The 130,000-nt window shown below is 41.1% G+C and overlaps 10 protein-coding genes across 17 annotated transcripts; 5 read left to right on the plus strand and 5 right to left on the minus strand.

The window, feature by feature from the left end:
* The first annotated feature begins 5,016 nt into the window (after positions 1 to 5,016).
* On the plus strand, positions 5,017 to 7,030 carry trhrb (thyrotropin-releasing hormone receptor b). Of its 2 annotated transcripts, none has more exons than XM_027019568.2 (2): positions 5,017 to 6,042; positions 6,439 to 7,030. In XM_027019568.2, exons 1-2 carry the CDS (start codon positions 5,278 to 5,280, stop codon positions 6,808 to 6,810), a joined length of 1,137 nt encoding a protein of 378 aa, XP_026875369.2. In that variant the 5' UTR covers positions 5,017 to 5,277; the 3' UTR covers positions 6,811 to 7,030. The 2 variants fall into 2 exon arrangements, with proteins under 2 accessions (XP_026875369.2, XP_026875370.1); XM_027019569.2 differs by having other exon boundaries at positions 5,017 to 5,340.
* Positions 7,031 to 13,972: 6,942 nt separating this feature from the next.
* nudcd1 (NudC domain containing 1) lies at positions 13,973 to 31,924 on the minus strand. 2 transcript variants are annotated; one of them, XM_027019572.2, is made up of 10 exons: positions 31,658 to 31,924; positions 31,096 to 31,250; positions 28,212 to 28,400; positions 27,697 to 27,874; positions 27,247 to 27,435; positions 23,922 to 24,129; positions 22,642 to 22,786; positions 21,585 to 21,710; positions 18,228 to 18,387; positions 13,973 to 15,416 (listed from the first exon to the last, which is right to left on the minus strand). In XM_027019572.2, the coding sequence occupies exons 1-10, from the start codon at positions 31,770 to 31,772 to the stop codon at positions 15,199 to 15,201; spliced, it is 1,683 nt and encodes a 560-aa protein (XP_026875373.2). In that variant the 5' UTR covers positions 31,773 to 31,924; the 3' UTR covers positions 13,973 to 15,198. The 2 variants fall into 2 exon arrangements, with proteins under 2 accessions (XP_026875373.2, XP_026875371.2); XM_027019570.2 differs by having other exon boundaries at positions 13,973 to 15,427.
* Positions 31,925 to 35,254: 3,330 nt separating this feature from the next.
* Positions 35,255 to 69,646, plus strand: pkhd1l1.1 (PKHD1 like 1, tandem duplicate 1). The gene is given in 77 exon segments (XM_035525096.1): positions 35,255 to 35,321; positions 35,444 to 35,521; positions 35,658 to 35,796; positions 36,327 to 36,435; positions 36,541 to 36,598; positions 36,712 to 36,790; positions 37,011 to 37,064; positions 37,144 to 37,217; positions 37,316 to 37,358; positions 37,458 to 37,528; positions 37,636 to 37,746; positions 38,200 to 38,289; positions 38,672 to 38,937; positions 39,356 to 39,447; positions 39,542 to 39,701; positions 39,850 to 39,985; positions 40,122 to 40,265; positions 40,359 to 40,513; positions 40,668 to 40,778; positions 41,318 to 41,476; positions 41,659 to 41,783; positions 41,960 to 42,117; positions 42,408 to 42,580; positions 42,755 to 42,890; positions 43,036 to 43,190; positions 43,299 to 43,421; positions 43,886 to 43,991; positions 44,084 to 44,188; positions 44,334 to 44,498; positions 44,668 to 44,789; positions 45,388 to 45,520; positions 46,442 to 46,634; positions 46,827 to 46,969; positions 47,223 to 47,327; positions 47,523 to 47,711; positions 48,279 to 48,449; positions 48,723 to 48,928; positions 49,138 to 50,113; positions 50,329 to 50,577; positions 50,680 to 50,829; positions 50,993 to 51,167; positions 53,735 to 53,885; positions 54,581 to 54,737; positions 54,888 to 55,097; positions 55,407 to 55,536; positions 55,941 to 56,182; positions 56,423 to 56,559; positions 56,717 to 57,746; positions 58,116 to 58,307; positions 58,491 to 58,642; positions 58,983 to 59,142; positions 59,319 to 59,532; positions 59,663 to 59,751; positions 59,857 to 60,014; positions 60,297 to 60,426; positions 60,577 to 60,695; positions 61,053 to 61,182; positions 61,368 to 61,541; positions 61,678 to 61,781; positions 62,483 to 62,609; positions 62,908 to 63,035; positions 63,143 to 63,233; positions 63,433 to 63,581; positions 63,811 to 63,933; positions 64,019 to 64,130; positions 64,387 to 64,503; positions 64,646 to 64,811; positions 65,212 to 65,444; positions 65,643 to 65,807; positions 66,039 to 66,196; positions 66,295 to 66,430; positions 66,685 to 67,032; positions 67,609 to 67,760; positions 68,354 to 68,500; positions 68,931 to 69,084; positions 69,326 to 69,383; positions 69,438 to 69,646. Coding segments are annotated over 77 exon segments (12,639 nt in total). The 3' UTR covers positions 69,580 to 69,646.
* A 1,095-nt stretch (positions 69,647 to 70,741) lies between these two features.
* gdf6b (growth differentiation factor 6b) lies at positions 70,742 to 73,039 on the plus strand. The gene is made up of 2 exons (XM_027019575.2): positions 70,742 to 71,194; positions 71,539 to 73,039. The coding sequence occupies exons 1-2, from the start codon at positions 70,846 to 70,848 to the stop codon at positions 72,426 to 72,428; spliced, it is 1,239 nt and encodes a 412-aa protein (XP_026875376.2). The 5' UTR covers positions 70,742 to 70,845; the 3' UTR covers positions 72,429 to 73,039.
* Positions 73,040 to 83,661: 10,622 nt separating this feature from the next.
* Positions 83,662 to 92,534, minus strand: LOC113586482 (T-cell differentiation antigen CD6-like). Of its 2 annotated transcripts, none has more exons than XM_027024627.2 (14): positions 92,351 to 92,534; positions 90,087 to 90,365; positions 88,894 to 89,166; positions 88,384 to 88,698; positions 87,873 to 88,184; positions 87,677 to 87,736; positions 87,391 to 87,528; positions 86,954 to 87,070; positions 86,737 to 86,856; positions 86,475 to 86,549; positions 86,027 to 86,134; positions 85,557 to 85,682; positions 85,135 to 85,233; positions 83,662 to 84,739 (listed from the first exon to the last, which is right to left on the minus strand). In XM_027024627.2, exons 1-14 carry the CDS (start codon positions 92,400 to 92,402, stop codon positions 84,633 to 84,635), a joined length of 2,181 nt encoding a protein of 726 aa, XP_026880428.2. In that variant the 5' UTR covers positions 92,403 to 92,534; the 3' UTR covers positions 83,662 to 84,632. The 2 variants fall into 2 exon arrangements, with proteins under 2 accessions (XP_026880428.2, XP_026880427.2); XM_027024626.2 differs by having other exon boundaries at positions 83,663 to 84,739; positions 85,557 to 85,685.
* Positions 92,535 to 95,934: 3,400 nt separating this feature from the next.
* On the plus strand, positions 95,935 to 101,804 carry LOC113586489 (G1/S-specific cyclin-E2-like). 2 transcript variants are annotated; one of them, XM_027024640.2, is made up of 12 exons: positions 95,935 to 95,962; positions 96,852 to 96,914; positions 96,998 to 97,067; positions 97,160 to 97,210; positions 97,377 to 97,507; positions 97,745 to 97,880; positions 98,091 to 98,237; positions 98,419 to 98,514; positions 98,733 to 98,867; positions 98,952 to 99,063; positions 100,340 to 100,497; positions 100,714 to 101,804. In XM_027024640.2, the coding sequence occupies exons 2-12, from the start codon at positions 96,901 to 96,903 to the stop codon at positions 100,801 to 100,803; spliced, it is 1,140 nt and encodes a 379-aa protein (XP_026880441.2). In that variant the 5' UTR covers positions 95,935 to 95,962; positions 96,852 to 96,900; the 3' UTR covers positions 100,804 to 101,804. The 2 variants fall into 2 exon arrangements, with proteins under 2 accessions (XP_026880441.2, XP_026880440.2); XM_027024639.2 differs by lacking the exon at positions 95,935 to 95,962 and having other exon boundaries at positions 96,676 to 96,914; positions 100,714 to 101,803.
* Positions 101,805 to 101,812: 8 nt separating this feature from the next.
* On the minus strand, positions 101,813 to 110,657 carry ints8 (integrator complex subunit 8). Of its 2 annotated transcripts, none has more exons than XM_027024636.2 (28): positions 110,541 to 110,657; positions 110,021 to 110,156; positions 109,713 to 109,887; positions 109,461 to 109,601; positions 109,250 to 109,321; positions 108,987 to 109,038; positions 108,344 to 108,526; positions 107,998 to 108,105; positions 107,729 to 107,884; positions 107,328 to 107,428; positions 106,853 to 106,994; positions 106,682 to 106,752; positions 106,308 to 106,483; positions 106,048 to 106,178; positions 105,699 to 105,809; positions 105,265 to 105,469; positions 105,051 to 105,172; positions 104,536 to 104,720; positions 104,009 to 104,042; positions 103,859 to 103,918; positions 103,683 to 103,744; positions 103,267 to 103,385; positions 102,917 to 103,020; positions 102,652 to 102,702; positions 102,501 to 102,574; positions 102,352 to 102,416; positions 102,222 to 102,265; positions 101,813 to 102,014 (listed from the first exon to the last, which is right to left on the minus strand). In XM_027024636.2, the coding sequence occupies exons 2-28, from the start codon at positions 110,148 to 110,150 to the stop codon at positions 101,898 to 101,900; spliced, it is 2,991 nt and encodes a 996-aa protein (XP_026880437.2). In that variant the 5' UTR covers positions 110,151 to 110,156; positions 110,541 to 110,657; the 3' UTR covers positions 101,813 to 101,897. The 2 variants fall into 2 exon arrangements, with proteins under 2 accessions (XP_026880437.2, XP_026880438.2); XM_027024637.2 differs by having other exon boundaries at positions 101,899 to 102,014; positions 102,232 to 102,265.
* A 698-nt stretch (positions 110,658 to 111,355) lies between these two features.
* On the plus strand, positions 111,356 to 114,465 carry LOC113586487 (zona pellucida sperm-binding protein 4). The gene is made up of 11 exons (XM_027024635.2): positions 111,356 to 111,425; positions 111,494 to 111,628; positions 111,816 to 111,934; positions 112,014 to 112,176; positions 112,339 to 112,455; positions 112,558 to 112,724; positions 112,799 to 112,896; positions 113,099 to 113,232; positions 113,377 to 113,554; positions 114,129 to 114,267; positions 114,370 to 114,465. The coding sequence occupies exons 1-11, from the start codon at positions 111,356 to 111,358 to the stop codon at positions 114,463 to 114,465; spliced, it is 1,416 nt and encodes a 471-aa protein (XP_026880436.2).
* A 2,619-nt stretch (positions 114,466 to 117,084) lies between these two features.
* On the minus strand, positions 117,085 to 120,051 carry txnl4a (thioredoxin-like 4A). The gene is made up of 4 exons (XM_027024633.2): positions 119,934 to 120,051; positions 119,283 to 119,462; positions 118,410 to 118,513; positions 117,085 to 117,890 (listed from the first exon to the last, which is right to left on the minus strand). The coding sequence occupies exons 2-4, from the start codon at positions 119,433 to 119,435 to the stop codon at positions 117,719 to 117,721; spliced, it is 429 nt and encodes a 142-aa protein (XP_026880434.1). The 5' UTR covers positions 119,436 to 119,462; positions 119,934 to 120,051; the 3' UTR covers positions 117,085 to 117,718.
* Positions 120,052 to 122,554: 2,503 nt separating this feature from the next.
* On the minus strand, positions 122,555 to 128,306 carry adnp2b (ADNP homeobox 2b). Of its 3 annotated transcripts, none has more exons than XM_027024620.2 (4): positions 128,116 to 128,306; positions 126,580 to 126,694; positions 126,047 to 126,139; positions 122,555 to 125,500 (listed from the first exon to the last, which is right to left on the minus strand). In XM_027024620.2, exons 2-4 carry the CDS (start codon positions 126,685 to 126,687, stop codon positions 122,885 to 122,887), a joined length of 2,817 nt encoding a protein of 938 aa, XP_026880421.2. In that variant the 5' UTR covers positions 126,688 to 126,694; positions 128,116 to 128,306; the 3' UTR covers positions 122,555 to 122,884. The 3 variants fall into 3 exon arrangements, with proteins under 3 accessions (XP_026880421.2, XP_026880423.2, XP_026880424.2); XM_027024622.2 differs by lacking the exon at positions 128,116 to 128,306 and adding an exon at positions 127,921 to 127,991; XM_027024623.2 differs by lacking the exons at positions 126,580 to 126,694; positions 128,116 to 128,306 and adding an exon at positions 125,836 to 125,931 and having other exon boundaries at positions 126,047 to 126,104.
* Between the last annotated feature and the right edge of the window lie 1,694 nt (positions 128,307 to 130,000).

Genomic DNA, 130,000 nt, shown 5'->3' on the forward strand with positions numbered 1-130,000 from the left:
GATATTTGCAATAATTATTTTCCAGGGGTTACATTTAAAGTTCCGTGTGTTTGGCTCACACATATACCGAACATGCATTCTCTGTCCCTGGTTGTGAAGAATGTAGTATGTAAAAACCCTCTGTTGCATCACTTACTACAGAGTTTAAAACTGCTTCTGGAAACTTGCAAAAGAACTGTGCATCTGGAGCTTAATGAAATGGGTTTCTGACCAACCAGCTGCACACAAGCTTGAGACCATTATGCGCAATGCCCACATTTGGAAATGTATTTGTGGAGTGATGAATTACACTTTTTTATCTGATGGATGAATATGGGTTTGGCAGATGCCAGGAAAATGCTATTTATCAGCATGCATAGTTCCAAAAGTAAGGTTTGGTGGAAGAGGGATAGTGGTGTGGGGCTGTTTCCCAGGATTTGGGCTTGACCTCTTAGTTCCCGTGAAGGTTAATGTTAATGCCACAGCATACACAGATATTTTATATGTTTCCAACATAGTGCAAACAGTTTGTAGAAGACTCTTTCCTGTTCCAATATGACTGTGGCCCTGTGCACAAAGTGAGTACCTCACTGACCTCAACCCCACTGAAGACCTTTGAGATGAATTGCATTGTCCATATAACACCAGTCCCTGACTTCAAAAATGCTCTTTTGACTATGTAGTGTAAATAACATATTCCCTTAATGTATGTCCTTGAATAAAATGTTACAAGAACATACAATTTGGGAAATTGTGGTGCTGTGTAAAAAAGCAAAAAAACAAACAAACAAACAAAAAAAAAACAAAACAACAATGAAAAAAAAGGAACAGCAACATCACATAGGCTACTTGCTACAGTTGGTCACAGATTTTCAGGACAGCAGAGAGGAGAAGGGTCAAGCCAGTGCCTGCTGCTTATGACAGCAGACACAGGCGAGCCAGACGGACACACTGCCACAGGGCTTCTGCCTTTCTTTCCCTCATTACCTCTGAACACGTGCCTCCTCCAAGCCCATAAATCTGCATGGTCAAGGACCACTTCAGACTGTAAATATGGCATACAGCTCAGCTGCCAGGTACTACATTAAGAGAACGAAACTGTAATGTATTCAGAGATTAGGGTGGAGCAGTTACATTTATATGGATAGCGGAAAAATGCACTCACGTGTATTCTGCATCAGCTGGTTCAATGATTATGTTGGCTTTGTATGGTAGATGTCCATATGTGGTTTGAAGGATGATTGTCTGTGGGTTTAAAAAGGCTTTGTTGACAATTGAGGCAAAAGTGGAGCGTTCTAAATTGCTCAATTCCTGTAAAAGGATCCCAGAAGCATTTTGTTGAAGGACCAATCAAGAGTCAGACCATTTACTGAAACAATAGACTGCAAAGAAAAAAAACTTGGTTTTTTTGTTTCCTATTAGCAATCAGACTCCATTTACACATTATATTAATATGTGTGAGCAGATCACAAGTGATGAGTGTTAAGCACAAGTATAAATGGGACCATATATGTCTAAGAGACATATTGTGATCCAGTGACTCAAATCAGGTGGTCAGGGTACCAAATGCCCATGAGGCATCTGTAGTGTAAAAACTACTCCAACTCAAATCATCCCAGACAACAGCCAAGAACCATTCTAAATATGACATCATCATGGAAAATGGTAGTAGAACCATTTAAATATGCTAACTAACTAGCTTGCAACATGGATAAGAAAGACTTTCTCTCTAGATGGAGACAGTAAACGATGCCTTAGGGCAAATCTTGGGCTGTTCAAGCAGCTCCTCATTGTTGACTGGAGTTGTATTGTTGACTTTAATATCTTCAGGAGTAATTTTTGGCTGCAACACAAGGTGGCAGTAAAGCATATTTTTTAAAAGAAAAAAAGAAAAAAAAAAACTTTGCTCTTAAAGATTCTGAATTCCAAGTGGTATCCTACCTGTGTAACACAGTGCGGTATATCAGAATGCCATAGTCTAGAACACCAAAAATTATTGCAAAGGATGATGTGTTAATCCTGTGCAATACTTTTGCAGATCGAGTCACAGAGGTATAGTCAAGATCAGATAGCAGATAATGGTATGGTGGCTACATCTGCTCAGGTTCTCCGCATTGCATCCTGTCAGTATCTGATGCTCTTAAAACAAATCATCTAATAGGCTACTGGAAATGACAGAATCTTGACAGTCAGCAGTAGTAACAGACCACCAGCTGCTAAGGTGGTGACCTCTCCCCTCTGTCACCCTGACAACAGCCCTCATGACACATGTGTAAAGCTCTAGCAGGAAGACAGGGCCTCTCTCAGATTTGTCTCGGTGCCATAGTCACAGTTGGTGAGGAGGAGAGTATTTCTCACCTCCATCATTTTGGACGAATAGAACAACAGCGCCATCCCCGATGAGTCAATAATAGTCATAAAGGGGCCATATAGTGAAGATTTCTGCCAAATGTTACTGATCCATTTGGAAAATAGGAGGGGAAATCATATACAATTTTGAGAATGTCACGATCCATTACATAAGGAAGCGGTATGTGTGTGTGGGGGGCCAATTACCTACACACCACATTGTAAATCACCCAGAATCCTGTTTTGTATTGCAAAGCTTAAACTGCCAAAAACCAGGCAGACACCCAAGTAAAAAGAAACAACTTTAATTCAGAGCTGAAACACCATGATACTTCAGTCTCATCAGAGATGTAAAATCTGTAAACATATTTGGAAGGTACTCTTTCTTTTTTGTTGTAAGATATAATAAGGTCCTGAATTAAGTTAAACAAGATTAATGCATGAAATTCTCTGGAACTGGAGATGCAGGCACAAATTGAGCAGAACAAAGGCAGAGGCCTCAAAACTTCACTGATTACTCAAAAACACCATTAAGACAAACTTTTTCAAAACACCTGTTAACACCCCTCCACACACACACACACACACACACACACACACACACACACACACACACACACACACACACACACACACACCCTTCCTAGTGGCTCTGGTGTTGGTGTTTGCTAATATAGCAAATAGAATAATTCTGGGCATTAGTTAAAATTGCATTATGAGTTCCTCATTCACAATGAGTGTACAGACATCAGTTTATGAAAATCCTGGCATCAGGAGCTGCAGTTTTAAAAAATTTAACTGCAGAGTACAAACACCTTGGACACTGATTCAAAAACAGTTCTTGTAATCCATGTACTCCTTAGCACCTGGGGAAGAGGGAAAGCCCCTATACAGTCTTTCACTCCTGGGGACTTCACATCATCTTACAACTGTACTCTGCATGTAGCCTGGGCCATATTAACAGGAAAGCTGATGCAAGCACCTCTAAATTCACAGACTTGGTCTTCAATAATCCATGACTCTCCTTTGATAAATGAGATTAAATTGAAGGTTAGACCCGTCACCTCTGACCTGTACACAGCTAGATCCTGCCCCGACCTGCCCTGCACACGCACACAATTTTTCTCTTTCGCTCAGTTGAGCTGAAACGAGCATACAAATCAGCCTCACATGTACTGAACAAACGACCTCTCACTAATGATCATATTTACAGAATATACAAGTTATTTACAAAGTTATTTACCTATGACGACAAATTAAGTATGGTAGGCAAGAAGGCAGTGTGGATGACAACACAAATCATGAGAGAACATAATTCTTGGGGTTATCAAATTAATTGGGAATTATATTGAGTTTACCATACTTTCCAAAACAATCCCTGAAAACAGGTTTATATCTATGAAAGATGACTCCTACTTTAGCAGAGAAAACCCTTACACCTACCATGGTATTAGTTTAGTTTACTTTGGCTTAGCGATGGCCAGCCCACTTACATACATATGTACACAGTGCACAGGAAATCAAGTGAAACGAAATCCAACGAAATGAGCCCTAATGACAACCTTAGAGGGCTGGCAGTGACAACAGATCACAAGTTAATACAAGATGTAAATAAAGCCTTTGGTAGTCACTTTGTTACACCTAAAAGACCACAAAACCATATATAATATAATATAATATAATATAATATAATATAATATAATATAATAATAACTAGAAATAAATAACTAGAGTTATGTTTGTCACCTAACAGCCATTCAAAAGCCCTGCATTTTCTTTCATTTTTTTTAATTTAACTGAAAGCCAAACAACCCTTTAATCTCAAAACATTGCAATATTGACCTACAAAACGTGGTAAATATACTTTATTAGAAACATTTCTTTATAAGAAACACCTTTTATGTGTAGATACAAAGTAATAGCCCACAAGTTGCTATGCACAGTACAGGCTATACCATTCATCAGCATTTAGCTTCTGACCATGGGACTGCTTCTGCGTGAGTGTGACACTGACCCGTTTGAAAAAAAAAAAATCCCTGTGTCACTGGTGTGTTAAGAATGGTTCACCACTGAAGTAATATCAGCAGTGACCCTGTGGTCAGAAAATGACCCGAGATGAAAGGCATATGGCAACTGCTGCGCTGTAACTGCATACCTATAAGTAAGTGCAAACTATGTGTTTTTATAAAGTGGGTGTTGAGTGCTTAGTCTTAGTCGCCACACATTTAGCTGCATCTTAGATGATCCGAAGAAAAACAATGACCATTTCATGGCATAAATGAGCAGAGCTAGTTTAGCCTAATGGAGCAAGAAGGACGTTCAATACAGCCCGAGTGGCTAGTGTATCAATCATATGTACATCCAATTGATTGGTTTGATCGATCCTGCATAATTCTTTCAGGCAGTACAAAGACTGAAGTCAAAAGTTAAAGGTTTATGATGCGAAAGAAAGAAAAGAATGCTCCTTAAAATGCCGGAAGTAGACAATCATAAAATGAACGCCCCAGAAAAGCAGTCCTCGGAACGACTAAAATAAGAGCATTCCCGATAATCTGAATTGCCCTGCAGACTTCCCAAGAACGCCCCTGTTGCGCAATGAATTATGCAGCCTGTAGCGAAACGAAATCAAGCGCTACAGGCGCTGCCCTTCACAGACCCATTTTATATGACAGTGGCACGTACCGCAGACAACACTAGCAGTGCAGAGAACGCACCTGAACACTTTTTTATTGAATAGAAAGGATGAATGGCCTCTAAATCTTTTTTTCTTTAGCAAGCATTGCTTCTTTTGGATTATATATGTATACCTACATCAAAATCACTCCGATTAAATTACTTTTATGTTAATTCAAGTTGCCGTACCTGATATTAAAACACCAGCGGCAAATACTTAATCGGTCAGCCGAGTATGTATTAAGATATTTTCTCCTTTTTTACAAGATCGCGAGAATGGAGAACTTAACTTCTGCCAACAACACGTTGGGGTGGACCGACCGCAGTATAGAATACAAGGTAATCAGCGCTTTTATAGTGTTCGTGATTTGCGCTTTGGGCATTGTGGGGAATGTGATGGTCATATTGGTGGTCCTCACGACAAAACACATGCGGACCCCTACCAACTGTTACTTGGTCAGTTTGGCTGTTGCAGATCTTATGGTGTTGATAGCCGCCGGCTTGCCGAGTGTAGCGGATAGCGTTTACGGATCCTGGGTTTTCGGTCATTCCGGTTGCCTGTGCATAACTTACTTTCAGTATTTAGGAATCAACGCATCCTCGTGCTCTATAACAGCCTTTACTGTTGAGAGGTACATCGCAATATGCCACCCAATCAAAGCACAGTTTTTGTGTACCTACTCTCGGGCAAAGAAGATCATATTTGGAGTTTGGCTTTTCACGTCGATGTATTGTGTGATGTGGTTTTACCTGACTGACATTGAAGAGCTTATGTACGAGGACGTAACCATTATAACATGTGCATACAAAGTCTCCAGAAAGCTGTATTTGCCGATCTACTTTTTTGATTTCGGTGTGTTCTTCGTTCTACCTCTCACGCTTGCGACTATTTTATATGGACTCATTGGAAGAATTCTTTTCCTGAATCCGATACCCAAAGAAAAGGTTAAGAACGGACACAAAGACTTTTCAACGAGTAATAAAACATATATAAACAATTCAAGTCAGAGCTCAAGTGCGACTGCAACCTCCCGAAGACAGGTGAGCCTCTAATACATACTTAGTAAATCCAGTGACGGCAGTAGTCGCAGCAGTTCTTATGTTGCAATAATTTTTAACAAAGACTTTAGGAACACAATTTACGTTATTTGTCATAGGAAACACCAGGAACAACTAACCCAGTAACAACAGCGATCACAATATGGATAATCATTTTCAATATAGGCCTGCGGCTCACGCAAGCAGACTTGCTGCGTATTTTCACTTCATAATGCTCTTTAACACTTAGATTTCATTCTTTTGGTATAAAAATGCTATTAACATCTTTTCTCATTTCCGTAACACTTAACAAATGCATGACAGGGGACTCGGGACGGAAGAATGCTCAATCACCTTTACTTTTTTAAGTGTAGCTAAATATTGCTTCCCCCATGACAGGTAACTAAGATGCTGGCCGTGGTGGTTATTCTTTTTGCTGTACTCTGGATGCCCTATCGCACTCTTGTGGTGGTCAACTCTTTCCTTCAGGAGGCCTACCTGGACGCATGGTTCCTGCTTTTCTGTCGCACCTGTGTCTACCTCAACAGCGCCGTCAACCCCGTTATCTACAACGCCATGTCGCAAAAGTTCCGTGCTGCCTTCAGGAAACTCTGCAGCTGTGGAACCCGCGCTCAGGCGAAACAGGCGGCGTACAGTGTGGCCCTAACCTACAGTGTTGCTAAGGAAACGTCTATGATCGAGAGCACAGAACACTTTTCGACGGAGATAGATGAACTGACAGAAGACCACAATGATCTGGCAGCCAACTAGCAGGCTCTCGCCCAGGAGAGCTGTCCTGAAATGGCCATCAACCAGGTCATATAATAAATGGCTTATCTACGATAGTCATATACTTAAAGAATGTATTTAAGAGATCCCAATTACAGTTAGCATATAGCTGTATAACTTAAATATTGACATTTACTTGTCAGTTCTATACATCGATTCGATCTCTCTGGCACTCATACATACATACATACATATATATACACATACATATACATACACACACACACACATATACATACATATATATATATATATATATATATATATATATATATATATATATATATATGTATATATGTGTGTGTGTGTGTATGTGTGTGTGTGTGTGTGTGTGTGTTTAGCTACACTCAGAAGTAAAGTCCATTGAGAAGTGTTACATACAAATTCCCTTGGTCCCTTTGGTAAGTGTTAGGGAAGTAAGAAAAGGCTTACACCTAACACTCGAGATTCTTTACACAGTCCATCTTACACAACCTCTTATTCTGGACCTTTCCTAAGTGGTACAAGGCCCTGTCTATATAGGTTTGAAATTAAAAGGTTGGTTTCCTAGAGGAAAAGTAAGATGAGTATTGATGCCTAAAGAATGTCTTTGGAAACTCAGATGTTGATTAATGAACCTGCCTTCTCCCTACAGAGGAACAGAAGAGAACTGCTGGTGCTGTGCTTACTAGCAGTTAATAGCTAGTTTACCCAGCTACATCTAAATATAAACTGTCTGGTTAGCAACAGACACTTTAGCTTAGAATGTAAGGCATCCAAATCATATGAGTCTGTGAAAAGTTGCTGTTCAGGCAATATAAAACAGAGTGCTCTCTGATGTCAAATATTCATAAATGTCTACCTGAGAACAATCAGATGTAAATAAGCAGAACCGAGTTTCTAAAAAACAATATGTCACTGAGAGGACTAAGAAGAATCAGAAACATTGGCCAAAACCATGGAATATATTCATAATCAAACCATGTTCATCTTAAACAGAGTTAATGAGAATGTAACTCCCATTAAGAAAAAGCACTGTACACTGTGAATTTAAATTGATGGACAGAAATACTGAAATAATGAAAACATGGAAAAAGATTAGTGAAAGCACAATGAGGGATTTTAGCTGTGGCTTTGTTATTCAGCAATGAATGAATGAATGAATGAATGAAAAATTGAAATTGAAAAAAGGGAGATGAAATATTTTAGCTGTGGTTTGCTCATCAACAATAAATGAATGAATCAGAAAGAGTACATTATTTTTTTACATTGTAATTAGTCTTATTTAATTTGTCAGATTTTTTTGGTCAATCAAACAGAACATCATGAAATCTTTAACAACACATTCACACTGGGATATACAATGCTTCTCTTAGACTAATATTATAGAACATTAGACCTAATATAGAATAGCAGTGGGCTAAAAGTTTTTTTTATCTAACGTTGACACAATTATTACTTATACAGATTGTCTTCTGTTTTCTCATTAATCAAAAGCTCCTTTTATTAATGAGCACTTTTTGCTGTGTATTCCTTTGTGCATTTAATGCCATTGTGTTTTATTCTTAAGGGAATTAACTGTTAAAAGTGAACAGCTATTCATATTTGTGCGGTCTTGTGGTGTTACACAGTTTGGGTGCTTATGGTCCTGTGGTGTAAGGCAGTTTCAATGTTTGAAAGCTTGAAGTCCAGTTCCATAAATGCGCCATTGGTATACCCAGTAAACTAGTCACGAATTTGGTCTTATAGCTGATAAACATTTAATGGATCATGTCATCCATCGGTTATGGACAGTGTTCAAGGCTAATTGCTCACCGTTCACACAATGGCTTCACAAAATCAACAGGCACCCACATAATAGCCACAATGAGAAAAATAACCTCCAAAGTAGGATCAATGTCTGTTAAAAAAATAAATAAAAAAATAAAAAAAAAAATTTATATATATATATATATATATATATATATATATATAATTTTTTATAGTTGTCTTTTCCTTTGAACACATACAAGTGCATTTAAACATTTTTGTGCTTGTGATTTGGCCTATTGTTGAAACTGACAGAAAATGCATGTTCGCAGTGCTTTTATGATTAATAAATTTGTTTGTGAATGTAAGATTATTCAGTCCTTGGATGTAATTAGTATTATTATCATCAACTGAAATCGTGACTGTGGCTATTGTGTCTGCATTTCTGTAATTTGTTGCCAGGCAGTTGTACTATACTGAATTTCCAAATACAAACCTTACATTTTACAGGGTTATTTGGAAATAAAGCTAAATAGACTCTGCAATTGACTCTGAGAATGTGTGCTGTGCTTTCATTCAAAGAAAACAAACTTAAATCCTTATCATTAATGAATGCATATAAATGCTACAGAATTATTTCATTTTAAAGGTTACAAAAGTAATATCTTTACTATGAATTTGTGCACAATGTTACTGTTTCCATGTTAGTCCCTTTACTGGCTGTAGTATGGCTGGTTATAGCATAGAACAAAGAGGTTAATAGTTAATGGGAATACCTTCTGATTATACCTATAGCAAAACTTGGATAAGCTCTGACGTCCAGTATTAGAACTGTATTTCAAACTTGAAGAACTCCAGCCTGTCACAAACATCACATAACAATGACAGGCCCTGACAGCTTGTTCTACACACACATGAAAGCATGTTCATCACTGTGTTTCTAACTGTTGGTCAGAAAAAAACCTGAATAACAGAGGAGACAAAAGTGTCAGGCATCAGGATGAAATGCAAATAATTCACTATACTGCAGATCAGTCAAACCAAACTTACTTGGGACTAAAGAAAGCTACCAAATGCATACCCCACTTTGCAGCAAGGTTTTACAGTCCCAGAGCCCATACAATCAGACTGTAGGGATACAGAGCATTTAGACAAGGGCAGAGCTAGAAATAATCTTGGTATGGCCTCAGACTAGTACACGCAATTAAAATCAACACAAAATCAACCTATTTGAAACCTAGAAATGGCTTTAACCACTACACAGTGTGAAGGTCTCCAGGAGCTGGTGAGGTTGGCTTCTACTCTGCCGTAATAACTTGGTTTATGCTCCTCATACACGTCTAGTTTCTCCCCTATGTCTTCTCATTTAGTCTTCCCTTAGTGCAATCTTCCAGTCATATTAAATTCTCTCCTGACTGGGAGGTTGAACACTGCATTCTACATCGGGATGAAAGACTTACTACCATTTTAAACATCATGGATTTGGCAGATTTAACAGTCAGCAATAGCCAAAATCACAACAGATTTATCTCCAGATTACACAACTTCATAGCATAATTTCTGAAGAAATTATGCAGTATTATGAACGTTTTTTGCAATCATAATATTATTACCATAAATGTGTCTGAAATAAATACCATACAAAGATTTAGCAAATTTAATATTTAGATTATACTTGTTTAAATGCAAACCCAGTAGCATTTCATATGTAAATGCATCTAGTGTCCTTATTAGAACATGCAACGTGTTGCTGAACATAAATTTATGCTCACTTGCATTTAAATATAAAACATCATAAAAACAGCATAAACAAGTTTCTTTTAAAGTGAAAAATCTTTCTTCATGCTTAACTTTAGCCACTGTGGTGAGAGAAGGGGGAGGTTCCTGGTACCCAGGCTGAGGAACAGCTGTGGTCAATTAGGCGTTTGAGATTAGGATGAGCCTTGAAAGAACCAGTAAGGTGTGTCTCAACACACGGTCTCAATTCTAAAGCCTCCGCTCAGTCCACGCCCACCCTGTGGAGGGGGGGTGGGGTGGTACATAACAGGAACACAGGAAGGGAGGTTCATTTGGAACAGGTGCTCTTGGAATGAATGGAATGCTTGTATAATTTGGAAGAACAAAATAAAACAATTTTGTATGAAAGAGGAATTTTCCTGTGAGATAGTTAGCCGGAAGCTACAGTTGAGATAGTTGGACTGATCAAAATGAGACTGCGGGTCCAATCAATTTTATTCCCTAAATAATGAACTGGAAGCCTTTCTAAATACAAGTAGAATGAATTCCTACAAATAAGAAGGTAAGTGAGAGCTGTAGGCATTGAATGAACATATTTCGCAGTAGATTTACATTGAGAAATAGTAATAGGAGAACAGGAAATAGAGAGAAATTTAATAAATTACTAATATACTAATTATAATATTTTAATAGCATTTAAATTTTCCTAAATTAACCACTATTGTACATTACTACTCTAAGATTTACCAGTGGTTTATAACAGTAAAATACTGTCTCACACAATAACTCTTTTGCCAGTGTTCCTGAGTTGACTATGCCAAAAAATAAGATGGAGCTCCACAAATAGCCAGAATGGCCAGATTTCATTGAAATATTCCATGAAATCACAGTAAAGGGTCATAATCATGAGCAGCTACTTTGGGATGAGACAGATGCCACGGTTATGGGAAGACATTCATATAAATGATGCAAATCTGTCTCCCTGTTCAAAACCTACCCTCTCTCAGCCAAGTTAAATGCTAAAAGTGAAATCAGAGGAATTTTGGTTTTACGCTGAACCTCTTCACATAGCCCTGCCCTAGTTGCTCACCTGGCCAGTTTCTTTGGAAAAACTAACAGTATCGCGTCATCAACTGCTCTTTGGCCATGATCAGACCCATCAGATAGTGGTGCCATTTGAAGTGGTTATAAGACACTTCCCATTTAAATGTAGAAACATGTGATGAAGGGAAATGATGGAGAGACAAGTGAGGAAGTTCTCAGCAATGAAGCATTTAGTGACATTTATAACCCCTCTCATAGAGCATGAAAATAAGGGACATTTATTAATGTCCATCAGTCAGTGTGACAGCAGGGAAGCAGAGCTTCCTCTATAGATAATTCTCATAGATAATTAGATATGGCATGTTCTCATAGATAATTACTTCCCTTCTATATTAGAGGTAGTAAGAGACTTTTAGAAACAGGTTCTTCAGCTAACAAGAGATCTAAAGATAGGAATCCATCAACAGAGCATTTTGTGTATGGACGTGCGAGTCAAACTAAAAGGTATACTTTTTCACTTATTGCTTTATGTTTAGCTTGTTACGTCTTCATCTACAATTCAACTGAACACGTGCTCCAGAGCCCCTGCTTGGCATCATGGTCCCATTTACTGAACTACAGTCCCTTTAAAGGGGCAATTCTGTTATGGTGGCATTCTTGAGAACTTTACAAAGATGCTAAATGGAAAAGCCAGTGTCTCAGGAACAGACAACGAAATGACCATCACTGCTCAGGACCATAAACAAGCTCGGTGGTACACTGAACGAGAACACTTTGCTTTCAGGGCTCTGCTAGAGTAAGATTTCTTTGCTACAAAGGAAGAGCCTAAATATGAGATGACAAGATATCAATAAGAAAGAGTGAGGATAGAGAAAGTAAGAATAACTAGAAACTAGAAGGGATGAAATCATCAATGTAGTAGGAAAAGATAACTTATTTTCCAGTCAATTAAGATTCAATGAAATGCATAGCGACCTAATGAAAGAGTCACATTCTACAATAGCAGAAATGTAACATTTATTACAGAGGGTTAGAGATGACATCAAAGGCAGATTTACTATAATTATAGGCTGTCTTTTGACAACAGATCATTCACAGGGTTTGGGACTAATTATATCTACAACGAATCTGTGTAATGTCAATGATGCCAGTGAAAATGTGCAACCATTTTTCACCACTGGCATTAATATTAAGAAAATGTCATATTTTTATGTAGGCTCCACAGAAAAACAAGCAATAAAAAGATCTGGATTTTGTCCTCTTTGCGAGACTGCCATTGCTGCCAGCACTAGTTCAGTACAACCAATGAAATGTGCAGTTCAAAGAATTCCCTTTGCACATTAGTTCATGAAAGACAGGAGATATACTATGCAACATCTGAATCGACGTTTGCATAAAAGGTTTGTGCCTTCGGATAGGTGGATTTAAGGATACCGAGCCTCTTCACCGCAGTGTAAGGTACAAGTAAAGCGAAATTCACTTGTAAACATGTAACAAATTCCCAAATCGCAACGCAAACAAAACAACTCCCTTGGTTCGCATTGATATCTTTGTCGCATGATCAGTTAATACATACAAAAGCGAACAACTGCAAACTGACAAGCGACGTTAGGGTTTTCAAAAGGTTGCGCTTTTCCTGTCTGCATGACGGTTTTCAAAACGAATCTTTGCTCATTTCTGTGACCTTAAACACCGTTTCCGTGTGGATGGTATGCCAAAACACAGGGGAAAAAAACCCCAACTTTTTCAAAAATATCCGGATTCGTGTGGTCAGGGTCTAAGTGACTTTATTCATCTGAAACAGACAGAAAATTACGCGGTTTTCTGTTGATTTCCATGCACCTCTACTGAGTCCCCAAACGCAAAGAATCTCTGTGGCAATCTGAACATTTTTTTTTAAACAAAGGATAAAGTCATTATGTAGAAGCATTTAAACCAGGTCATGACTTTATGACTGCAATCTTTTCTTAATGAAATCAGATTAAATATTACATATTATTAATCTGTCACGTTGACAGAGGCCACGTAGATGGTCTCTTGAACATAATTATCTCCACGAGTCAAATATTCTGAATAATCTTTTATGCATACAAACCAGCCCAAATGTCATCGTCTCCAATGATTCTGACCACAGCACCCTCGCACATTAAAACAGATCGTCCCAATAAGAAAACTGTGATGAAAGCAGGAAGCTGGCAGCCTTCCTTCAGAGGAGGCCGCTCTCGTGTGTACAAGCACCTGCACCAAGTACGCCGGGCGTGTGACAATACTGTTATAAGAAACAAACTGACCCTCGAACAGTACTCGGTCATATTTCCATGTCACCGTTAGCGCATATAAAGATCTCCGGCTACATTAATGCACTTATTTAGTCATTTACTGACAATGGTGATGTAGTCACGACGAAATGTGAGTAGCTGATCAATTCGGGCACCTACAGAATTAAAACCAAGCACCGTAGTCCAACACAATTATTCAGTTGGAGGCAGTGACTAAATCTGGTTCAAATGAAATGGCTTTCATAGCAAAACAGTACTCAAGACAACAGAGTAATTATCCATTTTCGCAGAAAATAAATTAGGTTTGACATGTCCATGTGACAAGGATGCACAAGTAAAATGTCACAAACAACCTCAACAATAGGTACAATTTACTTGGAGAAATTGCACAAAAAACAAAAACACAACATGAATGTATTTTCAGTTGTATTACTCACCTTAATACATCCATTACACCACATTCATTAATGACATATGGAATTTTGTATTTAAAATAATTCAGGACAAAAACTGTATTACAAAACCACGTTTAAGTGTCAGGCAAGAATCGTAAAAAAAACTAAATCCTCTTGCTAAACTAATAAGATGCTAGACGTTTTTTGTTGTTTGTGTGTTTAACAAACTGCATCAAAAGCAGCACATTTAGCCAAATCTGAATTAATTTCATCTGAGTGTAATCGAGCATCTTCCTGTTTGCATAATGGAACCGATCCAATCTCTTAGAAAACACTTATGTTCAGGTAACACTGGTCTGTAAGGTAGATATTCGGCATCTGTGGGGATTCTTCCACTTCACAGGGCTTGTGTGCAGGACGCAACTGTACCTTACATGTTCGATACTGTACTGATACCAGTGTACTGTACATACCGCTGCAATTCAATCCATAGAACATGCTTCCATTTGCATGCCTCAAAGAGGCCCCGATTGGGTGTGTTACTCGGCAGTCAGGTGCTGGGTGGTCAGATTTTAAAACCTCATCAGATGTGCCACTGTACCTGCAGGTTGAATCACTATTTGAAATGGCAAAAGTGTTTCATGCGTGGACCACCATCAAGGACTGTACATAGACGTTTAACCAAAAACATCGTCACAGAAATAGAGAAATGAAAATGGGTGCAGCTGGAATGAGAGTAAATGTGATGAGGTGCTTTTTATTATTATTATTATTATTATTAATTGTTGTTGTTGCTGTTATTATTTATACATATGTAACAGTTGTACAATATTTTGCATCTGAGGAAAAGCACATCTTTTTACATCTTTAATGACTAACTTCTACAGGTTCACACTTACATATTATAAAAACTGACATCTTTTCCAGTTTTAAATGATGCTTTTACAAGGGTTACTGACCAACATTCAACCGGCCTAACTAAAACAGAAGCACACCTCCAGATTATATAAGCAGTACTCAAAACTGCTGGGCACATTTCAGAACTTTTGATTTTCTTGTTCCACTTGCTGAATGATCGTCACATGAGGGACAACTAAAGCGCACCCAGAGGAAGTTCTAAACAGAAGATTTAATTATTCACCTTGAGTACGAAGAGGTTGCTGGAGGTTAAAACGAATAGTCTCTCATTAGTGGCCCTGAAGCCCAGCACGGGTTCGTTGGACTCCAAGCTGGCAACCTGTTGCTTGGCAACCTGACCAACTTGCCGGCCCTGTTTGCGGTTGAACAGTACCGTGTCCACGGGCAATGGCTGCCGGTAGATGAACACCCTCCTCATGCACTCGGCTAGCGCGGCGTAGGAGAAATTGGGCGCGCATGTCGCAAACTTCTTGTCCCGCTTTGAGGCCTGCACATACCCTGGCCACACCAAATGATGTGTGGGGAAAAGAATGAGGAAATGAGTCGCACTGCGAGACAGAGCCATGAATTAATTACCATTTACCCACAAGTTGTCTTGACAGGAACAGCCAATTAAACATATGATGTGAAAGTGCAAGCAAATAAACATATAAATAAGCAAGCATTGGTGTAGCTGCAATAAACAAACAATGGACAATCGTTTACTCAAAACAGCAAAGCATAAAAAGAACTTGACATGAACACTATGGCTTTATGGGTCAAAATCAGTTAGTTAGTGATGACTGGAAAAATCTGGATAAACAAACATACTGTAAATCTGGAAACACACTTTTTAATCAAAGAACCAGAACTTGAGTGGGAGAGAAACAGCAGTCAGTCACACTATTTAGGGGTCAGCTAGAGCTAATCTGGGTTGCCTCTGTGCTAATATGTTTTGTTTTTGCTTTTTTTCCATTTAGGTGAAAAATCAGATTGCCTTGTAGTCTCTGAATTAACCTGTCTATGGAGCAGGTCCCCCTTATAGAGCAGGCTATGTTTAAAATGGATTTAGCACAGAGTCTCAGATACATCAAGGGCCCTCTGTGTAGCTATGATGGCTGCTTCATAGTGTGAGGAAGAATCACTGGGACAAAAATGACTTCTTGCATTTCCTTTAACATTTCCTCTGAAAGATTTGCATGCTATTACACCAAAATCTGTGTTTTAGAGAGAGACAGATAAAGACAGAGGAAGGGTAGCAGACAGAAAGACAAAATTTGTGGTACTTAAATAAAAAGGCAAAAGACAAGCGTGTTGTGTCCTGTGGCATTTCCCAGGTTGGTGTTACTTCTCTGACTAAAACCATAGATGGAGGGCGGACTGCTCTCACTGGGATCATGAGTTGGTATGCTGTGAGGGGCACCCCTGACCCCTGTCCTCCATAGCCAGGCCATAAGTAAACATGGCACACAGTGCCATAAAACAGCATTTGCTTATCTAATATTTACTCTACTTTAGCATACATCACAGATTCTTATACAAAATCCACTATATGACAAGAACACGAAACACAAACGTTTTTAAATGATTATTTAGCTAATTGAAGGAAAACATTTTGGAACACTTATCACCCATATGAAAATGTAATTTAATAGTTAATAACTGGTGGTGCCACCTTTAGCAGCAATAACTGCAGCCATATTCTTCCTATAACTGGAGATTATAACTGAACTCCACCTTTTGGTTATCTCCACGGGTTCAAGTCAGGTCTTTAAATAGACCATTCCAAAACCTTACTTTCGTCTTGTTGTAAAAGCCAATTGCATTTGTGTTCCCGAAAACAGACAGATGACTGGTCATTCTTGTGTAGGATTTTCTGGTAGAGAGCTGAATCCATGGTTGCGAATTGTGGCAATCACCCAGGCCCTGAAGCAACTAAGCATCCCAATACCATCATACTACCACCACCATGTGTGATGGTTAGTATGACATTCTTATGATGGATGGCTATGACTAGCTTTAGCTTTAGGCCAGAGGTATTTAAAATCACAGTCCTCAAGTCCAGGAGCTACAGATTTTCCTCCCTCCCTTTGCCTAAGAGTCAGGTATAACGACAAAATGGCCAATGAGTTACATTAAACATTTCATCAAAATGTAAGGGATTACAAAATCCAGGGCCAGGGCAAAATCCAGATTTGAATGCTACTGCTTTGGGCTATATGTAAAAGTACCCCTGTCTTCCAAAAGCTTTTCTACTCCTCAGTCCACAGAACATTAATCTAAAAGGCTTGGGCTTCATCAGTGGTTTCTTGGTAAACGAGATTGTTGCTCTTGGTTAGCAGCGGTTTTCACCTGGCAACTGTCTCCTGGATACCACTATTGCTCAAACTCTTGTTAAAGATGGAATAATGACTGCTGACCTCATCTGAGGTGTGCAAGACCTGCAGTTTCTCAGATGTTTGTATGGGTTCTTCCGTCACTTTCCAAATGAGAACTTCTGGATGGGCAAGCCACTTTTGGGTAGATTCACCACTGTTCCATGTTTAATCCATTTGGAGTTAGTGAATCTCACTGTGGTTTGCCAGAGATCTCAGAAATGGCTTTGTAGCTTTTTCCAGACATATTTCAGTACCTTTTTGATATTTTCCAAAATTTATTTTGCCTGCAACATAATGTACTGTTTGTTGAGACCTTTATTCTACTTCATATTGCTGGAGATGATCTACTTATGTGATATTGGGCAGAGTTAGGCTGGCAGTAATCAGGCCTGGGTGTGTGTGCACTAAACTAAATTGGTTAATTGGTTGTGCATAACTAATAGGGCAATTACATTTGTACCCAGGAACATTTACTGTTAGATAACCGTATTGTGTGTTGACCTCGGTTGGTTTTGTTTTATATAACTTTTTGATGAAGATGTACAATAGAGATCATACAAAAATTGAAGAAAGCCAGGATGGGGGATCACAATGAAAGAAGAAAGGGCTCTCTAGCCTGAGGTAGAGACAAAGTAGTGAGGAACAGTACTGAGGTAGTAGTTTTGGTTCTACATGCATTTTTCTCATGACTCTGATCAGCTTAATGAACCAACCTGTACCCCCACAGATAAAAAGGGGATGTCTACTAAAGAAGCGTGAGCATCATGATGGCAAGACATGCCTCACAGATGGTTTCCAGATTGAGCATTAGTAACCACCAGTGCTGCAATCCCACCAGTACTAACATTAACATGTTCAAATACAAAACCCATAGATCCAGCAGCAGTAGGAGGGAATTGGCCCTGGGTTAACGCCACGGAGAACGTGGTGGCGAGACTCACCCAGCGCGTTGAAGGTGGCGACATGCTCCCACATGTCATTAGGGCACTCAGGGCGTGGCTGCCATAGTAAGGCATCCACGTCGTGCCGCAAGCAGAGGGCGGGCATTTCAGATGGGCTTGTGTCTGCGGTGAACAGGTACTGGTGGCTGGCAAGGTTCACCTGGCAATATGGGTACACAAAGGCTTTAGGATAAATCACACAAAACATTCTGCCCTCCTGAGTACATCTCGGTATGCTAACCATTCTACCTCAACCCTACCACATTATACTGAGCATCACATGGAGTATTACTATTATTGAGTATTACATTTTGTTGGTGATGGCACAAAAATTCTAAAGCCCATTTATAATTGCTTGGAGAAGCAATATAAAGAACATCAATTTACATAAACATGTTTTAACCAGATGCATCCAAATGACTTGAAGATGGGACCCAAACAGATTGGTGCAATAGCTATCATTTTTGGCAGAAACCCAAATTCGCATCACTCCCGAATATGAAAAGCATGAAAAATAAGAGATAAAGTGCAACCATGTTCCCACACATGTCCAAATGATGGTGTGAACTGAGGAGTCAGCATCAAATTCCCACTTTGCCATGAACTTCCCTGGAAGGGTTTTGAGTGTGCTTTACATGCCAGCCGGAAGTGGTGGATAACAAGCAACAGCTGGACAATCACAGGCTAAGTCAACATGCCTGGCAGCTTTGAGAACTGCTTTGAGAGTCTTGCATTCTGTTGCTGCCACGTGAAAACCATTAGTACTATCAAACCTGTAACATTATGACATACAATAGCTCTCTCACCAATATAACATCTGTTATCATAATCATGTACATTGATATTAGAAAGCAACATTGGATATTTGCTGCAGCATCCCAAATTGACTGCAATTTCAACTTTTCCTTCTAATTACATTATTATACCTAAAAGGCATATTGGTGGTCTGGTACATCTGAATAGCCTGTCAGTCAACTAGGCATTAACTTAAACTGTATCATGATTCAGATTACCCTTTTCAAACGAGCCATTGTAAAATTCACTTTTGACAGCTTGATCTTGGTCTTCGTGGGACTGATCTTGGTCTGGGACAGTTCCAACCCTCCTATCCCCAAATTTCCAAAAGGCACCTTACTTAATCCGAAACGCACATTCCAGAAGCACAGAATGTAAAGGCAAATTGTAAACGGTCACCAATGTGTCAATGGTTTTGGAAGAAACAAATCGGAGAAAAAAAAAAAATGGAGCAAAAAAAAAAAAAAAAAAAAAAAAAAAAAGGTGGAAATTTATATAATCGCAGCTTCAGTGCACAGCTACCATGCGAAAACAAGTGGCAGACCAGACCATAAGGGCAGTATAATTATGCAGGAACTGCAGAGAGGCGTGGACAGGAATGACTTCTCCCGGGCACCCCATACACGGTGTCAACTCTGACCGAAAGAACGGAAAGAACATGAAGGCCGATAATGAAACACATCTCTAAATAAATAAAAAGGCGCTGGACCAGCTTCATTATTTTCAAAAGGCTCTTTCCAACACCTTGTCATGAGAATAAACTTAATTGTGTGGTGCCTATAATCTGGGGGGGGAAAAAAAAAAAAAAAGACACGCAATACTCCTAATCCAGGTGTTGTTTCAAAAGGAAGCTGGTTTTTGTCCCCCATTGTGACAATGGATATTTTTCTTCTGGACAATAAGCAAGACACTCAAGAGAAAAGAAATGCAGAGTTCTTCCTTCTGATAATATGCAATCAGAACATAATGAAACGTCCTTCACTCTCGTCTGAAGTGCTGGCTGGAAGCTTTTAGAACTTGATTCAAGAGGATTTACAGTAAATGTCAAACCTTTTCCCCAAACCAGTAGCTGCCATAGCTCGATTCAAAACGGCATGTGTGAGTCATGGAGCAGAGATGCCGCTCTTGAGAGGAGAGCCCAAGAAACCGAAGACCTTTCATCTCCATTCCTAGGTCCAGCTGAGAGACACAAATGAGCAATCGTCACATGCTGAGGAGGCCTCGGGGGCAGCTTTTCCGGCCGAGCGGAGAGCGCAGAGTTCAGGCCAGGAGCAAGCGCACACGGAGAAAGGTCAGCATGCTTCTCCTTGCGCATCAAAGCAAGTGATTTGGCAAGATGGACCGATGATATCGGAGATGGCGTGAAAGGCCAGAGGAAGGGAGGGGTCTTCTTTCCCCTCTCTGTGGGGCTCCTCCAGGATGTGCAGTGCACAAAAGGTGCATTAAGCATGGAAAACAGTGACATCTAAAAATGATGGATGGAAAATGTCATTCTAAAACTCAAAAAGCAGAAAGGAAGGAGGACGGCCAAGCAGAAACAGTCAGATGTTAGGTCAGTTTTACATAATGGTGAGGTTTTGCCCATCATGAATCAGAAATGTGCCAGATAGTAATTTCTTTCACAACTAAGGACTCAGATTCACTGAGGAGATGAGACAAAGCAAACCGCTCAGTTCGGGTTGTCTTCTGACAACACAGGAAAAAAACAGCAAAGCACTCACGACTCCCGTTTGCACACAATCCTTGAAAATTTTATTGCCGTCTTGTTTACTGTCACAATAGACTAATATGTCCTTCTTACAGAGCCAACAGTAAAAGCTTGTGATGAACTTGTGTTTTTTATATATACATACTTTATATTTTTCTCGTAAGCCAACATGCCATCTGGTTTCATGCAACCATTAGTTGTAACTGCTCCTGCCCTCAAAAAACATTCCATAACATGCCATGGTTAACTTACCACCTGTTTCTTAGAAGATAACTCTGCCCAAAGTTCAGTGTTCCATTAAAGAGAAGGTCCTCCACCGAGTTTTATTTTATATGCAATAGATATGTTAGCCTTTTAAGTCTAGATGAGTCACAGCATTTAAAATTCAGAACATGTCTCTCTGTAAAAGTCACAGCAATCTTTTGATTTCCACAGCTGCAGCCACACAGAAAGGGCACAGAAGCACAAGATTGCTTAGCCGATAGATGATGCCAAAGCTACTACCCTGAAGTGGGTTTGGCTGTTCTCAATGAACATCTAATAAACCTCCGAAATTAACACTGAGCAAACATCAGAAATCAAGGGAAAAATTAAACAAACACTTACTCAGGTTTCCTGATGGCCCAGAAACATTAATGTGTTTATAGGTGCGATGACAACAGCAGAGAATATCATTCAGGTTACATGTGAAGGACCACAATTTGTCAGAGGCCTCACAGAAGATTTACCACTGAGGAGCCTGGTTACCATGTAAAGAAAGGGAATCTCTGATTTATTAGAAGAAGAGGAACCTCTGATTGGTTGAAGAAAGTTTTTTTAGCAAATGGTGTGGGAGACAAAATGTGCTGCCTTACCACATGAGTGGGCTTCAGGGTGTCACCATCAAATCGCATCAGCGTCGAGCTGTCCTCTGGGAACCTATCGCAGTCCTCCAGCTCCTGAGCATTACAAGGGGGCTTGTCTTTCTCCGGGTTAGCATTCTGAAAAGACAACGCAGCACGCAGGATGAAGACAACTGACAGGACCAGAAAGAGAAACATGACATCTGAAGGCAGGAAGTGAAGGAACTTGAATCAGAGTATCAGGAGTCATATTTAGATTGAGAATGTTCTGAGGCCTAGACTGTCATAGCCTACCAGTGTATGGATTTATATAGACACAGTGACCAGAAAAATGACCAGAAAAGAAAGCCCTGTTTAGTACAGCATACCTTTGACCCGTGCAACCATTAGCATTTTGGGCAGCCCAAAGCATTGGCTGGGTGGACGTTTCATTCTACAGATGCTGTTTGAGCTCATCCCAAAAGGTTTGACATGGGCTTGATATCAGGGGAAGGTGGCGGTCAGGTCATTAAAGCCATTTATTATTTAGTCCTGTGGAATACTCAGTTCTGATTCATCAATTAAGCCCCTTACAGGTTTGTACCAGCACTGGCTACTGAACCTCAACATTGCACGGTGACATTAACAGACTTACTGTGGACCGGTGATTTGGCACTACCACCCAATCCAACCAATGTCTCCCATGTCCACCCACAAAACACCACCTTCCCTACAGCAAACGTTTTTGACAAGGTGTCTTGCGTTCTACTGTATTAACTGCACATCTTTGAGATCTCCCCCCACCCCCACTTTAAACTCCACAAGCCATTTTTCAAAGGCCATTAGACCATGCTTCAAGCCAATTCTGTATGGAAGTTACATTTACCATTACACTTCTTCTGTGTGGGAATGGTTTCCATTTGCCCTGCCACTGTGTATAGATAAGAGTTGGGGTTTAACTCAGAGAGCATAATGATGTGAAGGGGGAGGGAAGGAGGGAGAGAGAGAGAGAGAGAGAGAGAGAGAGAGAGAGAGAGAGAGAGAGAGAGAGAGGGAGAGAGGGAGAAAACGAGAGACCAAGGAGACTAACCGGATCTTCGGCAGTGAGGTGAGAGAGTCCCTGGTGAATGTGCGTGGCCTGTTCCGTGTTAATGAGGCACTGTCCCCTCTTATCCCCCAGCACCACCTCAGACCAGAGCGGCCCATCGATGCGCTTCTGCAGGGTCACCTCCAGACTGGACGCAAGAACACCCCCGCACACACACAGATTCACTGAAATCTCTGTGAAACACTCAGAGCAAAAACTTTGTAGAAACACACAGAGGCACAAAACCTTGCAATTCCTGTGATATGCTCAGAGTTCAACTTGGTGCGCGCACACACGCACACCTTCCCCAACCCTGTACACATTTATTAAATACACACTGACGTATGAAGACACGCAATCAGCATGAATGACCTCAGACTGATTATGATGTTATTCGATCATTTTATCTGGGACACAAACATATGTGCATTTAGATGCATACAAACCTCTTCAGTTAATTGACCTCTACAGTCTGCTGTTTTCTTTTTTCGTTTGGTCGATTTACAGTATTCTTTCAAAGAATACAATTGCTAGTATTTCCAACAATGGCAAAAACGCTAGTGGAGGCCAATTACGAAACTGCCTCTCTTGCTTGGACCTTAAATGGACCGTATAGCCTTGTTTCAGGGGTTCTTTACTGAACCCCAAGTCACTTCAGCAGTCCCACCCATTCTGCACATCCTGTGCGTTTGGACATTTCTAACGAACGAGAGCCTAGCTATTCTTGCCTAGCATTTCCCTCGGCGAGCCATCCAAATGTAAACCGCAGCGCCTCCGACCAACACGCTCAAGCAGAGGAGTGGAGGAACACACCTGCACACACACCCCAGCTTGGCCGAGGGGTGCGAGGGGACCTCAGGTGGATACCAGAGGGCTCAGAAGCATAAACATGAAAGAAGAGAACTGAGGTAGCTCACTGTGGAAGATGGATGACAGGAAGAGAAGCATGTTGGTTTGGATTAAGGGGGGGAGGAAAGGATTGTCGTAAATATGAATAACGCTTAAATCATAAAGCACTCATACCCTAATCCATATAACCTCGTCACTCGTTTACATAGCAAAAGTTCCCACGTCACCATACGAGTACATATCTGGTTTTGTCTGAAGCTGTCCCTAATAAACCTCAAACATTAAGAGCTAGAGCTCAGTTCTTTGGCTTTGACAAGAAACAAGAGACAAGCTTGAGATGTCAAAGCTCTGCTTAGCTATGATGATTTGGAGCAGCTGCAGGGCAGAGGGGTTACGAAACTGACACGCTCGCCATTGCACCGTGACTCTCCCACCTCTCGTCATCACCGATAGTCCAGGTGCTGGCCTCAGCGTCAACAGGGGCACATAGAGGACCTTCGAGAAGGGGCTCGCCACCTCGCAAGCCGATGCAGACCCTGTCCGCCGACAGCTCGAAGCGTACGTCGCCTTTGCCAGTGCCCTCGGGGAGACGGACGCGCACCGTGACGTCCTCGGCTGTCTGCTGCCAAACGTAGATGGGTTCTAGCGAAAGAACAAGACAAGGAGAGCATGAGGGCCAGCTTAGTAAGGGGCACGCTCTGGTCCAGCTTCTCCACTAACACCGGCGAGGCGGAACTGCCCTCGCTGTGGAGTAGCCGGGGCTGCCCGCCCGAGCTGGCCAACAACAGGGTCACAGTCCAGGATGGGGCACCAGCGCTTCGGCAGAGGATATAAGGGTTCCACTCTGAACCCTCATTGTGAACCTTCATCTTGCACATTCATATTAACCCTCTCAGTGGCCTTTGATAAATAATGAACACATCTCTGCATAATCCTTACTCGCTCGAGCGCTCACACTTTGTCTAGCGCTTCCTCTCTTGCTCGCTCGTTGCCTCACACACACACACACACACACACACACACACACACACACACACACACACACACACACACACACACACACACACACACACACACACACACACACACACACACACACACACACACACACACACACACACACCCTTTTCATTTTAATTGTTCCTAAGTGGCCTTGGCAGGTTCATCTGTTTCATTCAGCTCAGAGCCTCTTACAAATACACAACCACGGCCAGGTGAGACATTGTTTAGTGGCTCGGACCACAGAAATATCTCTCATTATAGCAGCAGCTCAAAGCGCTCAGCTTCCTAGTTTGGACCTCAAACGACTCTCCCGCAGAAAGCTTCTGGAGCGCGTCTAGCAGTGTGCTGTCTTTCATGCAGGACTTCGTGGGGTGGACTCGGTACTGTGTTGCTTCATTACAGAAAAGTGGATTACACAGGCAACAACAGATGTTTGTCGCTGTATAGACACAATAGAGCTGTGGGAGGCTAAAAGGGAAAAAAGAAAAAAGACAAAAACACATTAAGAGAGAGGGTGAGGGAGAGAAAGAAAGAAGCAGATCTATTGAGGGTTGACTCACATACACCTACATCCTTATCATTTCTGGCAAAAAGCTTATTACTGAAATTGGAGCAATTTTCCCAGAGGCAAGCACAGAGATAAGCGGAGAGAGAAAGTGGGCCACAGAAGCTGGAGCATCATAGCTCTCATTTGTTGTTGATCTAGTCAACTAAAGCCTAATCTCGGTCTGAGTCTAAGAGCTGAAGGAAAGATGTGATGCTGTGCGTTTGTGTTTGTGTGTGTGTGGTGTGTCCATACGCACACCTCTTGCAGTCTTTTATGTCTACTAGCTCATGCACACATCAACTTCACTCCCTCTTATCCCCACCCCCCACCCCTCCTGACAGGGTGCCTAATGCACTTTGCAGTGTTCTTGGAGAACCCTATGCCTTTTTAAAAAAAGGACACAACCAAATACATGTGAACACAAATAAACAGGATGATCAATTAGTTTCCATATATCAAAGGAAACATTCACCAGGTCCACAGGAGAATCTACCTTAAGCTGTACAGGCTCAATTATACTATGCTAGAAATTACCAGTATGGTTGACTATTTAAAAAACCAAATTATAATTTTCCCTAACTTATATTTTGTACCTATTCCTTATAAAGATTAGGTGCAGTTTCAAATTTCTGATCTGCACTACAACATGATGGGATAGATTCACTCCAATTCAAAACTTTATCTGACCCCACAAATCAAAAACTTTTAGAAGAAAAGAAGTATTCAGGTTTCACCTGAGGCCACCAGATGTAGAACATCAGAGTAGCCCAGTAGCATGCCATTTGCTCCCAGGTCCTTGTGATTCATATAGCAGAGGTGGGTTGGGATTCTGCTTCAGTACGGAGAGCACTGTACTGCCTCTTAGACATTTTAAAAATTACACAACATCTCAAGCACTTACAAGTACAACTTAAGCCACAAAGGCCCTGAACCAGACCTGGTCTAGGAGTTCCTTTCTCTGTTGCAATGTATAATACATACTCTGGGCAAAGAGGAGTGTTCTGGTGATGCTCTTGGTAAGTGTAAATTTTAACGGTATATTTTTGAGCATTTTCTGCTTTGACGCAAGCATGTCTTTGTTGAGAGAGTGCAGAAAAATTAAGTAAAAGAAAAATAACCCTAAACCAAAGAAAATCCACATGGACCTCTCGTCTCAAATTTAAGTGCTTTGTTTGATGCATTCCATCTGTACACTTCCTTCTGTAGTTTCTATGGATACCAACTCAGGGACAATGTGTAAAAATATGGTACCTCATGCGCCACAGAAATCAATCCAGTTCTTGATTTCTTATAAAATGAGGAAATTAGCATGACCATTTCACACACTGCTTAAAAGGGCATAATGTAAAACAGAAATGCATGCAGGCCATGGCCGTTCATCTGCCCGCGACATACGACGCTTTTGAATTCACCGCCGTCAGGAGGAATGGCGGCTTACGAAGGGAGTGGGTTGTTATTCATCAACAACAACGAGCCAAATGCTCACTGGTCCCAGAACTACATGTGAATTAACGTGAAATGTGAAGATGGTGCTAACATTTTATTTCAAGCCAAAGTAAGCCATTTATGTAAATAAAGGCATGGAGAGAGTTTTTTATTTATTTATTTATTTTTTTTAATTATAAGCCTATCACAGACTTGTCTTAGTTTGGACATAAATGCACTCAAGTAACCTGTTATGTTAGCTCATTAAAGGGACTCATCTGACAGCACCAAAGAGATCTGCTACCCAGCACTGGGTGTTCAAGAGACAATCTTTCCCTCATTCGATCCACGCCTTCATCCTACTGAATAAACGGTCCACACTGACATTTTGAATCTGAGGCGGCTTTAGTAAGGAATATCGTGAAGGAGGCATCTGTGTGACAAAAAAGCATGACCAGAAGAATATAAAATTCCCTGAAGTCATGCTGACAATAGTAACGCATTATGTAGCTTGCACATCTGGGCTAACAGCACACAATCACATAAAAAATAAATTAAAAAACCTGACAGAATTGTAAGTCCCAACATAGTCTTCATCTCAGAAAGAACACCTACAAGATGAAGGTTTAATATCTGACTAGTAGATGGTCTTACAAGCCTGTATATCTTTTGTAGATCTGATGTGGCATGCTGCCCGACAGAAGTGGTCAAAATAATAGCAGAATATATACTAGCAGAACATACAGTAGAATGAAACACGTAAACAGTTACGGTTTTGGACTCACCTGAGCTGTCCACTTGCATGGGCTCAGCACGCGCTTCTACCAGCGGAACTCCGTCGACCTGCTGGAAGCTGAAGGGCTTTTCAGAGGCCACCATCAGCCCCTTCCCCTGCGGCCCCAAAGCGGCATAGTGGGGTACCGAGTTGCCCTTCATCAGCCTCCTCTTCCTCACTTCGTACTTCTTTTCCAGACCTGCACACATTATAGGGCGCGCACACAAACACACGGGCACACAGACGTTGAAGAACCCGGACCCGTTCACATCCACGAGGCGACGATGCCAGGAGAGAGAGAAAAAGAAGAAAACCACGTATGGGGAAGCCATACTGGATTTTTTTAAACCAGTAAATACAACTAAGCATCAGCTTTGCTAACAGAGGTAAAACATCAAAACTCCCGGATCTAATTAAGCTAAGAGGGTTAAACGCAGGAGGCCCCATATCGTACACTCACTGGCGGAGTTGGAGACCGTTAGCCACTCCAGCGAGGTGGAGAAGCCGCTGCCCCGGGTGTCGTCTGGGTCCTTCTGCAGCCTCAGCAGCAGAAGCTCGATGGCGTGGATGCCGTGCTGGACGTGGCAGACGCTGTGCAGGATGGTGAAAGGCTCGCCGAGACATTCACTGAACACGGGCTGTGAAAGCCAGATCATCAGAATCAGGACACGCCGCTGGAAAGCTACGGAAGCGCACGGGAATTTGCCATTTTGCATTTCACTGCATTTACAGCATTTGTCAGATGCTCTTATCCAGAGCGACTTACAAAAGTGCTTTGTCATTTACTCATAGAATACATCCTAACCAGTACAGTAGGATAGAGTCCAAGATACCATTGAACTAGAATGCTGTTAAAATACAGGGATCAATGCTGATGCCTAGAAGAGTAATCACTACTGATCCTGGACCTGCCCAGCTGTGTTCAGGTGTGCAGTAATTGGAGGGTCAGGAACATGTGTATGGCTTTGTCCTTACCTCCCATTTGAGGTGGGAGCTCTCTCCTCTCTTGCTGGTGCGCAGAAGGGTCAGAGTCCCCGCGCCATCCGACAGGGCAGCCCACGTGGCTGAGGTCAGGCTGAGGGAGGCACACAGGCGCTCACCCTCAGGCGAGCCAGCCTCTGGGTCCATCCTGAACACCTCCCGCGGTTTCCCCAGGGCCGTGTCCTGTGAGCAGCAGAGGAAACATGGTCACTGCTGGCACCCCATCCATACCCAGTTTTCTGAAGCTCCGCTCCGTCCCGCAGGACATCCATGGCTTTCAAGAAGTGGCCTCTGAACTGGCCTCTGATTGGTCACTCAGGATTAAAACCCAACTGTGCCAAGAGCTGATAACGACACTACATAATTTCACAAGAGGGAAGGATTACATGAGTCATTTTATTATCATACTGGTTAGTCATGTGTGTACAAGGATGCACAACTCAGGGTATTAGTGATTAGGCTGGTTGTTGAGAGGTGTCCGGTGGGCGGGGAATATAATCACACACACGCGCCAATCAAAGGACCCAAAACCAAAGCGACACTCTGGGAAGCTGCTGAGCTTTAGTTGCCATGGAGTTTACTAGGAAATCTTAGGCATCTTTCTGCTCAGTCCCCCTTTATGTCCTCTCAATAACTGATTTTCATGGTGTGCAGGTTTGCAGTGGTCAGCACCCTGGTGACAGTCAGGAGCATAAACAAACTTCTCTAGCAGAACGATGATTAGCACACAATCACAGCAATCATTAGACGCTCAGAGCCATTTCAGAATAACATGGAATTGCCAACCATGAAAATGGACAATCAAGCTGAACATGATTAGTACATTCCCATAAAGACGAACTTCATTTCCAACACTTCAACTGACCACGTGAACTTTATTGATTTTTTACATTTAAGGGAATGCACTGCTAAAACGTACATCTGTGAAATGTGGATAATCATTCAAAAACAAACTAACAAAAACAAGCAGTCAGTTGGAATAGCCATGAGAAATTGAAGCACCTAATATTTGCAACAGACTAGCAGGACATATCCATGGGCTTTCACTTAGCTTAATAAAGAAGTAATCATTTGCACCAAAAACACCCACGCAAAAGTAATTTGAGAGTTTTAGCTAAATCCTCCCCCCCCACAAAAAACACACACAACTTACCAAAACAAACCCACCCCACATTCAGTTAACAGGTTGACAGCAACAGAAGAGGATAATTGTGTGATGCTGAAACACTGCAATAGCTTCACGATACTGCGATTTCTACTGACACCCAGCACACAAAGACGAAGCTTGTATTCCCTCTGGTGGTGAGATCCAATTAACACATTACACATTAGAAAAGGGGGGGGGGGGGTGTAAAAAAAACCCTGTGACTGTGAGCATTTTATAAGAAAATGCTTTTTAGGTGCTTTTTGGGGGTCTTACAACACTGGAGAGGAAGAGGTAAGATTTAAATATTAATATTCAATGAACCGTATGAAAACCCAGCCAAGCTTACTGTAACACAACCTTCACAAAAGCCACCACAGTAAAGTAGAAATAGGCTGAAAGGAGAAAAGAAAAGGTAAAATGCCTTATGAAATTATAGCCAGATATAGCATGATGACCGCAATCACATACAGGATATGAGAATCCTACTGTATGTCAGTGCAAGTGGCTTAATGATGCAAGATGAACTGCCTTGTGTAGAAAATGGGTTGTATAATAAATCTGCCTTGACTCAATTATCATGGAGGAGAAGGCGCAACATGCATCCCAGTTCTGTAAATTCAGTATTCATTTGTAGGTAGCATGATGCAAGTCCACATCTACATTTCAAACGGTGTTAAAGAATGTAGTGGCAACTAGAAAAGCATTGTTCAGTATTAAACTGTACCCTAGCAAAGTATTAGTTCCTTTGCTAACAAGCAGGAAGACAGGGAAGAGGCACTTAGATTTTTATATATTATCAGAAACATTCAACAATTAGAATTTGCACCAAAGAAGAGTTTTTGAGAATCAAATCTAATAATCTCTCTAATTTTATTGGACTCTTTTTTTTTTTTTAAGTTAATGATATGAGGCTTTAAGGTTTCTTGAGTAGCAGTTCCTTATTTTGTATTTCACCAATTCATAAATACGTTCACCAATCACTTTATAAGAAACACCTGCCTTGTACTTATACTCAATGGTCACTTTATTTACCACACCTAGCCCATAGGTGCATTCTGTTGGCATGCACCTCAGACACCTTCTACCTCATCCATCATGAACAAGCTCTGGACCACAGGACCAATATTACTTCAATTGCATACTGTTCTCAACACGAATAACTGCCAGTTTACACTGCTCTAGTCATTAGGAGCTGGCTTGTTGCTGGGCTGTCAATATTGATTTTACTACAGGTTTGACAGTGGTCACGCAACAGTGGGAACACCAACAGCTGTGCTGTGATCAGTTTGACCACTGATGAAGGGTTAGAAGGGGCATGGCGACAGATGGGCCATACTCTCCAACTGTAATCTGCAAGGTAATTGGCTGTCGATTGGGTGACATAACATTGTGAGGAATCCAATGTCATCCACCAGCCACTTTCTGAGCCACCTTTATTTCCCAATTCAACATTGCAAATATCAGCAGAAGAAACAGAAATGAAGACAAAAGGTCTGTTGACCTTGATAAACCTGGAAAAGACAATTGGTTTAAATGGAGTGCCATGATTCATAACTGCTGAGAGGTGCAGTTCGAGGATTTCACAATAAAAGTAATGGAAAAAAAAAGTTGCCTGTTTGAATCATTTGCAACTCAGTAAAATCTTTAGGTGGTCTTGATTATTTTGCAAGCAACTGAAATAAAATGGGTGGTCATTCACTGGGTTATTTTTAAAAGACTGAGAAAACTTACCAATGTGACTGTCAAATTGAGAACCCTTCCCTTGCAGTCGACAAAATAAACACTCTCTTCATACCAAGGATCAATGTGTAGGTAATTGTACATGCCAAATGCCTTCATATGATCCAGAGTATACTGACTGTCTTTCAGTTTAACCTCAGCCACAGCTAAAGAGAAAACAGAGACAGAGAGAGAAAATTTAACATATAGATTTGTACTACCCATCAGCGTCATTCAAGATGCAGCTCAAATCATGCTTTAAACTATAGCTGAATGTGACCACTAAACGATGACACAGAGCAGAGATGTTCAGCGCTGTTTCGGGGTACCTGATGTCAGATTATGAACTACGTTATTGCCAGCAAACACGTGACCCAACCATAACCGCTGCATTCAAAAGAAGTACTTTTGTGAATAGCTAAAAGTTGAATGAATGAAACAACACAATAAATGTATCACAGAATTTTCGTAGTAAAATCGGAACTGCTGGTTCCACTGTCACTGCATCAAAAGACATCAAAAACATCCGTAAACTTTAACAGCTTGCATTAAATTTCTATAAGTCTCTTCTCACCCGCATCCAGCTGTACAGTGTAGCATGGAACTGAGTCTAACGAAAGCCTGTAACTTTCAAAGCTGGGGTCCAGCATTTGTCTGTTCACATTCAATGAACAATTCGGATAAGCCATCCTCCTTAAAAAGTAAGAAATGTAACCAACCACGAATTATATACGAAGCCAGAAAACACACTACACCAAAAAGGAATAGTGTAGTGAAAGGTACAGCTAACTAGCTAACTAACTAGCTCAACTTGATGTCCACCTGAAACTCATGTTTCCTGTGTAAGGTTTTTAGACGGACCGCTAGCTCGGTAGGAATCCTGGGAAATGTAGTGTTATTTTGGGGCGTGTCTACTAATATTTGCGTACCTGGTGGATTTTTTTATTATCACAGTACATCTGGTTCAAATTAGATGGGTATTATAGAATCTAATTCGTTTTTTCCCATCATTATAACGATTATTATTATATTAAATTATTCTAGCACGGTAGCTCTATGTAACTCAATTCACCACAATGCGTCACAGCTACATGGGAACTTTTAAATCAATGTTTCCCGCCGGATAACTTATAACTACGCACGCTTAAACTTTGTTACATTTTTAGTTAGACATAATTAATTGAGTCTTTCTTTAATTTTGGCTTTTGTGTTTTGAACAAAACACCAGAACATTGTGTTCTGCACCTCGAATCGTTTATTTGATCGCTTGGTGCACTTTCCATTTCGTCATTTCATGCCTTCAAGGGGCTTCTACCGTCTGGCTATAGTGCAATTTCTCCAGTTAATAAAAATAGCTAGCCATCTTAAAGCTAGTAGGGCCAAATATAAATGTAAGGCGTTTTCACAATAGAGGTTTTTCTGGACTGCTTTCTCTGTTGCTGCACCGTTTCACAACACCAGAGGTCCCCATGAGCTACATAGACCTAATCCAAGAAGATAGAAGACTGCACTGTGGGTGGTGCACACACACACACACACACACACACACACACACACACACACACACACACACACACACACATATATATATGTGTGTGTGTGTGTGTGTGTGTGTGTGTGTGCACCACCCACAGTGCAGTCGGCTCTCATCAAATTTCTGTCCGTTTCATTCCATTGCTGAGTTTCCATCAGACTATAGATGTCTTGTGGCAAATAAGGATATGCAGACCTACAGAAATATATTTATTTATAGAGAGAAACGTACATTTCCATTGTTCTGTGCCTGTTCTTTGTTAGCTATAATGTAGCCTATATATAACTAACAGATGGCCCAGAATACAGGAGCCTGCTTGGACTTTATCCAGCCCAAGCACTCACACATTTCCTCTCTTTTCATCTCTCTCCACTGGCTCGCTCTAGATGCTCACATCAAATTCTTGATGCTTTCCAGAACATCAGCTCCTGCCTTTATAAAGCCACTTGTCAAGATCCTCATTGCTGCCTGATTTGACTTGACTTAAAGCATCTTAGGGTATGCAAGCACTTAAACCTTTGACATTTTTTTTTGACACAACTGTACCTTCAGCTGTCTTTAAGTTGCACTTGGATCTGATCAACTACCGGAATCTTAGTTTAATGGTACAGATATGAAATCTGCTTCTGCATCAGCATTATGAATGTATGATGTTTGCCTCAATAGTGAGTTGCTCTGGATAAATGAATTTTTGAAAATGTAAATATTGATTATAAAACTAATTTTATTTACATTTGTCCTGTTTTGCATATAACTATATTTTCAGACCATTTTTAATCTTTCCCAGATACTAAGCCTGTTTTTAAAAATGAAATAATGTTACATAATATAAATATATCATTAAATACTAAGACAATATCTACACCAATTTGCCCATAGTAGCAAAGAATAACAGAGTTGCCATCGTTTTGGAGGACGAAGGCGTAACCTGTGCCATAGACAAGCTTTTCAAAATATACTGGGTTTGTTCTTCTTTAATTAGTACGTGCATGACATGCCTTGCTCTGATCGGAAAAATGTTATTACCAAGACCCAGGTGATGGTTTAAACTACTGTAACATATGTGGGTGTAAAATGAAAAGGGTGTGTCTTAGAGAACTCAGACAGCTAATCAGACATCGGAGAGAAAGTGTGTGTCATTATTTTACGAAATGATAAAACGTTAAAAGCTTGTCAGCTACAGAGTAAACAAAAACATTTTACATTTTTACAGTTTTACATTTATTTTATAATGTATAATATGTACAATGTAAACATGTAAAGTTTATATACTAGGAATTATTTTTAAAGGAAAAAAACTTGCAAAAATATTTCCTAAAATACTGGAAAGTGTTTTAAAATCCTCTTAAAATTCAAAATTTCATGACTGTAATTGTTAAAACAGCATAGACTGCATTAATGTGAACACATTTGCTGCATCAAAAAATTGAACACAAGTTGCGTGTTACATGTCCCAACACATTTGACACATGGCTGCGTTAAAAAATAACACAACATGAGTTATTTATAACACATCTATTCTCAGGGAGCACATTGTTATTTGTAATGACAGTTCAGTGAGGTGTTTCTTGACATGTTCTATGCGTATGAGAGCCATTAGAACAAAGAGCAGGCCATTGCACTCTCATTAAGCTGCGTGGTGGTGCCCAGCTGCCTTTTATCTTGCCTGCTTGACAGGTTTTCCTCAAATGCCCCAGACAGGACATCTGACAGTTTCAGATAAGAAGCGATTGAAGTGCACAAGGTGAATGAATCAGCTCAAACACACGCTAAAAATATCTCAGCTTGCATTTCCTTACTGCTATAAAAGGTATGAGCTCACCTGGGTAGTTGAACCCTTAATGCACAGTGGAACTGAGAGTGCAGTTTTTACAGGTAAGTTATTTAAAAAAATAATCAATCAATTAAAATAGAATATTACAGAAGGCTTTCTTTCTAGTAATCACCAATGAAAATGTGGCAATTGCATAATTGAAAAATTTGTGGATAAAATAATTTTTTTTTCTATGAATAAATACTTTTTTATGAATATGCAAAAGTGTCACCATAATGCAAGTGCTATAATAAAATAAAATGCTATAACAATACTAAAGTATTATAAAATTATGACAATGCCAATAATGCCAATTTTAAGTTACTTTGGCACAAAAGAAATCAAATATGATTTTTAAATTAAAGTAAATGTTTTTATTTGAATTAAAATGCATGTTATTAAAAGATGTTTTCAGATTGTATGTAAATGAAGTGTATGTTTAAAAAATCTAAATGTATATGCTATAGAGTGTAATCTATTGCTGGCCTCCTAATTGACAAATAAAAATAATTTAATGGTACAAGAATATATTATTCTAAAGGACAATAACCAAGCAATGGAGGTTTTGTGTGTGTGTGTGTGTGTGTGTGTGTGTGTGTGTGTGTGTGTATATATATATATATATATATATATATATATATACACACACAGAAGTAAAAAATCTTGCAAAACTAGCTCCTTTAAAAAAATTACTTTTCCCCCAGTTCATTCCAAAGGCTTACAAAATCCTCTGTTGAATGTTCCAGCCACAAGTGGACTATTAGCTCAGTAAGAAAAGCCTGCGTTGTACACTACTCCATGTCCACACACCAGAACCTTAGACGATGAAGAGCATGCAATGGAATGCGTGTGCGCTGCTTGCAGTCTGTATTCTACCCATCAGCTTCTCAGGCAAGACACGCTCCATCTGCAGATTTTCTTCTTCTTTTATTTTTTACACATAACCATATCAGTCACACTTGGTTGTGTTTAAAGTAGCCTTCCATTTAAGTATCAATGTCTACTTTCCTTAGGAGCGCAACGCGTCGACCAAATAACCCCGAGGTATGGTAGCACCAATGGAGCCACACGACTGACACTTATAGGGGACGGTGAGAGTAGTAGCTGACGCTATTAAGGAACAATAAAAAATTAGCGTGCAAAAAGCTGGATACTTAGTAGTGGCTAAACTGCAGGCTTCCTCTCACCAAATAAATGCATTTTTTCTCTGTTTAAAACAAATACCAGGCTTTGCCGACCAGTTCACTCTTAACACTAATGACCCCAACTTTGGCAACATTGTGACTCTGGTGTCCAGAACAAGAGTCTTTCCCTGTGATGTAGAGAGAGATTCCACACATTCCAGCAGGATAACGTGCTACACCAGGTAACCCAGCTAAAACCAATAGAGGTTGGTACATCATAGAACACGGCATGAAAAAAGCAAAGGTGTGCATGAGGGAATCATGGGAATTCTTATTTCTGTGTTAGATGTAGCTGTCATTGCATATGATTTGGAACAGTGGTACATGAATGTACAGTGAATTGCAGTGTCCAGTGAGATCCAAACCCAGGCAGATTTTTGTGTCATGAGTTAACCTTAGTTTTGGATATAGCTATACTTACTACATTGTACAAATATAAGCTACTTCATTGAAAATCAGTTTTTTTCTAGCACTACCTGGCACTAGATGGTAGCACATCAAGACCTGAAACCAAAAATATCAAAGCCACATTTTATGAACATGTTGACACAGGATTGTGTTGACCTCGGACCTATGGAAACTTCAAAAGCTTTTGGTCACATATTGGTCACTTATTGATGAGGCCATTATGGAAAATTGCTCCCTCTCAGTGGTTTTATGAGTGCTTGAGCACATGTACTGAATTCTTGACAGAGCTGGTTGGCTTTTTTAGAGCAATGCCTGAGGATGACTATGAGGTCCAGCTCACAGTGAATGGTGTTCCTGTGCCTTCCAGTAGTATATGTAATGGAATGCAGTGGAATTACTGGTGCATGTTCCATGTAAGTATCACCGTTGTCTGTTTTTTTAACGGAGCCGAACATAAATGAATTCAGAGTACACCTATATGCTCGTAGTTGATATTCATATATTCATGTTGTTCACAGACCCTTTGGTACCGCACCCCCTCTATCCAGTCTATCACCCCTCTCACCGGCCTGCCAGGTGCACATTTATCCCAAGCTATATATTACGTGATCACGTAACATCAAACTGAGCAGATCTGCATGTTCTTGATAAATGCATTTACAATCTATTTCTCCTGTATCAATATCTAGGCACTGTGGTTCGTCTCCAGGGAAGAATTTTCACTGATGTCTATGGCAGCAACACTGCGCTAAGTTCCAATGGTCTGAGGTACTTTTTTGAGGTACTAAAATATTAAAAGTCAAATTCATTTATATAGCTTGTTTTACAACATGTGATGTCACAAAACAGCTTCACAAATATTTGAGCCCAGATGCCTAATATTCATCACCACTGGCTCTACAGTACAACTACTAAAAAGTCATGTCATGTATAATTAAATTGCTCTTGATGCATAATTCAGTTGTTCTTATTGTTTTCTACTTTGCAGAGCATACATGGGAGGGATGCCCTGCAATCTTTTACAGCCGAACTCAGATGATCTGTGAGTGTATGGCAGATGGGTTTTAAATCTAGTTGCATGACCGTGCTCCAGTATTTATCAAGTAGCCTTTGCCCCTCAGGTACGGCCTGACTTTGGACTCTGAATACAGTGACTGGGGTTACATGAGCTGTAAAATGACTGGAACATATGTGGGTAAGGGAACCTGTTCGTGCTTTGTGGAAGTGCCTCCTGTGAAATTCTACAGTCTGGTATACGTTGGGTTTAGTGGGTGATCTCTTTGTCTTGGCTAGGACATCACAACCTCAGCTACATTCTTGACAGTGAATTTGGAAGGTCGGTGAAGTACTTGTATCTCATCTCATACCATCTCATTAGTTCCCATCAGGTTCCTGTAACTGGGGGAAAAAATCACATGCATATTTCCTGTTTCAGGAGCTTGCCAGACTTTGACGTCTACCATGTGTCAGCTTTGAACAAGCTGGCAATGTTCCAAACCTATGCAGGTACTGAAACATTTATATTGAAACAAATCCACACAGACCAGTGCATGAGGATAAAGGATGTTAACTATCGCTTTGTAATCACAGCTGTTTACTCAACTTTTTTTCAGAGGTCACTGGAGTGTCCCCTTCTGAGGGCAGCATTCTTGGTGGTACATTGCTTACGATTCAAGGACATTACTTTGATGAGACAGACCGTCCAGCAAAGGTTTTAGTGGGAGGTAATTTGGGGAGCAAAATTGCCACCATTGATGCTATTGTGTCACACTGGCAGGTTTGAACCAACCATTCATGCAGTAGCACAAAAATGCATTCTAACGTGGATCATTAAATACTAAGAACATTCTGATCATTTTTATGTTCACTGCTGTTAAATTGTCAAACCCCCCTGCAAAAATGTAATGAATGTTCATCCAGTGAAACCTATTTATGGAAAATGATTGATGATTTGTTTAATCTGTCCTGTCTTTGTCTCTTGTACTCCTTCCTACAAGCTTTGTAAAGCTTTGTACAATTAACTTCTCAATTCAGAGTTGACCTCAAATGACTTCTAAACACAAAATTACAATGCTTTGTATGCAATTACAATGCTTTGTATCCACAATGCTTTGTGGTGATGGGCAGTTTCATTCATCATTGTCATTTGTACATAATAGCTCTTTTGTTTTCTCAAGGTCATGAGTGTGAGGTGCAAAGCGTGGCAGACACAGTGATCACCTGCAGGACCCCAGCATATGAGTGGAGCAACAGAACAATGTTTCCAGGTGAAGTGATGCCAGCATGCAGCACTGTGTCAGCAGATTGCTTCAACACAATGACATATTGTAATGACCAGACTGCCTTGACAAAATGACAAATAGTAATGATCAGAGTGCCTTGACACAATGACCTTGCTGTGACTTAGCTCCTTTGGTGTTTCATAGCAACCTGATGACATCAATGGATACCAATGCTAATCATAAAATACTGTACATAGTACAGTAATAAGCATCAAACACACTTAAATATAGAGGTATAAAGTACCTCCAAAATAAGGGCTTATGCAATTAATAAATAGCTAAGGAAAAAACATACATTTTTCTTTATGACTTAAAGGCTTACTTAAGGGTAATTTCTGACAGTTGAGGATTTGTGTCATATTTTCAGGTGGCAGGGGATTCAAAATGGAGATGTGGAATAATACCAATGTACTCAATCTGGAGGATGTTTTGAACTATAAATCTAGTCGGCCTGGGTACTCTGTCCAGTGGGTGGACTCACTGTCCTACCTGTGGCCCACAGAAATCGATTACTTTGTGGCTCGATTCAGTGGCTTCTTTGTTCCCATGGAGACGGACAACTACTATTTCTTAATCAAAGGAGATGACCGAATTCAGCTGTATTTTAGTAAAACTGGTCATCCTGATGATAAGGTACTGAATGGACCGTTCAAAAACGGTCTAAAACATTTTAGAATATTAAAACACTGGGCCATGACACTTCCTTTATTGTATCTTTCATGGTATTGAGCGTGCCTTGACTTGAATGTACTTATTCTGTCACATTTCTCTGTTGCTAATGCTGGCTAATGACATGACTCACCACATCAACTCAAAGGAAGTGACCTATAGCACTATTAACACATCATACTAAATATCAAAAATATATTATTAACTTTATCATTCTAAAACTCCAAATTAGCATTCAGGTTTTCACATTAATATATTAACTATACTTTTTAAAACTAGATATTTGTGTTAGGGTATCTGAACTTTGAATATGTCTTTGTAAAGTAACAAATTTTATTTTTATAAATAATGAACACTCAATTGTTTAATTTCCTTTCCCAAGGTCAAGATTGCATATCTGAATTCTTACACCACGAGTTTCTTTACAAGTTCAACCCAGAGGTCAGAGGTCATGCTCCTGGAAGAAGGAAAACCGTAAGTTGAGTTTGCGCTACCCAATAAAACATGTTTTTTTTTCACCTTGTTTTCCCCATTTTCTTATATTCGCTCCTCGAATATGTTTATTTAGGTATTATATTGAGGTCTTGTTCCAGCAGTACACAGCTGTCTCCTCAGTTGATGTGGCATTTTTCAAAGAGAGAAGCTTCTTTACTGCTCAGCAGACTGTCGATGCTGTTAACGAAAAGCAGATAATATATTCCCGTTATGACATATTGGATGAGAAGCAGGTTTGTTAGAGACACAGTTTCAACCACCATGACTTTTTTTTTTATAGTATGCAATTGTTTGCTTTTTGAATACTTAATAGTGTTTTGAAGTAAGTATTATTTGATTCCATCCCAACTGCTCATAGTTGTTTGTTTACTTGTGGTTTAGGTGGTTCATTTTGAGGGCTGGAACCCAGCTCCCTCTGTCCAGGAGGTGCAGAGAGTGACAGTCACCAGTGGCTGCTTCTCTCTGGGCAGCTGTGACTATACCTACTATACCCTTAGCTATGGAGTCCAAAGAACAGGTTTTGTTTCTCCAATGGTCTGGATAGCTGTTAATCCCATGCACTGTTTAGCATCTGATTTCCCTCAACAGTGTCAACAGTGTTGTATTTCTGTATTGTGGTTGTGGGGCTGACACTGTCCTGTTTCCTGCTCCAGGTCCGATTCCCGTAAGTGCACCTGCACAGGTGGTAGAGGCTGAGCTGAACGCTCTATGGACCATTAAACCAGACACTGTCACAGTCACGAAACAGGGCCCAGCTGCACAGTCACAGTACACGATTACATTCAGCTCTAGCAGAGGTAACACAATATCTGTGAACATGAAATTTCTACTTTCTTTATTTAAAAAAAAACCAATCTGTTTCCAAAGCATTGTCGTTATCTCTGTGTCAGGTGACTTTGAGGAGCTTAGCTATTGGACAGATGGGAGCGATGTGAACATCACCGTCACTGAGGACGTCAAAGGAAAAGCCGACTTGCAGACATTTACGCTTCTGTGGGGGGGCATCCCTTCAAGCCCTGTGCCTTACAACGCCTCAGCAGACGTGGTGCGTTTGTCTGTCCAAAGACACTGCCTTTTGGTTTCAAGGAGAACCCCTTGTTCCAAGCACTAAACATAACCAGTATCTATTGCCATGAGAATGTCTTTTTAAAAATCTTATTTGTTCTTGTTATATAAAGGAATGTTGCTTTTGTCTTAAGGTGCTGTCTGCACTGGAGGATATGGTGTCTGCTGCATGTCCCAAGAAGCTTCTGAATGTCGAGAATTCTTTTGTAAAATATTTCAGAGACTATGAGACTGATAGCACAGGGGTAAGCTTAGCAAAAAGTATTTTAATTTTAATTATTTCCTTAATTATTTAATTATTTAATTATTTTTTTACATTATTTTTACATGTAGATGAGTTTTCAGCTGGCCCATCCAAGCATTTAATTCTTAAAAGAAAAGGTCCAAGAAGAACAATATACTTTAGAGATATCTAATTCTTTTGAAATCTGCATTCACATTGTAATTAAAATATTTTGCATTTTAATATTTATATATGTTTATACAAGGTTTATATTGTCACATTCAAAAGAACATTGTAGCATTAGCTGGTTTTATATAAGCAAATAAAAATTTGCACAGATCATAAATGCTAAATCATCATAAACTTCAATGTTTCTGAATATTTCTAATTGATGACCCACACCTGTATGACAGCAAGATTTGAAGGGATGAAGGAAATCAAACAGAATTTAGTACTACTGTTTAGTAGCATTGTGTCAAAGGCCCTGTGCAATTAGGAGAAGCAGGATTCTAAAATGTGATCTTTCAGGCACAAAGGGCTTCAAACCTCGAGTGTGCTTAGTTCTCAGGTGACCTGAGCACCAGAGGCACCAGGGTCTCCGACGCCGAGCCCTTCTGCGGTCGCTGGTCCCTCATGAACCCGACCGTTCTGTTCAGGTCTGATGACGTGACTTTGACTGGAGAAGCCTATGGACCAGTGTCACTTCAGCAGCATGGCACAGTAAGCACCCATCTCAGGGGTTTGTGATACTAGCGTGCAGTTGTTTGACGTAATCAGTAACATCCCCCTCCCCAACACCCATTTTCATAAATAGGTTTGTTTGACATAATGGACCTTTATTCACAGGATATGTAAGTGCCTAATTACACCTGTGAGTCTTACGTGTTCTCATTTTCTCTCAGCTCTGCTTTGCGTATCGGGGATACCCAAGGAACAGCCTGGAAGTGGTGTTTAACTACCAGGATAGCTCCGGAGCTAGCTTCTCCAGGACCACTGTAATCCCTGAATTGTTTGAAGCAGGGGATGTGTAAGTTGGAACTTCATGGAGACCCAAATAAATTGTTAAGAAAAAGAACCTAAATAAATAGTCAAAAAGAAAGAAAAAAAGTAAATTCCATTAAAAAAAAATTTTTTTTGCAAGTACAGGTTGATTTTGTCTTGATTGTCTATAATTTATAATAATGCAGTTTGGTGTATTTGCAGATGGAAATACACATGTGTGAATATTTTTGGGGATCTGCAGACAAGCTTCCCTGGCACTAACTACAATCTGCTTGAGATACATCTGTACAGAGACACTGGGGACTACTACATAGACACAGTTCAGCTTGGTAGAACAGTCACCGTGGCTGACCCAAATGGTGATCAACAATAATTTTATACAAACTATTGCTTCAAATAATGTACACAAAAATGGTCCATATTGTAACATAAAAACAAGAATAAGGAATAAATATTTTCCTTGAACAAATAAAATCACCACTTGCCATGAACATATGAGAACCGTGAAACTATATTGTTCTCAGTGTGTTAATTTAACGTTGGTTTCATGGTGTTAACATTGGTGATGTTGCTGTTACATGAAATACATTGTCATTGTAAATACATTCACTCATGTCCTTAATGCCCTTGTCTGCATGCCTGGTGGTAGTGGTTACCATGGAGAGACGACCTCCTGCTCTGGCCGATTCTGGTCATTTCTTCCAGTGGCTCTCCGTGCAGAAGCTGGGAGGAGCGCCACGTGTCGAGTATGAGATCACCGTCTCTGGGTTCCACTGTGCTTCTGATTTCCCTCTAATGGAGATAGGCTTTCTTCAGGTGAGTGTGACGGAAGGAAGATATCAGTACAGAGCAAGAAATATCTAGTACAAAGCAAGAAAAGGACACTTCTCTTGTAACTTTTTCCTGCACCCATTAGTAAAAACGAAGTCATCTAGAAATCTATAGTGTTCAGGAAAAATTTAAAGTGTTTTATCTCTTTTGTTTTAAATCCCAAAGAGAACGGGCACCTGGATGGAGGATACGCTGGCGTTTGCCCAGGACAACGCCACAGTCAGCGTGGAACGCGTGCAGAAAGCCAGCCCCCCTCTCAACGGTAGCTTCAGCGTGGAGATCTTCAGCCAGCGCGTGGAAGGTCAGCCTGTGCCTCCTCCCTCTTCTTGCCTCGAGGCTTGCCTGCTCCCAGCATACCTCACACACGCTTGCTAAATTAAAAAAATAAAGCAGTGGGACAATGCTCCTTGGACTATTGTGATGCACCATATCTGCGGGTGCCGCAGGCCTGGCCACGGATATCAGCACACAGGATCTGCGGTACGCCCTGCAAGGCATTCCAGCCCTGGGCCAGCTGAAAGTGGATAGGACAGGGGGCTGCAGAGGCTACTTCTGGACCATTGAGTGGCTTTCTATGCCAGGCAGCCAGCCTCTACTCCAGGTGAAACACCGCCATGTAATGGGGTGGGGCACAGCTTCCTTTTTGAAGACCTTAAACACGTTAATCCCCCCCCCCCCTTTTTTTTGTGCTTTGTGATATCTTTGCTAGATCAATGACTCTGCTGTTGTGGGTGTAAACCCCTCTGTGGTAGCAATAGTCGAACAGCGAGGAGGCCTTTTCAAGCAAAGTATTATGGGAGATTTCCTGCGAGTTCCTACAGATAAGACACAGGTGCATATGGTTACTCTTTAATACTCCTATAGCACCTGTATGGCAGTGACAGACCAATCTGCCATTTGGTTGGATTTTATGCAGTGCTGGGTTTTGCTACTGCATGGAGTGTTTTAATTTTAGTTCAGTTTAATTTTTTTAGTTAATTTGTTCAGTTTACACACTGTTGATGTTGATGATTTGTTTAATGTATATTGGTTATTGGCTTAGTTAACTACTGAAATCATATATATATATATATATATATATATATATATATATATATATATATATATATATATATATTCATTCATATGGTATAGTGCATGCAATAATTGTTAATATGTGGCCAGAAATTAGTAATAAAAATGTATTATAGTAAATCAGTAAAAAGCAGTGACTGAATATGCATTGTGCTCTCTGAGAATGAGCCAGACACCAGCAAAACTGTAATATCTTTTTGTGCGACTGTTATATCTTTTCAGGTTGAAGTTTTTATCAATGGTATCCCATCCATATGTTCCTATGACTGCAGCTTCACCTGGAGTGAAGCTAGGACACCAGTTGTGACAGGAATCTCCCCAACACAAGGTAGAACACAATTTAATTTCGTGATGCAAACTGTGACTGTTGATCTGCTGTTGATCAGTGTTAATGCTAACTTGATTGGTCACTGTTTATAGGAGCCAGCGCTCTAGGAACAGTCCTCAGTGTCTCAGGATCTGGATTTGATGTAAATTCCACAGTGCTGATTGGGAACATCCAGTGCACAGTTCTCTATGTTAACAGTAAGTTAACATGTATAGCAGCTACAAAGACAAGCCACAACAGACATGTTGGTAAAAAGAATGTAAAAAAACACAAGCGTAATACACTCTTATGTAAAATGTCATCCAAGATAATGATTCATCCAGTTAATTATGTGTGTTTCAGACACATGGTTGAACTGTAGCATTGGCGCTGCCAGTGCTGGACTGTACCCAGTCTCTCTGAGTTTCCCAGGCTTGGGCTATGCTCAGTACCAAGGAGGCAAGGTTTTCAACTTCACCTACCAGATGGGAGTGACCTCCATAGTCCCCACGGCAGGCAGCATTACTGGTAAATTGGAGACCTGGAAATGTAACCAGTTGTTACCAAAAATGGATTAACTTTTACAATTTGCTTCTGCTTTTTGCACAGTTGTTAATAGAATTATATAACTGAATGACACTCTTACTTATGGAATTGTGCAGTCATAGGCTTATTCTCCAAACACGGTGTTCTTTAGGAGGAACGATCATAACCATTTCTGGCTATGGCTTCAGCCAGGACACCACAGTCACCATTGGGAACGCTTTATGTTTCATCATCGACATGAACCTGCAGCAGCTCAGATGTAGAGCGCCTGCTGTATGTGGATGAGTTGATTCTGTATTTGTTATGCTGTGTGGGTAGTAACTATTTGAATGGTGGCACTTAGAGACTATAAATTACTAAACAGGTGGATGATCAGTCATGCAACAACAAGAGGAACATGGTGCATAAGAATTAAATATTATATATATATATATATATATATATATATATATATATTTTATCAGGGAACTTGGATTCTATGCTAATTTACCAATGTTAATATTACTGTGAATAATATTTATAATATGTTTATATAATTACACTTGCCACTAATAATGATACTGGGTATTTTGTAGTTAACAAAGAAGATAGCATACATGTAAGAATCTGTTTGCTGAGATTTATAAAAACTGTGCTGACTAATGTTCTTGATTGCATAGCATGTTTAAATAGCTAAGTGCTAGTTACCATCTACCAAAGCTTGATAAAATGTGTACATAAATTAAAGCAATTCAACTAAGTGAAAGCAATTTTCATCAAACAATTATTACATCCAACATATCTTCACACACAAAGCTTTATGTGTGAAGTGAATTAGATTTGTTGTTCTGGCACTGTCTGAAATATTGAGCTTTTCTGTGGTCTGGTTTAGGGGCCAGCCGGAGCGAAGGCACTGACCCTGCTGAAGGGGGAGACGCAGGTTGTGGCAAGTGACTCTTTCACATATGACACCAACCTGACAGCAATCATTACTGGTGTGAGCCCACAGAGAACAACTGTGTTAGGTAAGGTCCCAGAGTAATGGAAGTTTAGAGCCACACTCAACTGTGTTAGGTAAAGTCCTGGAGTAATGGAAGTTTAGAGCCACACTCAACTGTGTTAGGTAAGGTCCCAGAGTAATGGAGGTTTAGAGCCACACTCAGCTGTGTTAGGTAAGGTCCCAGAGTAATGGAAGATTAGAGCCACACTCAGCAGCTCAACATGATAAAAAGGATCAGTCATATTTTCTCATAATATCCACAAAATGAATTGATCCAGCCTGTTTTTATCACCATTGAGATTTCAGTAGAAGATTGTTACCTTTTTTAAAAAATAGGATCTTTTCATAATTGTTCAGTAAACAAAACCCTGTAGCTGTAACACAAGGAAGAGTATCCAATTGCAAGAGGATTGGGGATATGTGCGAGTAGGCCTGGCAGCGTGGAGCTGAATGTGGTTCCTGGGGTTAGTTACAGTAGGCTGTGAAGAAAAAATGTTTTTCATTTATATAACCCATTACCAGATTGTTTTTACTATACATTTTACCCCTTCTACCGTACTATACTGGCTGCAAATGGCACGTACTATTTGGAGCCAGATCTGGTATGACGGTTTTTTTTTGTTTGTTTTTTTATGGTAACTATTCAAGTTAAAGATATTATATGAGGACATCTCAGGAGTTGGTCCGCAATTTTCTGCAACTTTCCTTTTTTTTTTCATAACTGCTGGCATTTTTGCTGATCTCATTTACTGCGGATTTCCCTGCTATGATTTATTTCACAATTTCCTATCTAGGCGAGGGTTTAAATGCGCTTTGCATATAGCTTGTTGTGTACCATGTTTTACCAAGATTGTTTATATTCAAAAATGTAAAAGAGAATTTTAGACAAATATGTGTCTCTGTATCATTTCTTTTATCTTTTATGTATTCCTGCTGTGTCGTATAGGGCATGACATTCTCAACATCACGGGTAAAAACTTCGAGGCCTGGGCCAGTGGCAGCGCCGTGCTCATTGGTGAAACTGAGTGTGCCGTGCAGCTTTGGGCCAGTGACGTCATTACTTGTCAGTTACCCGCACTCCCCCCTGCGGTCTACAGTGTCAGCGTTCGTGTGGGAAACCGTGGCTATCCCCAGATCAGGTTTCCATTGGCATTACTGCCATTATCACATTAATTTAAACCAGTGCTACAGTTTGAATGCCACAAAATGCCCCATGCAAACGTGTGATAAAATTTAAAAATACTCTTCTGTTGTGACTGCAGACTTACACAGTGATTATTTAATGTAACAAATTATTGTTTTTTATATCTCCCTATTTACCCCAAATCCAGCGCTGATGTGCACACCACCATCGAGTATGTTTTGCAAGTGACTGGCCTCTATCCACAGCAAGGCTCTCTATATGGTGGCACCACAGTGACAATCGCTGGTTCTGGATTCAGCCCTGTTCTTGCAGACAACAGTGTCACACTGGGTGCACTATCTTGATATGACATCACGTGTATTTCAATTCTGTCCTGTAGAAGTCTCCGAAGATCTTTTTTTCTCTCCATCTGTTGTACATTGCTGGAGATAATATGTCTTAATGTTAATCTCAGCTGAACCTATTAGAAAATCATGCAGGATCTTGTTTACTGAAATCACAGTCTTGGCAATGAAATTGCAGTTTTAATCATTAGAACAGTGGTATGAGTTTAGCTAAACTGAGTCTCATCTTGTCTGCATAGGTGACACGCGCTGTGAAGTCACTAATGCCTGGGACCATCAGCTGGAGTGCGTCACCCAGACTAATGAGCAAACATATACAGTTACAAACCAAGGCTTCGACTTCAGTAAGTATATAACCATCAGTCGTCCTGCCCCAAAGGCAGAGAAATCTTACAGGGGGTTTGGGTTCATTAATTTAGAACCATGCAAAATTTTCTTCCACTGCTTTTAGGAGCAAATTTCCCCCCTAATATTTAGGTATAAATCTGTGCTACTTCAGAATCTTTCAGTTGTGTGTGTCTATGCCTGTATTCATTCAGACTACGGTCAGGGGTACGCGTGGAGTCCCGCTGTGGTGATGGCGTCTCTAGGAGACACAGTGGTCTGGAGCTGGGAGGCCCTGCCTTTTGTGTTCGGCCTGGGCTACCGAGTCTTCAGCGTGGCCACCCCCAGCAGCACGGAGTTTGATGGAGTGACCTTCAACAGCGGCAACACTAGAACAGCTACAGGTACCAAGACCATAAAAGCTTACGCCTGACATATTCATTCAAATTGGTCCCAGCTAAATTGCAAAGATCACATTAGTTACTCAGAAAGATTTCAATATAGATGTGCTACTCGGAGGGAATTAGTCAACCAGAAGTAGAAAGTGCTCTAACAATCTAAGAAACATGAAGTGACTCTCCTTGCTGAAGGATCATGCCATTTACTGTTTTTCTGCATTCTACAAAATAACAATATAAAGCATTATTCCAAGGTTTACTTTTAAATGCCCACATGAATGAAGTAACTCTAAATAAAGTGTATTTAGCATTTTAATGTAAAAGTTATCCAAAATCAAAAACTAAAATAATTGATGGGAAATGGGTGATATTTGGTTTTTCGTTGCTAGGGCTCAAATAATTAATGTTTCTTTTCTCTCAAGTTGTCAGGCACTGATTATCTTGAGCTCTTAATTTAGACAATGGAAACCTGCCTAAGCGACATAATTTCTTGAAAGAGGATCTTACCCTACGGGTGTACCTGCCTGGGCATGTCCGTGTAGGAGTTGCTGGCACGTGTTTCTCTGTCCATAGGGTTCTTCAGCTACCGTTTCACGACCCCTGGGGTGTACTACTACAGCAGCGGCTACATCGATTCAGCAAACCAGAGAAGCATGCAGGGCGTGGTGAATGTCAGGCCACTAGAGGAGACGAACGGTTTGCTCCACGTTACTATAGGGGGATTTCAAGCTCTCCAGCACCTAGGTACAAACACATACACCCTACCTGGCCTAGTGCCTAATTCGGCTACGTCTTCTAAACGTTCTGTCTATGCAGCCTTTCAGTTTCAGGTGTAATGTAAAATGGACCTCAAAGGATGCAGAACTTCCATTAACTACCTGAATTATGAACGTGCAAATTCTTTGGCTGTTGCTGTTTTTTTTTTCCCTTTCAGTGAAGCATCACTGAAGTAACACATTACATGAGAGTAATGCCCTTAATCAAAGGTTAGGCCTAATCTTCATGTTGAAAATACAGTTCCAGAAAACGTGAATGGGTCGGTGTCTGATTGTGTGGCCTTCTCCGAGTGCCCTGGATCTAACAGGACGTCCAGCGGCCTCTACTTCAGTTTCTCCACCTGTCCCAGCCCCATTGTCACCTCCATCTCACCCAGACAAGGCACAGTGTATGACCCCATTGTCATCCAGGGATCTGGCTTCAGCAACACCCCTTGTGCCAATGAGGTGGGCAGAGATCCAAAGCTGGAGTTAAAATCACGTGTCCACTCAAGGCAGTTTAACATCCTAATTGACCTTGACACACCTTTAAGAATGTTTCCATCAGTGGTCCAACATATAGTGTTTTTGCTTTGTTTCAGTTTCAGGTGTTAATTATCATTCCTTTGTCTAGTGTTCCTTATCCATCCACCTGATATGGCTCTTTGTTTTCATAGGTCATGATTGGAAACGTTTCCTGTAACGTGATCAGCAGCACCTCCACTGAGATGATCTGCCTCCTGCAGCCCAACAGTGGTGCGCCTGTTGGTATGCCCCTGCCCGTCAGTGTGCATATCAGCAACCTGGGCAACGCCATGCTCACCATGCCCAGCGAGTCTGCCCGCCGCTTCGTGCTTTTACCTGTGGTGGATACCATCTCGCCTGTGGCAGGCAGCACGACAGGCCATACCCGTGTACTCATCACCGGATCCGGCCTCACCGACGGCGCGGTCACAGTGGCCGGTGCCCCGTGCATCACCGTGTCCAGCAACTACACTCACATCACGTGTGACACGTCTCCGTCACCAGCACACACCGGAGACGTCTCTGTCCTTGCTGCCGGCGTCTCTTCGTCCTGCAATGGCGACTGCTCCTACGAATACTCCGAGTCCATGGCCCCCATGGTTTTTTCCATTTACCCCAGCTCCGTCAGCGGGAATCTCACGGCCGTCTTCGTAAATGGCAGCGGGTTTGGTGACCACCTTGAAGATCTCATTGTGTACGCGGATAACATCGTGCTCGATGTCATGGAGGTCACGGACACCAACATGATGCTGTTGGTTGGACCCTTGCCCGCCGGTCCACATGCCCTTCTGGTGGTGGTTCTAAGCAAAGGGCTGGCCCACGGAGACACAGTGCTCACCAGCCTGCCCCTGGCCAGCTTACAGCCCAGCTCAGGAAGCCTTGCAGGAGGAACCCTGCTGACAATCACAGGGAACGGCTTTGTAGTGGGGAACACCAGTGTGATGCTGGGGTCCTGCCCTTGCTCCATAGTGCAGGGAACTCCCTTCATGGTGACATGTTTGACATGTGCCAATGTCGAAAGGCAGGTGCAGGTAAATATTCAGGTGTTTGGGGTGATTTACCCACCTCTGAGCTTCAACTACACTCGTCAGCAAACTCCGGAGATCACCAGTGTGAGTCCTGCAACAGGTGGGTGATGCATCTCCAGCCATGTTAATTCAATGTAGAGAGAGCTGCTATTTAATTGCTTCAGTTACTCATTCAACATTTCCCAAAAGTAACTAAATAAAAACTTGCCCTCAAAGTTCAAAGTTCAAAGTTCAAAATTAGTTAATTAGAGAACATACACTTCCATTCAGATAGCCGAGGGCTCACGATGGTGTGCTTATTCTTTTCACATTCAGGTCCCAGTGGGATAGCGATCACCGTGTCTGGTTCTGGGTTTGGCTTGGATGCTGGCCTTGTTTCAGTGGCAATAGCTGGTGTGGCATGTGATGTGTCCTCCATCACGGACATGGTGTTGCAGTGCACTGTGGGGTCCCATCCAGGAGGAACATACCCAGTCACGCTGCATCACCAGGTCAAAGGTGATGCCCTGAACCAGGCCGACTTCACCTATGAGCTTCGACTGACCCTGGTCACGCCTAATGAAGGTAGTCAAAAATGTGACCCTCTCTTGATACATCTGATAAAGGCTCATATTGCTGTTGTGGTAACTGCAAGGTAACAGGAACCTTTGCTCTACGTTGTTTTAGGAAGTTACGGTGGAGGTGCGTTGGTGACAGTCCAAGGCTCTGGGTTTGACCCACAGTCTTCTAGAGTACTGATCTGCAGAGGGGAATGCAGTGTCAACAGAAACACATCTACGTCCTCTGCAATCTACTGCGAGGTTCCACCCAACAACGGTGTGTGCCTTCAGGATCAGAACAGAACCTACCACATGTACTTGTAGATCCAAAATCTTCTCCTCTGTAGTCCAACGTAGGGCTTTGCAGGCGAGCAGGCTTGAGATAAAGGCCGTTTAACTGCATGAATGCACCTTAAGGCCCCAAGTGTCTTCTGTGACAGGAGCTCAAGGGGAGGAGCCATGCTCAGTGACAGTGCTGAACGCCTATGGGTCAGCCAACATGACGAACGGCTATACCTACAAAGCCAGCCTGACTCCCGTCATTACGGATGTGTCACCACGCAGGGGAGGAACAGCTGGGGGCACTCTGCTTACCATCACCGGCTTTGCTTTCAGGTCAGGAGTTGCACCTAGTGCAAGGAAGAAGTGGGCCTCTTGCATGCTCACCAAAAACAGCACATCATCATGATATACTGCTAATGAATCAAAGAAGATTTTGGCATTGTTAATTACTAAGAGCTCACTAAGGCAAACCATCACTCATACATAGTATCCCTAGTCATTATAACCTAACCAAGGCATATGTGTGGGATAAATATTTCATAAATACAGGTGGCGTATGAGTTTGAAACCTGATCAGGGGACAGGCCTAGTTTGTGTTCTTGCACACAGTACAGCAACGCTAAACTGATCTTGATCTTGAACAGGAGCTCTCGAACCTTCCCTCTTCTACCTCTGGCACCCCTGACACTAGAGCAGCTTCTCTTCATAGTGACCCCTCCTGTTCCAATTATTGCTTAAATTAATCTGCTCACAAGATAGTGCCAACCAAGCATATAAAATTATGCATTTTAGTTTGCTGACGGCTTCGGCGTGATGGCACTTGAGGTAAGGACAAACATCAACACATGATCATCTCAGTTCAGGGCAGAGCGATGATCTAACTCTGTTTTGGCAGACCACACATTTACAGCCTATTGCATTGAGTATGTTTCAATCAAATGAAATTTATTAGAACAGTTCTTCACAGATGTGCATGTGCCAGTCACATGCACAAGGAAGCAGCAACAAAGCGACCTGCCAGTTAGATAAAAGCTTGCGTGCAAGACTTTAAAAATGGGCTGGACTACACACAACAAACTCTACCAACACATCATGGTCTTTAGTTCTGTAACCTGGAGACTCACTCCAAGTTGTATTCAAACGCAGGTCTCCATGTAAAAGAGACCAAGATAAACTGAGCAAGCTCACAGCAAACACAAGAGCTAAAAAACACTAAAAGAAAACCTAAAATTGCTCAAAAATCAGCTTTCACAACCAAGGACGTCAAAGGCTAAAGAAAGACAGAAAGAGATGTGGAAAAGCCAGAGGAAAAACTCTCAAGTGGGGACTCAAGAGAGAAAAGTACAATTCAAGGTAATAGCTAAGTTCAAGAGGCAAGAGAGAGAAAGGAGACCCCAGAGAAAGCTCTTCAGGTCTGAAATACCAGCTTTGTCTTTCATAAGAACAAAGACTGAGCATGCTCGAGCTTGTGTGCTTCTCTGAAGTATCCCAATGAACAGATGTTGCAAATTACTCTTGATTACTGTGACGCGGCCCTTTGCCTTCCTCTGGTGGCCGAATATGGACTACCCGGCCAAGTTAACTTTGATTAAATGCCTAAAATGAATCCATGAATGTATAAGCTGTGTCCCTAGCAAGTCAGAAAATGAAGTGACCAAACTGGTTTGCAAAAATACTTAAAAAATACTGCAAAAAATATTAAATAATTTTAAATTGTAAATAATTATTATAAATAATTTTTATTCAAGCGACAATGGTGTGTCCGAGTAGACCCTGGTGGTTTAGTGTTTTCAGGAGAGGAGAGCTGTTTGAGGAGCAGTGTAACCTGTGCTTACTATTATAATTGAAGTATGAAGCATTTTTTCATAAGGTCACTGCCACTGTGCTCCATAAAATGCAATAAATAAGTATTTCAACAAAATTGTATAACAGTAATACAAAGAAACTTCTTATCTTGTATTGGTTTAGCCTAATAAAGAAAAAGGAAACAAATGTAATCAAATACATGGATTAGGTCTTTCAATAAATGCTAAAATATAATAAAAATCTAACTGCTTAGTCAAGCAAATTCTTTGCCAGGATAGGCTATAGGCTAGTCCCTACTATTGTTGAATGTGAAATTAATAATGCAATTAATAATCCAATTAATTACCCAATTTATTATTTTAGGTAGGCACAGTGCATGAACAGTTTAGTCCAACTGACTTTATGATTTTCAATTACAAAATTTATAACTGTCCTTAAGCAATTGTATTGTCACTTTGTGGATAATGCCCAAAACTGGTGTGCAACCTGTAAAACTTTACATCAACATTATTTCTATTCAATTTTATTAAATGATTTCCATAAGACTTACTTAAGCATACAAACCGTGATGAAGTAATGAATTTTAAAATGATGAAAAGAAATTAACGCATAATTTTTAAAATCTATATATCATTCAGAGATGATTTAGGCCTATGTGTTCATGTCAGTGGGTAACATTGGGTTATTAATACATACAATTACTACATTACTAAATACAATAGTGCCACATTTTGGTCAGATATGTAGGATTGATTGCAAAGTTGTCACAGTAACATCTGTTTAATGTCACTCAATATATTGTATTAATTAATTTCATGATTACCAAAACTTCATTTTGTATCTTTTTACCATAAGAAATGCATTTAAGTTAATTTTTGTGAAATTGTGAAATTTATCTGTCACATAGCCTACAAAATGGATGTGTCCATGTGTGTGTGTGTGTGTGTGTGTGTGTGTGTGTGTGTGTGTGTTCTGCCATTTTAGTTCCTAAGTCTGTTATGGTTTTGCTAATTTCTAAAGCACTTTTCATCTGAAGACCTACAAATCAAAAACTTGTGTTACTACTTTTGTTCCCTGCCATGTGGCACAAACAGTGGTGGGGATGTTACCGTGACGATCACAGGCTCAGTCTGTGATGTCCAGTCAGCCAATGACACATCAGTCATCTGTGTGACTGGATCCCAACCCAAATCCCAGATGAGTAGTATCCGACTGCAGGTTGGCGACAGAGGGATCGCCCAGACGGTGAATTACTTTCACATATGTTAAACATCTTGCAAATAAAATATCTTAAGGTCCTTTTCAAAGTAACAATCACTTCAGAAATTAACTGAATTAAGCACATTATTTTATTTGCATCTTTTATTAAAGACTCTGTAAAAGTGCCAGATGGCATGTCTAGGCAATCAAAAAGTGGCCTCCCTGAACAGATCAAATAGAGTGCCAATCTAGTGTCCTGACTGAGCAAGAAAAATGAAAATGTGAATAATCATATTCATACTACATATTCATACTACAGTATAAACAGTGTAACGAAGGCACACACACACAAAGGAGAGGATCCAATTGCAAGAGGTTTTATTTAGTTTACGGAGTCTGAAGGGAGTCCAGGGGTCAGGCAGGAGATGGGGTCTCTACAGGTAGAGTTCAGAAACCAGTAAGACAAACACATACAAGGAAGACTTGCTATGTGCCATGAGAGTGGCAATACTTCACAAAAAGAGAGCGAGGGAGGGGAGCTTAAATAGGAGGGTAGTTAAGGGAGAGAATAGTCAGTAGGTATGTCTAATTAATATTCCGGCAATCCAGATCAGAGTGCTGGGATGAGCGTGGGTGACGGGTTCCATGTCACACAGTTTACAGGATCTTCAGAAATGTTCCAGAGAAGCAGTATGTGGGTAAAGCTTGACGCTGCTAATGTGTGACACCTCTCATCCCAGAACCACTCTGATTTCTTCTACATTGATGTGTGGTCGTCTCGCTACACCTGGGGTGGTGAGTCCGCCCCTGAGGCAGGCATGTTTGTGGTCATCACCAAAGGCCAGACCATCCTCCTCGATGTCAGCACACCAGTGTTAAAGATGCTTCTCATCCAAGGTACTGTGACGGAACCAAAAAAAAAGAGTTCAAATGTTAACACAGAACTGGTTGAGAGGACTGAGGGGGGAAACCTCATTATATGAGGATGACCCGCCAAACCACATGTGCTCCTGATGTAGTTTTCCGATCACACCGTTTCATACCCAGGTGGAAAGTTGATCTTTGACGAGGCGGACATCGAGCTGCAGGCAGAGAACATCCTCATCACAGACGGCGGAGCCCTTCAGATTGGAACAGAGGACCAGCCGTTCCAGCACAAGGCCATCATCACTCTGCACGGCCACCTGCGCTCCCCGGAACTGCCCATCTATGGGGCCAAAACGCTGGGCATTAGAGAAGGAGTGCTGGACCTGCACGGTACGACAGACCGTGCTGTCTTTACACAGCGGACTTTCATCACATTCTCCCAACTAATAGACAACATTTTCAGGAGCATGGCTGACATTATGTGAAGTTTCTCGCAAAGTTATATGTTCATAACATAACACAACAACATAATGTCCTTCTAACATTAAGTGTCATTTATGTTATTAACTGAATGGGTGAGCCCCACACCATATATAGCTAACATAACACAGGCAGGAACCGATGTTCCAAGAACGTCCCTCAGAATGGCTTCTGAGGAAAGCCTGGTTTAAGGGACCTGTTTGAAACCTGTTCCTCCAGGCATCCCAATCCCAATCCCTTGGACCCGCCTTGCCCAAACCGCCAGCAATGGGTCCAGCACGCTGATCCTGATGGACACTGTCACCTGGAGAGTCGGAGATGAGATTGTCATCGCCTCAACAGGACCCAGGTATGGAACTGTGATCGAGTGTAAATTAATACGCCGTTTGCTGAAGCCACTTTCACGCTGAAGCCACTTTCACGCTGAAGAATTTATATTTATTTAGTTCATTTGCAGTATCTCTAGGAGTAAAGAAAATAAAAATTTAGGTTTTTCCTTTTCCTTAATTCTTTCAAACTTGCCTCTGTTTTCATGGTTTTTTTTTCCTTTTGAGGGTGTTCTTAACCAACTTAATTTCCAGCAACGTGAAAGTTAAAAAATATATTCCTTGCTCATGTTTATAATAATACATAGGTTGAACAGCTAGATGCAGGTTGAACAGCTAGATATTACTGTATTTAGATTGTATTGGCATTTTACTTGGATTATAAGGCTATTGTTGTATTTCACATGTGTGTCTGTGGGTTTTACAGGCACAGTCAGAACGAGAATGAGGTGAGGACCATTGCAACCGTGTCGGCTGATGGGCGGCTCCTGACCCTAACTCAGCCATTGAACTACAAACACCTGGGGGTGTCCATCACACTGCCTGATGGGACTGTGTTTGAGGCAAGGGCGGAAGTCGGCGTGCTCACCAGGAACATCGTCATCCGTGGATCCATCAACCAAGAGTGGAGTGATCAGATTAGTGCCTGCCCTGATGGCTTTAATACCGGTAACTCTGTCAAGTAGTTCCAGTATATAAATAATGAGTAATGAGGAATGAACTTTCTCCAATATATGAATGAGTTGTTTATATGATATATGAACCGAGCAACTGCAAACATGTTTGCTTACTACTCCTTACCACTATGTCTGACACTTGCACTAAGAAAAATTCCTTGTACATCTGGTATTTTGTGAATAAAGTCTGATTCTGATTCAGATGCCCAATTTGTATGATTTCTATCCACAGGGGAGTTTGCCACCCAGACATGTTTCCAAGGAAGATTTGGGGAAGAAACTGGAAGTGACCAGTTTGGTGGCTGCATTATGTTCCATGCACCTAGGCCCAATGAAAATCTGGCCATCGGCAGAATCGAATATGTCGAGGTATCAAGCAGCATCTGTTAGTACTTAGAAACACAAATCAAAAGGACTAGTGAAATTTCATGATCATGGGGCTACGTAAAATAGCCAAAAAGAACACTGATATGTAAAGTATGTATAGTGTCGTATGCAAAGAGTTTTATTTTGTCTCTTTGGTCAGGTCTTTAACGCTGGTCAGGCGTTCCGCCTCGGCCGCTACCCCATCCACTGGCACCTAGTCGGCGATGTCAAGTTCAAGTCATATGTTCGCGGTTGTGCCATCCACCAGACATACAACCGTGCCGTCACCATCCACAACACCCACCACCTGCTGGTGGAGCACAATGTTATCTACAACATCATGGGAGGGGCGTTCTTCATTGAGGATGGCATCGAGACAGGCAACGTGTTGCAGTACAATCTGGCTGTGTTCGTCAGGCAGAGCACCAGCCTGCTGAATGACGACGTGACCCCAGCCGGCTACTGGGTCACCAACCCCAACAACACCATCCGGCACAATGCCGCTGCCGGAGGCACCCATTTCGGCTATTGGTATCGGATGCACGGCCACCCAGATGGGATGTCTTATGATTACAGCATCTGCCAGAAGATGGTGCCACTCGGGGAGTTCTTCAACAACTCCGTGCACTCGCAGGGCTGGTTCGGCCTGTGGATCTTCCAGGAGTATTACCCCCAGCAGGGTGGAGCCTGCGGCTGGGCCACGCCCGTGCCAGCCGTCTTCTGTCGCCTCACGTCGTGGAACAACCAGAAGGGAGCCGAGTGGGTGAACGTGGGTGCTGTGCAATTCCAGGAGTTCCTGGTGGTCAACAACGAGGTGGCAGGTGTGGAGACCAAGCGCATCATCCAGCAGTATGTGAGTGGCTGGGACCTGCAGGGCGGCGCCGCACTGGTCAACAGCACCTTCGTGGGCCATGTGGATGAGCTGGGTCTGGGCAGAGACTACTGCACAGCCCGCGCCATTGTTCTGCCCCTGGACGACGGCATGAGTGTGCTCGGCGCCAAGTTCGTGAACTTTGACCGGCCATCTTGCGCTGCAATTGGCGTCACCTCGATAGACGGCGTCTGTACCCATCTGTGCGGTGGCTGGAGTGCCAAATTCAGTGGTGTCCAGTTTTATCAGTCACCCAACAAGGCAGCCTTCAGATGGGAACATGAGATAGCACTCATAGATACCGATGGAACTCTAACAGGCACTTATTCATTCATTTATTAATTACTTTTCTTATTTATTAATTTGACTTTTAAAAAGAAATATCAAAAATGATTTCACTTGTCAGCTGTGATTTCACATGATTACACATTGGATTTTTTTCAGAAATAACAGAGAATCCACATACTATTAACATTTTGTTTAAAGAATTCTCTATATCTCACTGCACAGTCTAGTTTTGACCTACAATTGTACACCAAATTTTACATTGAAGGCATTTTTTGGTTATGGGTATAATATGTGTTCAGTACATAAGAAGGAAGATACTCACAGAATTCAGCTGGAGTAATATATTCATCCCTATATACCATAAGTATCTCAAGCACTAATTCACTCGGTATCTCAACAGGCAATCCTGGCTCTAAGGTTGTGCCTAAGAGCAAACTGTTGGACCCAGCTCACTGCTCTGACGACCCGGCTTGGAGTGCGGGCTTCCCTGGGGCAGTGTGTGATAACACCATAAGCTTCCACCGTCTGGCCTTCAACAACCCTTCACCTTACTCACTCATAGCCAAAGATGTCATACTCACCAACACATATGGTATAGCATGTCTCCTTGACCTGTTTTTTTTCGTGTTGTCCTTTTTTAAGGCCATTCCAGCATGTTATGGTAACATTTTATGGGGTTCCATTAATGAAATGTCCTTTTCTTGTTTTTTTTTTGCAGTACTACTTACAATAAAAACCATTGCTCAGCATAACTCTTTGTTTTGTATTATTCTAGGGACAAGTGTCCTTCCCTTTGTTGAGAAATTGATTACACACAGCTTTGGTTGGATGGCGCTGCTACCGTCGGACAAAACCTACAACTGGTACTTCCACGGTGCCTCCCAGATTACAAACATCTCATACAACGCAATGTTCTATGGCTTCAGGGTAAAGTGCTCATAATAATATGAAATGTCATTTTACTATATAAAGTTGTTTCATATATCAAATTGTTTCTGCATTGAACTACTGGAAAACTACTGCAGTTGAAGTGCATTTCAAATTTCTATTGGAAAGTACGTACTTTAAAGTATTTGCCCAATATTTGTCCTTTTCCCAAATGAGAAAATAAAAATAATAATAATAACAGTGATAATAGAATTAATACTATATAGCAAGTGAAACTCAAAAAACAAAGACCCACTGCACTAAGTGTAATTTTAATTAATTACTTTTAATTAATTTAATTAACTCTATGGTTTTATTTTTGTCCTTTCTGTATAAAAAGCCAGAAGATTATGTCATTGTGAATCACAACCTGACTCAGAGTCCTGACTGGTTTCATATAGTAGACAACAGAGTTGGCTCCTCCGAACCCCTGAATGCCAGTGTGAATGTCAATGGAGACTGGTACTTTAACAAATCCTCCAACAACCTCTACTACATGGGTAAAACTGCTGCTCTCTCTAATAAGGGGGTTTTTACTACTACCTTATTACACTCTAATAAAGGATTTTTCATATGTCCAAGTTAATTGTCACTGAAAAATAAATACTATATATTTTTCTCTGCGCCAATGGATTCTGATCGCTCTGAGATGTGTTGTGTAATGTCAACCCTGCAGTATCTGGCAGAGAGACTCCCTCTCGCGGTCAGACGGGCAGCGTGGACAGGTCGACGGCAGACAGAGCTGTGGCGTTCAGCGTGTACACCTGTTTCTTCCCCAACTGTACTCTGCCGTCACCGCCTCCTCCCACCACGCTCGCGCCTCTGCCCGGTAGCAAACCTGCCAACTTCATGTACGTTGCAGACACTCGGTAGAAAGCAAGACCAAAAAAGCAAACAGTGTGCACCTATTAGAATATCTTCATACAGAGCACTAACAGGCAGTCAAAAGCAACACCTTGTGCACCTACAGTGCCCTTTTAGTGGAAGAACAATATGTGAAATGCATCTTATTGTTTGTAGTGCTTGGTCCAATGATTCTTTTTGGAGATCATCCCCAGAGAACAATTTCACTGTGCCACGAGAGGGTGCAGATGTCATCATTCCCACAGGTGCTGTGCTCCTTTCTGAAATACTACCAGAGAAATGTTTACACACTTGAATGATATTATAACCTGCTAAGTTTTATTCTGGGGTTTACCTTCTGGTTTCCACAGGAGTTTGGATGGTTTTGGACACTACCATCCCTGCCTTAAACAAGCTCACTGTGGTGGGAGTCCTCGAGATTCCAGACGCCACAAACAGCACGGCCAGCCGCGCTGCCCCAGGCATCCCCGTCACTGTAGTCGTGAATGCCACATACATCTCCATCCAGGTCAGTCACCTCGTAACGATCACCAGAACTGTCCAGCTTGTGCCTTTAACCACAATTAACCAAAAACCATTACACCGTAAAACCTTCAGGTCTTTACTCACATCCTACTACATGTAACACCTAACATTTACACTGCAGTTTCTTATGAAGCAGTCATCTCCAAGATTTCAAAACTGCAAATAAGAACTGTCTGAGAACAAGGAAAAGAGCCAAGAGGCAGAAGAAAACCAGGCTTCAGAAGTGTTGTATCTGACAGCAGGTTTCATGATTCCTTTCCCACAGGGAGGGCATCTGCTTGCAGGCCAGCCTGACCGGCCCTTCAGTGGTGAGCTGCACATCATTCTGAGAGGAGATTACCGCACGCCTGAATGGCCTCTGCCCTCCGGACCAAACCAAGGATCTAAAGTGCTGGGTATGAAAGTGATTGATATGATATAATGCAGATATAGAGCCACGTTTTTGGTTTGCTTCCTTACAATTTGAAGGCTCCATTATCAGCCACCTTTTCCTTCTTATCTGTGATCTGTGCCATTCGTCTGATGGAAAAGGTGCTGCCTTTCAGGTGTCTTTGGTAGCCTTGACTTGTACGGGATGCCACACAATGTGTATCACACTAAACTGGCCAACGCTGCACAGGCTGGTTCCAGCTCTCTCTCACTGATGGAGGCTGTGGACTGGCAGGTGAATAGACTTCTCTTCATGGACTTAGTTTGCTTCAAGAACTTTGGCAGGTTTGAAGAATGACCAATGACCAACTGATGACCAACTGATGCATTGTAAAATAAAAAAGTACTAGAAAAAAATGCATCTAATCCTGACTGCATGTTCCCTCACACTGTAAGATCTTAAAACTCTTAAGGCCATGCACGTCCACTGAGTCCTATAGTGATATTTGTACAATATGGCTGTTACAGCTTTGCTGGAATGTTCTGAATATTCCATACCTTATGCATTGTCATAGCAGGTTGACCCCTAACCGTGACAACACAGCATGCTTATACTGAACACACTATTAAAAGCTCACTTTGCTTTAACCAGGCAGGGGATGACATCGTGCTGTCCACCACCAGTTACGACCCATGGCAGACAGAAACTCATACCATCGCGGTTGTATCGGATGATGGCCTGACTCTCACCCTGGATCATCCTCTCGATTACACACACATCGGTGAGTCCACACATATCAGTACAACAGTATTCATGGATGCTTTACTGTTCAGATCACACACTTTCCGCTGAAGGTGTTGAAAGGGACCAAGCAGAGAAATGATTAGTCTAGAATAATGCAAAGATATTTATATTTATATATTTATATAAATTGGCCACTAACCATTGATTTGTCTGGTTTTGTAGCGGAGAACTATGCAGTGCCTGGTACCTCACAGAGCTACAGGCTGGCGAGTGACGTGGGTCTGCTAAGCAGGAACATTAAGATCATCGGGCAAAACTACCCAGGCTTGTATGAGGAGTCATTTGGAGCCAGGGTGCTGGTTGGGGCCTTTTCCATGGGAGGAGTCAACTACAGAGGTGCATAGCCCCATCATAAAGAGCTGAGTTCTCTGCCTTTTCACTGACATTGTAATCCTCATGATCCTCAAGGAAAGGTATTTTTAAGTGTTAATACCAGTTGGAAGAAAATGTTTTCGTTTGATGCTTTTTAAAGGGAAGGCCCAGATAAGAGATGTAGAGTTTTATCTCACCGGCCAGGAAGGATGGACAGACTACACTGATCCTCGCTATTCTTTGGCTTTCCTCAACCTGGGAGTGGTGAGACAACCACACACAAAAACATCCCTCTCTGCCTGGTCCTTTTGGGTTACTCTGTCGATCACTGCTAGAATAGACAGAGCATGGTGCTAGCACCAAGGTCATAGGTTCAATTCCCAGGGTAGGATACATGTGGTCAGATGTTAACATTTACATTTACGGCATTTATCAGACGCTCTTATCCAGAGCAACTTACAAAAGTGCTTTGTCATTTACTCATAGAATATATCCTAGTACAGTAGAGTAGGTCAGAGTCCAACATACCAGTGAACTAGAATACTGTAGAATTCAGGGATCAATGCTGATACCTAGAAGTACAAAATACATAAAGTCTATTTTAAACAATGATAAGCGCAATAAACAATACATGCTAGAGTTTGTTAAACAACATAATAATAAACAATACCCTACAAAAAGTATTAATTTAGTCAGTCAGTATGGGAGCAGGGTCAGTAGTCTTTTAAATATTCTGCAAACAGATGGGTCTTCAGTCTGCGTTTGAAGACTGCAAGGGACTCTGCTGTCCGGACAGCAAGTGGGAGTTAATTCAGTCTCAATGCTTGTCGTCCATGAGACCTGAAGCAAGCAACATCTAAGTTTCCAGCTTGAATATGCTAACTTACCCAGTTATTACTGTGTATAGTAATGAGAGGTTAGTGAGGTGGCATTTGTTGGGTTAAATGAGGCCAATGTCTGTACAGGTGAATCAGAATGAGTCATATCTAAAGGGATGTGCGTTCCACCATGGCTTTGCACCAGCTGTTGGCATCTTTGGAACGCATGGCCTAAATGTCGATGACAACATCATCCACCATACCGTAGGAGAAGGTATTTTCCTCAGTTACCTCATCTGACCTCTATATAAAGGCCAACATTTTCTTCAAATCACATCTCAAAGATTAGGCTCAGTGCTACAGGTTAGTTTGATAACATCAATTTACAATTTATTAAAAAGCAAGAGTCTTGGAATGTTGGAGGGGTCAAGTTATAATTTTAACTCATAATAGCAATGGCATTTTCTTAGAATTTCAACTGAGGCATGTAGTTCTTGTATGTTAGAGATTTTGCCTCTGGACGGTAGCCAAATTCAGCCTCTCTATTGTCTGTAAAGCAATGTTATGGAAAGTTCTCTTTATTCGTAGGAATCAGAGTAACATCACAGTCCGGAGGAATTTGGTCACCATGACACTCTGGCCCGGCTCATACAACGGAAGACAGGACACCTTCAACTTCAACTGGAATGCAGCTATTGAGGTGTGTGGAGGAGCGATTCCCTGAATGTTACAAGAGAATCTGCTGATACAGCCTACTTTAAAAGGAGGTGGATGTTTTCTAGCTCTTTATCTCCTTTGTTGTTCAAGGCAAATACAGGAACTAATGTAGTTCTTCAGGGGAACACAGTTGCTGGTTATGAGAGAGTGGGATTCAGCATTGATGGAGAACCCTGCCCAGGTAATGTGAGGATACAGCCTGCTAACTCTATTAGTTATGCTATGTTAACTCTAATCATGCTGAATCCAGATTATTATGTTGTACTCTTTGAAACATGAGTCTGTTCACATTGCTCCAAAATATTTCATTATTGAGGAACCCCTTATTTCCTAGGCATTTGACATAAAAATACTAATCTTTCGGCATGGTCTGTAAATAGGAACCTTTAGTCCAGTGGCTCAGTGGCAGGAAAATGAGGCCCACGGAGGTCTGTTCGGAATCTACATGAACAACGATGGGCTCCCTGGCTGTGTTCAAATCCAAGACTTCACAGTTTGGAGAAGTTTTGATTTTGGCATTTACTTCCAGGTATCACGACACTGCCTGCTTATCGCCCACCTCTTCTATGATACCTTTCTATAAGGGTTCTTTGTTAACTTTGTTAACATGACTGAATTCATAAATATAGAAAATATTGAACTTGTAAATGTCTTTCATGCAATTTCCACATTTGTGCAATAGTTCTGGTTTGTATTCCTGTCATCTTAGTGGCAGAGTGTTATGAGCTTTCAGTAAAGATCATTTCTATTTTAACCAGGTGTCCATGAGTGTGCTCATCTCTAATGTCACTCTTGTTGACAATGGCATGGGTATCATGCCATTAATCTACGGACCTTCCGCAGTCACCCATGAATATTCAAACAAAACTGTGACAGTCCAGGTAATGAACTAAACACTATATGTTTCATATGGTGTCACATGGATCTTGAAAAGAACAGAATCTCATAACATCTTTTTTTCCAAAGAATGCCTTAATTGTTGGCAGCAGCCCCAACTTCAACTGCAGTGACCGTCAGCCTTTAGATACCATCAACATTGCTCTTACTGCAAGCAGTAGGGCTCCCCGGCCTCTAAATGGTATAGCTTCCAACTTCCAATCACAAAGACGGCCGCAAAATGATAAGGTTTACTCATAAATTTTACTCGTGCTGTTTGACCTACTTGTAGAACGCAATAGATACAATGTGCTCACAGCCCAACCTTACATTAAACACCTTATATGCACAGCTAGATGCATTATGTGATCTAAAACATTCTTGTATAATACCTGCATTTAGCTACTTTGCAAGATTAATTGTCTTGGTATGGCTTCCTGCTATAATGTCTGTGGTAGGTGGCAGGACTGGAATCTCCTGGCCAACATTCGAGTCATCTCAGAATGGTGCTCCAGTACACTCCCATGATGGACTCATGAGCTACCCCGCCATCAGTGGACTACTAACTGTCACTGGTAAGGTCTTGTATGCAATTCAACATTCCATGTTGATTTAATCCACAGCCACCGAAGATAATGGTGGACTGCCAAGCCAAAGAAAGGGCTTATCTGCTAAAATGCAGAGTTTGAAATTTTTTTTGTCATTTGTATCTTCCAGATACCACTTTTGTTGGGTTTATGAATGTATGTTCAAGCCAAACCAATTATATGTTTATGACTGATCCAAACAACGAAGACCTGGAGCATCCTATCAGCGTTAGGCGGATCACAAAAAGCAACAGCACAGACGAAGCTCTGGTGTTCATTCACCATCCAGACCTGAGGTGACCTTTGCTGCTGCAGTGCTTGGAGTTCATTTTTTATAACCAATGATCTTCAGAAATCAATAATAAGAAATCAGTGATCTTCAGGCTCTTAGAAAAAAATGCATTTTCTAGAACCCTTCATCTTTGGATAAAAAGCCTTAAAGCATTAAAGTTAAAGCAACAACCCAAAAAGCCTTCAGGTTAAAGGTAGAGGGTTCTAGATAGCCCTTCATTTCTAAGAGTGATATACCAGGTTACCAAATAGGTTTTCAGTAGGTTTTCAGTAACCACTTCTGTTTGAACCACTAACAGAGCAACAGCCATTTCTCAGGTTACTTTCTGCTGTGCTGCTCATGTTTACGTTCCCAAAAACTATGATCCTGAAAACTTTTAACCTATGATTCTATTCCCAATACAGCAAGGTGAACCCCTCTGACTGTGTGGATATGGACTGTGATGCTAAGAAGAAAGCCTTGCTTAAGGACCTAGATGGTAGTTTCCTTGGGGCTGTGGGTGCCGTGATTCCAAAGTCCGAGTATGAGTGGAATGGTGATCCCCGGCATGGCCTGGGAGACTACCGCATCCCCAAGGTCATGCTCACCTACCTCAATGGCAGCCGCATTCCTGTTATGAAAATAGCACCAAATAAAGGTACGTATTCGGACTTCATAGTGATCCAAAGGATGGAAGATATAATAAATAACAACAAAAATACTAAGATCAATTGTATACTTTACAACCGGGTGTTTTGAGCATAGAGAGATTGAGATCAATTAATTAATCAATATGCAAGAGAGTCCATTAAGGAAATCTGCTTTTCACATGCACACACTGCACTCTGGCATGCAGGCATAATCCGGAACAACTGCACATATATTAGCACCTGGCAGGCCTACAAGTGCTTTGGTCTGGACTACCTGATGCTGGTCATAGAGAGCCTGGATGTGGACACTGAAACCAGACGCCTGTCTCCGGTCGCTGTGCTGGGAGATGGCTATTTGGACTTGCTTAATGGTATGCCCCAAATACCCATCAGACCCTGGATGATCTACTTCAATTTGCCACATGTGGGGCTCCAGTGTTACAGATTCTTTGCCATTTTTAGTTTAGGCTATATCTAGTTTAAGTGTGCATATTGTCCAGAATCATTTGGAGAATAGTTGTCATGAATGGCGCATTTTGACAGTCGAAGCCTGGGTTCGGTTGACATGGTGTCAGTGTGTACCATCCTGTCTGTCTACACAGGCCCACAGGACCATGGCTGGTGCTTTGGCTACACATGCCAAAAGAGAGTCTCTCTCTTCCACAGCATTGTAGCCACAAACCATTCCTTTGACATCTACTTCAGTAGTATATCCCCACAGAAACTGAGGTTGATGATGCTGAATGCTGCACCCAGTGAGGTACAAAAGCTCACTACCAGCATACTCAGCATGACCTCCTGCCTTGCAGCTGGAGCCACCAGCTCTTCAGTGATTTGTCTCTTGTGGTCTTCTGACAGGCTGTTCGGGTAGCTGTGTTTTATTCGAATCCTCAACGCTTGGATGTTTATGCAAGTGATCATCTGGTTGCTCCAAACAATGCAAAGTGGAATAGCGACAACACAAATTACCTCTTGCTTCAGCCAACCTACATAGGTATAGTATTTGCATAATTGTTGTTAATTAGTGTATATTTGCACCGACTCACTGCTGACATCGAATGACAGTGGCATTAGCATTATGTAGAATGACATCATGGCCGATAGCCTCATTGTTAGTCACATTAGTGTATTGGATCATTATATGCAATTTGTACTTACACCTCAATAGGAAAACAAATGTACAAATGCTGCCATTCATTATTCACTTCTGGTTTCATTGTTTTCTCTGTGCCACTTTCCATCCTGCAGATCAATACATGCCTGGTTATGACTCCCCCCATGGCTCCAACTACTTTGACCCCGATTACAAAATACTTCACATCCTGGTCCGGGGCTCCAAACCCGTGCAGATACGTACATCGCCCCTCCTGATCATCGCCTTCAACATCCCAGCCATGACGGAGGCGGAGTTCTATGGGGACAAGCTGGTGCGCAACTTGGCTCTGTTCCTGAACATCCCAAGTAACATGATACGCATCACCAACATTGTGCGGGAGGGCAGCACGGTGAACAGGCAAAAGCGTGCCACGGCACTGATGGTGCAGGTGCAGATCAGTCAGCCACCTGTCAACCAGTTGTCCACTAACAGCACTGGCGGTAAGCAGTCACCCAGGACCTTCATGCATACATGCACAAACACACAATGGAATATATGCTCCTGGAGCAAGGTGCTAGCAACACCAAAGTCATGGGTGAGAACCCATACTGTCATACTGATTCATATGTAAATAATCTCTGGATAAAAGCATCTGCCAAATGTAAGTATAGGGAGAATATTTTCTTTCTTTGCATATGTGTGTTAGTCAAAAAGGCCATCATTTATTTTATTGCTAATTCCTCTTTGGGTATTAATATAATGTAACAGATAAATATGGTAAATACAGTACCAAGTCCAAGAGGATTGAATTTGAACATTTGTAAACCTGCTTTGTGACAATGACCACTGTAAAAAAAAAAAATGTAAAAAAAAAAAGGAGCTTTATACATAAATATTTGACCTTGACTCTGAATACTTCCTTGTTACAATTTACATGCAACATATGTGTTGAAGTACCCCAAAGCAGAGTTACAGGGCAATACTTGACCATCATTTGCCATGATCTGAGGTCCCTGTTTTCTCTGTACATGCTTGATACTGACATGGCTCTGCTTACTACCCCATCCAACCTGCAGATGTGCAGCAGTATGCTTTGCTGAAAAGCACAGCTGACACCATAGGTCAGGCCGCCGTCTTTGGAAACCTGAGTCAGGCCATTGGTTTCAATGTGTCAACAGTGGAACTCAGTCTCCCAATGCCTCCTCCCAGTGACCCATCTTGGAGCCAAGTAAGATTGGAATAAACCCATTAGTTGTCCTGTTATTAGTGACAATCTTCTCTTGTATCAGAAGTGGGTTTTAGAATCAGAGGGTTTCAACAGACAAATTACACAGACAAGACAGGCTGAAATTAAATCACAGCACCAATGCTGAAATACCATTGGAAATCTTTCCAGCTCTAGGTGAAGACTCAATATAGGTATGGATCCTGGTTTGTTTGGCTTGCCTGGCACTGCTGTGCTTTTTGAAGTATGTAGTGATGAGCCCAGAACACAGTTTTCGTCAAAGCAACTAGAGTATCCAAATGAACTGAAACACTACATCCTGTGTATTCCATACTGGATCTAGTGAGAAAAAAGTGCATTCAGATGAATCTCAGAATTTTATATATGTATATATATAAAAGCATAAGCATCTTGTTTCTTTGGAAACCCTGTGTACTACACTGTAATTTATATAATATATAGTAAAAGGTTTACATTCAAACTTGCCCAACTCCCAGCACATCTTGTCCAGGTAAACCTGAGCTTGTGGTTTAGCTCAAACAGAAGATTGTCATAACACACAAGTATGAAAGATGCCATCTCTGCCTGTGGGTCAGGTGGCCGGCCAGCAGGTTACGCGGGAGAGTCCAGCAGTGAGCACCCTGAGTAGCGTGTCTGCCCTGAGAGTGGTGGTGGATCCACTGGCAGGCCTACAGCCTGGACTCCTGATCCAGCAGCCCTGCATCATGGCTGTGGACCAGCAGGTGAGAATCACGCCAGCATCCAGTACCACGAAGCAACCACTGCATTTCTTCAATTCAGGGTTTATCCACTCGACATGCTGTGTGTGGCAGATGTACCAGGGCATTTTACTTAACTACAAAAGGTTCAAGTTGGTATGTTTTATATATATAGTAAATATGCTGCCACTTCTCTGCATACTGGACAATGCAAACATGTTTAGTGAATGTCATATTATCGTGTTGCATTGATCGTGTAGTAGTTTTTAATATCATCTCAAAATGAATACATTTGTTTTAATTATCAAGTTTAATTAGGTGTATTACAGCAGGGTGTGTTTTAGGGGGCCAGGCGATATTAAAGTTAAGAGCCACAGTTATGTAGCATTCATGTTGCAAGTCTATATACTGCATTAGCCATCTTCTATTGGTGCTCTCTGCCCTTTGTCACCAGGGTAACTGTGTGTCAGTGGGAGTGACGTCACTAACAATTTTAGCCACGCTACAAGATGCTCAGGGAAACCAAGTGAGCGGTCTATCCGGAAACACCTCCATCCCCTTCAGTGGCTGCTGGGGCAATTATACTGACCTGGCCATCTCCACTTCTGGTGGGTGAGCGTAAATTCTGCAGATTGCAGATTTTCAGAATCATCCTAGAATATCTTTTGACTTTGAAATGTCCTCTTGTTTATAAGGTTTATATATATATATATATATATATATATATATATATATATATATATATATATATATATATATATGTATGTATGTATGTGTGTCCCTTCTGTGCCTCCTAACCTCACTTTCAACTTTGGGTTTGTTTGTTTGTTTGTTTTGCTTTATCCACAGGAGAGAACCTGACATTAGCTTTCACTCTGAACACATGGCAGGTTCAATCCAGGGCCTTGTCCTACCAGACTGTGCCGAGGAACGCCAGTGACACAATTCAGACCAATAATAGTACTGCTTCTTCTATCACAACTCTGACTAACACCACATCATCAGTGGCGAGCACCACCCAGAGCTCCAGTGCCATAGTAACAGGGACTGTGAATGTACTCACACTGCTGAGTGCCCTGCTTCTGTTGTATTGCGCAGCATAGGCGAGCATTGGGAGTAAATAACCAGACTTGTGTTCTGTAAAGTAGCAAAAAGTCATTTTTCCAATGATTTTTCTTCACGTTATAAAACAGCCAATATACTGACACCTAGTGGTCTGGATGTTTCAGAGATTCTGTACTAACTATATTTTCAACATAGCCACCTCCATGTGGGAGACCAAAAACTGGTTCATGCGAGGAATACAAAGCAATTTGATTCTTCATCCCATGTGAGCTGCACTTCATAGAAAATAAATGTAAAAAAAACGAAAATTTTGTTGGTAAAAATGGTTTATTGCTCCCGTAAGTGCTAGTTGTGGCATTCTCTAATGAAAGCAAAAGTGACTTTATATATTTCTTGTAATCTAATCAAATCAAAGTGCCTTTCAGTATTCATTCTTTTTCTCTTTATTAATTGTTAAACAACTCTTAAAAATTATACTACAAGCATGATGACTACTTGCTCTCTCTCTCTCTCTCTCTCTCTCTCTCTCTCTCGCTCTCTCTCCCTCTCACTATATATATATATATATATATATATATATATATATATATATATATATATATATATATATATATATATATTCTGAAATTCATATGCTTTGAAAACAATCAATAAAATTGCTTATCTCAAACATGGACATTTCTTGTACCTGAACTATGTCCTTTGAATATAGCCTAGTAAATGTACGTGCTGGTGCATTATTGTGATTGTTGTGTGGACCGCTAGAGGTAGTAAGAGCCCGTAGTTATATTCTAGAATCGGCTTCATCCATCACAGCCAGAGGTTTCGCATGAATTACGATCGCATGAGGAAATCTCTAAGTAATTTAACATAGTTCGAAATTTTATTTTATTTTAGACTATTGTTTGTGATGATAAATGTGTGTCTGGTGGATACTGTATTGGAGACCTTTCCATCCTACAACCGTTTCATCCTACATCAGGTTTGGAAAATATTCAGCGCGTTAGGAAAATGTTTTCTGAAAGGAACTAAGGAAGTTGTGCCAGTTTGTAAAATTGCGGAGCAAAATGCAAATTCTGCGAATGTCGTAATGTCCAGTTTTATTGTCCCTGTAAAATGAGCGCGCGCGAACCGTTAACAATGCTGCGCGTTTATTTAAGGGAGGGCGTTCTAGGGAGAGAGGTCCACACAAGTGCGTGCTCGTGTAAGTTGCGCAGGCTCCTAGGCGCGCCCGTCACCCTCAAGTGTAATAACTGGCTCCTATAGATTTTTTGACTATTATTCATGTAGCCTACGTTCTCATTATGCACGCCCGCCGACCATCAGGATTCTTTTTTACTTTTCTCTTGCAATACCTGTGTCTTCACACAATGACTATTCACTTTTACATCTCCCCAAAATGCACAGCAGACGCCAAGGTTGTCACTGACGGCCAAGTACCGCCGAGCTACGCTAAAGACGCGCTTTCAGTACCAGCGTTATCCAGAAGAAAACATTTGCAACGGGCGCTAAAAAACTCAGTTGAACCACATGACTACATGCTTTCTATTTATAAGACATTTTCTGCTGCAGAGAAGCTGGGACTGAATGCCAGTTTTTTCCGTGCCTCCAAAGCTGCGAACACCATTACGAGTTTTGTGGATAATGGGCAAGGTAAGTCAGTTTGAGTATTGACTAAATATGTAACTAAATTATTTTATTTTCACGTTTACCTATTCCTCTAAGTTTTAGAACTAGTGGTTTTGATTTCTTATCATATTATCATGATCTAGATATCAGTTGAATATCAAGAAGGCTTGATTACAACAGTCAAGTCACAAACAAGCAAAATTAAGACTAAAAAAAATTGTTTTATTTAAAATTAGTCTACATTATGTGTCCATAACAATGTATTTGTGTTTTTAATGACTTTAAAAAACACATTTAAACCAGTCTGAATTGCCTTGTAATGTGAAACCACAGACTCTATGTGCTTAAATATCTCCTTTCTCTTTCAGATAACCCTTTGAATTCTCCACTATGGAAACAGACATATTTGTTTGATGTTTCAACTCTCTCTGATAAAGTGGAACTGCTGGGGGCTGAACTGAGAATATACACAAAAGTCTCCAAAAGCTTCATAGCATCCGAACCAGGTCCAGTGGAGATTCAGCTCTATTCCTGCCAGTCCCACACACTTCTGAACTCCAAAACCCTAGACTTGGAAGACTCTCACAAACAAAGATGGGAGGTTCTAGATGTGTGGGACATTTTTACTGAGCATCGCCTGCACGCCCAAGGGAAGCACTTCTGTCTGGAGCTTAGGGCTGCCCTCGACAACCCTGAGAGGCAAACAGACCTGCAGCATCTCGGATTTCACAGACACGGTCGGCCGCATCGAAAGAAAGCCATCCTGGTGGTGTTCACCAGGTCGAAGAAGAGGCAGGGCCTTTTCCACGAGAGGAGGGAGAAGATCAAACTGTTGTACCCGGACCGGGCTGGAGCAGAGAAAGCTCCCCGCCCAAAACCCTGGAGGAAGCGCCGCGCAGCCTCCATCGGCCGGCATGGCAAGCGGCATGGCAAAAGGTCCAAGTCCAGATGCAGCAAGAAGCCACTACATGTCAACTTCAGGGAGCTGGGCTGGGATGACTGGGTCATCGCACCCCTAGAGTACGAGGCGTACCACTGCGAGGGCGTGTGCGACTTTCCTCTCAGGTCCCACCTGGAGCCTACCAACCACGCCATCATCCAGACGCTGATGAACTCCATGGACCCTGGCAACATGCCACCCAGCTGCTGCGTTCCGTCCAAGCTCAGCCCCATTAGCATCCTGTATACAGACGCCGGCAACAACGTGGTGTACAAACAGTACGAGGACATGGTGGTGGAGTCATGTGGGTGTAGGTGATCGATACCTTCTCTTAGAAACAAAGGCCCATGCACACTGCACAGGTGGATTCTAGCTTTAAGATCAGCAAGTGGAGAATTAGTGGAGCTGTTGAAAGAGTCAGAGCTGAACCTCTTTGCTGCATACAGTCACCAGGAGTTCCACTTCTCTAACAGGCCTCGCTCGTGAAACAGGGCTTCTCAATCTAAAATTATTATTGTCTGCTTTCAAAAATGACACCTTCCTGTTTCTGCCAGGTGAGAGAGGAGAAAGAAGTTGTGGCCTCATTCCACATCATGGGCATGTGTTTGGTTTTACCACACAAAATACTCACACTCCCAAATGTCTTAAATGCATTCTTTGGCACTATTTTGTGTGCAGGTTTGTAAATAACATGTATATTATGATTGTACAGGCACAAATTCTAATTTATATTCAGTTAAATTATTGCTCTCGATAACTGCTACCGTTCACACATTTATAACTTTATATTTTATAACTTTACTGATTTAGAGTCCAATTACCATATGTTTACCTCATGGCAGAACTGGGGTGATTTTATCCTTGGTGTATGAACACACATACTTACTTTTGTGCAGTCCTGTTAATACTGTATACAAATGAGAACCATGTGAAAGTTTTATTTATGTAATAAAACTTGATACCTTTTAAAACAGAATCTGGCCCTGTTTCTTACAGTTCTTTATAATAAGATTGTGTTTAAATTCTCTCAAGGATTTGTCCAAGAAGACAAGTAACCATAATATCAGTACTAATTACTACCATAAGATAGACCTTGTATGGCATTGGGCCTGTTATTTAATCTTTACTGGTTATTGGAAGGTTGAAGAATGATGAGGAAACTGTAAAGTCAAATGGTCAAATAGCATCCAGTAAATAGCCAAGGTGGAAAAAACCTGTGGTGTCCAGGATTAAAGAGTAACCTGGATGATCTGTGTACCTCAGACCAAAGAGGATATAGTTGCAGTGTTTAGCAGAGGTGAAGGAAGGGTCAACAGACACTTAGCACCACATACTCTGGGTGGCCTGGGTATGTGAATAGATGGGCTGTACAGAGTTTCTCTCTCTCTCTCTCTCTCTCTCTCTCTCTCTCTCTCTCTCTCTCTCTCTCTCTCTCTCTCTCTCTCTCTATCTATCTATCTATCTATCTCTATCTCTATCTCTGTCTCTCACACCCACACCCACCCACACCCACACCCACACCCACACCCACACACACACACACACACACACACACACACACACAGATTTGCAAAAGAACAGACAAATGCACAGAGGGTGACCCCAATTGTACAAAGTTGCATTCATTCTCTGTCTGCCATAAGACAAAGCCATCCAACGATGCTACTCTCAGATTAGGCTTGCTTTTGGCCTAAGGTCAAAGGTCGAGTGTCCCTTTGTCTGTGGGCACTGTGAGCATTTCAAAGGTACACATGCAGTAAAGAAAGAGGAAGCAATCAACACAGCCTGAGAACAAGGGAAAGGAATGCACAGGACCTTATAGCACGGGCTCTCTGCCGTTGCGACACACTGTCACCCTCTAGTCTATATAAGAACAGAAGAAAGGGTGCAGATACAGGCAACCATGCAACAAAGATTCACTACAATAGACAAGAACATAGGTCAGTCCTATAGGGCAACTGGTCCAAGAAGTCTAAATATCTGAATGTTGGTAGATGTTCTCAAAAGAAAATGTTCACATGACATTGCCAATTTACTACTAATAAAAAAAGTAAATAGGCTTTATGCAATGTTTCTGTTTTAATTTTTTTAATTAACTGTCTTTTATGTTACATGACATTTGAATTAGAACAGGTGACTTAAGTCAGGAGTTGTTATGAATTAACCAAACAGATCATTCTGGCTAATACCTGAATCTGTTTCCTTTCTGAATGAGAGTGATGGAGACAGAATGGCAGGCTTTAGTTTTACTGAGCTGTTTGCTCCAATTTCACTTCTTTGTTCACTGGCTCTCAAGAAGACGTCATTTTGTGTGAAAGAGTCAAACATTAGTGACCCAAAAGACAACTGAGAGAATAGAGGGGAGAAGAGAGGTTTGCATGGTCAACTCTGGGGAGGAAAGTGGAATGGTATGTTTGGATAGCTGTGCCCCCCCCCCAAAAAAAAAAAAAAAAAAAATTGAGGGCAACAGGTTAATCTACTCCAACTAGCTCCAGCACATTAACTTCTGATTTAAAGCTACATCTAGACACACCCCATAACTGCATCAGCCTAGTGAATGAAATAAAAGTGGCCCTTTCCCAAATGGTGAGGGCAGCGATTACAACAAGCCCACAGAGGCGACTATCATATTTACTGAGTGCAGGGAGACCACTGGCTCTGAAGCGTGTTGTAGACTGGTTTTCATTTACACTCCACCCTGGTGAGAGATCGTCCACCCTGGACAGTTCCCCTGTCCATCCAATACATCAGCTCATCCGATACTCAATCTAAACCTAAGGGTGGCTAGTCATTTACATGAAATGGTGTAGGTACATGAAAGATAAGGAAAAATGGTCCTAAACTCCAGAAGTGACCACATCACAGAAGCAAGCGGCGCGGAGCGCATCTGAACCGTGGTGCTTTGACGGAGCCAAAAGGCGCGGCTGCTGGCCGCTTCCCACACCCATCGAATCAAAGAGGCAGAGGAGGTTCCCTGCGAGCGCGCCCGCCCAGGTCACAGCCGTGCCGGCGGCTTTGCACTGTCTGTCATGGGATAAAGCAAGCGTGGAGGCAAGCAGCTGTTTGCAATAGCCAGCACCGGGGAACATATGGCTCTGGTTGCAGCCGGAGCAGCGCTCCGTATGCCGGGTCTAGCTAGCTGCAGATTAGCCTACTTAGCAGAGGACTCAAACTTACCAGGAGACAGGTCTGACCCCTGGCCATGTGTTTTGACTGAATGATAATAAGCTCTGGACTTCTTTTACACGTCAGAGGCAAAGTCTGGATGACAGCAGCCATAGTCTTGCTTTACAGTCAGTCGGTGGTGGAAATGTAAAACACATGGGGAAGGTCTACAAGTGAGCTTGTTCCTTTGCTGTAATTAAAAGTGCCTGGAAAGAACGTTCAGAGAGGTACCCAGCTCCCAAATCATTGCGGCATTTGCACATCAAAAAGAAATGACACTCGACACAAGGTAACCCATTAGCGGCAGTGTTTTTTTCAGTGATTACAGGCTTTGATTTGCCAGTAATGACCTACAGATTGTTCCTTTCTGTGCTTTCTACCCTTGTAGCAAAGCCTGTCACAAAACAAAAGTGAAGAAGCAAGTTAACTAATACGGATAAATACACACACACACACACACAGACACACACACACACACACACACACACACACACACTTCCAGCCGCCACAAAGGCCGCTGTGAAAATATATTTGTGTTGTCAAAGCGGAAGTTGAAAATGGTTGAAATGCTTTGGTGGAACACTGAAAAAGTAGGACCAAATGCAACAATCATTTTAGGTCACCTAAAGTTAATGAGAAGATGACCTTAACTATCACAGATGCTGCTTAAAGATTTATATTTACATTTACATTTACATTTATGGCATTTAGCGGACACTCTTATCCAGAGCGATCTACAAAAGTGCTTTGTCATTTACTCATAGAATGTATCCTAGCCAGTACAGTAGGTTAGAGTTCAAGATACCATTGAACTAGAATACTGTTGAAATACTGGGATTAACATTGATGCCTAGAAGTGAAAAACACATAAGCTCTATAACAACAATAATTGATCAGTGGTCATTTAAATGTACCATAAATATTGTATATATTGTGATATTCGTGCATTTGACAGTGAACCTTTTGTCACAGATCTCTTGCCAAACACCTCTGGAAGTCCAACACCACAATCACCTAAACTGTTTAAATCAATATAGGGTCACAGGAGGGCAGAGCCTATTCCACCAGCACAAGGCACATGTCAGCCATATACTAAATATGTATTATTATTAGTGTAGAAAATCCAAGATATAGTGATCTAAACGCATGGCATTTTCAATGGATCATGTGTGAAAAGTTGAAATATGGAAAATGCTGTAAGAAACATGGAAAATACTGTAGTATTGATCATGAGATGCTATTTTCAATGCACATCAGCATGCTGCTTATCCAAAAGAACAGCAGACAACAGGTAAGGAAAGGATTACACTCTCCATGGGAGATGGGGGATACTTAACACAATCACATCACCAAAACAGTAGCTAACCTAATGAAACTAATAGGCTACAAAATAACAAACCCAAATAAATACATACACAAAAATTAAGGAGCAAATAGGAATTACCAATTTACACCGTAAGCTTAACCAAAGTACAGGCTGCAAGGAGGTGCATGGGATTATTGGAATCCTAGCTGTGTCCTCCCCCCTCTCTCTCACACAGTACGTAGCCACCACAAACAATTTTTTAAAAAGCACCATTAAACATAGATCTTCTAACTTATTTTAAAAGGTCAAATGGTTCTTCGAGACATAATGCAGTACATGTAAGTTTGTTTTCAGATGTGTTCTGGGGCACTATTATCAAGTAAACACCTGGTCATTGGTTAAAATCTTATCTGTGTAATGAGCACAATTTGTGGCAGAGGTGAAATGAGATTTTCATCCCAATAAAAATCAGCAAAATGTTTATTGATTGTGAAGCCACTGGCCTTCTGAGGGGAGACCGGAGAAACCAGAGACCGCTTCTGCTCTCCTCAGGCTCACATCTGAACCTCATGTGAGAAAGGCGGAAATAGGTTTTGGCACTAGCTGGCCGGAGGAGGAAGTGTTTTGTGCTTGAATTAAAGATCGAGGGTGGCGGGGGTTGAGAATGTAGCCACTGGAATCATATTCACCGCTATCAATGTCAGTACCACCACTCTCCCCCACACTCCCAGCAAAAAAGAATGAGTGTTTCCAGTCTGGTCACATCACTTCGGATTTGTGTCCATTTTGCTGACTGACTTGAACTGGTTTAGAAATTATTCGTTTATTCCTTTAAGGTACCATTTCTGCATTTCAGAACGTCTCTTTCAAAGGAGGCCAAAATATATATTTTTTAAAGTTTGCCTAACAGTGACTGATCTCTATACATTGATTACTATATAATGTATTCAATATTTCGGGGCACACAATATTATACATTTAGGATACTTTGCAACTTTGCTATGTTTGCTGTTGACCCTGCAAATGTGTAAGCCTGCTTGGTTGTGCTTTCCTGTTTAGTCTGTGTAACAAAGACTAAATGTCTGGTAACAAAGCTCATGAACACATTGCCTCATTTTGATGAATGTGAAAGTTGCCTGTCTGTGTGCCAGGACTTAAACACCTTGATGGAGTACTGGGGCATACGAAGAATGGCTAATGTCTAATGTCTGCAACCAGTTTATGCAAAACATTAAAAAACACCATATTAGGTGTTGCTCATTCAAATACTATGAGATTTCCATCATGGATATCTCTTGCTAGACCATTACAGTATTGTATAATAGATGTCTCCTAATCCAAAATGCTTTTTTCTCCAATAAATTCTATTAGTGGAAAATTTACAATATATCAATACATCACAATGACTGCAAAATTCAAACCCAATTACCATTAGTGCAAAAATGAATGCATAACACTAGGCACACACAAAGATGGACACGCATACACACAAAGAAGGTATTTAACACGCTAAACTGAGTGTAAGCATTAAGATCACTCATCTAACCTTAAGGTGTTGACTGCTCAGATAGTTCTGAGCCTGGATATGGAAGCCCGTTCCCATGGAGATTTGGGCATATGTTTAAAAGCCCCAGCAACAGGTCGCTTGTCAAGGTTCAGGAGGTCAATTGCCTGGTAGTGCTTAATGGCAGCAAATAACATCAGTCATCTTAGCCATGGCCACAGTGTGGCTTGTGGCCGTGTTCAGAGGAATGCAAGGAATGCCAGGGGAGCAGAGGAGGTTAAAGTGGTGCTAGGGGGTGGCAGACACAGACACAGAACTCTTGAAGGTGGAGACCGGTGTCGCCCCTTGAGTGTCACTCACCAGAGAGGGTGGGGAGGTCCCTTTCATCACCTAATCATTGCGGGGGCAATTACCACTTTAATTCTGGAAAAAAGAGCACGCTTTATAATAGTTCATATGACGGTTTACCCATGACAAGTGTTGATGTGTGTTATATCAACAGTATGTGACTAGCAGGAAGAAATTATTTAATCTGGCTAGCTATTAGGATCATACAATCCAGAGGACCACTGGGCTTATTTAGCAACATCCATCAAGGGCTGCAATGTACCTTGAAGAAAAGTGTTATGTTTAAAAGGGATATCCACATGAAACACTATTACCTAATGCCAACATGTACATGAAACTGGCACTCAGTAACATTACCTAAGCCTGCTTTACTGCTTCGTTTGAACATTTCTGAAGGAGTGGTGGAACTGTAAAAACATATTTCATCACATTCAGACAGTGCAAGCTACATACAGTACTTTTTTCATACTTAAATAAGAAAATATAAGCATTTGTTATATTGTGCATTTGTAACTAATGTGCTGCTTGTTATTTAATCGGTTTACCATTGAATCTATTGCCATGTAATGGCCATAGAATCTTGGGTTATATTCTCTTTTATCAGGGGTTCTGTGAAATATAACTGTTTCTAGCTGCTCATACAATACAAATAATATTGTAGGGTATAAGCTATTACAATTTTAAAAATGAACAGTTTATACATTTCTATGGTCTCACTGTACAAATGCCTCACATGGTGGTTAAGGAACTGCCAAAGGTTCATTCCAAGAATTCCTGCATGCCTGATTCTACTGGTGCCTAACATCACTATCATATCCAGGCTACTTTTTGCTCTCTCTCTCTCTCTCTCTCTCTCTCTCTCTCTCTCTCTCTCTCTCTCTCTCTCTCTCTCTCTCTCTCTCTCTCTCTCTCTCGGCTTATTATCACTGCCAATACGCCGTTTCTACTGAGAGTTAACTCAGTGAAGTAACAACCGGTCTTCAATCCAAAATCAACACTAGGCAGGACCTGTCAATCACTTAATCCACTCTAAAGCCTGATTGGGTACAATTAGGTCTTGGAAACAAATGACATCAATCCTCCCCGGACGTGCACTGGAAGAGAACTGATTATTTGCTTTAGCTGGGCAAGCTGATTTAATTTTCGGTCCTTTGGAGTCCCCGGGGGAATTCGTAAGCAGCGCAAAAGCATTAAGGTTTGACATCGGACCCTTTTTGGAATTTACTCAGATACAGCTTGGTCAGCCCTAACGTGGCTCCGAAAGCACGACCATTCTGACCAAGTCTTAGCTCTGCTTTTAGCGGTCACAAACCGTTTCACTGTTTACCGTTCAAAGCGCAAGCAATACTTGTCTATGCGTGTATATGTTTCACGGAGGGGACGTGCCGAAGTTAAGCTTTCATGACTGTACCAAGAACATCTGGTAATGCATTGCATTGTTAACGGATCGTCTGAAGTATTACTGGTCGAGGCTTTACAGACTATTTGGAGGATTAAGCATTAGCTCAACTCCTGAGTTGCGAATATCACGCACTGTTCCCGGTGACATCATGCGCGAGTGCTGCCTGGTTTTGGGGCGTCCGCTGGATAAAAAGCAGCCGCTAAGTCTTGCCAGTATCCAGTCTAATAACTCACATGTTGAGTGTTTATGTGCGTAGAATTACAAATAGACCGTGAAATGGGAAATAACCGAGGGCTGTTGTCGACCAAATCCTCTCTTCTTGAATATCATGGCAGAGGTACCCGATGAGCCAGTGCCACTTAGTCTAAATCACGGCGCCTAATTCTTCAGACGCTTAAAAGGGCGATGAACGGTCTTTACATCAAAAAGGGCTGCGCCTCTTGAGTACGGTGAACCAGTCACTGGTTAAACACAGAAGGGGTGAATGGGAGAGTGATAGTAAATGCAAATGCACGGCAGACATTTATAAGCAAATATTGCTGTTACGCTGAGTGTTTGGCTGGTCAAACGAGGGCATTAGCCAGATGACCTGCTGAAGCTGTGGCACTGCAAATACAAGCCACCTGCTGAAATTCTCTAACAGTTCCCAGCTAGTCAAAAGTAAGCGCATCACTTGATAGTAGAACAACATGGTGTGTTCAAACTAAAACAAGAGAGTAGAGAGACACTGAAAAAAAGAACCTGAGAGATGTGCCTACAACACCACTGTTTGATAATGTGGTGAAGACAGAGGACAGGCCCACAGATTAATGACTGTAGCAGTCCACACTCACTTTCAAACATGGACTGCATCTGCAATCATGCTTTTATATATATATATATATATATATATAAACCTGCTAGTTGGATCAAGGTTATGTATAGCCAGCAGTAGGGTCAGTGCTGTGTCAAGTGCTTGCATGCACGCAGCTGATCCAAAAGAAGCGCTGGATGCCCACACATGGATGCCCGCACATGGACACTCGCCCTCTTCTCTGGGATTCCCCTCCTCCTGGGCCACGCTGGCTCCACAACGGACAGCCAATGTGAGCCGTCCTTTTGTGGTACGCTTAAACAGTTCTCGGGTTTTAATGCCCTGTTGTGTTGTTTGGCCTCCTCGGCTGTGAACCCGAGAACACATCAAAGTGGTATATGGTGGACAATGGCAAGAGGCATAGAGAATATATCTTTTCACGGGGCACAAAATGGCAAGATCAAGTTCCCCTAGTAAAGGTGCCCAGCTATCACGATAACGCCGCTCAGTGCACTTAAGTCCCTGGAAACCCAGTGGCATTGTTCTTCCATCTCAGCCCAAGGAGAGAAAGCAGAGAAGGCAGAGCTAGCCAGTGAGGGTCTGAGGCACACGCTCTGAGCCTCGGACCTGGGCACACACGAAGCACACACTCTGGGCCTCGGACCTGAGCACACACGAGGCGCACACTCTGGGCCTCGGACCTGAGCACACACGAGGCGCACACTCTGGGCCTCGGACCTGAGCACACACGAGGCGCACACTCTGGGCCTCGGACCTGAGCACACACGAGGCGCACACTCTGGGCCTCAGACCTGAGCACACACGAGGCGCACACTCTGGGCCTCGGACCTGAGCACACACGAGGCGCACACTCTGGGCCTCAGACCTGGGCACACACGAGGCGCACACTCTGGGCCTCGGACCTGAGCACACACGAGGCGCACACTCTGGGCCTCAGACCTGGGCACACACGAGGCGCACACTCTGGGCCTCGGACCTGAGCACACATGAGGCACACATTCTGGTCCTCGGACCTGAGCACACATGAGGCGCACACTCTGGGCCTCGGACCTGAGCACACATGAGGCACACATTCTGGTCCTCGGACCTGGGCAGTGAAATGTTTGAAACTGACAGCTGCACGGTGGCACTGGTGTTAGAGCCCCTGTTAGTGCACAGCCACATGCTACTGCAGGAAGCTGAAAGAGAATAATGACAAAATTCCATATTGACAAAAAAAAACAAGAAAGAAAGAATAAGAAAGAAAGAACATCAGCAGAGCTTTTTTTTGAATGATTGGATATTCTGTAGCTTTGCAGGTACATTTTCATTTACAGACTTCCTACTATAGATCATAGGTTCAAGAATGCATATGCAATCAGACTGACTTGACTTTACTGACTTATTGACTTTCCTTTTAGTGTTAAAGATTTATTGAAAATAGATGTGTTTCTTTTTATTATTAAACATTTATATTATTAAACATATTAAAGATTTTATTAAAGATAATTAGCAATACCACTCAAATTCAATCACATTTTATATATTCATATGATAGCTATAGGTTCCAGATGTCCGTTTTCTTTACATGCTACAGTAATGGATTTAAATAGTGATTTGCAGATTGGTGTCAAATTGTAATTACAACTCTATTACAACTCTGTTTTCTACCATCCCTATGGAACTCCATTTTGGGAATTCCATCTGCAAGTAAATGCCCTCAACAAACCAGAACTTAATTAACCTGTGTGAGGGGAGGCAAATGAACTTAATCAACCTGTGTGAGGGGAGGCAAATGAACTTTATCAACCTGTGTGAGGGGAGGCTATTGAACTTAATCAACCTGTGTGAGGGGAGGCAAATGAACTTAATCAACCTGTGTGAGGGGAGGCTATTGAACTTAATCAACCTGTGTGAGGGGAGGCAAATGAACTTAATCAACCTGTGTAAGGGGAGGCTATTGAACTTAATCAACCTGTGTGAGGGGAGGCTATTGAACTTAATCAACCTGTGTGAGGGGAGGCAAATGAACTTAATCAACCTGTGTAAGGGGAGGCAAATGAACTTAATCAACCTGTGTGAGGGGAGGCTATTGAACTTAATCAACCTGTGTGAGGGGAGGCTAATGAACTTAATCAACCTGTGTGAGGGGAGGCTAATGAACTTAATCAACCTGTGTGAGGGGAGGCTAATGAACTTAATCAACCTGTGTGAGGGGAGGCTAATGAACTTTTATCTCCCAGCTGCTCTCTTTCAGACACCCTGTCTGAGTGGTGGGACTTTTTCAGTGTTTTTCAGGTAGCCTATCCAGACAAATTAGACATCACATAGATCCTGTGACCAAGTGGAATTTTTATCCTCAAATATTTGTTTAAGCTAATTAAGAAATCCTTTGCAGTTCCCTCATTGAACATTCCTGAAGAATAAGATAATACACCGACGCGTCAAATACTTTGGAATTAACTGAAAGCTGACCACTTGGTGGTGAATCCTGAAACATGGCAGGACAAAACAGTCAGTCTGATCTTTCGATCCATTTCTCAAGAGAAAGCAGTCAGGTCCCTGAGCACTTTGCGTTTGCTTGTGATTGTGCTCTTTACTCGATTCATAGGGCTTCGCTGACTTTGAGTCCGTTCTGTCCCTAAAACATTTCCACTAGCAGCTTGGCAGTAAGCTCAAATGAAACGACTGTGGAAAAATCAGACATTGATGCAGCTCCATATCAAGGTTGTCTAAAGAGTTTACATCAAAAAAATGATTCCTAATTTTTTAATATTCCTAATGTTTTAAAATGGAGAGTTTTAACATTAGATCTTGCCAGTTAAAATATATTACCTGAAGTCTTAATTACAAGTATACATTACAAATACCCAGACCCACTGAGTATTAGTCAAAAGGAATTCAGCTCCACACTGTTGACTGAACATTGAACCAATACTATACTAACACTGAGAACTAGTAGTATTCACAATCTGTTGTTGTCAAAATGCTTGAAATATTTTTTGTATTTTAGCATTTTTAGTCACTTATACACCCATGTTTAACAACAACAACAATCTCCAGCATGTAAATGGTTTTAAAGGTGGTTTTCAATTTAGCAAAACTTTAATGGAAATTCACAAAGAACAGCTGCTATGGCAGGTGACTTCTCGCAAACGTGTGCAGCGCCACTGTGTGGTCGTATTCAATAACTGCAATCCACAACTATATTTTCAAGTTATTTAAAAAACAATTTAATTACAGTAGCTAAATGTCATTACTCTAAAATACATTTTTTCTAGGATTTTGATATTCAACATATTAAAATTATTTAAAAGTGTGAAAATGTGTTAAAATAAAGGTTCTTTGAGGGGAATGTCGGTAAGGTTTGAGCTGCACGTCATTTATGTACTGTCTGAAATTGTGAGTATATTGATTTTTCCCTGTGCCTAATTACAGGCATTTGTGTTACATTTTATTATTGTAATAGGTACCTGCATCATAACAAAGAGCATTTACTTATGTCATATATCTAATGAATGCAAATACATGGTCAGGTGATGTGTGATTCCAGACACACTAACACACAGACTCTGAACAGAGCTTCTCAGGTGCGTATTGTTCCAATAGGCTGAAGTGCAAACAAAATTAAGATCAGAAATCTCCAAACGTCCTCCTGGAGAGCTAGCCCAAGTGGAGTTTAGCTTCAACCCAAACCTAACTCACTTGATCCAGCCAATTAGTGTCTTCAAAGCTCTTTAACTTGCTGAATTAGGTGTGGTAGATCTGGCCTGGAGCCAAACTCTGCAGACAAGTCACGCTCCAGGAGGAGGACTGGAGATATTTGCTATTAGAATCAATTCATCATAAAGTAGGAGTCACAAATGAATGAAAAATGAAAGCACATGTGAGATTATAAGTGATATGCATAAAAGAGACAAGTTTTACTATCTGAGCAGAATGAAACAAAAAAAAAGAGGCCTGTGCATCAGTAAGACAAGGGTCCTGTCACTGGTTGGATTCCCTTAGTAGTTACCAATGTCATCATAATCGCAGTCAGAGGAGTAGAGCTGTGAGTCGCGGGTCACGGAAGAGTAGATGGGCGAGTCATGTCCACTGCACGGACTCGTTTCTGACGGAAGACAAAAATAGCACTGCCACTGCAAATGACCACCTCAAATGGGCACTTTTAGCTTTTTCTACTATTCTCCTTTTGTGTGTTGCTTCGTCCACCCCGACTTTGGAAGGCACTTCTTTCAGTTGCTCTTACTTTTCTGCTTTTGCTTTGCTGTGTTTCTTTTCACTTTCTCTTTCTTTCCTTTACTGCCATTAGGAATTTTTTTTTATCATAAAACATTAAACTCTCTGCCTCTAAACTCCATCTAGTTATTCTGCATTAACCTACACAAACCATGACATTTCTATATATTTCTACATATTTGTTTAATATATATATATATTGTATTTACTGGCAGCATCAGTCAGATAAGGCTAGTGGAGCAGCTCACAAGACTAGGGGATACATACCCTGGTTATGGATTGACAGGACGCTGTCTTGGCAAGTGTCTATTGTTTGATCCAGGGTGTTCTCAGTGTCATGGGTGGTAGGCACAGGGCAGTACAGTGCTATACAAAAACATAAACATGGCATGTGTCCAGCAATGTCCCACAGTCACATGATGACTATCAATTTAACATATGGTTCCTTGGTCTTCGAGCTAACGGTTACCAGCTGTGAGTCAACAGCTGTAAGTTGAATGTACATTCGAAGTAATCAAAACTTCAGAGTGTTAGGTTTCTACCATTCTTCATAATGAATAAGGTAAATATGTTCAAGTGTGGTTAGCATGACGCCTTTGACAGCAATAAAGACGAATCATAACACAGTAGGCGTTTATTTGACAAACCATGTGAGGATATAAATTTCAGACCACTTAAACAAAGCATACTTCCAGTTTGCTGGTCAGTCCTGTTCTCTTCAGTGTTTTCATAAATCTCGGTGTTCAGATCTGCAGCATTATGGCCTGTATTCTCATACCATTCTCCAGATGAGGTGCTGGAGGAGTCAAATGAGTCTGCTAGAGGAAGAGAAAGAGACCATGATCTGTCTTTACTGTAAGAAAACCCTTTACTCAAAGGGTCCGAAAGTAACAATGCTCGCGACGTGTAAATAATTCTTGTGAATAATGGCTTGACAAATGCAATAAACTCTATTAACATTAAACATTCTTTGGATACTCGGGGCTCCTGGCTGAGACAGTGTTTGTACAGGTGCAAGGTTTGGTCCTACTGCTGCACTCAGCACTCCCAGTAGCTACAAACCGAGAGCAAGAAGGCCATGGCTATGTCCATCACCGGGGGACTTGTTTTCACACGTGCAACGAAAATCTCAAAAGTACAAATACAGAGCATCACCTACCACTACTGGCTGCAGTGAGGCCTTGGAATTCACCAGTGGGAGTATGTGTTGTAGACAGGTTCTGCACAGGGTATTCCAGCACCGTGGGATGACCAGGAACACCTGAATCTAAACATCAAGTATGAAATTCAGTACGTTCCTGTTGTAATATTTGAACTGTAATATGCGTGTTGGTAGTGAGTATGGCTGAATAAAAGGACAAATTTTCTTTTGTTCTTAAAACTTTATCATCCAGTCACACACTAAACACCCACTCCTGTTTCATTCAAAACAGCCTCTTCTACACTGACGCTGCATAGGGAGGTGCAATCAATGACCAGCCGATCCTTGACCCGTGTTTAAACAGGAAACATTCAGTCCATGGAGATAACACAGTTAAATCAATAAACAAAATATATTATTTTCTCTCACACGTTCATGCATGCACTATCGCCCACTCAAGACTCACCTTCCTCATTCACACTCAGCAGGTGGGTGCCTTTCACTGCCGGAGCGCAACCATCTGCACTGTACCGCATAGAGTCTATAAAAGGGGATGTGGCAACATTAACCTGCTTTTACCATTCACTTTTCATTTCTTTATGATCATTAATATAACAAGTCGAGAATGTATCCTCCCCCACAGCAACATTTTTGTAATGGGGAATGGTTTACTTTAAGGAAATCACATGTTTAGTACACACTGTAATCGGGTTTTGATTCACACTCACTGCGGAAGGTGGATAAGGGGAAAGTTGCATCTGGCACGCTCTCACTTGGTTCGTAGTCCGTGTCGTAGGAGCCACTCTCAATGCTGCTTTGGGTCCACATCGGCGGGGGTACTGTCTGAGCTACAGAAACAAAGTGGGCAGGTAAGCACCAATTCTGGGCCCACTGTCCTGGCAGGGTTCTTGGATCTCCTGGGGTCTAACAGTGGTGGACACTGACCACTGGGCTCGCCGTTGCTGCTGATGACCTTGACGAGGTGGATAGAATCTTCGTACTGGTTCTCCGTGGTCTTGATGGTAGGTTGGAGGCTGTTGTGTTGCTGTTGAACAATGTGGCCTGCAAAAGACAACAGACACAGAGGGGCAGTTCTGCACAGGGCCACCCAAAATGACCACTTTAGCTTTCATGACATCAGGCATGATTAAAATGAGACTTAAGAAATCATAGAGCCCATAAAACGTAGCACCTTCTTTATATATCCAAATATTTTGAATGTTTTATAATAATAGGAGCAACACTATAAATTGTTAAAGTTCCATCCTTGAATGTCATGTTAGGAATCAAAGGTTTTCTTGATGATAGTGATGACATGACGGGACGTTGACGACAAGATGATGACACGATGATGACGTGATGAAGACGTGACATAGACCTACCTTTTCTTCTACCTTTTCTTATTAGGCAACAAAGGATAACATTTATGGTAAAAGCGATCAGAAGCACACTGGACAGTCCAATGCAGATCAGCAATTCCAGAGACCACTTCCATTTGAGTCCTGCTGTGGTCATTTGCCCTTTGGAGAGAAACGATTCAGATGTGAGAGATAGCGACACATTTTTATTTGTGTTTCTAACACAAAGTCCTATCCAAAATTTTGACTCCGTTTCCTATCTAAAACAATGATGGGAAACTTAAGAGAGAAAAGGAGAGCTAAAACTTACCTGCAGTTATGATAAGAGTGGATGGGTTTGAAGTGGTAGGCCCAGACAGACCCAGGGATTCTACAAGAATTTTCAGCTCAATTATGCAATTATATTCATTTCTATTCTTTTCAAACACAGTACAATAGAGACCAATATGAATATGAATAAACAGGGCAATCAAATTTTGTTTATCCAAAAACATATCATTACTCACTTTCACATATCACCCCTGCAGCATTTGTATCTTTACAGACATGGGGATTGTTCACAAGTTCCTTACACTGCCACAGGTTTGTATGTTTCAGTTGACACATGTAATACCAGAGTGATCCATTTTTGTGAGTAAAAGGTTTGTCAAACGTTTTGAACTCTTTCACACTCCCACAACCCAACATGGTGCAGGCCATAGATGCTTCTTCAATTTCCCAGCAGGGATCACACACTGTCCCCCATGATCCATTCCGGTGGACCTCAACTCTGCCTGAGCAATGGTCCAGTCCTCCAGTCAGCCGCAGAGCCTTATATTCTTCCCATTTGGATCAGTGAAGAGAGAGAGGGGGAAAAAATGACAGTCCACTGCAAAATTTCCTTTGATCACAGTATAACTGCTTGAAATGAATGACTTTATGAAGCGAAAGCTATAGTGTTATGACTGAGCTGGTTAACTTGGAGTCACATCAAACCTTATTAAGGCGACCATTCACCACTCCTGCCCTACGACATACCTGAGCACACGACTCCGGCGTCCTCCTTGTGTCCACAGTCATGGTTGTCCAGGATGGCGGGACATTCCCACAGGTTCCTCTCTTTCCCTGTGCAGTTCAGCTCGTCCAGGTGAACAGGGCCCATGCCCAGGCTGTACTGGCCCCCCTGCCCCGTGACCGAGAGGGCATATCCACAGCCGAGCTGCGCACACACCACGTCCGCATCCCGTACGTCCCACCCATCATCGCATACCGTGCCCCACTGCTCCCCCCGCCACAGCTCCACCCGGCCGGCACAGGGATGGCTGCCTCCAGCCAGTCGGACCTTGTGGTTACCTGGTGTGGTGGATGCATTTGGAACATTACAATGCCTTCTCAAAGTCCACCATGACTGAAACGAGCAAATGCCCATGTTTTTGACTAGGATTCCTGCAAGCACTGAGGAAATCTATGATTGATAATAAGGGACTTTGATGTTTATTGTAACAACCCATATCCATAACGCTTGCAGCGCAATATATCACAGCTTACCACAGATGATTTTGGAAAGAAGAGAGCAATCACTCCTGCTCACGGTTGAACAGTTCCACAAATGGAAGTTGTGGTAAACACAGTCGGTGAGGCATACACTGTTGTTCAGCACCCTGGTAAGGTCATCCTGCCAAAACACTTCTCCACAGTGTGTGCTTCTACATATCTCACTGGACAGACGGCGCTTGTACTCCTCAGTGAGAGCAATGGCTAATTTGGGAGAGCTGAGGTTCCAGACGCAGGGGTCGGATGTTGGGATTATGGAGGGAACAGCTGTTGGGAAAAGGAGTGATGTAAACCAAGGTCATGTGGTTACAGCATTAAGAATGAATCTCAGATCATAAGTACATAAGTATAGGAAGTGAGTGCATGACATGCGCTCTCAGATGACTGATTAAAAAGACAAAGAGTTGAAATAGTAAAAGCTTACTTTTACTGCTTACTACTTTTACAAATGGCTGTTTAGTTGAATAATACAGGAGGGTTTCAAGCAAGAGCATGTATTGGTTATTTTGGGTCATGGATAAGCCTAATCTAGCACTAAACTATAGTGATAAATCACCATTAGATATGCTTTTTAGGCTCAATCTACAAAACTGGGCCAATGAAAACCACATAAGTCCTAAGTCATAGAGCCAAAGTCAAGTCCTAGGTCTTTTGGCTACAAGTCCTACAAGTTTTGAGCCCATTTTAATCAAACCTACCTGTTTATTTATCACATAATTTACAGATATACCAATGGATACTGACACTGTGGCACTGGTAAAATACTTTTTTTTTTTCTTTTCTTTTTTTTTACATTTTTTTAAATACAATATTTTTACCTGTTAAAACCCATAATGACCTTCATTTTTGCTGCTGAAATGGCCATGAACATGCTAGATTTTAGATAAAGTTTGGTTTTAGAGTCAATTCCACTAATAATGTTGAGTCTCCATATACTTCAGTGCCTTGACTTCAGAATGAAGCTGGAAATTCGGTGTCAACAACTTTTAAAGGTTTTCGATACTGCAACAACAGCATTGCTGCTGATCACATTTCTCACTCAAATTTAAAAATTAAATGCTACTGTGGTAAGATATAAATAAATACATACATACATAAATTCACTGTATACTATAGCTATAGCACAATCCCTAATGAATTGCTATAGCTGCTTCTATAATTCCTATTCCTACATGATTCTCTCTTACCACAGAGGACCCGAGACACGATCCTGCAATCTCCCTCAGCTGTCCTGGTGCAGTTGATCAGTTCATGGTTGTGGTAAGTGCAGCCTGCCAGACAGTTGGTGTTGTGCTGTGCTGCGCTATCATTTAGCATGTAGACCTCCCCACATCCTAGGGCCTTGCAGACACCAGAGGCAAGGGTGTGCAGAGCCGCTTTCCTGAAAATAGCCACGCTCTGGTTTTGTCCTGGAGAGGTCACATTCCAGGAGCATGGCCTGGACAACTGGTTTATGTACAGTTTAGCTGGGAGATGGCAAAAGAATGAAGTGTTTGAGACCAGAGTGCCCGGAAGGATCTTAGCATATCTTAGCATAACTCATATCGTTGTAAACCCTTAGAGTCAATACCATTTGCATACTCTTTAAAAAAAAATAATTTATCCTAAACATTTTTGGAAAATAATGGACTAAATATTTTTAGGGAGAGTTTTGTGTTTTGGTAGATGTTTCAATTTAAAAATCTAGATTGATGTTAAAGTTGGTAATAAGGACAGGAAGTCACTATAGGCTGCTTCTCTTTGTTTTCTTTAAAGAAGCAAAACACCAGTGAGTTGCACAATCAAAAACATTTCATGCACATACTTATGCAAGCAAGGGTTTCTGGAAAGTTAAACAGAACATTTTCTTAAAATACTAGTTTGAATATTAAAAGGAGAGGTAAAATATGCCACTGATTTACAGTTACGTTATGGAGAATTAATCTCATCATAAAGAAGAATTAATCTCATCATAAACCACTAAAGTTGTAAGACTTGAGAAATAAAATTAGAAACTTGTACCCATAAAAGAACTGAAATGGATTTTGTATTATAAGCAGAACATATTCCAAATTTTTGTACATTGTTAGACATATGTTTCATTTCTATGTCACTGTAAAGCAAGTGTTTCATATTTCAGCTCAATTTTTCATATCATCATGTGTATTTTTGAGGTATCTTGAAACTCTTTTCGATTTTGTTTTTAAATAAATCAAATAAAACCATGTCATTCATGCTGAAATTCCCATTTACAAATGCCCATATCTCAAAAGTACAGCTACAATTGCAAAACAAATTGTTACTGAAATTCCCCTGAAGCTTTTTATTGTTGCCCCAAGTGAAAAGGTTACATTGTAAGAGAGGTTGCAATTTGCACTAGCTTACTAAAAAAATGCAACCCACCACATCCTGTCATACTGATCACTCACGGAGAACAAAGCAGTCAGACATACAAAACATCTTGCTTTGCAAAGAACACCTCAATGACTAAAGTTTGCCAAAGACTTGCCCCCATTCTGAATCTACAATATCCTATACCAGTGAATTTGGAATGCAATGACAGAATTGTTATCACACTGAAGCCAATGTAGGCATGATTTAGCCCTATTTTTAGTTATTTCCATGTTTACTCAAAGTCTACGGGAAGTATCAACAAAGAAAAGGAACCATTTACACATTTTTTCAGTCTCTATTTGGAAGCTCTGAGGTGGTGAGATTTAGATGCTCTAATTATCAGATAATAATAATGAATTATTGTTTGCATGACATGACATGCTCAGTCTAATTGTAGGGACTACTGTAAATCAGTGGCATATGGCCTTATTGTGGCCATAGATCTGAAACCACATAAAGACTTTCATCTCCACATGCCCTGGCCACTATACTGACCACTATATGACCACATGTAAAACTAATTACTTTTCTTGACAGATATCAAAGCAAGATGTGCTTGTCCTCATAACAGAAACAGTCAACAATACGTACCAAATTCTGAATTACCCTTTTAGCATTAAACACAAATAGAACTGAAATGAAACAAAATAATTATAAGCATTATATATTGTGTATAATAATGTGTTAACTAGTGTCATTATTAAATTTCTAACATTGTACATTAGTGTTTTCAAAATACGGGTACATGTTTGAAAAACACTTTATGTGGGAACATTTCCTCCAACTGTGCTCATAAACATTACATAAAAGAATAATGTTTTAGTCCAGAAATGATTCATTTCTAATTTATGTTTTTTTAAGAAGCAAAAAAGAAATACAAATAGCATAAAAATGAAAAGCTAAGAAATGATAATGGGAAACAGCAGAACAATAGAATCTGGCTGCACAATTTAATGTGATTATTAAACACAAAATTGTAAAACAGAAATAAAATCTGTTGCCTAATAGTAATTTACATGTACGCCCAGCACAAAAAGACATGCAAAACCATCAAATGGATACTGCACAATGTACAAACCTTGACAGGAGACTATGACATGAAGGACCACCATGATTGTAAATGCCTCCATTCTCCATAAGCCCAGGAAGTAACTTCAAACCTTTAAAAAGAGAGTGCTGTGGTTGAAAAGAAGGCAAAATGACTATGAGAGATACAAATCATCCCCTATATACAGTAGCAGGAGTATAGCCTCCGAGTGTTCACGTAGGTGTCACATGGGTAAAGAGGCAAAAATTAGCACCAGGCATGCAACTGAACACACTGGCTGGAAACCATGCTTCATATAATTATGAAATCTTAAATGTAAAGGTGTCTCAACACTAAATAAATATTTATACAGTATGGCAGGTGTGTTTTATATAAGCTGACAATAGAAGAACATTGTTTTAATTTCTAAATTAAAATTGAAATAAACAAGATTTGTATGAGTCATCCAGAAGATGACTTTACTGTTAAGCTCACATTAAGACCTACTGAGCAATTTCCTGTTGTTTCTAGTGAAATAAATGTGCTGGGTCAAATGGGTTCTGTTCTGAGAAATCCATTATTTTCTTAAATTGTCATGCTCCCTGCCCCTGACTACATTCCCCATCAGCCACCTGACAATGGCCTACCTAGTGCTCCTTACAGTTCCACTGGTCATAACCAGCTTCTTCATTCTGCCCCCCCACGATTGATTGTTTCTACCTTTTCCTTATTTTGTCTACTTATTTAACCTGTTTTTCACACTTAACTATTACAGAGTGTTGCCATACATCATTGGTGTGCACGCTGTGTTCTTCTCTCTGGTTACTGGTTTTATTTATTTTTATTTTTTTGCCTTTTCTGGAATCCAATCTGCTTCTGTGAAATGACTACAGCTGTTGAGTATCCCTCTTTGAATAAATGTAGTTTGCCTACCTTTATCTGCAAGCTTCTGGGTTCAGCCTTATGTTACAGAAACAATGAAATGAATTAACTTTCTGTTCACAATTTTGACTGACATTATGACTCTTGATTACTCATTTGCAGTTAATATATACATACATAGAATGAGTTGGCAGTTTATTAGGTACACCTTCCACCTTCACACAAATTGTACATTCCTAAAATACATATGTCATAACACTGCAGTGTGTGGTATAAACAAGCATTTCTAGCAATTACGGTGTTCAAATGCGCACCAAAATGAACAAAACGAGTGGCCCTGTATGTGGCATGATTGTTGCTGTGAGGTATGCTGGCTCTGGGATCCCCAAGCAGTAGTCATTAACTGTATTAAGTATGTACAGAGGATGGCACAACCAAAAACCAATCAGCAATCCCATGCATGGGAAATGTTTTGTGTCTTAGAGCAGTCACAAAATGACAATGGCGACAATCTTGCAAGCAAACAAACAGGCCACAACCAGGTGAATCACAGCTGAATACAGTAGTGGTGTGCAGAATGTCTTCTCAGAATTGACCAGTTATTGGACTTTGTCATCAATGGACTACAAGAACTGAACAGGTCAGATGCTGATGTCATTGAAGGGGAATATAGTGCGTCTGCAATGGCTGTGTATCCTGATTTCAGAAAAATCTGAAAAATCTGATGGATTAGAATTTGAAGAATGCAACACAAGATCATGGACTCATCCTGTCCGAACAACACAGTTTTGGCTGATGGTGTGGGAAATGTTTCTCTGCCACACATTAGGACCCGATACCCACTAAAGATAGACCCATCTATTTGCAGAATATTTAAAGGACAACTGACCCTGCTCCCATGTTGACTGACTAATTAGTACTTATTGTAGGGTATTGTTTATGTTAACTCTAGCACATATTGTTTACTGCATTTATCATTGCTTAAGATAGAGCTTATGTATTTTGTACTTCGAGGTTTCAGCATTGATCTCTGTATTCTACAGTGTTCTAGTTCATTAGTATGTTGGACGCTAACCTACTGTACCGATATATTCTATGAGTAAATGGCAAAGCACTTTTGTAAGTTGCTCTGCATAAGAGTGTCTGCTAAAGGCTGTAAATGTAAATGTCTAAATGACCTGGCATATTCAAAGATTGCTGCTAACCAGTTATAATAATAGTAATAATTATTATTATCGTAGTTGTTGTTAAAAACACGGTTCTTTTAAGGGGACCCAGTAAAACATACATGTTTTAAACAATTAAAGAAGACTAGATTTTCTGAACTGTATTCATTTTTGGGTAGCTCCATTATAGGCCGTTTGTCTTGTACTGAGGCATGAATTTATGTCGTCAGAACTCTAGATGGCAGTATTGTACACGCTAAATTTACATCAACGCACACTGAAATACTTGGTCTTAAAGTCAATGGTTCTTGTCCTCCTTACTCATTCTGATTTCTTACACAAAGGGTGTACTCCTTAGCGTCCCAGGAATACTCTGGGGCGGAGTACTTGAGATATTAATCAATACACAGCGAGCAAAAAATCCATGACTCTATGAAGAGTCCATAAGTCTATGAAGCTTACAAGCATTCAGAATTTATGTGACGATAACTACTCTTATTATGCTATTTTATTTTCAGTTTTGGTTTATATTAGTTATCTTTGTTCACTACTAAATCTACTTCCACTGGTACACACATTCAATCAACTAATGTAATTTTAATAGTCTAGCTGACTAGAAGTTTTGGTTAATTGGTCAGGGTTCAGACATCCAGCATTTTAGTAATAGCTACTAGCCACAGCAAATTGTTAATAGCATAATGACGAGTAAAGATAGGTTTTACACTAGACTGATAATACACTTAGCAAGAGCGATGATATAAAGACAACCCTTTTAACCAACTGCAACCAACTTTTCCCACTTTAGAAAGAAAAGCGGAAAAAAGGGGGTTACGAACGTTAGGCGTGTAGATGTAGTTTACAGTTAAGCGATGGCAAAGACTTGGTAATCTATCTTATAGTTTATCAAGAATAGCTTCCATCGATTCATAGTAAGTAAAAAATGAACAAACGTGCGCCCACGTACGTGTCAACGTTCAGTTATACACCGAAGTGTGTCTCTTTACACTGTTTTTAATGGCACACGTAAATTCCGAGACAACGCAGCGAAAGACAAAAGAACGTGAGTCGGAGCGGGACATATAAGCAAGCAGTACTGTCTCTTCAGACTCTCACGGAAATACAGCAAGTTTGTTTACGTTCTGGGTGAAACGCACGTGGCCACAGAAACTCGCTCGTCTATTGGTTGCTATAATCCTAGCTCCTCCTACCGAGTAAGGACGGCTAAAATCTTAGGTTAATAGTGATATTCTACGTCGCTGGCAAAATTACGGTTATATTGAAATTAAAACCAATTGTAAAAGAATTAGGGAAATTATAGTTCTGCAAAATCCTTCACTTTTATTGCACCGCTAAATAGCTTTAAAAATATTTTTCGGCCCAAACCTTATAACGACAATTATATTAACATTCGCTCTGTAACTGATGTTGCAGTTAATTGGAGGAATTTTAGACAAGGCAATGTGCTTTAATACACAAAACACTCTTCGATTCGACGACATCAAGTATATAACAGTGGACACTAAAAAGCGGGAACACATGCGCAATGGAAACAGAGCGACTCCCAATATAAACACTTGGCGCCGGCGCGAGTCATTCACTCCGCGGTTTGCGAGAGGTAAGCTGGGCTTAATGTATTTACTGCGTCCTGCTAGATCGAGTTTTTACATTATTAAGCATTCAGCTGTTTTATTTTACAATGTGCCTAAATAAACATTAGCTGTAATTCTGCATCGTTCTGTTTTTAGCCAGTTAGCTAAATCGCGCAAAATTAATTTGTAGAGGCTGTAATCTAGCTAGCTAGCCGGATAGCTTTGCGGGCCAATGGGTTTACATTAAACTAACCCAATTTAACGCTATCTTTCTATCTGTCTTAAATAGTTAGCTATAAACTACACAGTAGTCACGCAGTTTTTTTATCGATTATATACAAAAATTAATTTTGGTTATATATTCAGCATGCTAACTGAAACTGCATTCACAATAGGTTTGCTCATTGGCACTAGCTGTAGATTTGGAGGGACAATATGGAATGGGGGGGAAAACAAGTTACTCTGAGGCAAATAAAATTATGCAATGGTACATGTATTTTATGCATCTATACTCTAGAGTAAGCAGCGTGGCATATTCATTTGCAGACTGGGTAAATAGGATGTACCTTTTTCAAATGTAGCTGGTTTGGTCTTAAGGAAACGTAGTGTTTCCAAATCCTGTTGATTATCTGCACCCGCCCGGGTTAATTTTGGCGCGTACAAGCTTCCGAATTTATAGATAAACTGCTATACTGTGTCTCTATTTGTTCATAATTATACTCCAGAATATCATTCGGATTGTTGTGTATATTGCAAACCATATTAGAAAGTTAAGTTAGATGACAAGAAAGTATACTTATCTACAGAATCTGGTCTGCTGCCATTGTTTTCATTCGGACTGGTTTATGAGAGAGAGAGAGAGCTTAGCCAAGACGATTTTCATATCCCGCGTTAATGTATGCTTCCGTCTTTCAGAATAACTGTTTCTTCCATCAAAGACGAAATTACAGCAGAAGCCATTATCATGACGAGGCGAAGGTAAGATGAGTCTTTGGTTAGTTCCGTCATTACTTTTCCATCTAGCCGACATGCATCGTAAACTGAACGCAGTTCTACTCTAGCAGTGGACGCCTTCAAGCTAGAGCTGAAAATGGAACCACGCATACAGACAAGGTAGCAAAAATTAAAAAGGTGCGTAGATCTTGCAGTCCTTTTTAATAATGCCTAAATTAAACCAAGTTATGGTTGTCCCTCAATTAATTTCTGTGTGATTTACATAATAGCAATGCAGCAGAAAGAAAACACTAACCAAGAGGCTAAATGGTGAAACACAGGTATGTGACTAGCATGGCCACAGTCCATAAAAAGCTTGACTAGAAACTAGAATATTGGTTATTGGTTGGTGAGGTGAACTGAAGCTAGACTTGCATTTTTGATGGGGGGGGGGGGGGGTTGTTGCTGGTTTTGATCAATATAATTACAACTGTCTCCACTATTTAGAACTTGCAAGCCCAAGAGGCAGTGTGTAGAGCTCAGGTTCTCATGGCAGCCCCCATGGAGGGGCTTCAGGACTCATTTGGCCAGTCAAGCTCATTCCAGCGTGCTCGGCCATCTCCGCTGCCTGAACTCAGGTCAGTTATTCAGTATGGCTTTACTGTTGTCTTTTTGGTTGTAAATTTTGGCAAGGGTTAGGTTACTGAATATTTTTCTGACATTTAAGTGTTCATTACCTCTGTGTTGCCAAACAAGTTTTAAAAAGGCATGGGAACAACAGTGTCCACACACATACTCATTTCTCTTGCCACTTGAATACTTTAGATGCAATTTGTGCTGCATATTAATCCATTTTCTACATGTTCTCATGTCAGTTGGGGAAGGTCAGAAGATGTGTGGATTAAGATGGTGAGTAAGGAGATGACATACAAACACAGCAAGACCTGCATGGAGAGGCATCCCAGGCTCCAGCCCAAGATGAGGGCTGTCCTGCTTGATTGGCTCATGGAGGTACTTACCTTAGTTGTCAGACCTTGTACTCTGACATACTTCACAGTTCACCATTTTCAGTGTTTCCCATATTAGACTATTGGCCTATTACATCCCATAATAGTCTTTCTGAAGGGCATGTCACTGAAGTAAACATCTGTCTCATCTATCAATGCATGTGGTGAAATCCCCCCCCTCCTTCTCATGGTGAATTTGAGCCTCTATTTCCAGGTGTGTGAGGCATATGTGCTTCACAGACAGACGTTCTACCTGGCGCAAGACTTCTTTGACAGATTCATGCTCACCCAAGAAGACGTGGAGAAGGAGAGGCTGCAGCTTATTGGCATCACTGCACTCTTCATTGCCTCCAAAATTGAGGTAAAGATCTAGTTATGAAGTACTTTAAACCTGATTCTAGAGGTCTGCCTAGGTGACCTCTTTATTGTGTTGTGCTAAAGGGCATGCAACATATAAGAATGGTTGGTTTGTTTGTTTGTTTCTGAAGTTATTTCAATATATGAAGGAGTGGAATGTAGCTAAATGTTGCACTTTCCTTCAGGAAATATATCCACCTAAAATTATGGAGTTGGCCTATGTCACAGATGGAGCGTGTCTAGAAGAGGAAATCCTACAAATGGAACTTATTATGTTGAAAGTATGTTTGTGTCTACTGTTCCTGCTTGCCATGGACATAATGGGTCTTGTTTTCAGTGTTCTCATATTAATGTGGAAATTAAAATGTTCAACACATAACATATGAAATTCTACTGAATTAACTTATTTGGATCTCTCCAAAATATGGAAAAGTAATTGGTATTGTTGCAAGGAGTGTCTGGCCACATGCTCACATTAAATTATCCATATGTTGGACAGGCTTTAAACTGGAATCTCTGTCCTGAGACAGTTGTTTCATGGATGAAGCTCTACATTCAGATGGCATCAATCTATGACTTCACTAATCTACTGGTGCCACAGTTTTCTCAGGAGACTTATGTACAGATCACACGGGTATTCAAAAAATTTTAATGTTATTTTGCCTAAATTGTGTGTGCATGTGCACATGCAGTTAAGTTCTCAAGACTTTTTTCTTAGCTTCTAGATTTGTGCATCCTTGATATCAACTCATTGGACTTTAAATATGGAGTGCTGGCTGCAGCAGCATTTTGCCACTTCATATCATTTGACATCGTGCAAAAAGTATCAGGTAAGTGCCAAGGTTTACTTTTCACCTAAACCTTGTAATTTCTGGATTGACATTTTATGGACAACAGGTACTTACCCCCCAGATTTTATTTAATCCCTGGTGCTAGTATATTGGTACTACCTCACCAGGGTTCTTGTCCATGTTCCTCGGGTGTGTACCCTGAGATTGATGGACTAGAGTTAAGGGGCATCTTCTGATCTTTTAACGAAAGATCAGTGATCATGCAATTTGGTTAGATTCTTTACCATCTAACTACTGCCTAAAACGGTGAAGTCAGGTTACCAATAGCAACCACTCTTACAAGATGGCAGGACCTTTTGTATATGAATTATATTACTCGGAAGTGGTTTTGTCCAGAATTTGGGCAATTTGCAGCAGGTTCTTGCAACATGCTGTGAAAAGTGAAACAATCACAGTATGAGGAGTGGTAATCTTCGTGGGGAAAGTACAAACCCTGCAGTTTTCTCTTCCTGTGGCTACACTAGTTCCTCTTCTCTAGCCTCATTGCACATGGCTGGACCGTGCCATCTGTTGACTCCATCAGTGCTGACACTCATCTGAAAGGTGTCAGTACGTGTTGGCATCCCATTTTGCCTTTCCACCCAATCTTGTAGCCTGGCATCTCCGTCAGTATAGCGTTATGAACTTTCATCTTTACTCCACTGGTTTCCATTGACGAGATGCATCTTGTTCTCTAGACTTAAGTCATTTAATTGAATTAACTCTGAGGGCTGGTTTAACTACTAATTTTGCTGTAAAGTGTTAATCATTTAAATGTATTAAAAAAAAAAAAAAAATCTACTCACACCAGACCCAACTATGGAGGTGTCTGAGCACGTACTGAAGGGTTTAGCATTTTCCCTGATTCAGAATACTCAGTTCAACTCCTCAGCTCAGCACATCCTTCGAGTGGATGTGGTTGTTATAAAGGTCATCCTTCCTGAAGTCTGAGGTTTGACAACGCTGCTGCTACAAAACTAGATATGCAGGGGCAGTGGTAGCTCAGTTAAGGTATCCGACTTGTGATTGGGAGGTTGTTGGTTCAAGTCCCACTAGCATCAGGTTGCCATTCTTGGGTCCCCGGAGCAAGGCCCTTTTAACCTTTTAATTGCACAAATTATCCGTCATAATTGTAAGTTGCTATGGAGAAAATCGTCAGCCAAATGCCGTAAATGTAAATATTTTCCGAAACCGTTGCTGCAGTGTTTGAACTTGGATCCTAAGCATGGGATTGATTTTGTTGTGTTTTTGTTTTTTTTTTTTGGTCCTGTGGCAGGTTTGACATGGGAGGATTTGGAAGGATGTGTGAACTGGATGGCCCCCTTCGTTGAGGTCATGATGGGTTATGACGGCGTGAAGCTCAAACACTTTGCTAAAGTTTCCTCTGATGACAGGCACAACATTCAGACTCACATTGACTACCTCTCAATGCTGGTGGGTTACACTGACATTCAACAGGGAAAAAGATTAACAAATTTTAGAAATGGTGGTCAGTGCTTGGTTTTTAAGCGTCCTCTTGGCTAAAACATTCTGTTCGTTTGCAAATAGTTGAGTCTGCTCAAAGAGCGTGGCCTCTTTTTACGTGTTGCTAAAAGCAGTTGAACTAAACGCACCTGTCTTTGCTCACCCCCCCTCCCTTTCCATTGACAGCATGCAGCGCAGAAAAAATGCACTATTCGCATGGATGGTGTATTTCCCCCAACACCACCCAGCAGCACTGAGAAATCCAGCACATCCTGAGGGAATCAGCACCTGCCACCAGGTTGCAAATACCAGTTTCACGTCTTTTAGGCCCAACAGCTACTGTACCAGGCTGCCTGTACCCTTCGGACTGGGACATGACTAATGCTGTAAAACATGGGTAGGAAAACTTGTAATAGTCCATGACCTGAGCAACGTCCAGTAGCTGCAATGAGTCTGGCAAAGATATATGCTCAGGTTTTGTGGGGTGGTGGTGGTTTGGGCTTTTGTTTGTTTTTTATATTTTCTGTCCCCATAACCCTGATGGTAGCTTTCAGAAATTGCTAAGTGTGTTTTTTAATTACTTGGTTCATTGTGTGGTAAAGCTGCACCCTGAAGCTTTATGCTCAATATTGAAGTTTGAAACCACGAAGTGATTTAAACATTCCTAAAAGGCAGTATAATTAATAATATGCTTAAATGTCTTGGGGCATGCAACCTAAGTCTATGAAATGTAACGGTTCCATGGCCTTTAAAACCATATACATCCACACAAAATGTGCAATACAGTATACTATTTTAACTACAAAAATGGGTTGTAATGGTACTGCAAAAAGGACCAAACTACCAAATTTAGTGTCTTAAAATTACATTAATATTGATTATTCTATCTGAACTCCTGCAAACTTGACTTTCTTGTGTGAAGTATGTACAGTATTTGATAAACCTGTGTACAGAATACAGAATCTACCTATTTCTAAATGCATTGCAAATAAAATATTTATGATTGTTACCCCAAATCCCCAGTTAGTAATTGCTAGGTCTAGCAGGGCAGTTTTTTTGGTGCAAGAGAAATTTGGAAGACAGAATGCATAAAAGTGTAGCCATACCTACGTTTACAACATTTATAAACAAATTTACTGCTAGTAAACAGTTCTTCCTGATGTCCTTGTGGTGCCATTTCAGCAATTTCTGATTTGTAGCTTATTTTTAAAATGTGGCTATAGTTTCATCATAGATCTTTAAGTCTGTCACTTTTTTAAAAAGAAATGCAAAAATTGTTTCTAAATGTATTTATTTTGGTATGTAAAAAAAACAAACAAAAAAAATGAAATGGGTTTTGGTTTTTTTTTTTGTGCATGTGAGATTTTACTTTAAAAGTAAAGTTTTGCCATGGCTTGAAGAAATTTCTTCTTTCTCTTCTGAGCTGCAAGCTGCAGGACCTCCTCAGGGTTGCTAGAGTTTAGCTCCGTCTGCCCAATAGCTTTGATCTGTTTAAATCAAAGTTTAAAAGGTCAGGGCCTGCTTCAGAACTTCTTCAGCCTCAAACATACAGGACACAAACTCTGCAGTAACTGGTCTGCAGCAAGCAGTGGATTTCATTTACATGACACTAAAGTAAGATCTCAGTGGTCCTTCATTTCCGGTGCAGCTCTATTAAGAGTCCATTGAAGTGTGTGTGTGTGTCCAATACTCACAGCAACTTGCCTTTTCTCAATCTCGCCACGTTTGTGATGAATGTCTGAGAAGAACAGTTAAAGATTAAAGCTCAAGTTCAAAGCAGTACAGAAAAGCAGATTTACACATACAAAGAAACTGGAAGGATACGTGTCAAGTACTCCAGAATGGTCACATCCCAGATGTAGTCGTAGAATGAGTCCATGGCATCGTGACTAAAAGGGGTTGGGTTTAAATGTATTAATAAATTTAGAACACCCAAAACTTAAGGGGGGGGGGGGGGGGGGGGGTCTGTATACCTGTTCTGCTCTTGCAGAGCTTTAAAAGCAGTCATATAGTCCACTTCCCTTAGAAACTGGCAAAGGACAGCAACCTGCAAAGCCACATTCAGTCATGATTTTTTTTTTGGATAGGGTTAGTAAATCTCATGCAGCTTGCTGTTTTTCTTACCTGGGTATGGCAGTTCAGCAGAGAGCAACACTTGATCATTCTCTTCAGAACCTAACACACCAGGTTATGGACAGCTATATTAGAATAGCTGTATTATAGGGCAATTGACAGTTAAAAGTGTATTACATAAAGATTGTAACACTCATTTGAAGCTTCTGGTTGGATCAAACATTAAAAAATGCCTAGGGCTAAGCTAAAAACACTTCTTTTGTTCACTTGAGTGATAATGGAGGAGGACACAGGCCATGTGCGGCTATGCAGGTACCTGGTCAGTGTAGACATCTGGGGGAACAGGCTTGGTGAAGTAATCGGAGCACACCGTACCCGCCTGCAGGTAGTGGTGCATGGCAGCAGAATACTGGTTGGTGACTGCTCATAAAATGAAGGGGAAGTTTTTGTTTGTTTGTTTTTTTTTTAAAAAAGGCAGACACTCACTTCTCCCGTCTTGTGGGAGAAGCTATTCAGAAACCCTTTTCTTTCTTGAAGCATCAATGTGTGAATTTAAGCAGGACATGGAAGGAAGATATCAATGAAAAGCTAGTAGTCACCCACAGATAACCCAACCGCTCAAAAAGGTTTTGGAAGTGTAAAGATGTTTTACAAATCAGCACTTGCCAAAATATATGTCAGCCTGGGTGATGAGCCAGGACTGGTTGTTGGGGTTGAGGCTGAGGGCGTACGTAACTAGCTCCTTCATCGTCACAACAACAGCTTCCACGTCCACAGACTGCATGCTGGGAGACATAAAACATTGTCGCAGTCATAAGCTCACAGTAAAGGTCATTTTCAGAGCATGTGCAATCATAGGAAGATGCAGTGTCTGACACTGTATTAAGAGGCCTCGTCTACTTCACCAAGAACTGCAGCAATCCAAACCCCAGTGTTGATCGCACATACTGTTCTTCTACACATATTTCAAATGTAAATTGTTTCAGAAAAACAGCTCATGTTTTCAACATGTGGTTTCCAACTAGGGTATAGGAAATACACAAAGCCGGTAATGCACGTCCCTGACTGAGGAATTGACTCACTTGCTCAGGGAGGTGGGCCATATGGACAGGTGCTCTGCTGTGACTTCGTTCACAATGTCATCCTGGACAAGGAACATCAATATGATACTCAGTACTTAATATCTAAAAATCACATGCTCGGAAGAAGTGATTTTAACATTGGGAAACAAAACTGCAGACAACGTCACCGTTCTCACCCGTACGATACTGTGCAACCTTACAAAGAGGGAGATGAGTGTAGTCAGCACCAGCGGCTCCTAGGAAACACAAATCAACATTCACATAACGCAGTGTTTTAGGAGTTTTTAGATGCTTTGAAACTTATGCACAATGATTCTCAAACTCACCCTCAGTTTTTTGACAAATGTAATGAATTTACTCCTGAGAGGCAGAAAACCACAGAGAGAGAGACAGAAAAAAATGTGTCATTTGTCAGTGATGTAAAGGACTTTTCACATCAAGTTTACTTTATCAACTGTACTTGGTGGCCTTTAGTCCTAGCTCACTTCAGAACTCATCTGTATGGGTCATACACTACTCTTGGTCTCTTAACAGACCTCATTAGGAACTTGTTAAATCAGCTGATGAATTTCTCAATCTCTGAAGCAGGGATAACAATATTACAGTGCTCTGGCCTTTTAGGGCTGACATTAGTAAATCTTACAAGAGCGTCACAGTTTGAGTCAACCCCAGATGTAGTGACATCCTAACTACTCTATTGGCTCTATTGATATATTTGTGTGGGGAAAAAAATATCATATTCTTCTTGAAGAATAGGTATTCAATTGCCCATCTTAAATCATGAATTCAAATCGTGCCGAACCTCATGTTATCATCTTCCATCACCAGAAGCCAAGTGTGTGTCGACTCTCACCTGGGCAGAACGCCGAGTGAGGCCTCCCTCTGTTTGATGAGGCTGACGCGGCCATCGCTGGCCCGCTTGTGTTGGCTAGAGACGCTGCAGATTTGCACCACTGTGTCCCACAACTCTTTAGCTGTGCGCCGGCTCTCTTTAGGACCTGGGAGCTCCTTGCATGTGGAGGCCAGCAACTGGCCCAGCTACTCAGGAAGAAACGTGGAAACATTAGGGCGAGAAATCTCAGCTCCTGTTCTAGGAAGCCATGAGCCTCCCAGCAACACGCGCACAAGGCAAGGGAAAACTGCCTCATGCATTTAGACATCATGCATTTAGCAAATTAAGGCTTCTTTAAGGACAGCACCCTGTGCCAGGTAGTTTAAAACAAAAACTGCTTTTAAAAAATCCCAGTGTACAGAATATCCCAGAATACAGAATCCCAGAATACAGAACACTGTTCTGAGCACTGGCGTACACCATTTTCCTGATTTCCTGGGGGTGCGGGGAGGTGCCAGTAAGTAATTTGCTTTTACCTTAATGTAAGGGTTGTTATTCACCAGCGACTGAGGCGCCTGCAGCGTTAAGTAATCATTCTCTCTCCAGTTCAACATGAAGGCCACACATTCCTCCCCGACAACCTGCCTGAGTGGGATATCTGAAACACATTATGCCATTCCTCATTTCTAAACTGATGCAATCGACATCCAATGAGCTCCTAGGACAGGGGATGGGCGGAGCTCGTCTTACCATGGATCCTCATCTCCAGATAGCCGCGCACCCTGCTGACCAGGTCCGGAGGGGGTCTCTCCGCGTTGCCCTCAGCTGCAGCGGCCTCGTGCGCCCGCACCTCCAGCAGCAGTGTCTCGTTGAGCATCACCTGACGTAGTTTCGGCGAGAACTCCGTCACCAGCTCCAGGCAGGCGGAGAACAGCTGTCGCCCGTGAGCAAAGTCCTGGAACGTTTGGGAAATAGGAGCTTCTAGAAAAACACTAGTCTAAAAAACTGGTCTCAAAATTAGGTTTCCGATCTGGATCATTTCAGCAATCACAACTCCAGAAATTTTATTACATTTTTTTAAATAAATAAATCGACTTTTTATTCAGAGAAAAGAATTTAGTATGCATCTAGATTCCAAATTTCCATATAGTCAGCACATACTGATGATGTTTAAGTTGGCACACCTTTATTGTTACACAGTGAAGACCCTTGGCCATAAGGATGTAGACAAGGTCCCGTGTGAGGTTGTCCTTAATGGCCAGTATGACGTTTATGTAGTTTGCTGGAACTTCCCACTAGAAGAAAATAAAGGAAGCAGGGGAAAGACTTTTAAATGAAAATGTAAATGTAAAGTCGTATGGATGTCAAAAGGTCGCAGGTCATGTTTAAAAAAAAAAACCTATAAAAATGTTTCTATTCTAACCCACATTCTATTTTTTCACTGGATTACCTGACATACCTGCTGTAAAAGAGCAATGTCACAAATCTGTTTTGCACAGCACCTTTGACCCCTAAACATTGACCCTTCCTGACCTTGCTGTTGACCCTCCAGAAGGCGCGCTCGGCCATGCCGTGGAGCTCAATGAGGATCTGTCGAATTTGCCGGGTGTCCAGCGAGAGAATGAGCTGTTGTTCCAGCTGGCCGACGTTCACACTTGCAGACGCTGCGAACGGGTGCATACAAGAAAACGTGCATAACCAATAAAGAAAGATTCAAAACTTGCATGGGTAACGTGATGGTCATACCCGTAACGTTGTATGAGATCGCCGTCATACTCTGGTGACTAGCGTACCTGGGATGTCGTAAAAAGAGGGCAGCGGCTTAGCGCTGAGATTCACCGTGGCTGACCGCTTCCTCATCTGGTCCAGCAAGGTCTTCTTCTCTTCATCCTGGAGCAGCTCCATGAAGAGCTTGTGGGATGACACCATGTAGGCCAGTGGCACCTCCTCCAGCCTTTCGCAAAGGCTCCTGGGCACAAACAGTCTCAGGACTAAACATGCTGCCTCTATGCTGTGCAGAACATTGGACATTGCATTGGACATTTTGACTTTGCAGAAAATCTGCAGATCAACTGCTTCTTTGAACCAATTACTCATGAAACAACTTTAACTAATTACACTTGTGCTTTACTTAAGAAGGTTGTTTAGATCAATTAAGAATACTGACTTGAGGAACAAGGCCATTTTCCTTCTGGATGCCTCTGAAGTATGCTCCTTATCCAGTGACCTCAAACATACCTACAATAAGAGAGGTCCACCCAGGAATAAAAGCATTTGCTGGTGTGAGCCAGACATGAGGTACTCTCGTTTGATAGTGACAGGGGGGCAGGCTACGTACCTCCAGCAGGAAGGCAATGGTCCTTTTGCTGGGCCTCAGCAGCAGCTGCTGGAAGCGCATGCTGAGCACCTGGCCCTCCAGGGCGTCCCGCACTGCGTTGCAAATGCACAGTTTGTGGCACACCTCCTCCAGAGCCTTGTCCCTGTGCTCAACATACACACACACCAGCGCCAAGATTCACACAGGGCAATGGTAGCTTAGTGATTAAGGTACTTGACTCGTAATCGGAAGGTTGCTGGTTCAAGCCCCACCACTGCCAAGTTGCCACTGTTGGGCTCCTGAGCAAGGCCCTTAACTCTCAATTGCTCAAGTTGTACTCATTCATAATTGTAAGGTTTTTTCTGTATAAATGTGTCAGCTAAATGCCATAAATGTAAATTCAGTCGACTCATTCTTCATGGCTTTCAACTGATCTGCATCAAAAGACGGCACACACGGGCAGTGCCCTCCAAGGCTACTGTGACAAGCCGCTCACCCCTGCTGAACTCTATGAGAAAGCTCCAGTTGCACGGAGTGCCGGAAGCTGTTGGGGAGGGTTCGTGTGACGTTGTCTTTGATAAAGGCCTCGATCAAAGCCTGCAACCGTGAAAACAGACACGTGCAAAAAACACTGAGCTGAGGCAGCTCTCTCGTGAATGAAATAAAATACAATCTAAAACAGACAAACAAAAACATGCTCCAGAGTCACACATGGGCTGTACCAAGTGCACCAGGCTGCATTTAAAAAATAATAATGAATCATTTAATTTAGGAGACTCAAGATGACGCACCAGTCTGAGGAGAGAGGACAAGTACGATTACTCGTACTTGGGAGTTCCTTACCACCACAGTGCATGGTGTGCAGAAAGGAGAATGCCTGCCTGATCATAGTCTGACCTGGTAGTTGTGGGTCCTGATCAAGTTGTTAATGAGGCCATAAGGGGTGAGCTGGCTGTCACTGGGATCCGAGGACCCAGTAAGGGCCCTGCATGCTGTCCAGTAGCCGGCCAGCCGCTTCTCATCCAGGTGACAATGCAACGGCTCCGAGTTCAGCTGCAATATAATGTATGTTTTGGAAGGCATGTCTGCAATTCTCAGAGCCAATCGAAGAAAATTAAAGGACACGCACAGACGTCATTTAAGAGGACCAAGTGCATTTTAGTTACCTTTGCCAGCAGTTCCCTTGTTTTGCGGAAGTGCTCCTGGGCTTTCACATAGGCCGAGGGATCGGAACAGCCTTGCTGAAAGTAAATTCCTCCTAAATCATAACGAACCTGCAAGACAGAACGACCTCTCTTTACCAAACCCCAAAACATTAAACAAATGTCTGTCAGTTCCATTGATATTATGAGGCTAGATCTTGGGACTGGGAAGAGTTCAAAATTGCACACAAACGTTTCCATACATCTCCAGGAACATTTAAAAGAGCAACTGCTTTTGGCACAACACCTTTTGTGCCACACCTGCAATAAATAAGTGTTTCAAGTCTGAACCATGGCAGGTGTAACGCACCTGACAGTGGAGCTCGTCCGCGCTAATCCTGAGGCCAGCGGTGGACGATTCCGTCTCTCCGTTGGCTGCACTCGGATCAGCAGCCAACAGGTCCAGGGTGCGCAGAGTGTGGACATAAAAATCCTTCTTGATGTTCAGGGCTCCCTCCAGCACCATTATAGAGTCTGTCGCCTGTTCTTTCAGCTGGAGATCCAAGATGAGAACAGTGAGACGAGGCCCACATTGAGGCGGAACATTTAACAGAGGCTGAAGACATGGCATACAGTAGACCATAGACCACATTTTTAAATGGTCTTTAAAAAAAATAAAAAATAAAAAAAAAGAAGATGCTGACACACTAAAATTCAGGTGGGACAGTCACGGGTGCTATGCTAATCCTCCCCACTGAAAATATCATCATTTAGTGCAAGCTTATGTTTAAAGCACATCAGTGGTAGCTCAAGGGTTAAGGTACCTGACTTGTAATTGAAAGCTTGCTGCTTCAAGCCCCATCACTTCCACTGTTGGGCCCCTGAGCAAGACCCCTTGACCCTCAATTGCTGAAGTTGTTCTCAGTCGTAATTGTAAGTCACTTTGGATAAAAGCGTCAGCTAAATGTAAATGTCTAGGAAGCGACTGTAGGAGTCGGCACTCAAGCTCTTACCACACTCAGTATGTTGTCTGTCAATTCCTTCTCCTGTTGAACAAGATTCATCCTGGCAGAAAAAAAGTAAACAACAGAAAGTTGATCCAAGAGCAAATCACCTGACAATAAACTAGACACCTAGGATTGGTCAGACAGAAAGAGGGGAGGCTTTTTTTTTTTGACTAAACAGGGTTATCTAAACTCATTATGAAGCTCAGACCTAGACCACACCTGTGTTTTAGAAACTGACTGCACTTTTGAGCCAGCTGTGACATACGCACATGTTGAGCTGATGGGGTCCGGGCTTGGCTTGTTTCTCAGGAAAACTGCTCAACACTATAGTACGAATTGCCCTTGAGAGAGAGAGAGAGAGAGAGAGAGAGAGAGAGAGAGAGACAACGTTACAGCCCAGAAATCGCTCAGCACATGACCACACACAATACAGTTTCATATAGAATGCGACAACCTCGAAGACCCGAATCCCGAACTCACCAGCGATTGTAGATCAGAACTGCCATGGCAGTGGTGGGAGGCAGAGTGGGCAGGTCCAGGTCCACGTGTTTGACCCCAGGAGGCACTCTACTCACACACAGTAGTTCATTCAGCAGCATGTTGAGCACCGGAGTGGTCAAGCTGACGGCACACACGCTCAGCATTAATGGGGACAAGGCGACCTAGTAAATTTGCACCTTCTGAGAACACAACTCTGAACATGCAGTCAGTCTTTGGTGTGTTACTACAGACCCTTTCTCCAGCACGTCCAAATCCCATCTCAGATGTGCGGCAACCTTGAGAGCGAGCAGTTTCAGAGTTCGGTTTCGTCGGTTGTCCACAGGCGGCTGGACCTGGTTTTGTTCGTTAACCGAAGGCTTGGAGGCTTGTTCTAGGAACTGGATTACAAGATGTACCGCAGAAGGGTCTGTTGGTATAACACGAGGGGAAAATTTGGAATTACAATATGTGAGCCAAGTCAATCAAATATGACAAAGAAAAAGAAAAAGCCAGTCAATAAACTCCATTTTTGTTTATGTGAATTTTGAGACACTACTGACCAGGGTTTGCTTTCTCCAAATGCTGCTCTATTAATGAGGGATCCAGAATAAATTCGAACCAGGAGGTCTGCGGTGGCGTGTTTGGCCGACTGCCGCTTACTGCCTCTCTGTCTGCAGCTTCGGCACTCATGTTTACCTGGTGTACAAAATGCACAGACGTTGCATGCCAAAGCAAAGTACATAATAATAATACAATAAAAAACAAAACTAGATCTAACAGGACAGATAAAGCAAAATAACAGAATTCTTACCTTTAATTTACTCATCATATATATTCAAACGTACAACTACAGTGTGATAAGACTTAGCTAGCTAGTTACGACAGTAGCAACTAATCATGTGGTGCCGTTGCCAGCACGTACAATTCCAGATTAATACACTGACGACCTGCAGTATTTTCGCAGTTAAAACTTTGTTTTGGCTACCGTAGGCTAACCATAGCCAAGACCATAGCCAAGACCATTAAGATCTCATAACGAACGTAAAGTAGAAGGTAAGTAGGTTAAGAAAATCAACTCACCGTACTTATATTCTATGGACAAAGGCTTTAAATTTGTTAACTGTGCAATAAAAAACATGAAAGAGAAATACACCATGAATATATCTGATCAAAGAAACACTCATTCACAGCTTCATTTTTTTTCTTTGTGTAATTCATTATCAGTTTAAAAACAAACGTACCGCCACCTATTGCATTGGAGTGGCCAGTGCACCACTGTCAACATGTTCTATGAGAAAAAGTTAAAGCGCCTTGTCAGGTTCCGCCTTCACGCCAACATTGTTTCGGAATTTATAGCTACATAAACAGACAAAATATATATTTTTGAATTGTTTTTATAATAACCTTATTGTTGTTAATATAGTTGTAACAGTTGAAATAAGTTGAAGTTGCGTTTCCTGTAATTAATTTTGTTGATGTAATTTTAATTTAGGCAACGTGTGATTTATATATAAAAACATGTAATTTATAAAAACAGGTTCTATAATGTCATACGCATGAAAAGCCAAATTCTTAATCTCATTCCTTGTTTACATTTATAAATAAAAATATTACAACTGACCTTGAACGCCCGGCCAGTTTTGTCCAGGTGATCCGAATCATGGTAAGCCACCTGACATTTTAAAACTGTTTATAGCCCCTACTTATTTCAAGGAATGGGTTGTAGACACCAAATTTCTTTGATGTGGTTTTAATCGCAAACATGGTCTCCTGTCGATCGAAAGCGTTCGTAATTTTGTTATTGTATTGCACTGGGCTAGTTTTTGTACTAAGTTCAGAGGTCTTAAATCCAGCTTCATTCGAAAATGTTGACGCAAAAAGTGATTATATTTACAATGGCGATAGACAGGTTGAAGATGATCTCTCCGACCAAGTGCACTTTGGAGATCGCTTTCAGGAGGATGGGTTAAGAGATCACCAAAAATATTTATATGAAAGCGATGTGCACTCAGACGATTTCGCTTTCTACGCAGCACACAACGCTGAATCTGAAGACGTCACTCAAAAGGCTGTGTTAAAAGAGACCCGAAGACATTCAGCAAATTGTGGTGAAGATTTTGTGACGGTTGTTTTGCCTTCAGGTTTGCTTTCTGAGGTGAAGATCTTTGGTAAGCATCCATAGCATTATCTTTCCCCAGAGGTACCTAACTCTGGTTATGGGGAGTTGGTGGTTCTCTGCTCATACATTTCTGCTAAACCTAGTAAATAAGTTGAATTTTGCTAGTTTACAAATGGCAATAACCAGACTGTATGAGCTCCCCTACTGCATGCACTGAAGTGAAAACCCTTTCGCAGACTTGTGGGGAATGGATTCTGTCCTGGAGGCCCCAAAGGCCTGTGGATACTCTTTAACCAAGGAGCAGGATCAGAATGTCCTTCGTGTTAGCTACTCTGGCTGTCGAGTCACGGTTGAGGTGGGAGATGGCCGTACAATGCCTTTATTTTTAATTTTTTTCAAAGGTCAAGGTTGTCTTATTGTTTAAATGTGTTCAGGAGGGCAGTTATACCATGCGAGTCCTCTATCGTGATGACTCGGGGCAAGTCGAGGTCGCTACAGTTTCCTGCAATGCCTTTTCCAGCCACACCCCTTCTATGAAACCACGCCTCCTTCAGTCGGACCAGCCATCAAAGCCAACCCCACCACACAGACATGGGGGTAAGGAACTGCTTGTTCCATAGCAGTATTTCCAAATGCAAGCTGGAGTGTCACTAAATCATTTGGATGTCATTGCACTAAGCAGAGTATACAAATCTTGAGTTTCCTAAATAATGCTTGTTCATTGCTTGTTGAGAAGTCTAAAATGCAAATTCCATGTAGGCTGCATCATTCCTATGAGCCAGAGACTGGAATGTACTGCTTCTGGATCTGACCAGTGCCTGAGTAAAGGATGCTGTATAGATGTGGAGAACGACACTTGTTACTACCCTATGAATGGTAGTGTGCTGTACCTTGAACACCTCAATGACTATTGCCCAATTGTAAATGACTATCTAATCTGGGCTTTGTTTTTTTCTCTCCTCTGCTCATACTATCAAGAATGTACGGCTGATGGGCAATTTGTGTTTGCCATTTCTTCTGATGTCATGACTGTGAACCCTACGAGTCTGGTTGTGGCAGAAAGGCATGACTGCAAACCAGTCAAAGCCAACAAGAACTTTGTAATTTATAAATTTGGAGTGACTGAATGTGGAACACATTGTTATGTAAGTTCTACCTGTTGTGGTTATGGCTGACTAAGCTTGGCGAAAAATAACTTGATATCTTTGCTCTAAATCAGAACATTGGAGAGACCACTATATACTTGGCTGAATTGCAGACAGTTGCAAGAAAGCTTAACTTAAAGTATGGTGTAATCACCAGGGATAATTCCATCAGGCAAGTTGTGTGTGTGTGTGTGTGTGTGTGTGTGTGTGTGCACTTCTTGGAAGCTGTTTTAAAGAAAACATGCCACACTGTCTTAAATTGTTTTAGGTGTTCTTTTATATTTTAGTTTTGGGTTCTAGTGCATTGCCAAACCCTCTGGTGTGGAGATGTCACTTGGCATTTATCCCCTCATATGCCATGTTTATCTCTTTAGGTTGATGGTTGAGTGCCGCTACCCAAAAGGAAGCATACCAAGAGGCAGTGCTGGATACATGGTAATGAGTGCCAGCCAGCCAGCCCTAGTGATGTCAGAGGGCCTGTTTGGAGTTCAGCTCAGAATTGCAGAGGGTACCCAATATTCCTGCTTAAGTGTTCCCCTTAAGGAACTTGCTAACAAACTCTTGTATGTGAACCGGCCTAGTTAACGGTATAATGCCACGCAAAATGCTCTGATCCTAATAACTACCCACTCACTAATCTCATTTCCGTTAGACAAGACCTTCTCCAGATTCTTTCCTCATGATCATCAGCCCTTGAGGGTTCTCCTGGGCCAGTCGGTGTACCTGGAGGTACGAATAAATTCACCAAACCCCAAGGCCACTCTGCTAATTCACTATTGTGTGGCTTATCCTCGCTCTGCAAAAAACGCCTTGGTTCTGCTACATGATGGGTAAGCCATAAATTGATTTTTAGTGGGAATTAAAATATAAACTTCATTATTACATTTGCAGCATTTGGCAGATGTGCTTATCCAGAGCAACTTGCTTATTTTAGAAGTACAATGGTAGGTCTACTTTGGAGATACTAGCTGCATGCGCTACCAGTTTTACCAGGCAGCACATTATGGACTGGAAAGTGCCTTACTGTGTGGTCTCCTCCTGAATCATTGTGTGCTCATGTTCAGTGTCTTGTGAACATGTAGCACCCCTTGTGTACAAATTGATATGTCATTTATGATGGCCCTCTCCTCCAGAGTGATGGTTTGTCACACTGCCTTTGGGGAATGTACCCTGTGTGCATGCGAGATGGCCACCATTCATTTACCCATGCTCCTCACCAGGGGTTCACGTTGGGCCTTGTACCCTCCTCTCCTGATTGGGGGGGTTAACCACTGGTTATCCATTCCATCTGAAGTGGTGCAGAAGTTGCAATTTCAAGTAGTTGTAGAACCTGCCCATGACTTCCTTGACAAGCGTTGACTAAAAAGAAACAATTCATTTTACTATCTGTGTAATATTTTGCAGTTGCCCCAACCTTCTGGACTCTGAGAACACCTCAGTCCTCTATATGGCAGACCTGCCCCAAAATCGACATAAACGTCGTTTTGAAGTGAGAGCCTTCCAGTTCATGAAACAGTCCACCAATAAATACCTCAATGAGGAGGTAAATAAACCCTGCACTATGCCAATTTGGTAATTACTTTTCCAAGTCACTCACTGTAGTTTGGGTTTTTGTTTTGTTTTTTTTGGCCCCCTCCATCAATAGATCTATTTCATGTGCTCAACTGAGGTGTGTATGCCGTCCAAGACTCCATGCAAAGAAACGTGCTTTGATGGGAAGGTGGGTGTGTCTATGCAGTAGGTTGATGTACTACAATTCTGACAATTTTGCAGGTCTAATTTTACTTTTAGATACTGTTTTACAATGCCTTAATTTATTCAGTCTCATTGACTGACTGAGGAGTCAGACATGTAATGGGGCTTTGTTAGGAGTATTTTCAAAAATGCGGGGAATTACAGGCTGTTACAAACATTCTTATTTCTTCTAAATGAACATGTACAGATATATTAAGAAATGTAAAGAATATGGGTTTGCACAATACTGCAGCCAACCAAGTAACCTGTGCAGAATTAATCATGCGTGTTGGCAGTGCCTTTTTGCCCCCCCCCCCCCCTTCCATGAGTAATGGCATAAAGAAGACTCTTTGGTGTTATGAACTACAGAAGTCCCTCTTTGAGGGGAGTAGTTGGAATTGGTGGGGTCCAGGGTGAGGTAGCTGGTGTGTAGGTTTTTTTTTGGGGGGGGGGGGGTTTCCCCCCTTCTCTCCCCCATTTCCTACTTCTGTTGGTAAAAGGGTCATAAAGATTAGACAGGTTTGCATCTATGCCCTCTTCTGCAGATCTGATGATGCACTACCACCATAAATCAACCTAGAACTGTACCACCAACTCTTCAGCAACTCTTCACCTTGTAAAGGTGAGATGGAGTCGTCAGAGTAGGGAGAAAAGGTGCTCTAGGATGAAATGTCTTTGAGCTACTGGGGTGTGATCCTGGCCTTTTCAAAACATGCAGTAATATGTATACAGCTTGTTGGCTGATTTACAATCGCCCATTGTCTGCAAGCTTTTTTTTTTTTTTTTTTTTTTTTTTAAGTGATTGACACATTTAGTTGAGAACCTACTCCTTATCTTACTGGAGTAACTTCTTTTGGTTGCTTTAATCTCTCTCGACTTTGTGTACAGGGGGTCAGAACACTCATTTTAAATTTGGTGCCATGCTTAGACCCTCATCGGTATAATACAGGCAACACTGTTTGGTTTCCTAATTCAGTTATTTAGTGTTCACCATCTGTCCACTTTAGTTTCTGCTGATGGGTCCCATGTCTGAAGTCTGCCTATAGTTTCAGGTGTCTGATATTTTAACTGAAATATTGCATGCCAGACTTGTGCAGTTTATTCCTTGTTTTGGAAAAATAATGTAGTTTTGTGTAATGCAACAAAAATGACCATGTACTTAACTGCACCAGATTCCCTGAATTTCATAAAGCTATGAAGTTTGTGGGGGGGGGGGTGTTTTTTTTTGGTTTTTTTTTTATTAATATGCCATGAATCTTAACTCCACCCTCTCTCCCCCACCCTGTTTAGCCTTGAGGAACGAAAAGGGATGAAACCGTGCTTAAGCGCTCAATGTTGGTATTTAAGTTAATAAAATGTAAAACTTTAAATGTTTCAGAGGTGTCTTTTCACATTTGCTAGGAAGTGGAAAATGTCTAGACTGATGAACAGGCTGGGGGTGTACAGCAGGCTGCAAGATATTGTAAATAAAGCAGGAGGCTAACAGAAAAATGTACAACCCCAAGTATTTCTATTGAGGTATTTATTCATTGATTTTTAATGGCCCTTTTTTGGCCTAAAGGGTAACTTCCCAAGGGGGTGGGTGGAGGAGGTGAGTTCAGTAAATCTGGTCAAGGCTGTTGTCCTTGGATCTGATTGCTACTTGGACTCCAAGTATAAGGTGAATTTATACAGACACAGAAGGGTCCATAAGTGACTATACTTCAGTGTTGCAGTTTTTACAGTGGCAGGTGCAGGGTGGGTGGTTAACCCACCAGTATTTCCTATTTTCATCTGTTAACTCTGCAGTTTTGTTTGTTTGTTTTTTTTTAATGGCATGGTTTAAGCAAGAGGGTACCTGATGTTTTAGGATACTGATTGTTTTAATCTTGTATCTGAGGCAAGGCATTCCTTGTTCAGTATCTGTCTGCATCTTGAAGAGTGACCATTTGATGACCAGGTCATTTGTATGCTAAAATCATCAGTTGGCCCATGTTCTGATAAAGAAGGTACCAGTTCATTAATTTTGCTATGTTACAATTTCATTTTATTCAGAATTTCTAGCCTCAGTCCTGCTTAACTGGCACTGAAACTGCATTTGCCTTCTTCATTTTGAGCAAGTTTCTAGATGTAAGACTTGCATTCTAAAATTGTGTTGTAGTGAAGTACACAAGGTTTCCAGAGAAACAGGACACTTTGGACAGAGGTCCATTTAGCTATGCAAGCTAACTACTTTTGGAAGAACTCTCCCATTATGTGAGTGTGCAGAATCCTAGATGAATGTAACTAAAGTGCTCCTGCTGTACAATGCTCTTCCCTGCCAAAGAATCCTATTCTATTGGGTAGATTTAATATCAAGTTCCCCAAGAACTCTAACTTCCTGGTAGCAGTGGCCTTTGGTCATAGCATCAAAGTGCAATGTTTGGAGAACTTCCAAAAATGTTTGCGCTTACAATCAGTGCATCAGTCACTGATGGTGTTTGAACTAATACAAGCTAGTTATCACTTGTTGGCTGCCTAGAAATTTGATGCAGTTGACCAGAACTACATCCATCTTCTCTGAAGGTGGTTCATCAAACCACTTTTACTTGGTTCTCTTGGTAACAGATATTTAATCTACTCAATTCACTGTAAACACCAAGCCACATTGTCCTCCACCAGCTTCCCAAACAGGTTTTTAATGCACTCGGGCTAATACAGGCACTAATGCTTTTTCAATATTCAGTCTGTCTTTTGGGCTACACTTACTGGACACTTTTTAAAGCAACTTTATAACTCACTACCCCTTGAACTATTGAGGGTTCAGGGCCTTGCTCAGCAGCACAACAGTAGCAGCTTAGCAGGGGTGAGGCTTGAACTGGCTTCTCATTTAAAAAAAAAAAAAAAAAAAAAAACTTGTAAAAGTACTGAACTAGTGGTGCCCCATGTCCCTCTAAGAGTTGATTTTTCTATTTCCATTGGAATATGTTAAAGCAAAATACCCCATGTACTTTAAATGAATCAGGTATGTTTTAAGAACAAGGGCTTATTTTAAAAAAGGTCTTATGCTTATTTCCAAACAATATTCTTTAGACATTTATTCACAACATGGAGGTAAATACCAAGAATAACAATAGGACAGGGCCTATTTGTCATAATTGTAACAAAATTTAAATAAACCGCAAGAGCAGACCCTGTTGTTCTCCACATGGCCTCAGTGCCCAATGTCCTCACATCATCCCAGCGAGGTATCCAAACTGTGCTCAAACTAGAGGATGTTAAGAAAAAGTCTGAAATAAAAACTAGTATCTGTATTTGGTTGAGTAATCTTTAGGAGAAACCACAAGACCTCTCCCTTTCCTTGCACCTCTGTAGACAGTCTCAATAATGTCAATCATTTCCTGTTTGTCTTCCATGGTCCAGTTGATCTTGTTATTATTTCCTGTTCCAAGGTCAATCATGATGTGCTTGTTCCTGTGGTACAGATGTGCACAGCAGGAGTTTATACATTGGTTTAAATAACAATTGCAGCTTAGAGTCTCACTACTTTGTCTTAAACACTGCATCTTTTGTGAGTTAAACTTCATTTTTTTTTGGGGGGGGGGGGGGGGGGAATAAAACCACTCTAGCTCTCCTATGGGGCTCCAAGTCAGCACTGCTGGATGTCAGCACTAAACTTTAGGCATTAACCTCTAACATTGTCACCCTAAAGCAACCTATTCAGTGACTACATTGTAAAGAATATATAAAACATGTGTAGGAGTTCTGGGATTTTAAGTGGATATTTCATGTCTATTTTTAAAATATTAAACTTTTGATTCTTAAAATGCATTACATATACTCCCTATAGTAACTTTTGGTGTCTCACGGGGCTTTGCTTAGGGGATTGTCTAGATCATTTACACTGAAGGTGTAGGATTTCATTGCTTCTACTACTAGAAGCCATTAAATGATACTGAATAAAAGTGATCTGGCCAAGTGTCTTAAACATACCTGAAAAAGAACATGACTGTGCAAGGGTCATACAATTCATACATCTTGTTGAAATCTGGCACTTCTGTGATATCCACCAGATAAATCACTGCAAAATTCTTGACCTGTGGGTTAAAGAGAAGAAACAGCACATGAAGTAGACCAAAATTAAAACTGTGTGAAACAGTAAGAAATGCCAAATTTGCAAGATACATTTTGCACTTCGGTCCATGAATTCACAAACATGTGATCCTCGTATTAAACAAGTCCCAGGATATGTTTGAAATAGCCACCAACATACTGGTCCCTGTGGTAGTATGCCGTATAGAAAAATGCAAACAATACTATGGGGTCAGATGAATGTATGAAGGTTCTGCAAATATTTCCCAGCCACTGCTGCATGACAGAATGCTGTACACCACAAGCTCTGGTCTTGCACTGGAATATTTAGCCACAGTAGTAGATCATCTTTCCTGTACTGGAAAAGATCATTTTGGTTGCACACAGCATACTTATTTGGGGCTCAAACACACAGTGACCGAATATGTATGCTACAAATTCTCTTTGAAAGTGTACACAGAATGCAAAGAACAGTTGGTGAGCATGCATTATAGGAGTTACATACAGTAACCCAAACAAACATCTGCTGAACCTTCACACAGACAATAACATCTATCTGTGGACTTAATCAAATCACACCAAAATGCGGCTACTGCCTATTGGGAAATTGAATATGTATGTCTTAAGATTGCTGCATACAACAAGGCTTTCTATTTTCCGCTAAGGAATGAAAGAACGCCACAGAAGTTGAGGGGATATATATAAAATATAAAATATTGTAGCTAGTTTTGTAAACACGCTCTAAATAGCCAGTTACACTGAAATTAGCAATACCTTTTCAGCGATGCTATACAAAACTTCATCCATTTTCATGCATGTGGGGTCCCAGTCGTGGCCAAATCTAATAACAAGAACACGGTCCTCTTCGGATAGAATAGCCTGATCCACTTGCCACCCATTGTGGAGATGAGGGAGCATATACGACATCCTCGGTTAACTAAGAAATAGGTTTCCCTAGAAAAACAATAGTATAACAATTTAACAACTCTCGTAGTAATATAATGCTAGCTCAATTAGCTAGGTTCGCAATCTTAGCGAGTTATAATTGCACTAGCATAGCACACAAAAGCTAAAATCCCATAAGTTACAAGTAACCAGTAACTACTGTCTAAACAGGAAAATGTATGACACGTGTAAGACAAACTAAATGTTTTTCGTAACGTACCCAAGCTTGTTATACGCACAGTTAGCTAGCCAAGTAGCTATAACGTTATGCATTAGGTCACTAAGCTAACCTAGCTAGCTAAGAGACATGGTAAATAAACACCTAACTAGCTAGCTAGCTAGGTTAGCTAATGTTAGCTGGATAGCTTGAGTCGACCGGCTCTGTACAAGCTAGCTAACAATCAGCTTCGTGAAAACTGCACAACTACTGCCACAATGCAGTTCAAAACAAGACATATAGTAGACGCAATAATTTGTTACCTTCAACAAAATGAAAGTAGACTATGCGACGTATATTTTTCTGTCTGGTCACTCGAACGTGGACCAGTCGAACACACCGCTTCGCAAGCAGCGAGGTATCTTTTGGATGATATTGTTAGTTGAATCGACCCGGTGTGCTTCGTGTGCCCCCGTGTGGTTGAGACGTGTCTCTGCAGGTCGGAGCAGTGGGCGTTTCGAAAGTTACATGTAGTTAACAATGTAATATGTTCTGTCTTTGTAACCTGTAATAACCATACTCCTTCAATCCCACAGGGGTTGTTGAATAAAACGCAGTGTGTTGTCAGCAATTCTGCATTTGGTCTTGCCCTATGTCAACGTCACATGCCCCTTACAGGTGGAGACTTTATAAAATAGCCTGGAAATGATCCGTGAAACCACAATACATTGATAAGTTATGCTGGTTAGGGCTGCAGCTAAGAACAAAAATGCATTACATTTAAATACCAAATTATCAGAGACAGTGTTTTTTGCTTGTTCCATACATTTTACATCCTAAGATATCAAAAATATTCTGTTTTATGCAATTATTGGCTAGAGAGCACATAATAAAATACAAATACATCGCTGTAGCTATTGCCATTCTGATGAAACAATTTTGTCAATACACAGATTATAGTTGATATTTTACAGAAAATAAGCACGCTACCGATTGTACACGTGTTTACCGCACCTTTCCCAACAAATGAGGATGACGAGCAGCAGCGGGAACTTTTCATTGGCTACTTCTTTCTGATTGGCTGAGAACTTCTGGCAGCAGTGGGTGTGACGCAAACCCCAGCGCGAGAGCATAAAACGATTCGTAAGCACGTGGGATGAGTTTGAGCGCGCCTCGTGCACAGAACTGAAGAAGCGCGAGTTCGTGCGAGAGGTTTGTAGCAGGGCAAATGAATTTGTGCGAGAGCAGAGTAAATGTGAGTTTAAACGTGTGTATTTTGCATGCGAGCAGAGGAAATCCGTGAGTGCTGCGTGAATCGCGCTCTCGCATTTAAAGAATGTGTTCTCGACTTTTGGCGGCAAAAATAACTCCATATTCAGATACCCCGTGATGCCAAACGAGAAAATTGCAACGATTAAAAGCTGGTATTATAGCCAGGAAATTATTAAAAGACTGACTTTTAAAAAAAAAACATTTTTTTACATACATTTTAAGAACTTTGTATTGCTATCCACATAAATGAGATAACGTGAAGTTGGCTATCTACCTAACCACTAACGCTATAGCTAAAACATTCTGCGATTAATGTTTACCATTAGCTAGGCTATTTAGCTTTCTACTTGGCGAATTGTAAGTTAAATAAAATGTTAGGTCTGACACCGTTTATTCAAATCACATGGGTCGAGTTTCCACGTTTGTATGAAAATTGCATCGGCGTGTAAGCGATTTGGGTGTAAAAGCTGATTTCTGTCTGTAAAGTGTCCTTGAGTTTGAGAAAGGTTTATCGCGATGTAAATGTGGATAATAAAATATTTTAGAAAGATGTCTCTTTCATGTTTACATTTTCATAGCTTTATTCATTAAGATGATGAAACTGTTTTGTGTGTAATCAATAATGCTAATAAATGGCTTCTTTTAAGAAAATACCAGTTAGGTTTAATAATCCTTTAAGTTGTATAATTTTATATTCATTTAAAGTTATATGAGTGTAATTTAAAGATGAACAATAAATCAAATGACAGATCTTCTGTTAAGGATAAATTTGCCATTGTCTCATGGTTTTATTATTTTTGGTTTTATTATATTTATTCACCTAGCTGCCCAGCCAGGGACCTTTATTTTGATGAGTGACATACTTCCATCCCGCAAGGGGCTTTTCCCCTTCAGGGGATTAGTGCGGGGCTGCTGCTGGATACTGCAGGCTTGTGGTGGTTCAGACGTTGGGCTCTGTAACACTGTTCTTTTCAGGATGTAAATTCCTATGAATTGAGTAGTGTGAATCAACATACACTGTATTTTAACAGGCTAAGAAATTGTACATTTAAATTATATCAATCCTTCACTGGGATGGTATTTTACAAAAAGAATAACAAATAGTATGTTTATGTCCAACCATTTATTATGCATCATTTTTTTTGTCCTTGGGATCGCTGCAACACATCAAAATCAACGCTGTACCTAGAAAACAAGATGTGAGCAAATATGGGAAATGTGATAGTCTCACGGTCTTAGATATTACTATTACAAAGAAAAAACAAATGTCAACAACCCATGCTTAACCAGCAACAAAACAAACCATTTTAGATAGTAGAATATCAGAGCTGGCATGCCAGAACATTAGGAAGTTTACATAAATAATTTAATTCAATTAATTTATTTCTACACATTTTCACTGTATTATTTCTGTCTAAAAAGTCCACAGTGCAATAAGAGATCATCATTAAATGAGGACTCTACAACAGTCACACTCCTATAAAAGTAACATCTACTTACATACCACAGCATATACTGACATGCCATGATATAGGGACAGACTATATGGGCAAGCACTTTAAAATAGAAAAACATTATTTCTTTAATGAGTGTGTGTGTGTGTGTGTATATATATATATATATATATATATATATATATATATATATATATATATAATTCTAAAAATCACAATAAACCAACAGTGAGGTCAAAACATGATAGGGTCATCTTTTTCAAGTGTCATTATTAAACACAGCATGTTCTTTGCAGAATAAACATTCAACTATTATTGAACAGCATACAAATCCAGGTACACTGAAGTTCAACTTGCCATGTAGGTTCCATTTCCAGGAAAAATGAGTCTACAAATGTCTTTGATTAACTGATTGTGGCCCTTTGATGACTGCTCTACTGTTAACACAATGCACTCTCTGTTATAGTTTCTGAGCAAGTTATTCAGTTTCATGACAGTCTATCAAACTATGCAAACATTCTACTCCTCTTCTCGCCAATTAACTGTGCTCATGATTCTGCCTCAGGAGACGGCTTCTCGGGTTCTATCTCTGGAATGAGCAGGTTATGCTTCAATTTTATTACTTCCGACATATTGAAGCCTAACAGAACGACAGCCTTATTTCTTTGCAAGTGCTTCATACACCTAGTGCGTTTAGAGCCAAACTGGCAGGCAACATCAGTTTTATTCAGCAGCAATTTGCTGCTCAAGGCAAAGATCTCCTTCTTGGCTGGGTATGGTTGTTTGTTGAAGTATTTGTTCACAAATTCGCGCCGGTCTTCGAAGGAGCATAGCTCGATTCCAGCAGGCTCCAGTGCAAATTTTACAGGAGAATCAATTTGCACTTCAGGTGAAACAGCAGGCAAGACTAACTTTTCAATCTTCCTTTTACGTGCCAGTCTGGCCTCTCTGTCTCGTTTATTTGCTTCTATGGCCTCCTTCACGGCCCGCTCCAATCTTAACGTGCTCTGCAGTTCTGCTTCCATCTCTTGGCGCTGGGGGGCTGGAACTGAGGCTTGAACTGGAGCCGGGACTGGCGCCATTGTCTGTTTTGGGGGTGCTGGAAATGACATCAGCCCCTGGTTTACGCGAGGGGCAACGGCTAATCCAGAACTCGTTATTTTTTCAGCATCTTTGGGAGTCTTGGGCGCATAGCGGCATTTTGATATGTGGACAGTAATCGCCTTGACAGTGGTTTTCCCCGTGTACACCCCGCCACAGTAGATACACTTGTATGCTGGGGTTTTGAGTATTGCATGTACAGTAGGCATGATGAAGTGTTTTTCCCGGAGGTGGATCTGGTAACACTCCATATTCAGCAGCTTCTCAGAACAGAAGACACAGTCTGGGCTGTCCGGCTTAGGTACGGGCATCTTGCACACCGGCTGGCGATTCATGGGCGACAACTTAAGAAAAATCAGATCAAGGGAATTGGTAACCAATGCCAGGTTGAGCTCCTTTTCTCCCATCATCTCTTTTGGGGCTGCAGTGTTAATGTCAAAATAGGGGAAAAGTAGGTTGCCAAACTCATCAGTGTAAAGACGGTACTCTCGTCTCATGAAGTCACAGTTGACCTTTTGGGTTGGGTTGTGGTCCACTTGTATATGTGCCACTAGCTGCTTGATGGAATAGAACATTCCAGAACAATACAAACAATTCAAACCATGAAGCAAATGCTCAAAAAGACCCTTTTCAGACAGCAAGATTTTGCACATAAGGCATTTCACAGTCTTATCAGGCATTTTCTTCAAAAAGGGCGCTCGGGCAGCCAGGCCTAACTTGGATTTTTTGAATGACTCTTTGTGGACCTCAACATGAGAATCATACACACTGGATGGAAAAAGCTCATTACAAACAGGACAGGTGACCCATTTCTTAGTCTGCTTGGAGTTGTGGGAAACACTGTTGGCTGCAGCATTTTGCTGAAGTGTAGGACTGTTCTGGGATACGGGAAGTGGAGCTTTACTGACCACTTGTACATTATTTGCCTGGACAGACAAAACTTGTAGAGGGGCAAGAGTGTAGGTAGGCAGTCCATCAACCTTGTTGCCTGTGGGAATCAGATGACTCAGAAGGGACTGTGATGTAAGCATGGTGCCTCTAGGGGTAGGCTGGTTCAAAGGGAACCTTGGAGTAACAATCAGTGGTTGTGAGGGTGGTGCTCTTATGGTTGGTACATTAAACTGTAGCCCAGGAGGCAGCAGAACTTGACGGGGTGGAGGCTGTAACTGACCAGGGACTCCAACTCTAACGGGGAGTTGCTGATGTGTAGATACAGAAGCTGTACCGCCAATAGCAGGCAGCGTGGTGGCCACAGTCCTAGCAGTCTGGGCATTCTGTAGAGTCAGTGGCTGACCAGGTTGCAGCAAACCTTTCGCCTCTGCACTGGCAAGCTGAACGAGGGCTGAGGCTTGAGCAGGGAGAATTGCCGTATTAGATGTAGGAGCATTTAACAATCTAGAGCCACCATTAGACACCCCCTGTAGAACTGCACCTGGAGCCAGTTTAGGAGTCACTATTGGCTGACTATTTGTCCCTGTTATAACCGGTCCTTGGGTCTTTGGTGCTAGGGTGGGATAAACCTTCTTGATTTCAGTTTCAAAAATAAGAGTATTGATTTGTAAAACCATCTCCTTGTGCTTGTCAGAGGTTAGTATGTGAAACAGTAAGTGCTCTGAGGTCTCAGCCGGTATACCACACACTTTGCAATAAAACCTCTGGGTCATCGGCCCTAGGCTCTGCAGTTCACAGTCTGTTCTTTGTCCAGCAAAGTGATTCAACAGGGAAGTGTAATGATTAATAAGAACATGCTTTTTTATGTTGCAAAGGAGTGTGTCACGAAATGAGCATTTTCGGCATTGAAAAGTAAATCCTGGCACAGATTTAGAGGTCAGATGTGGTACCACAATGTCAGACTCTGACTTTTGGTTTTCAGAATGGAACATTCTGTAGTGTTTGGTGATCACATTAGGATGGGCGATGAATGGGCAGAACGAACAGGCAGACAGACTGCAGCATCTTTCATCCTCATTATGGCAGCGAAGAACATGAGCCCTAAAGGAATACCAAGACCTCGACGAAAATTTACAAAGGCTACAACACAGTCCTCGTGTTCGATATTCCCACTGAAAGAAGAAGAGCACAAAGGTTATTTGTAGTGTTTGTGCAGAGAAACCTTGTCTTAATATCTGTGCTCAGGGCTCCAGAATGTAAATATAAACAGTGCATTTATATAATAGTATGAAATATTATATTACCTTTTATATAGTAGAACAAGTACTACAAATACTCAAAAATAGTTAAAAGGCTGCCGCTGCATGAGCAGTCTCATACAACAGGGCCAGCCGCTAAGCTTTGTCTCTTTTTTTTTTATAATGGTTTACCTAATGCACTTTACCTGTTTGTAACCATTAGTAAATCATAAAGCGTATTTAGTAATATAAACCTTAAATATATAAACCTTAAGAAAGGGTATGAGCTTCCCATGCGAAGAGGGTGTAGGAAAAGTGGACACCTCGCTAAAGCACATCCATGCAAATCTGTTGATTCAGAAATTCTTTTGCAGACAAAAACTGAAATTTGTAGGAATTTTTCTGCTTTATGAAATGATGAACTATGTAAAAGTACTGAGAACATTGTAAGATTTGATTAATGAATTGTTGTATATTCACCTTCTTCTTCCACCTGCCATCAAACCCATCTGCTAAATCATTCCACCCGGTAGCATCAAAAACACTGTTTCCTGGATCAAACTCCTGGAGATCCTAAAATACAGAAGAAATGCTAAGCTCTAAATATCAAGACCATGATCAGTACCAATATTAAATCACAATCACCATATATTTATTCAAAAATTTACTTTTTTTTTCTATGCAAATTAGAAGAGGAATAAATACAAATGAAATTCTGCAAGCACATACAAGCAATTACACATATAATATTGAATTTATATTCACTTTTGCAATAGACTTCTATGTTTGTTAGTTCATATTTTCACATCTTGTGTTGTATGCTATACTGTATACAACATGCAGACAATACATATAAACTGCTAGAAAAGAAAAACCTTCACAATACATTATTCAACAGATAATTAAGAATTTTATACTGCAATGACCATGAATAAAACAAAAAAAAAATATTCTACATAAAAGTATTCAAACCTGACTTTAGACATCATTATCGAAATTAAGAAAATATTTACTTCACACAAGCTCAGGCATTCTTCAAGTCCAATTTCACTTAAAATGCTTTTCACTTTCCTTCTTGTTCTTCGAATTTTCTCCAGTCCTCGAACTGGATACTGATACATGTTTCTCCTAAGAAGGAAATGTTTAATCTTTTAAATGACTTTGTAAACTTGCTTTGTAAGTACAAATAGCATTTAGAACACTGTGACTGGAGTCCCAATGTTGTTTTAAAGTTATGAGTTAACTCACAACCTGACAATGATTGTGTTCAGTACTAAAATCTGACAATAAAAGTGTTCAGTACTAAAACTGATATACTAGGCTACTTCCACATACATAAGCCAGCATATATAAAATAATGTCCAAGTGAAAACTAGAATTATATATGGAAGTAACAGGTTAGTAACAGGGCACATACTCTCTTGGCAAAATCTGTATAGTGAAGAGAGAAGAATTTCAAATCATACTTATCACAACTAATAATTTTAAAGTGTAAGGTGAAGTTAAAGATTGGTTAACAATTGTAACCAGTCTTAGCCTTTTATGACTTGGTAGGCTACCTAGTCTAAAACCAAACACCACACGTACTTAAAGTACAAAGCCATACTCTAGCATTCTCAGTGTCAGTGGTCTGGATCAAAACGCATCACGGGCACATGATTTCGTTGCTGCCGCTATTAGACTCCACCACGCCTCCACAAGGCTCACGAAATAAAATGAACACAGAATACAGACACTCACAACGTAAAATCAAGTAACGCCGAGCTATAAACTGTCAAATTCAGACTTAGCTAGGTTAATAGTTAGCATTTATATCGCAGCTAGCTCGATTATCAGCCACAGTAGCTATAGCTGTCAGCTAACTTTCATCCTAATGCGGGCAACTTCCTTCAGCTCCAGAACGACCATTTAGCTACCAGGTCAAACTTAAGTTAATTCATTAAAACTCAGCCACGGGTGAAAACAAATGCATAAGTACCCCCCCCCCCCCAGAGAACTAACCAGATACATTAGCGAGCTCTCTCGCATGGTTTCTAAGCTAATTACTGCGACATGTCCCCTAATATTAACCCGCATGACAGAATCAGCACTGATAATGGTCATCACTAAGCAAGGTAACAACACCAGCTGTTGAGAATAAGACATGGCAAAAGACAAGTGAGATAGACACCTACCTAGCTGGCTATATTAACCTACCTAGCTAGTTGCGGGGGGGAAACATGAACAAAATGCATTTCAACTCAATAACACAGCTAGCAGGCTAGGTTTAAGTAAAAAATAAAATCACAACTGACATGTTACAGTTAGACAGAGAGCTAGGTAAACTAGATATCTTAGAAAATGTGTTAGGTCACCATCATGTATCTCTCACAGTCGCTAGAATCACAGCATTAAGATAAATAAGTAAATCTCTCTTGTACTTTCTGTTAGCCACCACCGAGATGCCCGCTGTCGCTGTGGTTAATACCTCCTGTAGCTAGAGAGCTAGCTAGATGGCTAACACCCCTGTCGCCCTGATACATATGTGGCTACATCTATTATAACGTTACCTTCCTCCGCCTCACTGATTTGGGACTTCAGTGTTTTTGAAAGGCGCCTGACATTCACTATTCCATGCACCAACGTCGGAAGTGTGCAGGCAGTGTAGAATGGTAGAACCCTCACAGCAGAGCAATAAACTGTGACAAATTATTTTTGTTATACGCCTTCCTTAATAGGGATTTTGAACATTTTTCTTACACGTAAAAGAGAAAATGGCGCATTGAATTATAAGGAAGTGACGTAATTTCCAATTAGCATATAGTGTTTCTGGCCAATGAAATGTCAGTACACAAAAAGTGGGAAAACTCTTAATATATCACTTATACTTTTGCGGATACATTCACATGATGTTGGACATAAAGCATATATTATGAACCTCATAATTAAGTTAATGACTATTTTCAAGCATTAAAATGTATCCTTTTAGTTGCTGTAACTTTTAAGTGGGTGTGACTACTATTGCTATACACAAGCACAACCACTAGAGGGCCTGAATAGATTGCTCAGCAACAGCATAAAGTAGGAGGGCCCTGGTGACGAGTTACATCACCCCACAAGTCTCCAGCCAATGAATGATGAGCAATAATTACTATTATGTTCTCTTTGGCTATAGCAAAGATAGCATTAGCCAATAGCTAGTGAGAAGGTATTAAAATGCCTAATCGATTATTAATGTAAAATGATCATTTATGCTGAAAAACCATAGGGCCATGTTGTAGGTTACGAATTTCTCAATATTCCTTAAGAAAATTACAAATGATAAATGCCATGTCAACCATTCTTGGAGCAATCCATTACTAATGAAATGGAAAAATTAGTCCACCCTTTTCCTTACATTCATAAAAGGCTACATGGAGCTCGCAATCAAATATAAGTAGACTTTTACTGTCAGATTCAATTCAAAGTTAAAATTGTACTGTAAGAATGAAATATGTCGTCTTCTTCTTTTGCCACTTGGAAGGTGTCAAATTTTCTCATTGTCCAGGTCCTGTTGGTATTTGAGCTATTCTGCAAATGTCCCATGTGCTTAGTATATAAAGTACCCTCCTATCCTTGCAAAGTAACTTCGCACACACACCATCCCTGAAAGTGCACAGTTTTGAAACTATTTCATGGTGATAACGCAAGAGATGCAGATCGTTTGACCTAGTATTCCACAGGTAAGGCTATCTCCAGAAAGCAAGTAAATACACTTATTCTGTTTTCTGTATTGATTAGTCTAGTATATTGTACATTTGCATATTAGTTAAGATACAATGATAATATTCCCAGCAACATTGAATTTGTTTTATACAAGTTGCACAATGAAATAAAGGCTATTTACACAAAACACCAACACAAATTAAACTGCAGAAATTATTGCAGTAGCACAGATTTTGAACTTAAGCCATTATAGAGAACGTACACAAAGGCATTCAGAAACTTTAAGCCAGCTCATATAAAGTACACCCAAGTAATAAACAACAACAACAACAAAACCCCAGAACTTGATGCTCATGCCAGGTATTTGCCTTTGTCAGATAGCACCACCACTTGCTGTTGGTTCTGCCGATATGCTGCTCCACCAGTCAGGTGTTACGACCCTGTCTAGGCTGAGAGGCCGTAACACAGGGTTTGAGTGTTACAGCAGTAAACATGAGTAATGGAATGAATAACCAGACAATAAAGTTGACAGCAAAGATCTAGTGCATTTACAAGTTTTGGTGTTTAAAGACAAGAAACTGGTGCAATTGTGTCAGGAGTGACCAAGGCCAACACAACAAACAAAAACATCACTAGAAACAAAAAGATGACTGACTAAGCTAACAAAAGAAACATACAATGACTACACTGTTAGAAACAAAGATAAACCCACACCCAAACAAAATGGCAGCCACTCCCTACCACCAGTGT

Source organism: Electrophorus electricus, chromosome 4 (genome assembly GCF_013358815.1).
Source record: "Electrophorus electricus isolate fEleEle1 chromosome 4, fEleEle1.pri, whole genome shotgun sequence".
In the NCBI taxonomy this organism is placed as follows: domain Eukaryota; kingdom Metazoa; phylum Chordata; class Actinopteri; order Gymnotiformes; family Gymnotidae; genus Electrophorus; species Electrophorus electricus.

Excerpts from the sequence above, each read along its gene's own strand:
- trhrb (XM_027019568.2), top strand. The coding sequence starts at position 5,278 with ATGGAGAACTTAACTTCTGCCAACAACACGTTGGGGTGGACCGACCGC. Across the intron at positions 6,043-6,438 it reads CTGCAACCTCCCGAAGACAG|GTAACTAAGATGCTGGCCGT; the intron begins GTGAGCCTCTAA and ends CCCCCATGACAG.
- nudcd1 (XM_027019570.2), bottom strand. The coding sequence starts at position 31,772 with ATGGCTTATCCGAATTGTTCATTGAATGTGAACAGACAAATGCTGGAC. Across the intron at positions 27,875-28,211 it reads GCTCCCACCTCAAATGGGAG|CCCGTGTTCAGTGAATGTCT; the intron begins GTAAGGACAAAG and ends TGGCTTTCACAG. Across the intron at positions 27,436-27,696 it reads AACGGTCTCCAACTCCGCCA|GTCTGGAAAAGAAGTACGAA; the intron begins GTGAGTGTACGA and ends TAATGTGTGCAG.
- gdf6b (XM_027019575.2), top strand. The coding sequence starts at position 70,846 with ATGCACGCCCGCCGACCATCAGGATTCTTTTTTACTTTTCTCTTGCAA. Across the intron at positions 71,195-71,538 it reads TTTTGTGGATAATGGGCAAG|ATAACCCTTTGAATTCTCCA; the intron begins GTAAGTCAGTTT and ends TTTCTCTTTCAG.
- LOC113586482 (XM_027024626.2), bottom strand. The coding sequence starts at position 92,402 with ATGGAGGCATTTACAATCATGGTGGTCCTTCATGTCATAGTCTCCTGT. Across the intron at positions 90,366-92,350 it reads TGTCATAGTCTCCTGTCAAG|CTAAACTGTACATAAACCAG; the intron begins GTTTGTACATTG and ends GCCATCTCCCAG. Across the intron at positions 85,686-86,026 it reads CCTCACTGCAGCCAGTAGTG|CAGACTCATTTGACTCCTCC; the intron begins GTAGGTGATGCT and ends CTCTTCCTCTAG.
- LOC113586489 (XM_027024639.2), top strand. The coding sequence starts at position 96,835 with ATGCTTCCGTCTTTCAGAATAACTGTTTCTTCCATCAAAGACGAAATT. Across the intron at positions 97,211-97,376 it reads GGCTAAATGGTGAAACACAG|AACTTGCAAGCCCAAGAGGC; the intron begins GTATGTGACTAG and ends TCCACTATTTAG. Across the intron at positions 98,238-98,418 it reads TCATTGCCTCCAAAATTGAG|GAAATATATCCACCTAAAAT; the intron begins GTAAAGATCTAG and ends ACTTTCCTTCAG.
- ints8 (XM_027024636.2), bottom strand. The coding sequence starts at position 110,150 with ATGAGTGCCGAAGCTGCAGACAGAGAGGCAGTAAGCGGCAGTCGGCCA. Across the intron at positions 106,179-106,307 it reads CTCTTTTTACGACATCCCAG|CGTCTGCAAGTGTGAACGTC; the intron begins GTACGCTAGTCA and ends ACCCGTTCGCAG. Across the intron at positions 102,575-102,651 it reads TGCTGAACTGCCATACCCAG|GTTGCTGTCCTTTGCCAGTT; the intron begins GTAAGAAAAACA and ends GTGGCTTTGCAG.
- LOC113586487 (XM_027024635.2), top strand. The coding sequence starts at position 111,356 with ATGGCGATAGACAGGTTGAAGATGATCTCTCCGACCAAGTGCACTTTG. Across the intron at positions 113,555-114,128 it reads TTGGTTCTGCTACATGATGG|TTGCCCCAACCTTCTGGACT; the intron begins GTAAGCCATAAA and ends AATATTTTGCAG. Across the intron at positions 114,268-114,369 it reads ATAAATACCTCAATGAGGAG|ATCTATTTCATGTGCTCAAC; the intron begins GTAAATAAACCC and ends CTCCATCAATAG.
- txnl4a (XM_027024633.2), bottom strand. The coding sequence starts at position 119,435 with ATGTCGTATATGCTCCCTCATCTCCACAATGGGTGGCAAGTGGATCAG. Across the intron at positions 118,514-119,282 it reads TGTATAGCATCGCTGAAAAG|GTCAAGAATTTTGCAGTGAT; the intron begins GTATTGCTAATT and ends TTTAACCCACAG. Across the intron at positions 117,891-118,409 it reads ACAGTCATGTTCTTTTTCAG|GAACAAGCACATCATGATTG; the intron begins GTATGTTTAAGA and ends TCTGTACCACAG.
- adnp2b (XM_027024620.2), bottom strand. The coding sequence starts at position 126,687 with ATGTATCAGTATCCAGTTCGAGGACTGGAGAAAATTCGAAGAACAAGA. Across the intron at positions 126,140-126,579 it reads AATGCCTGAGCTTGTGTGAA|GATCTCCAGGAGTTTGATCC; the intron begins GTAAATATTTTC and ends TCTGTATTTTAG. Across the intron at positions 125,501-126,046 it reads ATGGCAGGTGGAAGAAGAAG|TGGGAATATCGAACACGAGG; the intron begins GTGAATATACAA and ends TTCTTCTTTCAG.